The sequence below is a fragment of the Chanodichthys erythropterus genome, chromosome 15 (genome assembly GCF_024489055.1).
Source record: "Chanodichthys erythropterus isolate Z2021 chromosome 15, ASM2448905v1, whole genome shotgun sequence".
NCBI classification, from domain to species: domain Eukaryota; kingdom Metazoa; phylum Chordata; class Actinopteri; order Cypriniformes; family Xenocyprididae; genus Chanodichthys; species Chanodichthys erythropterus.
In genome coordinates this window covers 18,891,027-19,033,806 of record NC_090235.1, presented here as the reverse complement: position 1 = coordinate 19,033,806, position 142,780 = coordinate 18,891,027, and the positions used below count along the sequence as shown (strand labels likewise).

Sequence of the window (142,780 nt, the reverse complement as noted above, 5' to 3'; positions counted from 1 at the left end):
AAAAAAAAATGCATTGCATTATCCGTGCTTGTATTTTAATGCATTGCATTTTTAAGGCTTGCATTTTTATGGTCTGAAATTCACCACGGTTGTATATTTAAGCCGTGAATATTTCAATTCAAAACATTTCACACACATTTTCATTGTTAAAAATTCAATAATCCATATTCACCTTTCATGATTTCACTTCCAAAATGAGATCGACTAACAGCAGATGGAGATTATGCTCGGTATTCTACTGCTTTTCCTGCAGTTCCCGGATGTGAAATGTTGAAATTTGAACCACTGAAAATTGCCTGCTGAATATTATAGCTTGTATTTTTAAACAAAATGAATATTTTGGAAGTGAAATCTGAAAGGTGAATATGGATTATTGAATTTTTAACAATGAAAATGTGTGTGAAATGTTTTGAACTAAAATATATTCATAGCTTAAATATACAACCGTGGTGAACTTCAGACCATAAAAATGCAAGCCCTAAAAATACAATGCATTAAAATACAAGTACAGTTAATGCAATGCATATTTTTTTCAAGTAGTGCAATTCGGCATTGTTTTACTTCCATAACTTCCATAAGTAATGGTGCTGAAAATTCAGCTTTGATCACAGAAATAAATTACATTTTAAAATAAATTCAAGTAGAAAACATTTATTTTATACTAATAATTTTACAATTCTATTTTTACTGTATTTTTGATCAAATTAAGTCTTGGTGAGCATTAGAGACTTTCAAAAACATCTTCCTGACCCCAAAATTTTTGAACCGTAGTGTATATATAATGTTAAATGTTGTAATAGATTGTGACTGCAAATATTATAGCCACAAAAATGGAAACTTATCCTGAAGCAACATAATCAAAACACGGTGTTCCTGTGAACAGCTAACCATTTTTAGGAATAAATTGTTGTTTTCAGAGAGTAAATGAAGCATAGTGTGAGCAGAGCACATCTGTCATATTACCTTGATGCTGCCCACCGACAGAGATCAGGTTCTTCATTGGGGGATCTGGACAGCGCTGAGCAACTGCTCGCCTTATGTAAGATTAAACAAGACAGAGAGTTCAAATGACACTTCCGATAATCCTTTGCATGAATTGATTTGAATAATATCCACTCACAGAAACTGTGACCCTTGTGAGAAGCCCATTGCATTGTAGCCTCCCTTGAGTTTAGGGTCCTTGGACAGCTGATCACACACAAAAGACACCTGCTCATTGACATCCATGAAGAAGCCATTTTCAGTGTCCTATAAAACAATGAAAGAAAATCAGACACTTTTATTTCAAACAATGACAGGAATGGGGGTGTCGTCAACCTGCTTTACCTGTAGAACAGACTTGCCGATCATCAGGGAAATCACATAAATTCCTGGGACTTCCTCTTCCACCATCTTCTTCATCGCACCCATGCTGAGAGGATTGCAACAACTGTCTCCTGCAAAACACAGTGATATTTAGCAATTATCTAGTTATCTTTATAGTAAACTCAATAGATAATTTGTATGTTTAGGCCATATCACCAAAAGGTATTTATTAGGGACATTATTGAAACAAATATCCAGATTTCAGTCATCAGTTGTTTACTGCAGAACATAACGATAACAAATAAAAAATATGATTAAATGGAAAAAAAAAAAAAAATTGGAGATTTGTGTATTCACAATGAGCAGATGTATTATTAAGTTTAATTAATTAATTTGTTTATTTTAATTAATTTACTTGTTCATAAAATGATATTGTTCATTTGTAAATGAGTACATTATTTAAATTGTATTTACCATTTTGTATTTGTTATAAATTTATTATTTATTGTTGTTATTATTATTACTATTGTTATTGTTGTCTTAATATTTTATGTACGTTTAATCATTTAGGTGGAAAGGGTTTTAATCGGGAAAAAGTTATAACTTTAATTGTATGAAGCTTTCTGTTAATGCTTTGAAAAAGTTTATAAATAAATTATTTTTAAAAACAATGAGATATAATGGTAATATAATTTTATAACGTGAATAAAATATGTCTATATATATATATATATATATATATATATTAGTTCAAAAGCTTAAAATATATTCAAAAGCTCAAAATATATTAAAAACAGTAATATTCTGAAATATTATTTCTATTTTAACTAATGAATATTTCTATTTTAAAATTTAATGTATTCCTGGGATGCAAAATCATTAAAATATGCTGATTTGAGAAACATGTTTTATTATTATTATCATTAATTTTTTAATTAATTATTTGATGAATAGGAAGCTGAAAAGAACAGCATTTATTTGAAATAGAAACCTTTTATATATAAATACAAAATAATTAATCGCATCTAACATTAAAGTTTGTGTGTGTGTGTGTGTGTGTGTGTGTGTGTGTATATATATGCACACATATCATTATTATCATTATATTTATAATATTGACAGCACTAAAAATAATATATTTTAATATATATGATTTATTTTCATATATAAATTGCATATTAATGCGTTAAAGGGATAGTTCACCCAAAAATTAAAGTTCTGTCATCATTTACGCACACTCAAGTTGTTCCAAATCTGTATAAATTTCTTTGTTCTGTTGAACACAAAAGAAGACATTTTGAAGAAAGTTTGTAACCAGGCCACTTTGGGGCACCACTGACTTTCATAGTAATAAAAAAAACTATTATGGAAGTCAATGGTGCCCCAAAACTGTTCAGTTCAACACATTCTTCAAAATATTTTCCTACAAAACAAAGAAATTTACACAGGTTTGGAACAACTTGAGGGTGAGTAAATTATGATAGAATTTTCATTTTTGGGTGAACTATCCCTTTAAGATATTTTCATAAAGTTTTGAGTCACTGTCTGTGTGAATCACCTCAAAAGTGACCACTGTACATTCCTAATGATCATGAATGACTCAGGCCCATCAATCCCCAGCAGCTTGAACTGATCATGATGCAGTGTGTCTCACCCATGCCGTGCCATATCACCAGAGGAACTGAGGCATTAGATCCACACGATGATCCGCACAGCAGCAGCAGAACCGCGGACACAGAGATGAGGCGAAGCGCCGCGGAGAAACTCATGCTTCAGTCTCAATCTGAAGATCTGAACACATCCACAGTTAGCAGGAAGAGAAAACACTCAATAAGGAAGTGAATAAGTGAAGTAGTCACTGTGATTTCTGCACCACACATTCAAAATGTCAAATTCATTGTTATGGGGCACAGTTTCATTGCAAAATAACGATCAATGCCTCTCGATATTGTTTCATTCGCGAATATACAACCGGAAGCCTCGATTTTGCTAAGCTAGGAATGGGTATCATATACAAATACGTTAATAAACGCGTTAAAATGTTCATTGTGTGCTTACCGTGATAACTTTCTGTTGTTCAATCACATGACGGAGGAAAACAGCGCTCCAAATGCTGTTTATTAGACTAATATATCATAGCATTAAACCTGTCCATAGAAATAAACAAAGTCAGTCGATCCGAAGCGTTTAGATTATGAGGCTTTCCAAAACAGGAAGTATCAAGATCACGTGATCAACACTGAAGTCAAAACAGGAACTGTGATAGTCTCAAAATGCACTGGAAAGCCCGGCATTAAACATTTTTCAAAAGATTAAAGCGGTTTTTTCGGTTATGGAGGAGTGGGAAACGAATCGTCTTCTTTCTAAATCATCCAGAGATTTTCCAGAATCTCACATTTGTTTGGGAAACACATTAATGGTGAGGATAAATAAAAAGTGCACCATTTGTCATAGGATACTTCATAACGTAATACGTATTTGTATAATTTGTAACGTATCACGTTACATAAGTAACGTAACATATAAATTAATATAAAAGTATTGTATGAATATAAAACTATTGTATCATGTTTGCTTTTTCTCACTTTTTTATTTATGTTCAAAAAGAGTAAAGAGAAGGAGGAAAATAATGTCACCTGTATCACTGATGCTGTTGACATTAAGGTTAGTTCACCCAAAAATGAAAATAATGTCATTTATTGCTCACCCTCATGTCGTTCAAGACCTTCGTTAAACACAAATTAAGATATTGTTGATGAAATCCGATGGCAACTATTGACAGCAAAGCCATTCAAACTCTCAAGATCCATAAAGGTATTAAAGGTGCCATAGAATTGAAAATTGAATTTACCTCAGCATAGTTGAATAACAAGAGTTCAGTACATGGAAATGACATACAGTGAGTCTCAAACTCCATTGTTTCCTCCTTCTTATATAAATCTCATTTGTTTAAAAGACCTCAGAAGAACAGGGGAATCTCAACATAACACTGACTGTTACATAACAGTCGGGATCATTAATATGTACGCCTCCAATATTTGCATATGCCAGCCCATGTTCAAGGCATTAGACAAGGGCAGCCAGTATTAACGTCTGGATCTGAGCACAGCTGAATCATCAGACTAGGTAAGCAAGCAAGAACAACAGCAAAAAATGGCAGATGGAGCGGTAATAACTGACATGATCCATGATAACATGATATTTTTAGTGATATTTGTGAATTGTCTTTCTAAATGTTTCGTTAGCATGTTGCTAATGTACTATTAAATGTGGTTAAAGTTACCATCGTTTCTTACTGTATTCACGGAGACAAGAGCCGTCGCTATTTTCATTATTAAACACTTGCAGTCTGTATAATTCATAAACACAACTTCATTCTTTATAAATCTCTCCAACAGTGTGTAATGTTAGCTTTAGCCTGTTAGCCACGGAGCATAGCCTCCAACTCATTCAGAATCAAATGTAAACATCCAAATTAATTACATAATCGGGTATGCTGCATGACGGACACTTTGTACTGATCCATTTTGAGGGTTATATTAGCTGTGTGAACTTTGTTTATGCAATGTATTATAGAGTTGCGAGCTTGGAGGCGGGGAGCGTGAGTATTTAAAGGGGAATCACGCTGAATCTGTGCATATTTAATGATGCCCCAAAATAGGCTGTTAAAAAATTAATTTAAAAAATCCATGGGGTATTTTGAACTGAAACTTCAGAGACACATTCAGGGGACACCTTAGACTTATATTACATCTTGTGAAAAAGCATTCTATGGCACCTTTAAAACATATTAGAATCAGTTCATGTGAGTTCAGTGGTTCTATCTTAATATTATAAAGCGATAAGAATACTTTTTGTGCACCAAAAAAACTAAATAACGACTTTTCAACAATATCTAGTGATGGGCTTCGGAGCTTTACGGATCGAATCAGAGATTCGGAACGCCAAAGTCAAGTGATTTCAGCAGTTTGACAGGAGATCCGAATCACTAATTCGAAACAAAAGATTCATAAAGCTCAGAAGCTTCATGAAGCAGTGTTTTGAAATCGGCCCATCACTAGATATTGTTGAAAAGTCATTATTTTGTTTTGTTTTTGGCGCACAAAAAGTATTCCTATCACTTTATAATATTAATATTCAACCACTAAACTCACATGAACTGATTCAAATATGTTTTTAGTACCTTTATGGATCTTGAGAGTTTGAATGGCTTTGCTCTCAATAGAGGCCATCGGATTTCATCAATAATATCTTAATTTGTGTTCTGAAGATGAACAAAGGTCTTATGGGTGTGGAACAGCACGAGGGTGAGTAATAAATTACATTATTTTCATTTTTGGGTGAACTAACCCTTTAAGATGTTGTGGCTGGTGTTTATTCACAACGTGTCAGCTGATCTGTTCTGTTAACCTTTGTGCTGGTCATATGTTATGTACAGATGCTGTCAAGTGCTACACTAGAGATTATAGGAATATAAATCTATATGATATGGTGTTTATTTTACAGTGTCCATAGTGCTTGCACAATTTTCAGCAAGGTGCTACACGAGGTTTGGACTACCCAGTAGAAGCAGTCCACATCTGAGTGAGTATTTCTCTCTCTTTTTTTCTTCTTTAAACCAAAAACCATTCAAAAATGATTAGACCATTCAATATTTGATGGCATAAAAATCAAAGATTGAAGAAGATGTTTGCATATGTGCAATATAACATATCACCTGAATTGCAATAAATGATATTAAAGACATATTAAAAACATGCCGATAAGGTTGTCAAGAACAAAAAAAGTAGTATTTGAAAGGAATCAGTGGACCCAGAAGGTCACAAACAAAGAATATTATCGTAGAATTCACCTGAAAGAAGACGCTTTTGCATAAAGAATGATGACAGGAAGATCAAACAATTGGTATTGAGCATGATGGATGGTCCAAACAGAAAAGATAGACCACAGTTAATGGACTGATGATATCAAACACTAATGTGGAGAATTAGATAGAAATAATAGATCAAATAGATCTGAACTTTTATTGTACTGAAACCCACCTGATATGTCACTTGTATAGTAATTTGGAACACAGTGTATGGAAACAGAATAGGGTCCGTGTTAAATCAACCAAATTTTGGAAACTTCCCCAGCTCACATTTTTGATTTTGATAACTTTTTCTGAAGAAAGACAAACCTAAATAGTGATGAAAGCCAAATGGATTTACTCATCCTCCATTTTTGGGGTCAAAATGGCAATTCTCACCTGAGATGGCAGCATCATTATTTTATTTTCAGAGATTGGTAAGTCTGTCAGTAAAATCTGTTGTCTTTAGCAATCTTTGTTGCATTATATGCCGGTGGTGACAGTTCAAAAATGAGGAAAAGGCATTTTTCATGGTTTTTTTTTGCATACATGTAGCTCAAGAGGTATTAAAGATCTTAATATCATTTTAGATGTTGGTTCTTAGCAATCCTTTCTTTTGGTATCTTCATTCATGAAGGCTCTATATGCTTTAATTCCAGAGGTATTGGGATCTCAATGTGGTTTCAGGAATAAAAGGTTAAATTGTACACATTTTCAATGTGGGTCACTTTGCACACAACAGATAGTTATTGTATTTGTGTTATTGTACTAAATACAGCATCAGACACACATGCACTGAGCCCATGATTGTTGATAATGATGATGATGAAATTGTTTACGGCTCATGTATTTTGACTCCTCAAACGAGATCAGTTGCATTATCTGAAATGTCTTGTTTTTGTTTCAGGATTTGTGGATGTCATACTTCAACTAGCTCAAGTTCAGTTCAAAACTTACACTTTAACCTTTGCGATCATGGCACTACAACACGGCTACTCCATTAACTCGAGCGCAGATGACCAGGACAGTGACACTGCGCCGCTTTTAGAAAAAGAAGTGAAAAAAATCACAGGTAAGCCTGGGATGTGATCTTTTGCAGACTGTTAAAAATCTGCATGATGAGCTTTATAGGTCCTGTCACACAAATACTGCCGTTCAAAAGTTTGGGGTCAGTACTATTTTATCTAATGCTTTTAAAAGAAGTCTCTTATTCTCACATAAGCTGCATTTATTTTATCAAAAATACACTAATAATGTGATTTTTTTTTACAGTTGATTTATTTTTTTTCAGTATTACAGTATAAAATACCTGTTTTCTATTTTATTTATTTTAAAAATGTAATTTTTTCCTATTTTCATCCTTCATTAGTCCTTTTTTTCCCAGGATTCGTTGATAATTCTTGATCAATTTGATGCATCCTTGCTGAAAAAAAATATTTTCTTTCAAAAAGACCCCAGACTTTTGAAAAATATTGTACTAAGTGACTCTAATCTTTGTTAATCTTTTTTTAAACCTATAATTTTTGACATTTGTATGTGTGACAGTGCCTCCCAAATGCTGCTCAGTACGATGCAATCTGGCTGCTATGATGTTCTTTGGCTTTGCTGTGGTCTATGGTCTGCGTGTAAATCTCAGTGTTGCCATGGTTGCTATGGTAAATGGGACTAATGACCAGCCGTCATCCGATAGCAATGTATCAAACGAGTGTCCAGGATCTTCCCATACACTTGACAACAACAGCCAAAGCTCAGAACAGCCAGAAGGGGTAAGAATAAACTGCACACAGCTTTTCATGCACTGAACCCGGTAGGTCTCCAAATATGTCATGGATTTGTTCTTATACACTACCGTTCAGAAGTTTGGTGTCGGTAAGATCTTTTTTACATTTTAGGAATAATTTATTACTGTTATGCCATAGCTGAATTTTCCAGTCTTCAGTGTCACATGATCCTTCAGAAATCATTCTAATATACTACTAATAACCCCCATTCTGTAACACTTTATAATAATTCACACTATGAAGCATTAGATATGCATTAGTAAATAGTCAATTCATCATTTATAAAACATTAATAGACATTAGTAAGCTGTTTATAAATACAGCTATAAATGCTTTATTCTTGATTTATAAGCATCTCTATAATGTGTTTAATAATTGTATTTTCATACTTTATTAATGATCAGTTTATCATTTCTAAATTATGCATTACATTATTCACAAACCAGTTATTTAGGAGCTGTCAGTAGTTCATAAGATAATTTAGGAAGTGTAAGTAAATGATTAATAAAATATTTAAATATACATTTATGCATCTTATTATTTAGGTAATAGTTACTTAAATGCTTTATTAACACATATTCCTAGTGTAAAAACTACCACAGTACTAACTTTAAAACATGAGAGGACAGCAGTGCAGGAGATCACTGAATCTTTAAATCTCATTTATAAAAGCTTTACAAAGCATGCATAGTCCTCACTTTAAATGAGCTCACAAAAATAGTTAACTGACCACTTCTAAACTACCTGAATTAATGAACTGCAGTAGGAATAAAGCATTTATTAACACACTAAGTAACTATAACTAAATGTCTAAATAATAAGATGTATAAATGAATGTTTAAATAGTTTACTTACACTTCCTAAATTATCTTATGAACTACTGACAACTCCTAAATAACTGGTTGTAAATAATGTAATACTTAATTTAGAAATAATACATTTATTATTAATAAAGTATGAAAATGCAATTATTAAACACATTATAGATATGCTTACAAATCAAGAATAAAGCATTTATAGCTGTATTTATATATGCTTACTAATGTCTATTATTGTTTATAAATGATGCATTGACTATTTACTAATGCTTCATAGTGTGCAGTTATTATAAAGTGTTACCAATCATTATAATAAAGCAGACTCTATTTGACCCTATGAGTCAACTGTAGATCAAGCCAGGGTTGCCAGATCTGCTGTTTTTCTGTACACCAAACATTATTTACAGCGCTCTTCCCATCCAGTAATTGCAAAGAGCTTTGTTACTTCTGTCAAGAAACAAAGTTTTAGCTTTCAAGTGATGTCCATTTTATCACAAAAATTAAGCAATAAATGGCGCTTTGACGCTCTTAAAGGGATAGTTCACCCAAAAATGAAAATTATCCCATGATTTACTCACCCTCAAGCCAGGTGTATATGACTATCTTCTTTCAGAACCAAAAGAATCTTACTCTCCCCAAACTCTTGAACTGTAGTGTATATAAAATATTTAGTTCATGTTTCTCTCTCTCTTTAATTTTCTTTTCCCAGATTCCAAGATACCCATGGGATCGCGAAACACAGGGAATGCTGCTGGGTGCTTTCTTCTTTGGATACCTGTTTACTCAGATCCCCGGAGGCTACCTGTCAGGCCGCTTTGGAGGAAGCCTCTTCCTTGGTGGTGGTGTGCTTGGAACAGCCGTCCTCACTCTCCTCACTCCTCTGTCAGCACAGCTGGGAGCCAAGTGGCTGTTTGCCTTGCGTGCGCTAGAGGGATTCGGGGAGGTTAGGGATGTTTTTAATGACCTGAAATCCTGCACACCGATGCTTCAAATGGAGAGTATGTAAAATATGTATCTGATTTGAGTCTGCGTGGGGTTCTTTTGTCTAGGGTGTGACGTTTCCTGCCATGAGTGCGATGTGGGCCCGCTGGGCTCCTCCATTGGAGAGGGCGCGTCTGATGACGTTCTCCGGTGCAGGATCTAGCTTCGGTGCCTTTGTGGCTCTTCCTCTCACTGGCTTCATCTGTCATAGTTTAGGATGGCCAGCAGTCTTCTACTCCTGTGGTGAGGGATACAAAAGTTTTGGGTTAATATGATTTTTTTTAAAAGAAATTAATACTTTTATTCAGTAAAGATGCATTAAATTGATCAGTAAAGACTTTTATTATTTAACAAAAGATTTCTATTTCAAATAAATGCTGTGCTTTTGAGTGATGAGGAAAAAATGGATCATGGTTTCTGCAGAAATATTAATCAGCACAGACAATAATCATAATTGTTTCTCAAGCAGCAAATCATCATATTAGAATGATTTCTGAAGGATCATGTGACACTGAAGACTGGAGTAATGATGCTGAAAATTCAGCTTTGATCACAGGAATAAATTACGTTTTACAATATATTCACAGAGAAAACAGCTATTTAAAATTGTAAAAATATTTCACAATATTACTGTTTTTACTGTATTTTTGATTTAATAAATATAGCCTTGGTGAGCAAAAGAGACTTTTTCAAAAACGTTAAAAAAATCTTACCAATCCCGATCTTTTGAACAGTATCTAGTTGCTTGGAAAAAAAAAAAAAAAAAAAAAAAAATATATATATATATATATATATATATATATATATATATATATATATATATATATATATATATATATATATATATATAAAGCATAATAAGGCTTTGAATTGTTGTTGTTGTTTTTCAGTATATCAGAATGGGTCCTGTTTAATTTGTTTGTTTTTTCTGATCAAAAATTAAATATGCATTTTTACCATGATTTACAGAAGACACCCACTAAAATGTCATTCAGTGTAACAATCTTGTCAGTCATATTTACAACAAAAAATCTATTTATGCCATATTAAAGACTAATTACTTTACCCCAAATGCTAATTACTTGTAATTTTACATTTTTAAACTTTGCCCATTTGTCAGCAAGAATTTAAAATTCAATAAAATTTAGTATGCTCACTTATTCTTTTATATATTTTAATATGTACAGGTCAAAATAAGTATGTTGTTTTAATTTTTACATTAATATAATTGTTAAGTGAAACATTATTTCACCCACATTTTGACATTTTGCTCTCCCAAAACTTATTTGAAACCTTAAATTAGGTTCTACTTGCATTTAATGCGATTTCTATGTATATAAAATCCCTTTTGTAAATTTGTATTGATGCAGACATCGAGAGAGAGCGAGAGAGAGTACATGTCCTTACTCTTGTCCTCACTCTTGTCCTCATATTTGTAATATCATGTTTAATGTAATATAATATCTTGAATTTTTTGTATCCAAACGTATTAAAGTGTTTTTACCACCAGGTGGTGCAGGGTGCCTTTGGGCTCTGTTTTGGTTTCTCCTGGTATCGGATGAACCCCGAACTCACCCAAGAATTACTGACAGAGAGAAAGATTACATAATTAACTCAATAGGTTCACAGGTATGCACTACTTTTATGTTTCAGTTTTGATGAAGCATTCAGTTTAGTCTCATTCTTTATTCATCAAGGGTAAATCATTCATGTTAACAATAAAATCTAGCATGATGATATGTGAATTTGTCATTGTGTTTAGAAGGAATCATAAAAAAACATGAATTTCCAACATTCCCTCCTCTTCATAATTATTCTGGTTTAGATCTACAGGCATTTATGATGCTGATTTGATATTTTCTCTGTTTTTAGGGGCTGCCTCATGGTTGGTCAGTGCCTGGGTTATCTATGCTGCTCTCTGTTCCTCTTTGGGCCATAATCATCTCACAGATGTGCTCCAACTGGTCTTATTACACTCTCCTCACCTCACTTCCTATCTACATGGACACTGTGCTCCACTTTGATTTGCAACAGGTGAGGCAGTCGGTGTATTTAGATGAAACCAGTCTGGTTTATATACTGCGTCTCACTCTATTGTGTTATTCAGAATTCGTTCCTCTCTGCTCTGCCGTATCTGGCTGGCTGGCTGTTCTCAGTGGGCTCAGGTGTGCTGGCAGACAACCTCCTGGAGAGGGAGCTCCTGAGTATCACAGCCGTCCGGAAAATCTTCACTTTTATTGGTATGTGATTTGTTTGGAAGCTTGTTTCTACCATGGAATAAAAAAAAATGACCAAGCCCCACACATGACATATATTGTGGCCACGAATTAACGGATTAGTTCACTTCCTGATAATTTACTCACCCTCATGTCATCCAAGATGTTTATGTCTTTCTCACTTTTGGCGAAAAGAAATGAAGGTTTTTGAGGAAAACATTCCAGGTGTTTTCTCCATATAGTGGACTTCATCAGGGTTCATCGGGTTGAAGGTCCAAATGTCAGTTTCAGTGCAGCTTCAAAGAGCTCTACATGATCCCAGATGAGGAATAAGAGTCTTATCTAATGAAATGCTTGGTCATTTTCTAAAAAAATAAAAATGTATATACTTTTTAACCACAAATGCTCATCTTCCACACTTTTTGATTACGTAATGCGTGGCACATCGCAGAGCTAGTGGAAGATGAGCATTTGTGGTTAAAAGTATATACATTTTTATTTTTTTTAGAAAATAACTGATCGTTTTGCTAGATAAGACTCTTATTCCTCATCTGGGATCATGTAGAGCTCTTTGAAGCTGCACTGAAACTAATTTTGACCTTCAACCGTTTGGAGTCCATTGAAGTCCACTATATGGAGAAAAATCCTGGAATGTTTTCCTCAAAAACCTTAATTTCTTTTCAGCTGAAGAAAGAAAGACATGAACATCTTGGATGACATGGGGGTGAGTAAATTATCAGGAAATTTTAATTCTAAAGTGAACTAATCCTTTAAGAATTTGTTCTATCGTTTTAGTAAATTTAGTAAATGTTGGCGTATTACTTAGTCGTGGGAACAAATTGTTAATTCGGGCCATGATATAATTTATTTATTTATTTATTTTTGCAGGTCTCCATACAAAAAAAAAAGATAATTGTAACTTATCTCACAAATTTGACTTTATTTCTCGCAGTTACAAGTTTATAATTTGCAATTCCAAGAATTGTGAGATATATAAATTCGAAATTGCGAGAAAAAGGTCAAACTTTATTTTTATGTCACAATTCTGTCTTTATTTCTCTCAGTTCTGACTTTATTTCTCAGAATTGTAAGATATAAACCTGAAATTGAAAAAAGTCAGAATTGTGGACGTAAACTTGCAATTAAAAAAGGTAATTGCGACTTTTTATCTCACATTTTTTTGCAAAATTGCAAATTCGCAGTTCGGACTTTATAACAAGATATTCCGAGTTTATATCTCGTAATTCGGACTTCATTTCTCTAAAAATGTGAGATATAAACTCGGAATTGTGAGAGGAAAAAAGTGTCAGAATTGTGAGATTAAAAAGTCTCAATTAACTTTTATTATTTTTTATTCTGTGGACGGAAACAAGCTTTAGGATTTGGGAGGGTTTTTTTTTTTGTAAGCGTTCTTGTCACAAATTTTGATGGATGTTTATGGTGACCAAGTGTAATAGAGGATAGATACATATATACATTACTGTAACTGTATTGATATTAATTGATATTGTATTAATTGTGTCCCATAGGTCTGTTTCTACCCGCTGTTTTTCTCCTCGCGGTGGGCTTCTCAGGGTGTAGCGGTGTGCTGGCCGTGACTTTTCTGACTTTGTCCAGTGCGTTTGGGGGATTCAGTGCTGCTGGTGTCTTCATTAACCAGATCGATATTGCTCCACGGTACAAAAACAAAAGATGGTCAGACATAACATAGATTTATAGGCTATGCGTTCTGTCTGGAATTTCCTATGGTTTTTTTGAAGTAAAATCAAGTCTGTGGTTAAAATTATTTGAAGAGATGCTCAGAAATCCTAGGTTTAGGACTATAAGATGAAACTATGCTAAAACTAGCATGCATCAGTTAAGTTTGTTGCGCCAGTTATATCTCCATTTGTATCTTCTCAGGTATGCAGGAATGCTTTTAGGAATCACAAACACTTTTGGGACCATTCCTGGTGTTCTTGCACCAATTGTTGTGGGTTACTTGACCAAAGATGTAAGCTGTCCTTTTATTCTTAATAAAACTGCAGTGTGAATTCATCACGTTTTTTAATGTTTGTTCTCCCTTCTTTTGCTCCGAGCAGCACTCAGTTACAGGATGGAGGCATGTGTTCTGGTTGTCAGCCGGAGTGAGCGCCTTCGGAGCCATTTTTTACATCATCTTTGGCACTGGAAAGATTCAGAGCTGGGCAAGAACGGATGAGGAATCAGACACGGATACGCATAATTAAACATTCCAGTTGATCAATTCAGAGGGATATCAGGACTGATTTATTTGAGTTTGATCCTATATTCAACACTCATGATACCAGTCAAAAGTTTGGACTAACTTCAGTGATCTAATGTTACACTTAGACAAATATAAAATGCAACTACCTTTTTTTTTTTTTTTTTGTTATTATTGAACCGGATATTACATTTTTTTAGGTCACTGCATAATTCCTATACTTTGAATACAATCATTAATAAAAGCATAAATGGTTAAAAAAACTTTTTGTCCAAACTTTTGACTTTTGATAATAATTATATTTCACTCAGGTAAAAATCTGAAGTGCCTTAAACAAAGTGATGTTAATTCTATTATGTGCAATATGTGTTGCATTGCTGAAAAGCAACAAATTTAGAGGATTCAACCATATTGTATTGCATTTGAAAATACTTATTAATAAGCACTTTAATGCATCAATTATGAAAATACTTTATTTTGAGGGGATACCAATGCATTTTAAGGTAATCTTAATCCAGCTAATGAAGTAACTGTTCTCCATTAATTGTGTCATTCAGCACTAGGTCATCTAACATTTTCACGAAGACCATTTGTGTTTCAGTTTTACTCCATTCATGTTTACTATTAATAGTCCAGACAGGGAATTATTGTTTCATTATTGTTTGAAACTTGCCTTTGTTCAAAAGTTGTAATGTTTAATGAATTTAATGAAGTCATTAACTTAATGCTTATTAATGCTAGTTTCACAGACAGGCTCAGATTAAGCCAGGATTAGGCCTTAGTTTAATTAGGACATTTAAGTAACTTTTATAAACGTGCCTCAGAAAAAAAACATTACTGACATATTTAATATATGTCAGTGCAAGTTGCTTTCCGTTAAATCAGCTCAAACATGCATTTTAGTCAAGGACTAGGCCTTGTCTGTGAAACTGGGGGAGTCTTTGTTTGAATCACATATATATATATATATATATATATATATATATATATATATATATATATATATATATATATATATATATACATTTCTGATTATGATCATGCACAATAAATGCAATGTTTACAATTAAGAGTCATTTGCATTCCTATGTGTGATTATAGAGTAAATAACCTCTCATAATGTTAATGGTTACAGTGTAAATAATACATTAAACCATTAGAGCATCCACACTCTTATGAACTGACGCTGTGCGGTGACGGCCAGCAGGTGGCGCATCACATCGAATATAAATGTCGAGTTAAAAGAATGTCTCAAATTTTATAGCAAATAGTATTGAGTTTTTAAATGCTGTAGATCTTAAAAATCTGTAGGCATATAACTAAAATAGTTGATGGGCAATAATAACAGATATATGAACAATGACACTGCCACCGGGATTTATTATTGATTCATCAGCGCTGTTGAGAAAATGACCCGGATGTGCTTTACTGAATGCGGCAAGATGTCACGTGCTTATTTACATGTTTGAAACACTGATGTAAGAGTGAAGAGTGTCATGTAATCTTACAGGGTTCACTGATAAAGTGAGAAGTTTGATGTGATATATCGATTTTATCAAAAAGACAGCCAATATCTGAGTATTTTAGGTTAGTCTCTTTTTGTAAGGGTATTTTCAAAGCACTTTTTCTGTATCTTGTATTTATTTGCACAAAATTGTGTGTAAATAAATGAGCAAGCTATAATCTGACAAACCTGGAGGACAAAAATAAGACTGGTGGAGTCATAAAATAGCCTTTCTTGTGTTACAGTTTTACTAGCTATTTAAGGGAGCAAAGTATTTGCCCTATGAACTTGATCTTGCCCTAACATACCCAGTTATATTGTTTAATATTACTGTAGATGAGTCATATTTGCATTCCTGCTTGAAAGACTTGTCTTGAAGGAAGATATATATATATAAGAAACCGGTACGATTTGAGTCCCTCTGACCTTTTCAGTGTACTTTATCTATTGGGTCACCAAAATATATTTTTAAAAGCTTTTTGTATTAATTAAAATGTCTCCTTTAATAATGTTTAAAAACATGACATACATTTTATCTTTATATTAGAAATTATTTAGTTTTTTTCAGTTGACACCACCTATTTTGTCACGTCCCTCAAGGCCTTCTATGAAAGTGTTCTTGGGATATGAATAATAAAATGAGAAAAAAAGTCTTCTTTAACAATTATAACTAAATTATGTTGTGAAATTGCTTAAGACTCAACCCTGTTACATCAATTAAAGATAGAAAACTATTACTTGTGAAAATTATCTTTGTTATTTCAACATTATTCATGATTTCTTAATATCATGCATGCCATGTGCTCTCCATTTATTCACTAGATTTAGAGCAGTGGCCAATTTGGGCAAAAAATCACAACCCCGTCACACTCAACCCTATCACACCTACATTTTTAATATATATTTTAAGTTTATGAAAAAGTACTTTAAAGTTAGTTGAAATCGGTCTGAAATGTTCAGGCAAATCATAAGAAAACTGATTTTAGTTCAAATTCTGAAGTTTTGATCAGAAATGATGAAGTTTCTATCACAAAAAGTGCCATTTCAGGCTTTAGTACAGCAAAAGTGTGACATTTAATGTAACTTTTATATTTGCAATTACTGAATTAGTGTGAGGCACATCTGATTAATAAGAAAATGTTGATTTTATCACAAATACATTTTATAATAATATTCAGAGAGCTCCTGTAGTGTCCATAATTTAAAATAATGACCAATAATAATAGGGATTTGATGCCTGAGATGGGAAAATATGTTTTTCTGGAAGTTAAATATGTCATTAATGTTGTGGGGTGTTCAGAAAAGTAATACATTTTGGTAAAAAATATAAAAATGTGCAAGTCCAAATCGTACCGGACTCATATATATATATATATATATATATATAAGTGTGAAGTAAATCTTACTTTTACTTTTTTTTTAAATGGATGAGTAAATTTTATTTTCTTTAAGCAACAGTTTTCAGTTGTGAAGTGAACAGGAATAACTTCTTTTCATTCATGGACATTTGCATTCTCACCAAAGGTTTGAGACGGATCCATGGGGTTCTCACACATGCAGATGTTTGCTTCCTGACCCCCAACCATTTGCATTACACCTTTAAAATGCATTACACATGGAGAGGATTTGCAAGTGTAAATTTGTTGCCTTGAGGGGGAGGTGGAGGATTTTTACCTTTTAGGTTACAGGGTGTTTGTTACAGGAAGCTGTGAGGTTGGCCTGACATTTATGACTATATTTGACATTTTGAAGGCCAAGTTTTAAGGTATGAATGTTGTTTGAATGTTTTACTAGAGTACAATAATTTGATTGAATGTCAATTATATATCTGATTTAAAGCTAGAAAGCCCAAATATTCTTATTTATAAGTCACCATGAAATCAAAATTGACCTCTTTTTTTTATTGCAGCATTTATTATAAACACGTGCACATGATTATTTTCTTAAATTCATGTTCCTCGTAATCTTCAATCGAAATAACTTCCCCTCTCTCCTGCAGCAACTTCTTTTCTCTAATGACATGTTTACTGGTGAGAGGGCGGGGCAAGCTGTCACTCAAATGAGATCCACCAATAGCAAACCACAACCATCCAAACAATTCCCCATGGAAAAAAATCAACATTTGTTATTGTTGTTTCACTCAGATATATATCACAACAGTGAAGAAAACTTCAATTTTATGCAGACTTTAAATAAAATAAAGCACTTCCAAAGATTCATTGCTATCATTGCAATATTTCTGGCTAAAACATTTTTACATTACATTTGCATTTATTAATTTAGCAGAAACTTTGATCCAAACCGATGTATGAGGCAAAACTCAAGCCATTCATAATATAAGCATTGCTGCAATACTTCAAAAGTAAATAAGCTATCTTGCAATGAGGCCTGCTCTGTGTTTGAGCCTTGAGAGAGAAGTTCAGGCCTTTCCCTCTGTATTGCATGACTCAACACTGATCTCATGCCAGGCACTGACGTTGATTCGTGGCACACATTCCCTGTGCCCTCCCCCACACTTGTTGAGCGACTGAGAGACACCAAATGGGAGTTTATCTGGTTAAATAGATATTAAGCCTGTTAGCATTGCTCTGCTACAAGAACCAGGCAAACAGGCCAGACCAGACCAAGAGACATCACAATAAACAAAAAGACAAAAGTTCAGTGGTTTTGAAACAGGTCAGGATATGCAGAGATGTGTTTGTATGTTGGGGTGGGACTCCAGTAATCATCTTTGGGCTGTGTGTGAGGAAATGAAGAAAGAGAAAGTGAGAATTGCCGCAATTCACATGTGCCAACTTTTTTTTGCTGTGGAATCTCTTTTTAATATCAGTCATATGACCGGTTGCTTACTGCATAATTCTATTTCCTTCATTTTCTAGGATTACTGTTGAGGAAGACCACAATCATGATTATTAAAGACACTTTCAAAAGGATTTGTTTGATTATTTACTTGCCCTGTAGGTTCAGGTTGACTCAATCAGTGTGGTTCAGTCTTTTTTATTTAGATTAGCTGCTTCACATGCATCAAGTTGACTAACTTTTGGATTAAAGTTATTTAACGGCAGCTGTGGAGCATGTTTAAGGGGAAGTATAATAAGCAGTGCTGAAGCAAAATTGCATTTTGATAGTGTGTAAAATATATTTTGCACAATAATGTAAGATTCCATGTCATGATCAGTTTCATTCCATGTTTGGTTTCATCAATGGATGTCTTTTGTGGACATAAATAATACAATTCCTGCTGAACCCTCTCATTTTCAGTCGCTTTATTGCAACTGGTGCATTTAGAAAACTGCATGTGCTGCCCTACATATTGTCTCATTATTATTAATGCACATAATTCAGATTTTTATTTATATATTGTCTGTTGAAATAGCATTGCTTGCATGAAGGACATGCATGTTTGAAGACAATGACAACAGTTCTGTTAATGCAATTATGACTGATTATATCAATCAGTCAATCCTTATCTCTGTCGTCTGTGTATGTGAAATGAGTTACAAACGTATGTGTGTGTATTGATCTATTATGCTTTTTTTTATGAATTTATATTATATATATCAGTTTAGTCCTCCTTTTTCCTTTATGACAGCAGCACTTTTTAGCTGCATGAATGTTATATGATGTTCTCCAGTCCTGAAATATTATTTATTAGCAGGTTTAAATAAAAAAATCCTAGATTTCCAGCGAGGTCTTTGACTTTTAGATTCCACTGCGTGCTGCTCTGATTGTCACAGTATATGTGACCCGACTGTCTGCGCCGCTGCTCTTGACTGAAAATAGCAGCTGTCGACCAAGCATCTGTTACCTAGAGAGAGTTAGTTGGAGGTTTGGGGAGAGGCCAGCTCTTTGAAATAAAGTTACGAGGAATGCATTGCAATGCACGAGGAAGACATTGAGAATTCACTTAAAAAACAATGAAGAACTCTGAATGCATGAAATGCATACATAATAAGGGAAATTGCGAAAGTTTTGTTGCCTCCCATGGGCTTATGGTTTAAAATAGGTGAGTGAAAATCTCACCATTCAGCAAATAGTCCTATCTGATTGCATTTGAATCTGAATAGTTGAAACACCGGGTGGAGATGCACATGAGACAATGGACCTGAGTGCCCTTATCAACTTTGTGCTATTGCTGACTAATTTGCATACAGGACAGGACTGATCACATGGTCTCCAGTCAGAGTCATAAAATACAATTCTAATTCCGTTACATTCTCTGAAACAGATGCATGTGAACAAGAAGTCAGTTGTCTAATCATATTTTTATTGGGAGAATAAGCACAAAGATGAAAAGAAATGACAAAATGAGTGGCTTCTATACCTGTATTACAGCTTTGACCAAAACCAAAGAATTAAATGTGAGCTACTTTAAGAAGTAAATGTGATTCAATTTAAACCAAATTCAATCACTGATACATAATGCAGTTAGTTTTATAGTGATGATTGCTGTCATTCATCATAAGGACACCAAGAAATTAAAACTTGTGTGGTCAGCATCTTGTGACAATCTAAATTTAAAATGGAAAGACCAAAAATTCAAATATAGCCTACATTATTCACGTTAAAAACAAACAAACAAATATTGCCCTCTGTAGATTTGGTATCTCAAAATAAGTTGGGGTAAGGTTAGGTTGTTACTAGTGTTAAATTGAATAATTATTGTAATTAATGGGGTTGTTATTCAGTATTTCAGACATCTTTGCTTTCATTATAACCTATAGGTTAGTTGAGTAAAATTGTTAAATGTTGCTATTATGACATATCTTCAATTAAAATATGGGCAATTAAATAAGTAAATATTCATAAGTCATAGAATAATTTTACCTTACAGATGAATCTCTTTTATTGCCCTCTAAAATCTAAGCGATTGCTGTTTTAACCCAGCGAATGGGTTAAATGCCCAACCTTCTGGGTAATTTTATTTAACCCATATTGATTAAAAATTACTGTATTGCTTGCTTAAAATGAACCCAAATGTTGGAAATGAACATTTATTAATAAGTTTAATGATTAATAATTAAACAATAAACATTTATTAAGTTGCTTTTGCATTTCACCTTTTGATTATTAGTAATTATGTGTCTGATTTTTAATTTCCAACCTATTTTGGGTTCATTTTAAGCCAGACATATAGTTATTTTTAAACAATAGTTGGATTAAATAAAACTACCTAGCACATTGGGCAAACATTTAACCCAAATGCTGGGTTAAAACAACACAATCGCTGGGATGGTCCATTTTCAATCCAACTTGGATTGTTTTTAACCCAGCATTTTTTAGTGTATTCTGCCGTGATATTATTAGTAACTAAATTGTCAAAATAAAATTTTAAACACAATAATTTATTTAGTATCTTACATTAATGACACTTTAAAAAATATATAAATATTAATGAGAATTATGTCAAAAGTAATTTATCAGTGTAAAAGTTTAGCCCATGCATGTAAGCCCAACTTACCCCTCTTTTAATATTTGACCTTTTGTGCCTATAACAATTACAAAATGTTTCTATTTATTTCTTATAATAACACATCATCATCCTGCACATGCTAAACTTATATCTATAAATGTTGTTTTCCAGAGATTATTTGGAAAAATGCTTGGCTGCGGTTTTGTATATCTAACAAACTTTGGGAAATACATCTGAAAGTACTTCATAATATTTATATTAGTAACTATACTTTATCCAAATTTATGGATATTAATGAAAAATGTTCATTTTGTTCAGATCAGCCAGAAAAAATTATAATTTTTTTTTTTTATGTTACCATTCCAAAAAATTCTGGGAAGATTTTTCTGCAGAAGTCTGGTTATAATTGTGAATTAACATCCAAATATGTTATATTATATTTTGAATCAAAAAATTAATCTGTTAATTTTATGATGAATCTTATGATTTTATTGGGTAAATTTCATATTCATAAAAGTAAAAGAAATAATTTATAATTTGAAGGTCTTTATGACTGATTTTCATTTGTATATTGAGTCTCTCCAATGTATTGATAACAAAAAATGTAGAGATACACTTTTATTCGCCAAAGAATTGAAGTTACTTGAAAATTAAACTGGTATATTTCTTTTTATTTTATTTATTCATTTATTTTTTTATATATTTCTATTAGTATTATTTGTATTTATTTTTCTTTGTGCAATGTAAACCCATTTCCTTAAATGTATTATCTTTTTGGATATCTTGTTAAAAGTGTAAATGCTGTATCTTAGCCTATGTCTTTAAAGGATTAGTTCACCCAAAAATGAAAATAATGTCATTTATTACTCCCGTAAGACCTTCGTTAATCTTCGGAACGCAAATTAAGATTTTTTATTTTTTTTAAATCCGATGGCTCAGTGAGGCCTGCATAGCCAGCAATGACATTTCCTCTCTCAAGATCCATGCTTTAAAACATATTTAAATCAGTTCATGTGATTACAGTGGTTCAATATTAATATTATAAAGCCACGAGAATATTTTTGGTGCGCCGAAAAAAACAAATTAACAACTTATATAGTGATGGCCGATTTCAAAACACTGCTTCAGGAAGATTCAGAGTGTTATGAATCAGCATAAGCGGTTCGGAGCGCTAAAGTCACGTGATTTCAGCGGTTTGACGCGATACGAATCATAATTCGACACACAGATTCATAACGCTCCGAATCTTCACGAAGCAGTGTTTTGAAATCGGCCATCACTATATAACTCATTATTTTGTTTGTTTTTTTGGTGCACCAAAAATATTCTCATCGCTTTATAATATTAATATTGAACCACTGTACTCACATGAACTGATTTAAATATGTTTTTAGTACATTAATGGATCATGAGAGAGGAAATGTCATTGCTGGCTATGCAGGCCTCACGGAGCCATCGAATTTCAACAAAAATATCTTAATTTGTGTTCCGAAGATTAATGAAGGTGTGGAACGGCATGAGCGTGAGTAATAAATGACATTATTTTCATTTTTGGGTGAACTAACCCTTTAATGTCTAATATATATATATTTTTTTTAATCTATAAATGTTAGTTTAAAAAAAAAAGAAAAGTAAATCCACATAGTTATTAAACGGCATCTTACCCTATATATATTCAGTAACATATTTTCCCATTATGCAAATCGCATCATATACCGTTCCAAACAGAGAACCATCAGTGAAACAAAGTAGTGACGTCAGTATGACGAGGCGGGGAGAATTCTCTCATTGTGTGTGATTTGCGGGTCGGTCAGGAAGCGGGGGGTGCAGCCCAGTCGGTCCTCCTCCCGCGTATAAATTCTCCAACCATAGCGTTTTTCTTCCTCTTTCTGTTACCTGGCAAAGGGGAGCAGCAGCTGAGGAGTGATCTCTCGATCCTGGTGAGTACTTTCTCTCTCCGTTAGGCCTTGGGTTTTAATGTTGGATAGTGTTTTTAAACAACTTTTAGACAATTATAAAAAAATATATATATTTTCCCTGAAAGTTTGCGTTTTCTTATTTTCAGCGTGGGTTTATCACGTCAGGTTTATATAATATAATAATTTATTTCTAACTTTACGTTCTTAATTGTGTTTTTTATTCTTGGTATGTGTAGAGGAGATGTGGTTAATTTAATTTTCACACAGTTTCCATGTGTGTTTATCGTTCAAAGAACGGGAACCGGTGAAAGAACAAAGGCACTAAGCGACTTGGAGGCCTATTAAAAGCCTTCCCCACATTCTCCCATCCAACAGCTGTTACAAGTTCTCGGGAGAGCCAGATGTCTGCCTCCTTATGGATGCCTTTCAGACATTTTAATTTCTTTTGTAACTTAATACCTCGCTACTCTAAAGAAACACGTGTCGCAGTTGCCTTCTGGTGAACTAGGCCGGTTGAAACTCTGGACCATCCATTCACTTGTGTTATGAAATCCCCCCCCCAATCAAAAGTTTTAAATATGAAAAATATGTACTTTACTTATTCGTTATTAAGCTTTCCCCTCTTCTTTTTCCTCACACAGAAACTAATCAATCATGGGAAAGGAAAAGACCCACATTAACATCGTGGTTATTGGCCACGTCGACTCCGGAAAGTCCACCACCACCGGCCATCTGATCTACAAATGCGGTGGAATCGACAAGAGAACCATTGAGAAGTTCGAGAAGGAAGCTGCTGAGGTGAGTGTTTTGCCACTTAAACTGTTTTATTCGGGAATTTTTGTGCATTGATTGCGGCACAAGTCGATGTAACAAGAGCCAAAATGGCGGCGGTAGCACGCGTTCCTGGGCTCAAGCCGGCTGGGTGTGGGAGTGGGCGGAGCTTAAGCGGGGCTTTCAGTGACGTTGCGTTTTCTGTAATGGCGCCTAGTAGGCCGAGCAACATGTGCGCTGGTCCCATTCAACCTTTCAAGCAGTCTAACTTCTGCTTTAAAATATTTATTTATTTTAGTATGAAATTAGTCACTTTGAGTATTTGTGCAAAACTTAGTCCTGTTTTTTTAAACAAAATCATTTTCCCTTCCTCTTGCAATGACTTTACTGGTGTGAGGGCAGGACTACCTGTTAGTCACATGAGATCAGCAATAGCAAACCACTAAGATCCAATCAATCAGGCAAAATTAAGTACCCTTTTCTTTTCTTTTGCTATGTTAAATTAATGTCTCTCCTTTATTAACGCTTAATTCGTTTGACACACAGATGGGCAAGGGCTCCTTCAAATACGCCTGGGTGCTGGACAAACTGAAGGCCGAGCGTGAGCGTGGTATCACCATTGACATTGCTCTCTGGAAGTTCGAGACCAGCAAGTACTACGTCACCATCATTGATGCCCCTGGACACAGAGACTTCATCAAGAACATGATCACTGGTACTTCTCAGGTATGGCTACACTCGATATACAAACAAATGTGCTCTTTGGGAGTTGTTTTAAAGTAGGGTGTGGTTTAACTAGTTTTGTCGTCGTCCCCACCCCAGGCTGACTGTGCCGTGCTGATTGTCGCTGGTGGTGTTGGTGAGTTTGAGGCTGGTATCTCCAAGAACGGACAAACCCGTGAGCATGCCCTCCTGGCCTTCACCCTGGGAGTGAAACAGCTTATTGTTGGAGTCAACAAGATGGACTCCACCGAGCCCCCCTACAGCCAGGCTCGTTTTGAGGAAATCACCAAGGAAGTCAGCGCCTACATCAAGAAGATCGGCTACAACCCCGCCAGTGTTGCCTTCGTCCCAATTTCTGGATGGCATGGAGATAACATGCTGGAGCCCAGCACAAACGTAATTATTTTGCGTAGACTAAGTTTAACAATTTTGCAATATGCTTCATGTTTTAATGGTCTTAATCTCCATTTTTAGATGGGCTGGTTCAAGGGATGGAAGATTGAGCGCAAGGAGGGTAACGCTAGCGGTGTTACTCTTCTTGATGCCCTGGATGCCATTCTGCCCCCAAGCCGTCCCACCGACAAGCCCCTCCGTCTGCCACTTCAGGATGTCTACAAAATTGGAGGTTTGTATTAATACTCGCAATATTAAAGTTCTGAATGCATGATTGGATCGTCTTTAATGTCCCTTTTAATCTCTTCAGGTATCGGAACTGTACCCGTGGGCCGTGTGGAGACTGGTGTTCTCAAGCCTGGTATGGTTGTGACCTTCGCCCCTGCCAACATTACCACTGAGGTCAAGTCCGTTGAGATGCACCACGAGTCTCTTGCTGAGGCCACTCCTGGTGACAACGTTGGCTTCAACGTTAAGAACGTGTCCGTCAAGGACATCCGTCGTGGTAACGTTGCTGGAGACAGCAAGAACGACCCACCCATGGAGGCCGGCAGCTTCAATGCTCAGGTTAGGCCTTTTCCGTTTGTTATGGTTGCTTTTTAAAATCTCTTAAATTCCCATCTCTATGCTTATACTAACTTGTGTCTTCTTGCAGGTCATCATCCTGAACCACCCTGGTCAGATCTCTCAAGGCTACGCCCCAGTGCTGGACTGCCACACCGCTCACATTGCCTGCAAGTTCGCTGAGCTCAAGGAGAAAATCGACCGTCGTTCTGGCAAGAAGCTTGAGGACAACCCCAAGGCTCTTAAATCTGGAGATGCCGCCATTGTTGAGATGATCCCTGGCAAGCCCATGTGTGTGGAGAGCTTCTCCACCTACCCCCCTCTTGGTAAGTTCACGCTCTAGTCTCCATATCGTCAGTATCCACTTTTGTTTAGAACTCGATACTAATCATCCTCCATCCACAGGTCGCTTTGCTGTGCGTGACATGAGGCAGACCGTCGCTGTTGGTGTCATCAAGAGCGTTGAGAAGAAGGCTGCCGGTTCTGGCAAGGTCACAAAGTCTGCACAGAAGGCTGCCAAGACCAAGTGAATTTCCCTTCATCACGCTGTTCCAAAGGTTGCGGTGTGTTCCTCCCAACCTCCTGGAATCTCTCTAAACCTGGGCACTCTACTTAAGGACTGGCTAATGCTGATTAAAACCCATCGGAAAAATTTTCGCAGGAAAGGAAAACAACTTGGATTAAGTGTGGCTTTATTGATCGACTGATAGTGCCTCTTTCAGTTATTAAATTTGTGTTGAAATGGTTTAGAACTGCACCTGTTGCCACAGTAAAATTTGGAAAGAAGCTGCTGAATAAACTAATAAAGGTATTAAAAATCGAAATTGTGCTCCGTCTCCTGTTATGAATGGGGAACTGGGTGGGATTCGGGATGAGCAACTGTAAAATGATTCGTCATTGCAGCTGTTTTAACACGTGTTGCAGCCGTTTTTTTTTTTCCCCTTCCCTGTGCCCGCATAAGTGATGCCTCTTCCTCCAATCGCAAATAGTGAGTGCACATTAAAGCTACCAATGGTACCCCTCATCTGAGCAGTATCTATGTGGTCTAAGATTTTTCATATCCCACCCCTGTCTGAACCGGTATAAATTTAGCCGAACGGTGTGACTCGTTCCTTTTTCTCCAGTCTGCTCAGGGCTGTCTGTAGTGCTTGTAGTCGGGTAAGTTTATGGCATTTTTATTAACTCTTAATCCTTGATTTGCTTGGTTTTTTTTTAGTGTAAGGGAGGAAAAAGGTCCCTTTTTTAAAGTCAATTTCCCATAATTTTCTTAAGGTTAATAGGTTCAGGTTATTCTCTCGGTCTGGTTTGACAAGCTTATTACGTCAGGTTTCTCTTTATTACTCTACTGCCCCCTTTTCACTGACATGCACATGTATTGAGCACGGACTTATATTGGCAAAGCTGGAGAGAACATGGCTGGTGCTGTCATTCCAGCCCTTCAACATGGAGGACAAGTGAATGGAGGGAGGGGTGGGTGTTGCCAGATTTCATAAGAAAAATAAGCCTGGGCTGGGGAAAGCAATGCATAAGATTCTTTTTTTATTTTTTAATCTAAATGTTAGTCTAGCAGTAGAGAATGTAACTTGAGATTTAATGGTTAATTGCACTTTATTGAGCTATGCGGTTCAAGCTCCCTTCAAAACTGCGACTATAGGAACTCACGACTTGTGTATAATTATATATACCTGTTTTATATTTCTATCTGTGTGTATGTGTATATATATATATTGCATGCATATATATATATATATATATATATATATATATATATATATATAAATGCATGCTATAATAAAGGGACATGGCAACAACAATGCTGCACGTTCACGCAGATACAGATATTGCCCTGTATGGAATGCGCGCGCCTAGTGTTGTGAATCATTTGCGTTTATCATTCAAATTCCTTGAACACTAATGTGCAATTTGTGTTTAAATGTTTACACCGTCGAAACTAAACAAGCAATGTCTTTCCACAGTAAATTTACAACATGGGTAAGGAAAAGATTCATATTAACATCGTGGTTATCGGCCACGTCGATTCTGGCAAGTCGACCACCACCGGCCACCTGATCTACAAATGCGGAGGCATCGATAAGAGAACCATCGAGAAGTTTGAGAAAGAAGCCGCTGAGGTACGTCATCAGCCGGGTGACTTCCGATGACTAATATATCTCTATGACAAGTTTATTCTGGGCGTGTCTTTTTGAACACCATGTGTTGTGAGCGACATCTAGAGTTTGGTTTTTATTGGTACTGGTCAGTTCTGAATGTCCAAACTGAGCATGCATGCTTGCAATAATCATTCATGAAATGTAGAGAATTAAATCTCGTTAATGAATCATTTATAGATGTTATGTTTAAAAAAGATGTTAAACTCTAATAATATGTGACCCTGAACCATAAAACCAGTCATAAGGGTATTTTTTCTTTAAATTTAGATTTATAAATCATCTGAAAGCTGAATAAATAAGCTTTCCATTGATGTATTGGTTTGTTATGATAGGACGATATTTGGCCGAGATGCAACTATTTAAAAATATGGAATCTGAGGGTGCAAAAAAATCAAAATATTGAGAAAATCACATTTAACCCTCTACTGCACACGTTGATGGCACATGAAAAAAAAATAATTCCACATCATTTTTTTTTTTTTGGTTCATTTGGGAGCATTTTACTGATAAAAAAACATTTTTGGCCCTCCACCCCAAAATATTTTTTGTGCAACAATGGTACAGAATCATCAAAATTATCATCAAAATAAAAAAAATTAAAAATAAAAATGTCAAGAAATTAAGTAAAAAGGGAAAAAAAACTTGAAAAACACATATATATTAAATTTGATGCATAGGTTTGTATCATTTAGTATGCTATGCTATATAATGTACTTCATGTAATAAGATTTCACTGCGTACGAAACATCCTCGAAAAATACCCCTTATCGCACAACGTTGCCCTGAGGCAACGAAGAGAAAAACTGAACATTTCTGAACATGCAAAATAAAAAAAACTTCATAAAACCAAAAGGCTTCTCTACACCTTCATACACACACACAGACACACATATTTTTTTATGTACAGCTCATGTCATTTTAAATAAGATTACCAAAGCAAATGTGTCAGAACAGGACATCCGAGCTTTAAATGGTGCTGGATAGTGACTCCCACACCTTACTGGACTGTTCTTTAGTACGTTCTCGACCTTTCTAATTGGTTGCAATCATTTAAAGTAAAATTTACTAAACATAGGGCTTAAGAAAACTTTCCATTTCCTGAGGGCAACGCTGTGTCCTTAGCAATGCATATCCACTCACAAAAAGTATTTTTTTATATATTTACGGTAGGAACTTTACTAAATATCTTCATGGAACATGAAGAAAGCAATGCATAAGAAAAATCGATAATTTTGACCAATACAATGTATTGTTGGCTATTGCTACAAATATACCTGTGCAACTTATGACTGGTTTTGTGGTCCAGTGTCACATATAGGCTCTAGGATTATTATTTTGTCCATTCAGTCCATTCTCAAAAATATGTTTCTGAATATTTTTCTGCATTAAGATGGGCAAGGGCTCCTTCAAATACGCCTGGGTGCTGGACAAACTGAAGGCCGAGCGTGAGCGTGGTATCACCATTGATATTTCTCTCTGGAAGTTCGAGACCAGCAAGTACTACGTCACCATCATTGATGCCCCTGGACACAGAGACTTCATCAAAAACATGATCACTGGTACTTCTCAGGTAGGATTTGTTTTGTATTTCAACATATCTATCACAGCACAATGCATTATTTTTTAATTTAAATGTCATGATATTATTTGTTTCATTCCTCTGCCAAGGCTGACTGCGCCGTGCTGATTGTCGCTGCTGGTGTTGGTGAGTTTGAGGCTGGTATCTCCAAGAACGGACAAACCCGTGAGCATGCCCTGCTTGCGTACACTCTGGGAGTGAAACAGCTTATTGTTGGAGTCAACAAGATGGACTCCACCGAGCCCCCCTACAGCCAGAAGCGCTATGAGGAAATCACCAAGGAAGTCAGCGCCTACATCAAGAAGATCGGCTACAACCCCGCCACCGTTGCCTTCGTTCCAATCTCTGGATGGCATGGAGACAACATGCTGGAGCCCAGCACAAACGTGAGCGTCTGCTTTTCCCTGGGATGGAAAAAGTTGCATAGATTCTTCTAAAGAGTTTGTGATCATTGCAATTGTTCATGCTTTTTCTTTTGCATTTTCCTTATGGATAATAGATGACCTGGTTCAAGGGATGGAAGATTGAGAGGAAGGAAGGTGCTGCCAACGGTGTTACCCTTCTCGAGGCCCTGGACTCCATCCTGCCACCCACTCGGCCCACCGACAAGCCTCTTCGTTTGCCTCTGCAGGATGTGTATAAGATTGGAGGTAACATTTACCACCAATCAGGGTTATTAGATTTGAATTTTTTCAATATATTTATTTTTTGCTATTTGTCTTTTTTAGTTTAGCTGGTGTTCACAATCATTTGTAGTTTTCATTTTAGTTTGTTTAATTAGTTGGGTCTGCCATAGTTAAAGGATTAGTTCACTTCAGAATTCAAATTTCCTGATAATTTACTCTCCCCCATGTCATCCAAGATGTTCATGTCTTTCTTTCTACAGTCAAAAAGAAATTTTTGAGAAAAACATTTCAGGATTTTTCTCCATATAGTGGACTTCAATAGGGACCAACAGGTTGAAGGTCCAAAAGTCAGTTTCAGTGCAGCTTCAAAGAGCTCTACATGATCCCAGACGAGGAATAAGAGTCTAATCTAGAGAAACGATCGGTCATTTTCTAAAAAAATAAAAATGTATATATATTTTTTAACCACAAATGCTCATCTTGCACTGCTCTGCGATGCGCCACGCATTACATAATCACATTGGAAAGGTCATGTGTGACGTAGGTGGAAGTACCGCAGTAGGGCGAAAAACTCCATATAATTTTCTCCTCCAAATTCAAAATTGTCCTACATAGTGTTTTACCTTTTTTTGTAAAGGCCATTTGACTTAGTTTTTGCACATTCGCTTTGTAAACACTTGATCGGTACTTCCGCCTACTTTTGCATGTCCTTGCATTCCATGTGACCTTTCCAACATGATTACGTCATGTGTGGCGCATCAAAGCTAGTACATTTTTTAGAAAATGACAGATGGTTTCTCTAGATAAGACTCTTATTCCTCGTCTGGGATCATGTAGAGCTCTTTGAAGCTGCACTGAAACTGACATTTGGACCTTCAACCCATTGAACCCCAGTGAAGTCCACTATATGGAGAAAAGAATGTTTTCCTTAAAAACTTAATTTCTTTTCGACTGAAGAAAGAAAGACATAAACATCTTGGATGAAATGGGGGTGAGTAAATTATCAGGAAATTTTGATTCTGAAGTGAACTGATCCTTTAATGCGCTACCTGGTATCATTTAAAAACACTTTTAATATTCCTCGTACAGTCTAGGGTTTTTTGCAGTCTAGAGCAGTGATTTTTCAAAATGACATAACATTATTTAAAATAAGATAAAACAAACATTAAAATAAGCTAAACCAGGTAAAAATCAAGATATTTCTTATTTTAATCCACCCCCTCAACAAGTGTTTTTTCTTTGAAAAAACAGTTTACCTGTACATATGAATAGTATTTTAAAGGTTTGATTTCTAAGTCATGTAAATTAATAAACTCTTATAACCTTATGGGTGTTGTTATAATGGATATACATTTTTCTAGTTATGCCAAGCTCTAAAATATTTAAAAATCCTTATTTTTAATCCTTGCCCAATAAGTGCCATTTTCGTCTTTAATGCAATTGGGTTGTAAAGGTTTTGTGTTTTATGGTATATGAATTTGCAAACTTTTTATTTAGTTTTGGAGTCACGAAAATAAATGTAGTTAGTTAGTAGTGTGTTGAAACTCACAGTTATGGTAAGGGGCAGGGCATTTCCCCAAACACACTCAAAGAGTTTGACCAATCACAACACACTGATCCAGCCGACCAATCAGAGCACATTGTGCTTTTCAGGAGGAGGTTCATCATAGATGCAGGAACTAAACAGCAGTGTTGCCAAGTCCATGGTTTTCCAGCAGAATTAGGATACTTTAACACATACCGCGGATTGTTTTTCATGTCCGCACGTTGAAGCGACCCCAAATAACATTATATTTAGTATTTTTTCCCTGAAATGCAATTGGGCGAGTTTTGTTGTAAAAAAAAAAAAAAACCTGGCAACCCGGCTAAACAGAGTGTTATTGACAGACTGGGAAAAGAGGAGCTGCAACAATGTCAAACATGGAAAAAAAAGTGACTTTTTTAAACATTCAAGCACGAAAACCTATTCTAGTGTCTAGTAAAGGGTATAATATGGCCTCTTTGAAGAAATTAGTTTTCATTTACACTGCCTCTAACCTCATTCACAATTTTCTCTGATCTGAGATCATGGATGTTCTTGTCTGTCACTCAAACATTCTCCGTATTTTTCCTTCAGGTATTGGAACTGTGCCTGTCGGACGTGTTGAGACCGGAACTCTGAAGGCTGGTATGGTTGTGACCTTCGCCCCTGCCAACGTGACCACTGAGGTCAAGTCCGTTGAGATGCACCACGAGTCTCTTGCTGAGGCTCTCCCCGGTGACAACGTTGGCTTCAACGTTAAGAACGTGTCCGTCAAGGACATCCGTCGTGGTAATGTGACTGGAGACAGCAAGAACGACCCACCCATGCAGGCTGCCAACTTCACCGCTCAGGTTAGATTGAAATTATTATCTGAATGATCATTATACTATAACTGACAGGATATAAAGTGCTTTATCATGTGCCCCTCTTCATCCCAGGTCATCATCCTGAACCACCCTGGTCAGATCTCTCAAGGCTACGCCCCAGTGCTGGACTGCCACACCGCTCACATCGCCTGCAAGTTTTCTGAACTCAAGGAGAAAATTGACCGTCGTTCTGGCAAGAAGCTTGAGGACAACCCCAAGGCTCTTAAATCTGGAGATGCTGCCATTATTGTTATGATCCCTGGCAAGCCCATGTGTGTGGAGAGCTTCTCTCAGTACCCACCACTGGGTAAGTGTGATCACTTATGTTACATATGCAACGTTAAATAAACGTTCTGGTTGTGTTTAAACTCCCTGCCATCCCGCTACTGCTTTCCAGGTCGTTTTGCTGTGCGTGACATGAGGCAGACCGTCGCTGTTGGTGTCATCAAGGCTGTTGACAAGAAAGCCGCCACTGCCGGCAAGGTGACCAAGTCTGCTCAGAAGGCAGCCAAAGCTAAATGAATCGTCCCGTCAGACACACAGCAAGCCTCATCGACATCCTACACTGCAATGTCTCAGAACCTGAGCACGGTTTTAAAGGACTGGCTTATGCTGATAAAAACCCACCGTAAAAGCTTCCGAAGGAAAGGAGGAAACCATGTATTTCTGAACATATTAGGACAAAACTATTAGAAAAATAAACAATGATCATTCATCAGAGATTGTGCCATTATTCTTTCTTGTCAAAGTACGTTGAATGGGTTTTATTGTAAGTGCATTCAGAAATAAATTATTTTTTAACATGATAAATATATATAAGTTTTGCATTAATATATATATATTTTTTTAATCTTTTCTGTCATCTCTGCTGCTATTGTTAAAAAATCATTTTGTTAATTGATATGAAATTTAATATAAAGTTAGATGAAAAACTTTTAAATTAGAAATGTTGGCATGGCAACTAACTAAAATCAAATATATGTTGAAGTACTAAAATTACTAAAACTGAAATAATAAATTTAAGATAAATAGAAATATAAAAAATAATAAAAATTACTTAAAACTTAAAAATTAAAAATGTAAGCTAATTTAAAATAATAAATACTATAATAGTATATAAATAATACAAAATTAAAATGGTCACATAGCCACACTTTTAGGCTCAAAGACTATTATTGATAAGTAATTTTGTTTAGTCAATTTTATCCAGCAGTTTAGATATCTAAGCACAGGGTTTCACTGTCACTGTAATCAACCAATTATTACTCTTAAATTAGCTCATATGCAAAGAATTAGATAATGTTTTTTATTCTTTGTTAACAACTTATTATCAATGAAGATTTCTCACTTTAGATTAGGTCACAGAAAATGGAAAAATGTCATTAATTAAGTGTTTTAAACCAACCTTTATTGGAAATGAACTACATTAGTATTAATTATATATATATATATATATATATATATATATATATATATATATATATATATATATATATATATATATATATATATATATATATATATAGTTTGTACAGTATAAAAACCATTATGCCACATATGCCAACGTGTGTGTGTTTGTGTTTTTAATGTATTTGCAAACTGAATATGAATGCAATTAATGTCCAATAAAGGTTGGTTTAAAGCACTAAATTATTGGCATTTTCCCATTTTTCGTGAACCTAATCTAAAGTGAGAACTATTTACTTCCAATAACCAATTAACAATTCCTTTACTACACGCTAATTAAACAATAACTGTGTTACAGTGAAAATGAATGAAGAACTCACTATTTGTATATAGCCTTAACAATGTAGACACTACAATATGTTAACTATGAATGAACTATAAACTAATAGTTTGTTCAATTGTAAGTACTAGTATACTGTAAACCACTAAGGGTTAACCTTAACCAGCACATTACAACAGACAGGCCTTTGTACATATAGTGCTTTCAGCTGAAAACACGCCACCTGAGTGACGTCTGCAGTCAATGCAGCAGGTAAACATCATGCAAACACATGTTCCTTAAGTTTCGCTTTTACATCACAGGATCACAGTCACACCCTGATCCTTTTACTGTAAAGTGAATGATCATGGCAGGGAGGAGCTTAGAATCAATATACACTTGTGCTGTGTCTCCGTATGGATCATATTCTCTGGACCAGGAAGTGGGTAAGTCTGCGTTCATGCATACCAAAGAATAGTATAAGCTTGTGAAAATTAAAATAATACATAGATAAAATGCAGTTTCACAAAGTTTACCGACTAGCTTTAATGACTTGTTGATGCTGCTGTGCAATTCCTTTTGTTCTTGCAATTCTTTTGTTCTTTGATCAAAACATCCCTGATGTCTGTTCTGCATTTTCAGCAGTGTTCATTGATGTTCTCAGTCTTAAAATTTATGAAAGCCATAAAACAGGGTGTAAATGCGTCACACAATTGCCTATAAAACAATAATGTCAGTACTTCTTCAGGCATATTTCATTTGCATTGACACTGCATTTCAGTTTTAGGCTGGACTGGATCAAGCACTGTATCTGAGACCTTGGGATATTCAACACTCCAACATGGAAAGTCAAACGAGATCAAGTAATGAGGATGATCTTTACTGTGTTATTGTTTGTGCATTGTGGCCCTTTTGTATGTTTCCAGAATAACCTGTGGAGAAGAATGATGTTTGCTTAGGTTTGTTCGGTAATGATAAATTCAGTCATCCCATCTTGACAGTTTCTTCTGGAACTCCTGGAGATGTTTCTTCGATTTCACCCCAGCTGGACCGCTTGATCAGGCAGAGAAGTCGAGATCTACGGCTGCGTAAGGTTGACCAACAGAGCGCTGTGAAGATAGTAAATCACCTGATTGAAAGCCTACTGGAATACCTGAAGAATAATGAGGATCATCCTTTCTTCAGAGACGTCTCAGTTCTCACCAGCGGCAGCTACTATGAGATGGTGAAGGTGAAAAATATTAATGATAATACAAAAATCAGCTAGTAGTGTCAAATAGAAAGAGATGAAGTTGGTATGAGGGGAATATACACTATTGTTCAAAAGTTTGAGGATGCTTTTATTCAGCAAGGAAGCATTAAATTGATCAAAAGTGACATATACTTCATAGTATGGAACATTGATAATAATCAAAAATGTTTCTTGAGCAGCAAATCAACATGTTAGAATGATTTCTGAAGGATCATGTGAAGACTGGAGTAATGATGCTGAAAATTCAGCTTTGCATCACAGGAATAAATTGCATTTTAAAATATATTAAAGTAGAAAGATTGCAATAATATTTCACTGTTTTTACTGCATATTTGATTAATTAAATGCAGGTTTGGTGAGCATAATTGACTTCTTTCAAAAAACTTTTGAAAACTTTTCAACAGTAGTGTAATAGTCCTCCACACCTTAAAGAACAAAGTAATGACTGAAATTATTTAAAATAGTTTGAAGTGATGTGTAATGTAATGATAAACTGTAATTTTATTACCAACAGATCAACAAACCCAACGAGTTTGACATTATGCTGAAACTGAAAGTCCCAAGGCTTGCATTGTCAGAACTGGAAGAATATCAAGGACTGTTTTATAAGGTGAAGCTTGTAAAAGCCACACGCAAAGAAATCAAGCACTTTCTTCTGGAAGATGAACGAACCATCTCAGCCACCAAAATCAAAGAGGAAACGCACCGTTTGGTCCGTAAATTCATTAACAATCATTTTAAAGGTGTGTTGATCAGTTTCTCACTCAGTTTATACACTGTTTTTTATGTTGAGTAAAAAGTTTCTTATGCATTTTTCCCTCAAAAATACAGTAAAAACAGTAACACTGTTAAATATTATTACAATTGAAAATATCTGTTTTCAATGTGAATATATTGTAAAATGTAATTTATTCCTGTGATCAAAGCTGAATTTTCAGCATCATTACTCCAGTCTTCAGTGTCACATGATCCTTCAGAAATTAATCTAATATGATGATTTGCTGCTCAAGAAACATTTCTGATTAATAATATCAATGCTGTAACCAGGTGTCCTGCTTAAAGCCGGCACGAAACAGAGCTTGTGTTATTCTTTTCTTCCCTATTGTGATGCATATCCGAGAGAAACGGCTGCTCTAACAAGAAAAAATGTAGCATGGGACTTGATTTTCGTCGATGGATAATTTAACTAATAGAAAGTGTTTTTGCAACAATGCAAATGTCTTTACTGTCTCTTTTGGTCAGTTTAATGCATCCGTGCTGAATAAAAGTATTAATTTCTTTCTCTAAACCTAAACTTTAGAGATGTATCGTGTACATTTGAGATTGTTTTTGGTTCTGTCGCCCCTTCACAGGTGAAGGTTGGGTGATAAACAGAAAACTGGTAAATTCACCGGCGGTGACCCTTGAATATAACAACAAAGAGAAAGAAGATGATGTGATGTCTGTAGATATCGTACCTACTCTTGAGGTGCCACAAGGTTGGCCACAAGCTGCACGTGCCGGTCCCAATATAGACAACTGGCTTGGAAAGAAATGTCGCCGTCAGTTCGTAAGTAAGGCGGTGTATTTTGTCCCAAAGAGACCAAAAGGAAGAAACCTCAAAGATGATGCCAAAGGTATGCTGGAACCAAAAACATTCAATCATGACAAACATTTCTTACTTTCCTTATGCAATCATTTAAGACATTTCTCCTATATAGAACCTTTAAGTGTTCTTTAAAGGGGTCATGAATTGAGAAACCAACTTTTCCCTGAGATTTTGGTATATAAGAGGTCAGCGTACTATAAGAATATCCTGTAAGTCTCAGAACTGAAAACTTCTTTGTTAGTCCAATAAAAGCTGTTATTGACACCAGACCCAGCGAAAGACACGCCCTGGAATCTGCCTATATAGGTGAAACTCCGCCTCCACAGAAGAAATCAACACCTACTTCATCGTTGAAACGTTAGCCCCGCCCACTGGCATGTTCATCAGATGACGAGGATTAGAGAAGAGCGATACAGGACTAAAAATAACATTACCTTTAAAGGATCCTAATGCAGGAATATGGTTATTTATTTTCAACAATGTGAATGTCTCAGTTGAGCTTTATTTATTTGTATTCAGCACATTTCACTGTGGATTCTTTGGTAAATCAATCGCATTTCGGTGCAAACAGACTTTTATGATATGAACTTGACAGTAATGCAACAACAACATGTCAGTAACTGTGTTCATTCTAATGCCTGATCTGATATTAATGATTCATGTAAAGTCACATGATCTTTGTCTGTGTGTCAGTAAATCAAACCAGAGACTAAACACTCAACTTCATGTTATTTCTCTTAGTAGGATGAAAATAATCTAAATATAATTTAAACGGTGATTAAATTATATATAGAAAGCGATCAAAGAACGCTCCCTTTACAATCACTGGAGCTGTCAACCAAACAGTGTGAGTTTATCAGTGACCAAAACTCTCGTTTTATTCAACAAATCTCTTAGTTACATCACGTTTACACTGTTAGTTATGATGAAAGGACTCGTTAGTGTGCAGAAATTGAGTTGCAATGACGAGATCACTGCTAAATTATGACCATTTTGGATGTAAAAAAGCATACTAACATTATAAGTCCACCCCAGGAAACATTATAAAACAATAAAACAACGCAGTTCATGACCCCTTTAAAACTTAAGGTTTTTATATAAAACCAAGTGTAAATTATTCACATATTTGAGGTATTTGTTTTCAGAGAGCTGGCGGATATCCTTCTCTCACATTGAAAAAGAGATGATGCAATACCATGGCAATAAGAAGACGTGTTGTGAGACTGCTTCCAACAAGTGTTGCCGGTACGTTTTAGTAGGTTAATGTTAGGTAGGTTAAAGGGTTCATTTCAAACCCGTAAGACTTTTGTTCATCTTCGGAGCACAAATGAAGATATTTTTAATGAAATCTGATAGCTTTCTGTTCCTCCATTGACAGCTTACGCAACTAGCCTAAAAAAGTTAGTAAAGACATCATTAAAGAAATCATGTGACTCCAGTGGTTTAACCACTGTTTTATGAAGTGATGCACAGCAAAATCACCAGAGTTAAATCAACTCTGCTCAGATATGGTCCCTCTCTAAATAGTGTTAAAGTAACACTGAAGCAGAGTTAATGAGATAATTAAGCGATTAATTAAGTGATGATTGAGCTTTAGTGATGAACACCTGCTGTTAACAAGCAGAATCAATGAAGAAAAGAGAAACACAAGAACTACAACTGACTTCAGCCACAGTCTTAGAGGAAATCACCTGAAGATAAAAAACATATCTCTCAAGGGCTGCGTCCGAAAACCTAGGTGGCTGTCTTGCTGCCTCGCTGCCTTATAAGAGAATGACTTGTACAACAGCGCTTGTGCATGAAGGCACCTCACGAAATTGATTTAGGACAGACTTCTGAGGCAGCGTAACAGTTTAATGATCTACAGCAATATAGTGCAAGCTTTGGTGAGAACTAAACAAATAATTAATTACTACAGTAGTAATTTCTCAATATAAATGATATCAAAATTGAAATGTGTTGGTCAAAATCGTACATTTACACACAAACTGAGCAGCAAATGCAACTTTCGGACATCATCTTTATTTTTCTAGCTCAACTGTCACAGAATGGAAAGCATAGGATTGTGGGACATCAAAGGCAGCTAAGGATACATCTATGCTTCCTTCAAAAATCGATCCGAGGAAGGTATCTCATGAGACAGAAGCTAACATTGGATTCGGACATGTCTTGATGCCTTCCTACCTTGAAATGTGTCCTCAAAAGGCAGCATTTTCCAGTTTTCAGACGCAGCCAGAATCTCATGCTTGTTAACAGCAGGTGTTCATCACTAATGCTCATTCATCACTTAATTATCTCATTAACTTTAACTCTGCTTCAGTGTTACTTTAACACTATTTAGACAGAGCCCATATGTACTCAGAGCAGAGTTGATATAACTCTGGTGATTTGTCTGTGTGCCAGTGCTTCGTTTGCACAAAAAAAAAAAAAAAACATAATTTACCACTTTATTAACAAAATATTAATCTCCACCGAGTGCTCACGCACGTCACATTCATGTTGTGTTGATGCAAGAGCAGAATTTGTTGCCTGAAAACTCATTGGAGATTAAAACTTTGTTAATAAAGAGGTAAATTATGTTTCTTTGTGCAAACAAAGCACTTGCGTTGCTTCATAAAATTGAGGTTAAACCACTGGATTACTTTAATGATGTCTTTATTACCTTTCTGGGGCTTGACATTGGTAGTTGCATAGGCTGTCAATGGAGGCACAGAAAGCTCTCAGATTTCATTAAAAATATCTTCATTTTCGTTCCAAAGATGAATTAAAGTCTTTTGGAACGACATGAGGGTGAGTAATTAATGACAGAACTTTCATTTTTGGGTGAACTAACTCTTTAAGTCATGCTTCCTCTAACCTGTTCTCTCCTCTCTTAGGAAACGCTGTTTGCAGCTTCTCAAGTGTCTGATTGAAGGACTGAAGCAGCGGTATCCCAAAGAGCTTGAGCCTCTGTGTTCCTACCATGGGAAAACAGCCTTCTTCCACGTTCTCTCAGACCGAGTGCAGGATTCCCTTTGGTCTTCAGGCCAGATTTCTGTCTCCTTCATGAAGCTGTTCGGATACTTCGAACGACGTGCACTAGATGGTTCATTACTCCACTTCTTCGTTCGCCAGCATAATCTGTTCTCTCCACCTGCATTTCCCAAAAGAGCTCTTGCATTTCTGACCAATGCTCTGAAGGAGCAAAGAGAATTGGACTTCCCTGTTTTGAAGGTGCCGAGTCCTTCCGCTGCTCTTGTTCCTGATACTGATGCTCTTATTCACCCAAACCCAATCAATGGCACTGACAGTATTGTTGCCTCGGAACGTTCTTTTAGGCATGTCTATGCAGGGTTAGTGGTTGTTATTGTGTGTGTAGGAATCGGATGTGTATTTGTATAATGATTTTGTAGAATCCTCTCCAAATATGGAGAGGTAAGCCTAATCATTGCACTATTTTTATTGCTTAAATTATTTTGTGTTTTTGTCAGAATACTCTATTTTGCATTGGTCATTTTGAACTGTGAAAATAAAAATTTTAAAAATATTTGCAGTGTCATGTCATATTTTAATATTTATTCATTTGATAGGGACAGTGTGTGTGTGAATGGACAGACATGATAGTACATGAATATAAACACACCGGATTGTAGCCGAAGGCTCCTTTCCATCCATTGTCCTGGGGTCACAAAGGGCCGATACATGGATAAATACATTTCATTAAAAAAATAAATAAATAAATACATTGCACAATCAACATTATTGCACATCCTCATATTGCACGATCCACATTATTGCACACACCTCACATTGCACAATAATAACATATTTGATTTCCATATTCTGAAGAATAAAACTGAAATTATGTTTTCACAGGCTAGTAGAACTTTGTAGGTTCCAAATTTCTTCATAAAATACAATTTATGTCTATAAATTTAGTACAATTTGTTGCTTTTACTAACAGTAGTAGTTTAGTAAATGCAGATATTAACAGTAAAAAGACGACATGTTTGAACTTTTGACGTGAAGTCTGATTTAATAAACTCCTATTGGTAAAAAAATACTATAGTAATTTATAGTAAATACTGTAGTGTTTTTGAACCATACTATAGTAAAGTACTTGAATTAATTTGTTGTGATAATTCTATAATTGCTGTGGTAATATAACAACTATAGTAATATAAACAATGTACATTACCCAACACTGTACTAAGTTTTCTTTAATCTATACGGTATATTATTCTACAATACACTACAGTTTACTGTAGTAAAAACTAAAGTATACTACAGTATTTATTACACGTGCAAGGCGATCATTTGTTTATATAAAGCATAGTTTTGTTTTTTTTTTTTTCAAAAATGACCAATGGTTTCTCTAGATAAGACTCTTATTCCTGGTCTGATATTGTTTAAAGCTCTTTGAAGCTGCACTGAAACTGTAATTTTGACATTCAACCGTCTGGAGGCCATTGACGTCCACTATAAGGAGAAAAATCCTGGAATGTTTTCATCAAAAACCTTAATTTATTTTCAACTGAAGAAAGAAAGACATGTTGAGTAAATTATCAGGAAATTTTAATTGAAAGTGAACTAATCCTTTAATATTACAGTATGCTATAGCATTCATTAACAAAGTGTTGTAAATACTATAATATATACAGTATACTACAATTTACTATAGTATGGTTCAGAAACAGTATAGTATTTACTATAAATTACTATTGTATTTTTTTGCCAAATTAGCATGTAGGCTAATATGACATAAAAGACGGTGCTCTGTGGATCTTAGTCATAATTATATGTCAGATACTGAGATATATGTTCACAAAACTGCCACAAAAATGCTTAGAATGGATTAAAGTCACAGAAGTCCCATTTTGATTTTACACGTCATTAAAGGGTTAACGTTAGTTCACCCAAAAATTAAAATAATGTCATTAATTACTCACCCTCATGTCGTTTCACACCCGTAATCTTCGGAACAGATATTTTAGTTGAAATCCGATGGCTCCTGCATAGCCAGCAATGACATTTCCTCTCTCAAGATCCATACTAAAAACACATCTAAATGTTCATGTGAGTACAGTGGTTCAATATTAATATTATAATGCGACGAGAATATTTTTGGAGCGCCAAAAAACAAAATAACGACTTATATAGTGATGGCGATTTCAAAACACTGCTTCAGGAAGCTTCGGAGCACAAATAAATCAGTGTATGAAATCAGTGTATCAAATCTGCTGTTCGGAGCGCCAAAGTCACGTGATTTCAGCCGTTGGCGGTTTGACACGCGATCCGAATCATGATTCGACACAAAAGATTCATAACGCTCCGAAGCTTCCTGAAGCAGTGTTTTGAAATCGGCCATCACTATATAAGTCGTTATTTTGATTTTTTGGCGCTCCAAAAATATACTCGTTGCTTTATAATATTAATATTGAACCACTGTACTCACATGAACTGATTTAAAATATGTTTTTAGTACATGGATCTTGAGAGAGGAACTGTCATTGCTGGCTATGAAGGCCTCACTGAGCCATCGGATTTCAACAAAAATATCTTAATTTGCGTTCCGAAGACGAACGAAGGTCTTACGGGTGTGGAACAGCATGAGTGTGAGTAATAAATTACATTATTTTCATTTTTGGGTGATCTAACCCTTTAACTATTAACGGAAGCTCGTTCTTGAGCGCAAGGCATGATGGGAAGTGTAGTTCTGACGTTTTAAAACGCAGCATAAATGCTCTGCGCCGGAAGTATATCGTCCTCTTCTAAGTGATCAAACATGGCGGTGAGTACAGCAGAAATTGTGATCACGAAGGAGTATCATTAAAATCAGCAAACATCTGCTTGTTTTTGTACAATAATAACGTGAAGCACACCGTAATCAGTCGCTGTTGCTGTGTCAGACATAATGATGGCGATATTTGTGGCCAGAATGATTTGATGCGGTGGATATTGGCGTTAGCTTCACAGTGTGTCGAAACGGCACGTCATTGACTCGTTTAAAGTTACTAAGGTGTTCCAAATACTGCCTGTACTTTATTACGACAGGGTCCGAATGAATAACCAGGAGTTCAGTTGTATGTAGTGTTCAATATGACAGTTTGTTGTCTTATATTGACATGGTAGCAGCTCTGCAAATGGTGGATATGTCCGGGCATGTTCATTTCGGACCGTGTGGCCGATGTTAGAGTTTACCTCTTGATTTAAGAATTTACTCCATCAGTAAGAGCTGTTTTAGGTTGTCAGATTCTCTTAGCTAACGTGATATTGAGAGAGCTAGTGCAGGTTTGTGAGAAACCGCTTTCATGACAGCTATTTATTTAATTGAACAGGACCAGAGCGAGAAGAAGGAGAACCCGATGAGGGAGCTGCGCATCCGCAAGCTGTGCCTGAACATCTGTGTGGGTGAGAGCGGTGACAGACTGACCCGTGCTGCTAAAGTGCTGGAGCAGCTGACCGGCCAGACTCCTGTCTTCTCCAAGGGTAGGTGGCTCTTTCAATCTCTCACCTTGTTACACCTTATGAATGTGAAATGATGTTTGTAAAGCTGTGCCATGCATTAAAGAATTCACTTTCAAATAAAATTTTCCTGATAATTTACTCACCTCCATGTCATCCAAGATGTTCATGTTTTTCTTTCGTCAGTTGCAAAGAAATTAAGGTTTTTGATGAGAACTTTCCAGGATTTTTCTCCTTATAGTGGACTTCAATGGACTCCAAACGGTTGAAGGTCAAAATTAGTTTCAGTGCAGCTTCAAAGGGCTTTAAACGATACCAGACGAGAAATAAGGGTCTTATCTAGCGAAACGATCAGTCATTTAAAAAAAAAAAAAAAGGTAAATGTATATGCTTTATATAAACAAATGATAGCCTTCCAAGTGCTTCCACTTTCCGTATTCTTCAAAAAGTTTACGCTGTATGTCCTACGCCTTCCCTATTCAACTTATGGGAAAAAATGCTACTGGCGCTGTGTTTGTTACGCAAGTTGAATAGGGAAGGTGTAGGACATACAGCGTAAACTTTTTGAAGAATACGGAAAGTGGAAGCACTTGGAAGGCTATCATTTGTTTATATAAAGCATTTACATATCAATTTTTTTCGAAAATGACCGATCGTTTCTCTAGATAAGACCCTTATTCCTCGTCTGGTATCGTTTAAAGCTCTTTGAAGCTGCACTGAAACTGTAATTTTGGACTCCAAACGGTTGAAGGTCATCGAAGTCCACTATAAGGAGAATAATCCTGGAACGTTTTCATCAAAAACCTTAATTTCTTTTTGACTGAAGAAAGACATGAACATCTTGGGTGACATGGGGATGAGTAAATTTATCTGGGAAATTTTATTTGAAAGTGAACTAATCCTTTAATTCTGTTTCTCCCACCAGCCCGCTATACTGTGCGATCCTTTGGTATCCGTAGAAATGAAAAGATTGCAGTCCATTGCACAGTCCGTGGAGCCAAGGCTGAGGAAATCTTGGAGAAGGGCCTGAAGGTGAGAGGAATGTGTTTTTATGGGAATTGACTACTTGCATTCTACTAATCATTCTGATTAGTCCACAGTGGATCATTCATTGTTTGTGGTTTTTATTTTGTTCAGGTGCGTGAGTACGAGTTGAGAAAGAACAACTTCTCAGACACAGGAAACTTTGGCTTTGGTATCCAGGAACACATTGATTTGGGCATCAAGTACGACCCAAGCATTGGAATCTACGGCTTGGACTTCTACGTGGTGAGTTACATAAATGTCACCTTTTTGGTCTATAAAATGCATCTGTTATTGTTACAATTAGGCCCAGTTTCAAAGACAGAGCTTAGCCTAAGCCAGGATTAGACCTTAGTTCAATTAAGATATTTAAGTAGCTTTTATAAATGTACACTTAAACATTACTGGTGTTCATCTTGAGCACTGGCATTGACATATTTTAAGATGTATCAGTGCAAGTTACTTTCAGTTAAAACAGCTCAAACATGCATTTTAGTCTGGGACTAAGCTTAAGCCTTGTCTGTGAAACTAGGGGATACGGTTTTAAAGGGTTAGTTCACTCAGAAATGAAATTTGTCATTATTTACTCGCCTTCATGTCGTTCCAAAAACCGTAAGATCATTGTTCATCTTCAGAACACAAATTTAAGAGATTTTTGATAAAATCCAAGGGATTTTGAAACACAGCGACGTCATTGCACATTTCAAGGTCCAGAAAGGTAGTAAAGACATTGCTAAAATAGTCCATGTGACTGCAGTGGTTCAACCTTAATGCTATGATGTGACGAGAATGCTTTTTGTGCACAAAAATAACTTAAATAATTTGAACTGTTGTTTACATTCGTAAATGAGTAAATATGTGAGTGATTTGCGCGTAAAGAGACCTTCCCGAAAACTCTTCTCCTGATTCACAAATACTTCGTAAACGTCAGAAGTGAAGTGTGTGTGTGTGTGTGTGTGAATGAATTCCAATCAGTCGTAAATGAGACGCGCGTGCACGCTCATTCTCAATTACCATAAATCCCACTCATTAAATCCGACTGACAACTATATATGGGCATCATATTATGACACCAAATGAAGGATTTTGGCCATTTGGGGCCATTAGTTTGCCCAGCCCTATTGAAATCAATTAATTATTTGATTAAAGTGCTCCGTTTGCAGATGCTATTACTGGCTCTCACAATAAAAGGAAAAAAAAAAAAAAACGTATGTAATTACTATATATATTTTTTCAAAAGGCTGTGTAATGTACCTTATTAAGGTGAATTAAAATGCAGCCTTATTAATGAGCAAAACGTCCGGATGTTAAAAGCACTATTTACGCGTGACTGGGAGCAGGTGTAGATTTCTTCCGTACCAACTAACATTTGGAAAAATACGAACATTTTAATGAATCCGAAAATTTACACCAGAACCACTTTACACACGATTTACACAAATTCGTTCTGCTCGTGTTTCATGAATGAGACCCATTGAGTGTAATTTAAGTGTTTGTATATAAATAAATTTAACCTTCAATATTATTATAGTAGTATCAACTGACTTACATGTGTATTTAACCGCATTAGTTGAGAGATTTTTTTTTTTTTTCCTCTAGAAAATGCCATGTACTGTAACTGAAATATTACATCCAAAATTTAATCGAATTGAAATTGTAAGCGAATCAAAATCATGTGAATAGTAATCAAATCGTGAAAATTGTCAATATCCAGCCCTAATGAACACAGTGCAGCACTTTCGTGTTTGCGTCCAAATGTCTGCTCAGTATTGGCCAAAGCTGATCATCTGAGCAGCACGACGCATGCGTGTAATGCTGACGCAGGAGCCGGCCAATACTGAGCCTGTATAAAAACTACGTCAACTGCGTATGACAACAGTTCATATTGTTGAAGTTGTTTTTGTTTTTTTGCACACAAAGTATTCTTGTCGCTTCATAACATTAAGGTTGAACCACTGTAGTCACATGGACTATTTTAACAATGTCTTCATAGCACCTTTCTGGACAACGCTGTCTGTGTAGCTCAGAAATGCCCTAATTTGTGTTCCGAAGATGAACAAAACGGTCTTATGGGTTTGGGGTGACATGAGGGTGAGTAATAAATGACAAATTTAATTTTTGGGTGAACTAACCCTTTAATGTTTTTCATTTTGAGTAATGTATTAGTTTTTTGCCACTATACTCAAGCTGGCTGAAATTAGTAGTTAAGTGGATGTAACTACTAAAGGGGGAGGAAAGTGTTCTTTGAGGGATGCTGTGATGCTGCAATCACATCTAAACTTAACCTGTGATTGTGTGACAAATGAATAAGCACTCCTTACCTGTGTTCGCTGTAGGTTCTTGGCAGACCTGGTTTCAGTATTGCTGACAAGAAGAGGAAGCAGGGCCGCATCGGCGCCAAGCACCGTATCCGCAAGGAGGAGGCTATGCGCTGGTTCCAGCAGAAGGTGTGTATTTAAATACCTGGGGACCCAACTTGACTCCATTCCCAAAAATCCATGTTCTAGTATAACCACTTTTTTGTACAGCTTGCTGGCCTCCTTTGGCTCATTACTGCATTTGTGCTTTCTTTACTCTTTACAGTTGATTTGATGTTAGACAGCTTTTATTAGAATGTTTTGCTGTTTTTTGCACCAGTAGCTTTATATTGAGACATCATAGGGTTCATTTAAATTAAGAGTGAGCAGGAAGGTGTAAACTCCCAAAATTGTACTGTTAAAATGGGCAAACAAGTGGTACAATCATTCAAGTTGCATAATGGAGAAAACTTTTGTAACTAGTTGCTGTTTCTGCAGTGCATTTTCATTGATTTATTCACTTTTTAATGTTAATGATTTAGATCAGTAGTTTTGTTACTTGGTTAATGCCAGGCACAAGTTCTCTGGACTATTTCTGTTTGTCATGCTGTGCTATTTATGACTGCAAATTTTACTATTGAACAACCTGTCAGAAGTTCAAACCTTTTTATCGTATATTTAAACAATTTAACTATCAATCAACTGTAATATTGATAAACGTCTTTGGTGTTTTACAAATTTCTTAAAATGTTTCTATACACCTAGACTCTAAAGCTGTTTTGTAAAGCTGCTTTGAAGCTGTGTTGTGAAATAGACAGTGTGTGAGTAGATATCAAATTTGTGTTTTCTATTTTTCTGAATTTACATACTCTTTATTTTGTCTTTCAGTATGATGGCATCATCCTCCCCGGGAAGTAAAGGACCACCTTTTTTGAATTTGTGACAAATAAAAGAAAAGCCCAAATTTTATGCAGTCCAAGTGTCTTTATTTGTGTGGAGTACAGATGTGGTGTTTCTCACTTTACATATCTTGTATTTTTTGTGACAAATTGATTATATGGAAGAATATGAATTGATTAAATAGTGATTTGAAAACAAAAATATCAGCTGTATGTATTTGTATAATGTAAAGTTCATGATCACTTTTTTTTTTTTGGTCAAATCAACCTTGATTAATGTTCAGACTGATATTTAGATTTTGATTAAACCAGTCTTTTAGTATGAACTCAAATTTTTTTTAATGCAGTCAGGTAGTTTTAAGTTAAACTAAAATTGTTACAGTGTAGGTGATACTAATTTTAGGAAGATCAGACATTTTTTAAATGTAGAAAGTTGTGTGGTAATCTGAAATGTATTTCATTACCAAAACAGTAGTTTCTGATAGTTAAGGGTTGGTTAATGGTTGTCATTTCATGTTCAAGTGAATATTACAAAGGAATGAAGAGACATTGTTTTGTTTTTAATCAATTTTGCTTTATTTTTATTTTTTTAAATCCCAGAGATCTAGTACCAGACACACTTCAGACTCCTAAATCTGCTACATTTTCCATGTTATGGTTGTTCAATCATTGACATTTTTGTTGGATGTTTTTACTAGTTCTCTTCAGAAGGTCTTGTTTTATACAATTATTGGTAGTTAGTTGTGACCACTACACATGTAAGTAAAGACCTCTTAAATGACACTAAGCAAGAATTATATCAATGGGTTAAAATGAGAAATTTGGTAAGCATGAGACATTTTATCAATGGCCAGTCTATAGACTTAACTTTGGCTTAATATATGTGGTATTGAGCACATTCTTTGGTGGGCAGTATCAATGCGTTGATGCCTATTTGTGTGTCTTTGAGGGCATTGACATTTGCACTGTGCCTCTTTGCATATAAAAAAAATCGTACATATCCCTGAAAACGTTTAAAAGCCAGACCCATAACTACAAGAGAGAAAATTGGAAAAACTTGATTAAAATAAAAAAAAAACAATAAATAATGTGAGAAATAAAACTGATGCTTCTTGATTCAGTACTACTGAATTTAGCATGTTTTTTTTTGATGATCCCACAATGGTGTTTTCAATAAAACTGCATGGCTCAATTTCTAAAACTTGTTTAATCACAGAAACTCAAAAACCGTCACCTCGCTAAATTCCTCGCACTGCTGAGGATCTTGTAAAATGTACCTTTCACATTCTTCATAAGTAGGTCAGGTTTCTTCAAATACGGCCCTGGAGGGCCACTGTCCTACAGTTTATCTCAAACCCTGATCAAACTTGTCTACCTGTAATCTTCTAGTAAATTCTGAAGACTTCGGCTGTGTCCCAGTTCAAAGGCTGCATCCTTCGAAGGACTTGAACTTAAAAGGCCATGCCTTAAAAAGCTGCCGTTGATGAGTGGCAGTAACTTTTGTACTGGACTTTTTTTTGTTATATTAAACTGAAAACAAAACATGGTTCACAAACCATCTAAATATGTTCACTATGGTTCATTTCTGCATATAATAAAGAGTATAAACTATGTATAATCACATCTTAGATTTAATTCAACATTTGAACCGAAGTAAAGGTTTTTTTATTTTTACATTTGAAACATGAAATATTTTTGGGTAAGTTGAAATTCACTGGTGCGCAATGAATTCTGGGGTAGGCAAGGCCACGAAGTATCCATTTGAAGGAGCCTTCGAAATTGGGATAGCCTTCGTCATGCCGTGGTGATGCAATCGGCCTTTGAAGGATGCAGCCTCTGAATTGGGACACACCCAATGTTTAAGTGTCTTTGATTAGGGCTTGAACTAAACTCTGCAGGACAGTGGCCCTCCAGGACAGGATTTGAGGAACCCTGCCCTAGTTAGTATCTTTTCTTTAAACTCAGTGTACCTAAATGCATCTTTGGAGTTCAAAGACTTCTGTGTTAGCTTTTCCTTTTATGTTGTTACTCTTTACTTTCTACTCTCTAAATTTCCATTTCACCTATATGTCCCTCTCTCTTGCTCTCTCTTTTCTACACTCTAACAATCTCTCCTTTCACCCTGTCTCTCTCTCTTGCTCTTGACTTTCCCCAGCTTTCATTTCTCATGCGGTGTTGTGCTGTGTAACACTGCTCTGATCTTCATGGGAAGGGGTGTTCCGGTGTCTGCGGGACGCGTGGCGTGGGGGCAAGGGTAGGGCACAGCAGGACACTCCCACTGTGGGTTCCGGCAAGTCTTCCACTGCTGACCAGCTGTCAGTGCCTGGGTCATAGCGCTGGACTGCTGACTTGTAACGTTTCTCTGCTTCATTCCACCCACCCAGCAGGTACAGGTGATTTCCAAGTGGGGACATGCCAGCTGTGCTCACTCCTAGAGGAAGGGGGGCAGCTCTTGTCCATTCCTTGCTCTCGGGGGAGAAGATTTCCATGGTCATCACATCGATGCGGACTCCACCGGGACCCAGCTGGCTACCACCTACCACGTACACCTTGCCACCTAGTGTTGCAGAGCAGTGCCAGCCACGAGGTGTCTCCAACTCTTGCTGCTCACTCCAAGTGTCGCTGTCAATGCTATAATGGATGACCGAGCGAGAGTAAGCGCAGTTGACATAGCCGCCAGTCACCAAGATGTCTCCTGATGGTAGTACTGCACTTGCATGGCAGCATCTTGGCATATCCATTGGCGTACGGAGCTGCCACGTGTTGGTAGAGGGCTGGTAGCTCTCAATGGTGGCCAAGAGGCCATCAGTGTTGCGGCCACCAATTGCATACAGCCTTCCACCAGTCGCCACCAAACTAAAATGTGTACGTCGTTGGCGCATGCTGGTCAGATGCAGCCAGGTGTTGAAGCGAGGATCATACCTGAGGACCAGAAGGTAATGCGGTCAAATAGATATTAGACCAGTGCTGTCCAATCTGGTTTCTGGAGTGCTACCTTTTTGCAGAGTTTAGCTGCAACCTGCTCAAACACACCTGCCTGGAAGTACCTAGTCATCTTGAAGCTTTTGATTAGCTGGCGTGTTTAATCAGGTCTATAGCAGTGATGGGAAAACTCGGTCCTGGAGGGACACTGTCCTGCAGAGTTTCACTCCAACCCTAATCAAACACACCTGAATCAGCTAATCGATGTCTTCAGGATTACTAAAAGGCTACAGGCTACAGTTTTATTAGGGTTGTAGCTAAACTCTGCAGGACATTGGCCCTCCAGGACTGAGTTTGCCCATCCCTGCTCTACAGCACGGTGGCCCTCCTGGGACACTGCTGTATTAGACTAAATCAGGGATCTCCTTGAAGGTTTTGATTAGCTGGCGTGTTTAATCAGGTTTGGGGCTAACCTTTATAGCAGTGATGGGCAAACTTAGACCTGGAGGGCCACTCTCCTGCAGAGTTTAGCTCCAACTTGCCTCAACTCACCTGCCCTGGATGTTTCTAATATGCCTAATTAGAACTTGATTCAGGTGTGTTTAATTGGGGTTGGAGCTAAACTCTACAGGACAGTGGCCCTCCTAGACTGAGTTTGCCCATCCCTGCTCTACAGCAAGGTGGCCCTCCTGGAACACTGCTGTATTAGACTAACTCCGGGATCTCCAAACTCAGTCCTGGAGGGCCACTGTCAGCTGATTCAGGTGTGTTTAATTGGGGTTGGAGCTAAACTCTGCAGGACAGTGTCCCTCCAGGACTAAGTTTGGAGACCCCTGGACTAAATTATTTGTGATAACATACCTGCTAAGTGTGCCAACAGCATGTTTAGCCTGGTTTCGGGCATCATTCTGATCTTCTCCTCCTGTCACATACAGGAATCCATCCATCACAGCCACACACTGGTTGAAGCTCTTTGCTGGTAGCTGAGTAAGATGACGCCATGTAGCTGTTCCCTCTCGAGGATCTCTCCACAGCACCTACCACAGTAAAACAGGCAAGTGAGCAATCAAAATAAAAATGAAAAATGTATTTTCTTATGTGCTCAGAGCAGGGAGTCCAGTCCTGCTCCTGGAGGGCCAGAGATTAGCTCCAATCTTATTTAAACCAGAACTACCTAACCAAGGTATTCAGTATTACTAGACTGGTGTGTTGGAGCAGAATAGGGGAAAACTCTGCCCCTACAGGAGTTTATCTGGGCACCCATGATTCAAGAGTATCACATGTCATGGACTTTGTCCAAAGGTTTGAAATGTCTTCAATATGTACCTCTCGGCTTAGGGCACGCTCAGTTAGAGAAGGGCGACCCCCAATGGTTAGAAGAGCGTTCTGGCTTCCCCGGACCTTTGAGCGCCGTGACTGCAGTGTGTTTTGCTGGTAAGGCAGCAAATGGTAGTTCATGGCATCCACCAGAAGACGGTGACACCGAGGATCTAGCATCATACGTGCCACTGGCTGGATCTCACTAACCAGCTCGTTGGCCGGGATCGTCTCGAAGCGTACGTGAGATAGCAGTTCTGCAGCATGTTCCTGCCTCTTTGGGTCAAAGTCTAACCACTTCATTGCCATCTAGGTTCCAAGAAAAGTTAAAGTGAGTGATCCAAATTTAGCATCTAATTCAGTCTACTTTATAAATAGTGTCCTGTACATATCTAGATCCTTCTCACGACTCTGTAGCTATATCTCTTTTTACAATATGTGCTGTGTTTGCTGACATATTTAGCTTTTGGGTCACTATATAAATAAAACATCATAAGCTTTTGCAAAACCCCTATTCCTCCTGCCCTTCCATCTGCCTCTCCTTACACTGACCTGGAAGGTGGTGACCTCAGAGGGAAGAGCTAGGTTGTCGTCTTGCAGGAAAGATGTGATTTGCTCCAGGGTGAGTTGATTGAACTGGGTTGTCTCACAAAACTGGGTAAAATTCTCCAGGATGTAGCGCCGGGCGGCCTCGCGAACGGGAGTCAGGCCATATGCAGCACCGATGTTCCATATGTACACACAAGTGTGAGCGTTCAGCTCGGACATCATGAAGTCCATGCACATCTGGAGAAGATGAGGGATCTGCATTGTGCTCGCCGCAGACACCGTGCAGGCAATGGTGTACAGGGACATGTGCACACGGCCCAGGTAAGCAAATGTAATAACATTGGCAAGTCCTGAGGACAAAAATAATACATATGTCATGGATTTTTAATATATAATATGGCTCAGGGATTATTCCAGTTGTCTGGATCACTTGAAATATTGGGGAGCTTTAACAAATGTATCCATGGCCCTGTTTACACCTGGTATTAAGATGCGTTTTGGACGATTGGGTCACATGTGGACGATGCTAAATGTGTAAACGGGGTGTAAAACGCTTTGAGCTTGTCCACTTTCGACCACTTCCAGAGGTTGTCAAAACGCATTAGAATGCATTGCTTTCGTAGTCTAAATGCTTATGTGGTCGAATGTGATTGAACAGCCATTAAAGACTGCCTACTGACCAAACAAGTAAACATTATGGGAAGTGCACTGGAATTTAAATTTTGTCGGCTGAAGACCCAAGTTTGGTTTAAAGAAGAAAAAAGTACCAAGCACAATATTCTCTCACCATTCCTGATTTTCGCGTTCGGCTTGGTCTTGCGAATATCAGAGAAATATACAGAAACGTATGCTGATGCTCTGTATGTTTTTCGTCATCTCCGAGCACGTTCATATATAAATTGCACAAGCTAATTTTATATATTAGATCAAAAGATCTGAAAAAATGCATACATTTACCCTCCCCTCGAAGAAATAAGGACAGAAGTGGATAAAAGAGATTGATTAAAATACCAGGTGGAAATGGGAATGTGTCTCCCTCATCTACTTGTGATCCGGTCGACCAAAATACATCTTAATACCAGGTGTAAACAGAGCCTTAGTCAGGTGTCTTCAACCCTGCTCCTGGAGACCTTGTTCTGCAAATATTACTTCTAATCTGCTCCAATCCACCTGCCTGTAATTCTCAAGTGATCCTGAAGACATGGTTGGTTTAGGTTTGCTTGAAGAGTTGGAGCAGACAGGGTCTCCAGGAGTAGTGAAGACCTCTGAGTTAGGTGATATGTTTTAAGGCTTACCGAGAGGTGAGAGGGTAGGAAGCTCCAGTCGTTTGAGTCCAGGGTCTTTAGCCAGGACTTCACGAAGATACTGGCTGACTGAGGAAATGACCAGTTTGTGAACATCAAATGCCTTGGTTTTGCAGGCCAGCTCCATGTCAGTGAGGAATCGTTCCTGTCTCATGCGGCTCAGCTCTTCCAGCATAGCGGATCCATGCAGGGGGCGAGTGAGCTCAGTGCCCAGACCAAAACCCTTCTCCCCGGGTCGGATCACAGGGGGTGGCAGGGGCACCCCATTGAGCCGGTTCAGCTGCTCAATATTAAGAGGAAGCTCCAGCTTTTTAACACCCGGTTCTGGGACAACCACTTCACTCTCAACTGTTGTCAATTCAGGAATGGACTTCTTAGGTCGTGGTGACTTCTTTTTGGGAGCCATTGTAATGTGAAGGCTAGGTTAGATGGTAGATTTTGTTCTTTTCTGTGTGTTTTTACTGACAGACTATGACACTTTTACTGTATCAGCAGAGCAATGATTGACCAAGATGGACAGACAGACGCACTACACTTGCAAACTAACAAAGCGGAGGAGAGCGATTGATCAGCTTCCGCACACAGAACCTGAAAAGAAACACAACAAACACACAGTAAGTATGAGTACAATAAACATGAAATGCTTCATAATATCATGGCAAACATGGATGGGTTTACACTCGTGGGTTTATGTCATCTTACTCTTTTACAGTGGGAGGATATAAGGGTGATTGACAGGTGCATGTGGTCTCATAGGGGAGTTACCATAAAAAGGATAGCCAGGGTTATAATTTATTATAAGCAAGTTGAGTAGTTTAAAAATAACATGTACATCATTTTTATTTTAATTCATAATTGAAGATTTCTAATTAAAATATATATAAATGTAAAAAAAATGTAGTTTAGGTGTTTAGGGTTTTTTTTGTAGTTAAATGGAATATTTATACCAAATTTATAATAAAAAAATTCATGTAATTTTTCCTTTATTATGAAAACACATAAAAGTGAAATGATATCTGTAATTTTCGTTCTCAGTTTTCACTGATAGTCATATGACTAGTAGCTGGTCTGTGTGCGGAAATCCACATGACGGGTCTTTTTCTTTTTTCTTTTTTTTTCTTTTTCTTTTTTTTTTGCCTGTTACGACCCTGGTTGTGTCTTTCAAAGGCCTTAATAATAATAAAAAACAAAGATATGACATCCAAAGTATGTAAGGTTATGTAAGATCTCTTTTACTGAATCCAAAAGGTTTTAATTATATTTTGCTTCATATAAAGGTATTTTAAAGATTTTGAAGTGTCAAAAGTCATTCGGTTTAACCGTCCAAAGCCCAAAACAGCCATTTCATTTGTGATTTAAAATATCCTAAAATGTAATAAATGTATATGTTTTTTTTATTCTGGCATGATTTTATAACATCATATATCAACATAGTGTAGTTAAATGAATTTTTTAATTATTATAAATTTAGTATAAATATTAGTATAAATATTCCATGTAATTTTTCCTTTATTATGAGTGCATAACTTTAAAAATTAGTACATTTAGCACATTAGATGGCATAGCATAGACACTATATGCAGTTACGTTAATAAATTTAAAAATGAATATTTACACTGATATTTGATTCTTATTATAGGATTCAGCCTGTAGTAGAGAATGTGTGGTTATTCTTATCGCCATAATCCCCACCCATCTGGCAGTTATTATAGTTAACATAGCATGCATGTTACAGATCAGGGCATATGCATAAGAATGATTTCTTTCCATAATCGCACTTATTTTTGCTCAGGTTCCTTTTAGTTAGTTCATTGCAAATTTGAATTGTTTTCAGAGAGGGGATTGTACTATTGAAACCAGAACAAAGCAGCCCCCTCAGATAAACAAACAAGTATGACTGGACTGTGATCGACAGGTGTGTTTATGTCTCTTCTAAAAATATTCTAAAGCCAAATAAGAAAATATGGCAGGGGTCGTGCAGCTTAAATTACCCCCAACACTCTATCATCTGTCCCCCCTCTCTCACCTCAATCTCACCTTCAGGCCACAACACAAAGGTTGGTTTCAAAATCAAATCAGTTGTTTTCATTTAAGTGGAAATGCATGGATATGACTCAGTCCTCGTACAAAGGGAATCCACACCTATTTACCATGACAACCTTTTTCACCAGGGACACAAAGGACCGCTGCTTGAGTTTCAGAAACAGGTGTAATAAGCAATGCTTAAAAGCTTGAATGTTGGGAAAGTCTATGTCAGCAAAAGGCAACAATCATTTTAGCTTACATAAACCACATTGTCTTTTCCATCTCATCATGTATTGTTTAATGGCATTCTATGATGGAAATTAATGCAATGGATATATTATTTTTAACATTTTTTGGAATCAAAATGCTAATATGCCAAAGGCTAATATGCTAAAAAAACAAACAAAAAAAACCAATAATTTTAGTATATTTTACAAACCTTTCAGTGCCGACAAGATTGGTACATTCAACGCTGGCTAGATTACTTACAAATTGTAGTCTGTTACTGATTCCAAATTACATAAGAAAATTTGTAGATAGTAACGTAATCCATTACATTACACATTTAAGGTACTACTTTTTGATTAGTTATAGATTACTTTTGACCTACTCGTTTATCACATTGATTTAAATAGGATAATCTTGTACCATGTTGATATAAAAATACAGAGAGAATGAAAATATATTCCATTCTTTGTTATCAACAACATGGCGCATTAAATATTACGGGGTGAGTTTAATGAAAAGCTAAGTAATTAAATCATAATTTTAATTAAAAAAAATAATTTTAAAAATAAAATCAAAATAAAAAGCTTACTAAAAAAAAGATTTTATGTTTTTACCTGCATGTCATGTGACCATTAACCAACATCTGAGAACTGTAAACTTAATAATAATTAACGTGTTTGTCAGAACACAGCATTGAAAGAAAACACTTAAAAGTGAAATGATTTCTGTATTTTTTGGTCTCAGTTTTCACTGATAGTCATATGACTAGTAGCTGGTCTGTGTGTGCAAATCCACAAACCTGGAAACCTTTCTGAATGTGGGTCAATGACAAGACGTTTTTTTTCTTTTTTCTTTCTTTTTTTTTTTTTTTTTACCTGTTATGACCCTATGGTTGTGTCTTTCAAAGGCCTTAATAATAATAATAATAAAAAACAAAGATATGACATCCAAAGTAATGTAAGATCTGTTTTACTGAATCCAAAAGGTTTTAATTATATTTTGCTTCATATAAAGGTATTTTAAAGATTTTGAAGTGTCAAAAGTCATTTGGTTTAACCGTCCAAAGCCCAAAACAACCATTTAATTTGTGATTAAAATATCCTAAAATGTAATAAATGTATATGTTTTTTTATTCTGGCATGATTTTATAACATCATATATCAACATAGTGCAAATGTTATTAAAATTATGTGTAGAAGTCTTTATTATGAGAAAGAATGTCCGGAAAAATGAATTTCATTGGAGTAACCAATATAACGGGACCATTTTGGATCAAGTCATGCAATTAATATTATGTGAAAGGATGTGACATCATTCAGACACCTGCAAAGGACCACATGGCCGTGAAGCAAAGTAACTTACTCTATTTTAACTATTTTAAAAATTCATGTTTTCACTTGATCATCAGTACAACTGCAATAAAACATGGAAAATGTTGTAATATTTTAAAAACTTGTGCTAAATATAAAATGTTTGATTGTACTAGAATATCAGCCTGTTAGCATTGTTTGAAAATATCACCATTCGGTATAACCAAAAGTGTGATTTGGTAAAATTTTGATTAAACCAAATTAGTTTTTTGGTGACAAATTTTGTCCATATTGTAAAACATGACAAAAGCAGTGTTTATTGATAATAAAAACCACATAATCTCATTGTTAACACTTAATAAAATTTTAAAATTAATTTGATCTCCATTATGTTTTTGTTTTTTTTACACTTTAAAAACCTTATTCGTCAATGAGCCATGTATATAAGCAGTAAATGTTTTTAGAAAGGAAATTTAACAAGATAAACAAGTAGTAAGGAGAATCAATGAATTATGAATAATTTACTGCCATTGTGAGAATAACGTAACCATGTAATCAATAAAAAAAAGTAAGTCTGTGTCTGAGATGTAAATGTAAAAATATCTGATTACGAGTGTTTTAAAATGCAAAACAATCTAATTACAAGTATTTAATTTTTGGGATCTGATTACATAATCCAGATTATACATTAGATATGTAAATTATATGTTGTTGCTTGCCTTGGTTTTGTGACATTTACTATCATTTGGATCAGACCTGCAGTTCTCTGCATATGTTTAAATGATTTCAGGAGTGTTGCAACATATTGTCAGTCATAAAGACACACTGTCACGTCTTAGATTACACCACGGCAGCTGCTGGCCCTGCTGACTATGACGCGCACACACAAAACCACAGCACATTTACAGCTATATAGAGAGGAAAATGCATGAGGCGGAAAGAATCAATGACTAAAATAATTTTCAAGTTTTCAGTAGTTTGATGAACATTTCAGAGATGAGCATACAAACATCTGACCCACATAGCCTAATGAAAGTTGACCTGAGATCCTGTAAGGTTAATGAAAAGTGATAGGATCATGTTCTTCAATCTGATGCTGTAAACATGATGTCACAACACTCAGTATGAAAGGTGAGAGGTAAACAGGGGACAAGGAAATTTCTAGATCTTGCGGAAAGGGAAGGATAGAAAGAAAGGATGAGAGGGTAAGAGGAGATGGAAAAGAAGCAGCTGTTATACATGTCAGTCCTAAAAGCTGAAGGCCAGGCTGTCTGTCTTCAGTTTAAAAAGCTGTAGTGTCGTGGAAAGTCAGACTAAGTATTTGTGTCTAACCTCCAACAAGCTCCTCCCTCCGCTGGTTATTTATAGAGAGTGAGAAACAGCCCTCATGTCATTCCCCGTTTTTCACTTATAAATTTAGACCGCACTACACTACAGTGGGATGCCTTTGATAAGAAACTCTGAGAGTCTTTGTTTGGATTGTGAGATGTCAGAGATGCATATCCAAAGTGAGGTTTCGTTTTAAATAATCTCAGATAAATTGAAGCATTCATATATGCTGTAAGCATATTAAATTATTCATGCTTATATTGTTTTGTTCATGCATTAAAAGTATACATAATGCTGTTAAAACATTCATATGTCAATGTCTAATTTAATGGAGATGTATTATTATGCACATATGCAAGAATGAAAAGCAGAGACAGGATGTTTTACCTCTACATACAGCTTGTCCTTCCTTCTTCTGTCATTCGCTTTATCTCAGTTCTTGAATCCACACTGTTTTCTTTCTCTTCTTGATAACTTGTCTCTCTCACTGTCTGTCTGTCTGTCAGGCAGAGCTCTGTTGGCAGCAGGAGTTTGTGGAAAAGAAGAACCAACCACAGCTTTGCAACACAATCCAGTCCCCAACCCCACCTACATATCCTTCTCCATATACAGCCATCCACCCCTCCCCAAAAAAACACTGTCCATATCCAGCTTGCCCTCCTAACTCCAACCTGATAGGACGTAGAAGCAGTGTTATTCTTGCAGCCATGACTTGATCAAGGCCATAACCAACATAGACATTGCTTCACCCAATGTTTAGATCAGAATGGGGTTTTCAATGCCGGATTCTTATGCTTTTATGTTCGGTCCAAATCCATAATTATATTCCAATAACCATCCCGTACTGTGGTATTGTCACAGTATTTCCGTAATATGATGTATGTATATTTTGCTTAGTCACAGTAGGCCTGTTTATTTCAGTGTCTATTCTGTTATGATGCTTGAACTTACATCCTCAGTCAAGGAGATGCTTTACTGTTGTCAGTGTGGTGAGTCGTTGTTTTTTAATAATTTAACTATTTATATAATTCAGTACATAGGCAAATTATTAGCAAATTGAAGTTTACATGTAAAAACAGTCTGCTTTATTTGGCCTTTCTTAGTAGGATGTATCTGAAATACCCACAATGTTGAATGGCAATAAATACATCATGACCTATTTTTTTATTTAAATGCCCGTCACATTACAAACAGTGAACATGACAATAGTCAGTTGCAAAATATGGTATAAAATAGTTGAATATAGACCAGAACAAGTACAAAAAGAGACTATACAGTATTTTTTATATATATATATATATATATATATATATATATATATATATATATATATATATATATATATATATATATATATATATATATATATATATATATATATATATTATATATATATATATTATATATAATATATATATAATATATATATTATATATAATATATATATTATATATATATATTATATATATATTATATATAATATATATATATATATATATATATATATATATATATATATATATAATATATATAATACAGCTCTGGAAAAAATTAAGAGACCACTTAACATTGATTTCTGAACTTGGAGTGGTCTCTTAATTTTTTCCAGGGCTATATAATATAATATAATATGATATAATATGATTTAATATAATATAATATAATATAATATAATATAATATAATATAATATAATATAATATAATATAATATAATATAATATAATATAATATAAAGCTTTTGAACAGTTTTTAAAAGAAGGCTTCATTTATTTCACCCAAAAATATTTTTACAATTTAAAATAACTGTTTTCTAAGTGAATATATTGTAAAATGTAATTTATTTCTGTGATCAAAGCTGAATTTTCAGCATCATTACTCCAGTCTTCAGTGTCACATGATCTTTTTTTTTATACTTTATTATGTCTTTCGATTCAAGCATATTTATTACAATTGTACCAATAAACATCTCCTTTAAAGACATATTTTTTACCAATAGTTTTTCCTCATTTTTCATTCTACTTTCTCTTCCTTTCACTTTTTCTTTTTCTTTTGTGATAATGCCATCACAAACACAATACATAAAAAATAAATGGAGGCATAACCAATACATACATAATTAAGCATGTTTACATATAAAAAGAATAAAATAACAAAAAATAAAAAATAAGACATTCACATATTAATTTCAAAATCTTATGACACCTAATTCCTATTAAGTAATTCAAATAGTATTAATTAATTAATATTAATATTAAATAATGATCTTTCAGAAATCATTTTAATATGCTGATTTGCTGCTCAAGAAACATTTATTACTATTATCAGTGTTGAAAATGTTGAATTTTTTTTCTTCAGGATTATTTGATGAATAGCATCATTTATCTGAAATAGAAAGCTTTTGTAACATCATCACTACCTGTTTAGCAAGGATGCATTAAATTGACCAAAAGTGACAGCACAGACATTTATAATGTTGCAATAGCTTTCTATTTCAGATAAATGCTGTTCTTTTGAACTTTAAATTCAGTCTAAAATGCATTTTTATCAATCTTGCATGTTTATGTTCAGTTATTTCACTTTAATGACAATGAAAAGAACTTATTAATTGCCATTAAAGTGAAAATACTGAACCAAGAAAATGCTCATTTTCAAAGAAAATTTCAGACGACACTTAGAGGCTTTTGCATCTGAAGTCTTCACATTTTATATATATATATATATAATATATATATATATATATATATATATATATATATATATATATATATATATATATATATATATATATATATATATATATATATATATATATAAGAAAAACAGAAAAAGAAACTGGTATGATATCATCATACAAATAAAGCTTCACATAGAGACCTAGTGCGTTTTGCTTTACGTTTTTTCAACGTAAAGTAGCAACTTAATATAATGTTTCATACCTTTCTGAATTAACAAAAAGTTGGGTTTTCTTTTAGCTCATTTCTGTTTATGTATATGGTATTTAGAAGGAAAAAAAGTGTTTTACACCAGAAATGAACATGCAACCATGCATATTTCCACTCAAATTTATATGTTTTATAAGATATTGTGCTGTATTCTGTTAGTAACTTCCTAATAAAGTACTTATTCCACCTCCTTGTCAGTAATAAAATACATTATGACCTCATCGAGTGATTAAGATGACTTTATGACAGCAGTATGACGTGTTTTCCGGTTTCTGCATTTGGAGTGACGGAAGTTCGTACTAGCATCTGAAACAACAGCAGGCCCCCACCGCTGCTGCTGAAGCTTCCGGGCAACATGTACCAGCTGTAAACATGGCGGAGGAGCTATTGGAAGCAGTCGAGAAGTTGCAGTTGAGGCTCGCAGAGAATCAAGAGCCTCGCAAGGTAATAAACCTTTTCGCTGAGACGAAGCGGACGCTTTACTTCGACACTTTCGCGCCGCGTATGACTGTGTTATACGCGCTTCTGCTCGCGGCTAGTCAGAGGATCGTGCAGTTTTGCTATCCAGAAATCCCACGTATAACAATTACAACAGCAGCAGAGCGTGAAATGGATGATCGGTTAGATCGATCAATCCGGGTGGAGATTTTTCCTCAAATATGCCTGAGCTGAATCAGCATTGAGGCACTTTCTCAGAAGCGTGTGCTCAGTTAGCAGAAATGACAACCACAGCGATTTAATATGATAACGGTGACAGATGAAGACAGGCCGTGCGTGAGTAGTGCAGCAGAAGACACGATTCCTCCTCGACAGTCAGTGTAACGTTACTCACACTAAGGCTGTGTCTCAAAATTTCGTGAGCTGCCTACGTAGATGGCATTATTTCAACCCCCCCCTGTTCCTCTGTAGGCCACGACGACACTTGAAAGTGCACTTAAATGTCTGTTTTGGTGATTCTGGTGTAAAAGTGAGTCTTGGACAATATAAAACAAACTAATAATGTTGACACTACTGTTATTTACACTGTTGTCTCAGTGTACAACAAAAACACCACATGTTATTTGGACACTACATGTTGTGAAATATGTAAATATCATGATGTATGATATGGTAATGCATCTGTTTGGTAACACTTTACAATAAGGTTTCATTAGTTAAAAGGTTAGTTCACCCAAAAATGAAAATTGTCATTTATTACTTGCCGATCCACACTCGTAAGACCTTCGTTCATCTTCGGAACACAAATTAAGATATTTTTGTTGAAATCCAATGGCTCCGTGAGGCCTGAATAGGGAGAAATTACATTTCCTCTCTCAACTAAAAACATATTTAAATCAGTTCATGTGAGTACAGTGGTTCAATATTAATATTATGAAGCGACGAGAATATTTTTGGTGCACCAAAAAAAACAAAATAACGACTTATATAGTGATGGCCGATTTCAAAACACTGCTTCATGAATCTTCGGAGCGTTGTGAATCTTTTGTGTCAAATAAGCGGTTTGGAGCGCCAAAGTCACATGATTTCATCAGTTTGGCGGTTTGACACGCGATCCGAATCATGATTCGACACAAAAGATTCAGAATCTTCCTGAAGCAGTGTTTTGAAATCGGCCATCACTATATAAGTCGTTATTTAGTTGTTTTTGGTGCAGCAAAAGTATTCTCGTCACTTTATAATATTAATATTGAACCACTGTACTCACATGAACTGATTTAGATGTGTTTTTAGTACATTAATGGATCTTGAGAGAGGAAATGTCATTGCTGGCTATGCAGGAGCCATCAGATTTCAACTAAAATATGTTAATTTGTGTTCCGAAGATTAACGAAGGTCTTACAGGTGTGGAGTAATAAATGACATTATTTTCATTTTTGGGTGAACTAACCCTTTCACTACTTTAGTTAACATGAACTAAGTATAAACAATACTTCTACAGCATTTGTTAATTTCAGCATTTAACATTAGTTAATGTACTAAAATGAACAAAGATTAATAAATACTGAAACAAATGTATTGCTCATTGTTAGTTAATACATTAATGTTAAAAAAATGTCTAAAGTCTTATATGTATTTGGGTATGTTTTGTTTATATATAACTGTACGCTCACATCTCTTTTATGTCGTTAATTTTAGGTTTAGTTTTATACAATGATGCTATTAGTATTAAATGTAGGGAATTATATTTGAAAGCCGATAACCGATATATTGGCAGATAAATCTAAATCCAAATTTTTATATAATTTTTGAGAGCCTGATTAAAAAAAAGACAAAAGTTTTACCTTTTAAAAGCCAAGCACATAGTTATGTTCGCATTATAGTTTTATTTAGCCTATATGTGCTGTACATGTTGCACTTAACTGTATTTTCCTTTTTGAAGTGATTTCAATCATATTTCAAGCAATTCAAAGCCATCATAGCAAACAGTGTGCATCTGAAGTGTCTCAGCTGAAGGAAATAATCCATTATTTATCGGCTTTAATATATCAGCCAAATTTTCTTATCTGGCCGATAACGATAATATTAAAAATGAACATATATCGGCCGATACTGATATGGTGGCCGATATATCATGCATCCCTAATTATATGTATTAAATACATTGTAAATGATCTCTTTAGGTAATAAGAATAGTGTAATTGTCCACAATGCTTGATTTGATCACAAAGATTTTGAGAATATGTTCTTGTTGTTGTCATGGTCCAAAATGAAAATTTTTCCACAACTGGCAATGGTGAGTGTTACGAGAACCTACCAGCCATAAATACTTATCACTGTAAATGCAACTGTATATATAATCATGAAAATGGTTTAATTAATCTCTTGTCTGTGAGATGCATTCTGATTTTTTTCCTTCATTTTGTTCTTTCTAGCTTCTGAAAACTCTCAAAAGGTTGGGGGAGCTTCCTATAACAGTAGACATCCTGGTGGTAAGATCAAAATATTGCTTGTCTTCATTACTGTTGCTGTTAAAAAAATGCTGTGGGATCTCTAGCTTTTAATGCATTTATGTTTTCTCCCATTTTTGCAGGAAACTGGCATTGGGAAGACTGTGAATTCTCTGCGCAAACATGAATTTGCTGGGGAGGCAGCGAAGAACCTTGTGGCCAAGTGGAAAAAGCTGGTGCCAGAGAGATCTGCAGACAAGTAAGTTTTTTTGTTTTTTTTTTAAGTGATCTATTATTTGCTCATTTCATTGCAAAATTGACTGATGTATCAGCAGCCAATATTTATTGGCCGATTTTTTATTAATTTAAAACCACTGGCTAAAGCATTAAAAAGGCTGATATAATAAACTGATGGTTTATTAATTTACTGTGTGAAGGCACAGAGTTGTGTAATGTCTGTTGCATAATCCAACATTTTTCTCTGGGTATAATAATTAAATACTAGGGCTGCCCTAGTAAATGAGGACTAGTCGTCGTTCATACCTTATAAATCATAATAAAGAGCCTTTAAAGGGGTGGTATCAGACACAGTTTCTGCCAATCTCGTGTTAAACTTGAGTACATATAGAGTAACAATGCGTTCTTCATATCTATTTTTAGTTTTGTCATATTTATAAAAGATAGATACACTAAACCGAGTCTTTCCGAAAAAAGCAGAGATCCTGGAGGCGTGTCTCCCATCAGTGCTGTGGGCGGAGCTAAAGAGTCACGAGATTGCATGGTAGCTGCAACCAGTGCCACATTAAGCCATCGCGGGGCCCTGGGCTAACGCCCCCCAAGCGTCACAGACTTTTATAATGCACATTTTATTCCTATAAATTTACTACTAGTTTCTTCTCTAAGTTTCCATCACGTTTTATGTGCATTTTATCAAGTGAGTGTACAAGTTACATTTATTCACATCTTGTGCAGTATTTTAAAATGTGCCCTAGATGATTTTGTGTGAGTTTGAGGCTATGCTCTGTGGCTAAAGCTAACATTACACACTGTTGGAGAGATTATAAAAGGCGACACTTTTAAAGAATGAAGAATGAAGTTGTGTTTATGAATTATACAGACTGCACGTGTTTAAAAATGAAAATAGCAACGACTCTCGTCTCCGTGAATACAGTAATAAATGATGGTAACTTTAACCTCATTTAACAGTATATTAGCAACATGCTAATGAAACATTTAGAAAGACAATTTACAAATATCACTAAAAATATCGTAATATCATGGATCATGTCAGTTATTATTGCTCCATCTGCCATTTTTCGCTGTTGTTTTTGTTTGCTTACCTTGTCTGTGCACAGATCCAGGCGTTAATACTGCCTTTCCTTGTCTAATGCGTCGAATGGGCTGGCATTATGCAAATATTGGGGTCATACATATTAATGATCCCGACTGTTACGTAACGTACGGTGTTATGTTGAGATCCGAGTGTTTTCCGGAAGTCTTCTAAACAAATGAGATTTACATAAGAAGGAGGAAACATTGGGGTTTGAAACTCAATGTATGTCTTTTCCATGTACTGAACTCTTGTTATTCAACTATGCAGAGGAAAATTCAAATTCTGATTCTAGGGCACCTTTAAAATGTGCAGACGTAGCCATTTATTTATTTATTTATTTTTTTCAGAAAACCAATATGACTCATTTAAAATTCTGTGCTACTTACATTTCTGCATGCACAACTTTTAGAAACCCACTTTAAAAATGACGGTCAAATGCAATAGATCATTGTTAGGATATGGTAATGGACCCTTTCTCTGTCCATTTATTCAGCTTCTTAATGATTTTAGTAGTAACATTTAACATAGATAGGCTTTAGCAAGTTATTGACAACATTATTTATATTATACTTCATTTTTATGAACGTGCACGCGGCTTCTGTCTTGTGCACAGACGCACGTGTGAGCCTTTAAAAGTATTTGGCTGCGGAAATATGCGTTCGGCGTGTGCACTACGCTGCACACTATCTAGTGGACTTTTGTTTTCAAGCACTCAATTCACTTTTGCATGGGCTGTTGTACAGTACAAACACGGACCGTGCATCACAAAAATTTAGCTGCACGCGGATGGGGAGTGCGGACGTCCACGAACCCTCCCTCAAGACCCTGGGCTGCAGCCCATGTTGCCCATTAGGATAACGCGGCCCTGGCTGCAACATCATTATAAATAAAAAGGGAACAAGAACTTTAGTGGTGTTTACATTATATGCACGATTGCCAATAAAACACAGACATCTGATGCAGCTTTACTCACTGCCCACAATCTGCAAATCTAGTGTCTAACTGGGACTTGTTTACAAAGCATTCATCACTGAATTTCCGAAAACAAACAAACATACGTGCACAACTCCGTTGCTGTCCCAGAAAAACAAACTTCCTCCTCTGTTCCCTTAACGCTGGGCTCTTTGGGATGCTGAAAAAGTTAATCTTTCCCTCACAACCAAAAACACACTCATTCGGTGACAGGAGCTGCGTCTCATTTCGGAGGCTGCGTCCTTCAGAGGTCGCATTTGAAGGCTGAATACGTCATCAAGGATGTCATATTTAAGAAAAGTAACTGTAATAAAATTGACTGATATTCATTGTGAGGTGTAAAATACTGTAAAATTCTAACAGTTATTTTTCTTAAATGAGACTGCCTCGATGATTTATGCAGCCTTCAAAGGGTGCAGCCCCTGAATTGGGACACAGCCATTGTTGAAAAATCTCTCGGCTTCCGTATCCCGAATGAAACGTATTGATGGGTGTGCTCTTGCTCTGGGTGATGTGTGTGTGCACGCTTATCAGGGAGAAGTGCCTATACAAGGAATTCCGCTCTCTTTTGACGTCATACAGGACACACTCAAAAAAACTCTCCAAATCCTGTACCGAAACTGGAAGTAGTGTATTTGGCACAGAAATACTCCGTCATACGTCAAACTCTGTTTTGAAACTTTGGCCATGTTTAGCATGAGAATGCAACTCTTTAACAGTGTAAATAAGTCAGAATGCATGAAATAGGATTACACCCCCCCCCCCCCTTTAAGCCTAATCAGTGCTCACCTAAAGCTTGCCACAGCGCACTGGCAGAAATAATGATTATGAATGCATTGGGGAAAAACAACAAGGAGACTGCTTTAACATTTTAATAATTCATTGATAAACTAGTGTTTTCTGCAGTGATGAAGTTGAGGATAATCCGTATGCACGTTTCATACGGAGAATTTTTGTTTTCTATTTGAATTGGTTCATTTAAAAGTAGACATTTCACTTTCTATGTATATTTTTTTTCATGTGTGTGAGGCAAGTATACATGGACTTTTTTTTTTTTTGGCAAGCTCTAGTTCATAGAGATGGCAGAAAGCACACCCTGTTTGCTTTCATTATTTTACAAAAGCACAAAGTTTTGTTGTTATTGTTAGTGCATGTAAATAAAAGTAGACTCTTTACAGATTCAAAAGATGTATTACCCTTATCTGTATGACCAAAAATTAGAGTATTTTAAGTGTAAGTTATTGCACCGGCGCCTCCATGTTAGCTGTCATGCAGTAAGCGCACTACTATTTATCTTTCACACTCCGCACCAACACTTGAATAGCCCATATTTTTCTAGGTTAATGTTAAAGTGAGCGGCCATATTTCATAAACCATATTTGAGGTTGATGAATGATAGGCGATCGTTTGGATGTCCTGCCCAATGTACAGTATATTACCTCATAGACCAGCTGTTAATGATCTGTCTGTCACAGATCGTTAGTCGACTATTAGGGGGCAGCCCTATTAAATACTTGCTAAAACAAAGTGCATCTTTGTTCTGTTGTATTATGTATTTATTTCGGCCTGTTGAATGTTAAATGGATCCAATCCATGTATTGCTATTGCTAAACTATTTAATGATACAGCAGTACACTAGCTGCTAGTATACCTTAATGCATGCATTTTTTAATATAAAACATCAAAAACACTAATCTATTTTAATGACTAAAGTTCAAATAGGAGAGCAAGTGACAAATATTGGTATCGGCCAATAGGATTTTTTTCCCCAAACAACTATCTGTGCATCCCTACTTCTTAGGTAATTAAAGTTGAAAGTGAAGCAACTGTGTTTGTCTTTAGAATATGGTCATGGTCCAAAATTAACTTTTTGCCACAACTGCCAATGGCGAGTGAATTAAAAAAAATGTATGATCTATAAATATTTTTATATATACTACTGTTCAAAAGTTTGATGAAGATAAGATTTCTTATGCTCAGCAAGTCTGCATTTATTTGATCAAAAATACAGTTTAAAACAGTAATATTTTGAAAAATAATAATTATTTAGAAAAATAACTGTTTTCTATGTGAATATATTGTAAAATGTAATTTATTCCTGTGATCAAAGCTGAATTTTCAGCATCATTACTCCAGTCTTCAGTGTCACATGATCCTTCAGAAATCATTCTAATAAGATGATTTGCTGCTCAAGAAACATTTCTGATTATCAGTGTTAAAAACTTCTTGGTAACTTAGGAAATCAATTTTAGGATAGAAATGTAAAAAAACCCAGCATTTATTTGAAATGTAAATGTTTTTACTGTCACTTTTGATCAATTTAACGGATCCTTGCTGAGTAAAAGTATTAATTTCTTTTAAGAAAATCTTACTGACCTCAAACATTCGAATGGTAGTGAATATAAGTTACCAGTACTGATGAGTTTTATTCTTAATTTCATGTTTTGCGAGTGTTAATTTTGGAACCTTGGTTGTGTTGAGATAAGAGATGAATACGTTTATTTATGGTTCATGTTTATTTAAAGGCCAACTGTAAAGGAGGGGCGTTCCCACTCACGCATTAATGAGTCTGGAGGGCACAAACGAGTCCGGGAACGGTCTCCAGAGGAACCTCCGCTCATGGAGGAGGAACAACACGACGAGATGGAATACCAACCTGGCTACTCGCCCTCCCCGCCACAGCACTACAGCTCACCGTACAGACACGGCAGTGCAAGGGGGTATCAGTCAGATGAGTACGAAAGCCCTCCAGAAGAGGAGCCTGAACTGGAGCCGGAGCCAGAGCTGGAATTGGAGCCAGAACCAGAGCCCAGTCCCCCACGAAATGACATTAGACTCAACAAGCCACACAAAGAGCCAGTCAGAGAGCACAATTCCCAAGACATACGGGAACAGGAGAGACGGAAGCACCGTCCCACGGGTGGGGGCAGCAGCAAGGAGAGGACGCATAGAGCTGAAAGGGAGCAACAGGGTGGGACGAGTCACAAATCTAAACATGATCGACATTTAGGCTCACACGAGAGCAAGAAGGAAAAGAAAGGAGGAAGTGATGGTAGGAAGCCTCTTATGATTTCCAAGATGGCATTTATTTCATAACAAACAGTAAAAATTGTAATATTGTGATTTATTATTACATTTTAAAATATATTTTAAAATGTAATTTATTTCTGTGATCAAAGCTGAATTTTCAGCATCATTACTCCCGTCTTCAGTGTCACATGATCCTTCAGAAATCATTCTAAAATGCTGATTTGCTGCTCAAGAAAAAAATCTGTTGTGCTGCTTCAGATTTCTGATAGATTCTTTGATGAATAGAATGTTCAAAAGAACAGCATTTATTTGAAATAGAATCTTTTGTAACACCTTTACTGTCACTTTTGATCAATTTAATAGATTCTTTCTGAATATGAGTCATCTAAGTTTAAGATTTTTGCTTTTGTTCTTAAGGAAAATCAAGGGAGAGGGCGGAAGTTCCAGAGAAAATGGATGAGGATGAGGAGCCATTTGAAGCTCCAACCATGTCTTTCGAATCCTTTCTCACATACGACGCTCCGACCCCAAGCAAAAAGAAGAAAAAGCAGCCCTCGCGACCCCCTCAGCCTCCTGCCTCGATTCCTTCAGCTTCCTCTAAGTCTGGCAAGGCCAACGGGACCAGTAGTAAACGCTCAAAGTCATCCTCTTCCTCGGTGACCACGCCTGCTGTTCCGGAGAAACGCAGGAAGGTGAGGCTGAACTTGTTATTCTGGTGTGGTGATGGGGAAACCAGCTGTGTGGAAGGATTTCTAATCATTATTTCTCCAGGTAGTGGATGTGGTTCCCACTCTGCCTGATATTCCTTTGCCAGCCATCCAGCCCAACTACAGACCACTGCCCTCCATTGATCTTACACCACTGTCCCCCCAGAGACGCAAAAGTATGTATTTTTTACTTTTAGCTCACTTTAAAGAGGACCTATTATGCTTTTTTACATGTTCAACTTTCTTTAGTGTGTAATGTTGCTGTTTGAGCATGAAAAACGTCTGCAAAGTAACAAAGTCCCTCCAGTGGGAGTTATTCTCTATATCAGTGTCACTGTTTCTGAGCTACCTGAAACGCCTCCATTGTAGTTTTAAGTTTTCTTCCGGGACAAACACGTCTCTGTATTCCTCATTTAAGTAATTCCTGCCCAAGGCATATGCAAAATAAAGGGGCGGGGCCTGGTTGAGTTAGTTAGTAGTGTGAGGAAACTCACGGTTATAGTAAAGGGTGGGGCATTTCCCAAACACGTTCAAAGCGGTTGATTAATCACAAAACACTGGTCCAGCTGACCAATTAGAGCACAGTGTGCTTTCCAGAAGAAGGAGCTTCATAGAAACAGGAACTAAACAGAGTGTTAAACAGAGACTGGGAAGAGAGGAGATGCAACAATGGAGAATATGTGAAAAAGAAAATCAAAACTTTGAAAAAAAAAAAAGGGCATAATATGCCCTCTTTAAATCAGACTTCTACCTAACATACCTGAAAGAAACAGAATTGCAATCAAAAGAAGTGTATAAATCCTGATGATTCTGTCTCATAGCAACATGTTTTTCTCCTCCAGTCCCAGTGTCATACGACGAAGAGGATGCCGGCTGCGCAGGTCGACGATTGAACTCCAAAATGGTGGTGTACTCTGGGTCCAAGACTGCGTATTTGCCGAAAATGATGTCTCTGTATGATCAGTGCATTAGAGTCCTTCAGAACAATATAGACTGTGAGTTTGATTATTTGTTTTAAAAGTATTTTAATTAAACATTTCAAAGTGGTTTTTATCCCTGTTACTGGGTCAGTTTGACATTACATAACAAAATCACATCTGAAGAGTCACAGATGGCTGTTTGTGAAAAATGTAGTGACAGTGACAGCACTTTAAATCGCCACTGTAAAGGATGTCATGATGTTTCAGGCTGGACAAAGCGGTTACCACATAAATCAACTAAAATTGCATCAGCTTTTTACTGATATTTCTTGTATCTTTTTAGCAATTGATGAAGTTGGCGGAGTGCCATTTGAGATTCTGGAGCCAGTTCTGGAGAGATGCACACCTGAGCAGCTTTACCGGATTGAGCAGTGTAATCAGGTACGTGTGTCAACACAGTCACATGCAGATTATTTATTTCACAGCTTTAATCTGTTGTGGTCTTCTCACACCTTATATTAATACATTAAATTGATCGTAAGTGACAGTAAAGACATTTATAATGTTACTAAAGGTTTAGCAGAGTAGGCTCTCGAAAAGGCGGGGTTTAGAGAGACCGAATCCTTTATCGAACTGTTTCAGACACAGAAAAAACAGGTGATGCTGCAATATATATTATAAGAAAATTAAAGCGTTTTTTGACCTTGGATGCATGTAAAGCTGTTGTAGGAGACCTGCAAAACAAAATTAGGAGCCTTTAAAATAGCAACATTGATAATAATCAGAAATGTTTTTTGCGCAAATCACCAATTAGAATGATTTCTGAAGGATCATGTGAGTAGTGATGCTGAAAATTCAGCTTTGATCACAGGAGTTAATTACATTTTAAAATATATTACATAAAAAAAGTTATTTTAAATTTTAGTAATATTTCACAATATTACTGTTTCCTGTATTTTTGATTAAATAAATACAGCCTTGGTGAGCACGAGAGACTTCTTTTCAAAAACATTTTTAGCTCATTAAAGGTGCCGTAAAAGATGTAATATAAGTCTAAGGTGTCCCCTGAATGTGTCTGTGAAGTTTCAGCTCAAAATACCCCATAGATTTTTTTTAATACATTTTTTTTTAACTGCCTATTTTGGGGCATCATTAACTATGAGCCGATTTAGGCTGCGTCTCCTTTAAATGCTCACGCTCCCCGCCCACGGAGCTTGCACTTGCCTTTAACAGCATAAACAAAGTTCACACAGCTAATATAACCCTCAAAATGGATGTTTACAAGATGTCCGTCATGTATGCTGCATGCATACATCGGATTATGTGAGTATGGTATTTATTTGGATGTTTACATTTGATTCTGAATGAGTTTGAGGTTTTGCTCCGTGGCTAAAGCTAACATTACACACTGTTGGAGAGATTTATAAAGAATGAAGTTGTGTTTATGAATTATACAGACTGCAAGTGTTTAATAATGAAAATAGCGACGGCTCTTTTCTCCGTGAATACAGTAAGAAACGATGGTAAATTTAACCTCATTTAACAGTACATTAGCAACATGTTAACGAAACACTTAGAAAGGCAATTTACAAATATCACTAAAAATATCATGATATCATGGATCATGTCAGTTATTATCGCTCCATTTGCCATTTTTCCTATTGTTCTTGCTTGCTTACCTAGTCTGATGATTCAGCTGTGCACAGATCCAGACGTTAATACTGGCTTGTCTAATGCCTTGAACATGGGCTGGCATATGCAAATATTGGTGGCGTACATATTAATGATCCCGACTGTTATGTAACAGTCTGTGTTATGTTGAGATTCGCCTGTTCTTCTGAGGTCTTTTAAACAAATCAAATTTACATAAGAAGGAGGAAACAATGATATTTGAGACTCACTGTATGTCATTTCCATGTACTGAACTCTTGTTATTCAACTATGCCAAGGTAAATTCAATTTTTAATTCTAGGGCACCTTTTAACAAAGATTTTTAGCTTATTTTGAACAAATCTTTGATTGCAAGTGTCTCTTCTCAGTATTTCACAGAGGAGTCAGATGATCTGTGGATGAGACACTGCCAGCGGGATTTTAAACGTGATACCCCTCAAGAGTATGAATCCTGGAGAGAGATGTATCTCCGGCTCCACGAAGAACGGGAAGAACGTCTGCGCAAGCTCACGATGAACATCAGTTCTGCCCATGCAAACAAACCTAAAGGTGCAGTAATCAGTACATTTAGATCAAACTTAATGCATCAACTTTTACTTTTCAGGAAAGCTGTAATTTTAACACAAAAAAATTAATACAGGATGTGTGTGTGGGAGGAATATATTATTATTATTATATTAATATATTATATTATTACATATATATATTTGACTTAAGTCAGTTTTTATGCCTATTCAAAGCTTTACTTATCTGACAAGTCAATCTTCCTAATGAAGATAACTCAATTAATTAATCAGCATATCATGCAGTTAATTCAACTAAAAATGTTTAAGCAATTGACTTAAGCTGTTTAATATCTCAAAATTTGTGAAATAAAAATATGGGTGTGGATTCAGGAACCACTGCTCACAATGATAAATCAATATTTGTAAAATATTATTGACTTTTAACAGGGCGGCAGGTTAAAATGGCATATGTCAACTCTGCCGCTAAGCCTCCACGAAATATTCTCCGTCTACAAGAGAAGTTTGGCACTAAAAACGGTTCTACCAGCACAAGCGCTGCTCCTCCATCTGCCAGGTGAGTGAATGCTGCATTAGTCACACAGGCACTGTTTACACCTGCTATTAAGATGCGTTTTGGTTGATCGGATCACAAGTAGACGAGGGAGACACATTCCCATTTACACCTGGTGTTTTAATCTGTATCGTTTGTCCACTTTCAACCACCGAATACTTCTAGGGGAGGTTCTGTGGGCGGGTAAATGTATGGGTTTTTTCAGATCTTTTGATCTAATGGACAAAATAAGCTTGTGCAATTTACATATGAATGCGCCCGGAGATGATGGAAAAAAACAGAGAGTAGCAGCTTTTGTTTCCGCTCTGACAGCTGCAAGACCACGCCGAACGCTGTGAGTATGTGTTAGAAATCAGGACTGGTGAGAGAACATTGTGTTTAGTATGTTATCCCATCTGGCTAGAGCGCTTCCCATTATGTTTACGTGTTAGGTCAGTAGGCGGAGAGTAGGTGGTCTTTTGTGGCTGTTCGATCACATTCGACCACATGAGCATTTCCACTACGAATGTGGCCTATTGCATGAAGCTAGTTGAGCAAACTCTGAGTTTCAGAGTAGGTTGAGATTTGACAAATCCAGATGAGTCCAAGCTGGTTTAGATCAGGATCAGCTGTTGCACAATGCTCGGTATAAACTTTTTCTGTCAATTCAGGTTTAATCCAGAGTTTGTGATTAACTCTGAAGCGCGTGCACCTGAAAGTGTGACACGTGCGCCAAACGGCCAATCACATGGAGAGCCGCGCAATTCACATCTCTTCTGAAGATAAGCGATCGTTATGAAAAATCATGAAATTAAATGCGTTTACATTTTCATTGCTGCAGTGAAAGTTTGAGAAGGCAGCTGAAAGAAAATATCTGACTATATCAATGCATGTGAATCAAAGAAATATGCCTAATAATTATTTACATTAGTTTCACAAAGCTCAAATGAATACACATAAGCTTAATTTGTTTAAAAACTTTATATATCGATGCATGTATTATACTTATATCAATTTAAAAGCAAAGTTCAATGTCAATTAATATAATTTTATGAATATACTATTATACATAATTCATATAATATATATATATAATAAATAATTAGCAGCAAAAGATGAGCCTCTAAAATGTTTTCACTATAAACTGATTTAATTTGGAGGCGAGAGATACAGGGGGAGTGGCTTTATTGCATCAGATACAGGTCACTTTACTCACAGCTGATTGGTCCAGTTTGGGTTTATGATCTCTAACCCAGAATAAAACCTGCTCCGGAGCAGGTTATCCGTGTAGCGTAAGTTACCGTAGCAGTGAAACCCACTAAAAACCAATCTACCTTCATGAGCCTGAAAAATGTGAGTTTGCTCAAACTAATCTTGAACTTACCTGAGTGGAAACTGAAACCTGCTTTGTGCAACAGGCCGAAATGTTTTACAGCCGTTGCCACTTCAGATCCGACTGACCAAAATTATTTTAATAACAGGTGTAAACAGGGCCATGGATGACAACGGTCACATAGATGATTCTTTATTATGATGTTCCTTGAGAACATTTTTTGTAGTTGCATTATTCACCATGAAATCAAAATGAACAATTCTTGTTTTGTTTTTTCATGAAATATTCCAGTCTTTATTATAAATGATTCCCATGTGCACTTTTTTTAAATTCATGTGCCCTCTGTGACAACCATCCAATCAATTCCCAGTGGACAAAATCAAATCCCGCCCTACATTCTTTCTTGTTTAAGAAGCAGTATCACAATAGGAAAGATGACTATCGCAACTTCCGTTTCATGCCGACTTTATGATGCTAATTCTTGATTCTTCACATGCAGGATCAGACCAGCAACAAACTACAGCGCCCACAGCAAATCCACTGAGGTTGGTCAGTCTTCTTTCAGCAGTCCCCCCGAGTCCTCCTCACGCTCCTCTGCTCCCAGCACTGCTGGTGGACACAGTGCCAGAGAAAAACCACAAGTCAAAAGTGAGTGGAAAAGGAAACATGATTGCTCAGCTGCTGCTGATACATGTTTATCTACAGCTACATGCACTTTAGCTCCTTGGATACAATGATTTATTTCATAGAAATGGAAAACGGAAAGGGATGTCAGGTCTAGGAAAATTGAGTAAACATTTATTCAAATGTTATTAAATATTTGTTAAAGATTTTGTAAGCATATTGCGTAGTTGTGCTTGTTTGAAATTTAATGAAACATGCCAATTTGTGCGAACATAATTTTTAGACAATCTTTTCATACAGAGAAATAATAAACACATGCAAAAACAAGAGATGACCAACAAAATATTAATATCAGATTATGTTGTAGTCAATATATGCTTTTTCCTGTGAGCGTTTTGTTTATTAATACATTGCACGGTAAAATAAAACCTGTAGCTGTAGTTTGCTTTTTTTACCAAATAATTTTGTCAGATAAATACCTAAAACCAAGTTTAGTGTATTGTCCTTCCCTCATATTTTGATGATTTAATCAAACTTGTAGGGTCATTAAAACCCTCCGGCCACTACTGTATATTCACCATTAGTGTTGATAAGATAATGTCCAATATTTGGTTATGTTTGAACAGTTTTACCACTTTTCTGTTCTTTCTCTTTCAGAAATTGCCCCAATGATGGCTAAGACTATCAAAGCATTCAAGAACAGATTTTCTCGGCGGTAAAGGGAAAATGTTTTTGTGTGTGTGAGTGTGTGATAGAAGAGAGAACAACTGGAGGAAGAAACCTTTTATTATGTAATGCTTCATAGGAAATGTGCAATGCCCTCTCACTTCTTATGTTTTAATGCTTTTTAATATTACCAGTACAGCTCAATGGACGCAGTCACAAAAAAATATGTGCATCAGCAACCATCCTCACTCAATTGTCATAGCATGTCGTACGCTTTTTACAAACACCGAAAACAAGTGGTACACTACAGATTACCATGAGACACCACAACCCAGATTCACTGTTACATGTTTATTTAATTGCTTACTATAATCACGGCATCGTCATGGGAACTAAGTATATGATTTTATGGTAAGTGAGAATGAGATAAGATGTAAAAAGTTCAAGGACTGTACACTTCCTCACTATCATATTTATTTTAAATCTTGGACCTGGCAGCCCTGGACCTTGCCTTGAATGAAAGATCAAGTCATTTTAATAGATTTTATGAAGTGTTCTATGGACATTTTTAATAAAATCAATGTGTTGCTCTCACTGTTTTCTTATTTATTAACGTATGAATGTATATTTAATACAGTTTTACACTGAATTGTTTTCGGTTACGATCCAGCTCATTTTCTACTTTTCACATGAACATCATAGTGGTTAATTCAATAATTTCATCTTTTTTTTTTTTTCTTATACAACAAAATAACATTTCATTTTTGAAGTTGTAGAGGTTTAGAACAGCTTTTAAGTGAGTAAATTATTAAATAATTTTCCACTTAATTAAAAGATTAGTTCACTTTCAAATAAAATTTAATTTACTCACCCCCATGTCATCCAAGATGTTCATGTCTTTCTTTCGTAAGTCGAAAGAAATTAAGGTTTTTGATGAAAACATTCCAGGATTTTTCTCCTTATAGTGGACTTCAATGGACTCCAAACAGTTGAAGGTCAAAATTACAGTTTCAGTGCAGCTTCAAAGTAGGGCTGCACGATATATCATAACATTGAACTTGAACGCAATTATCGCTTAAACGCGATTCTTAGTGCGTTTATTAAATCGCAAAGGTTGCGATTGTTTTGGTTTTTTTTATGCGCGGCTTGTCAATGAAGTATGGCTCCAAATGCTAATCCATCTGAAAGCACTGCGAGTTTGAGTCGCTTATAATGTACATTTGAAAAAGCAACATGTCAAACTTCTTTTCAGACACAAGAAGCATTTATTAACATCTTGTCCAACAAAAGACAACATTTAATAACATGTTTTTACTCTAAACTCGCTTCATAACGACAGTTGAGCGTACTTCTGTGAGATGAAGTGGCTTCTTACACAGAATAAGGCAGTTGTGTGTTTATTAGTCATGTTTAATTAAAGCATTTCAATCTCTTTATTCAGCTGCTACAGCAATATCTTCTGCTGCAGGGCATATTTTGAGTTTCTGTGCAAGAGCGCCTTCTGGCTTTCAGATGGAGAAGCATTTACTACTGATCACAGAGCCGTACAGCTCTGAAAAGCCACGCATTAAATAATTGCAGCCTTTGCCATATCGCGTGCGATTTTATCGCGATAAATCGTGCAGCCCTACTTCAAAGGGCTTTAAATGATACCAGTTGAGGAATAAGGGGCTTATCTATCGAAACGATCGGTCATTTTCGAAAAAAGGTAAATGTATATGCTTTATATAAACAAATGATCGCCTTCTACGTGCTTTCGCTTTTCGTATTCTTCAAAAACCTTACACTATGTCCTACGCCTTCCCTATTCACCTTACAGAACGAACGCACGGCGGTTAATTTTTTTCCGTAAGTACAATAGGGAAGTCGTAGGACATACGGCGTAAGCTTTTTGAAGAATATGGAAAGTGGAAGCACGTTCAAAGGCGATCATTTGTTTATATAAAGCATATACATTTGCATTTTTTCCGAAAATGACAGATCGTTTCTCTAGATAAGACCCTTATTCCTCGTCTGGTATCGTTTAAAGCTCTTTGAAGCTGCACTGAAACTGTAATTTTGACCTTCAACCGTCTTGGCTCCATTTTAGTCCACTATAAGGAGAATAATCCTGGAATGTTTTCATCAAAAACCTTAATTTCTTGTCGACTGAAGAAAGAAAGACATGAACATCTTGGATAACACGGGGGTGAGTAAATTATCAGTAAATTTTAATTTGAAAGTGAACTAATCCTTCAAATCGCTTTTAATTTGTTGGTCTGTTCTGTTTCCACTTTATTTACGGCGACGCGCAGACGCATTGCGTCACCACAGCGCGACTCCAAACTCTGCTCCTCATTGGTTCTCTTGCTTTTTAAGGTCCAATCACATCCCACCTCTCTTATTTGCGTGTTGTCTACTTTGCCACTTCCACCACCTGTGCAACTGTACGATTTTAGCAGCATATGTCACAGAAGCCGCTCGAACTCGCGCATATATCTCCTCGTTGAGTATAGTTGTGAGTGTTTTGGCACTTTTTTCGTTGCCGAAGTGCAAGTTCACGCCATGTCTGGACACGGTCACGGCCACGGCGGTGGACACAGTCACGGCTGCTGTGAATGCGATCACGAGCCCGCAGAGCGAGGAGTGGAATATGAGCTGTACAGACGCATTGATATCGAGAAGCTTCAGTGCTTGAATGAGAGCCGAGATGGAGACGGTAAACTGGTGTTCAAGCCTTGGGATCAACGCACTGACAGGACGAAGGTACGCAATTAACCTGGAATAGTTTATGATTGAAACAAGTTTTAGAGCCATATATGATATCTGTCTATGCATGCATACTTGATGTGAACTCTTCCAACTAAAAGAATATATAAATGAAATGCACTTGCTGTTACATTATCACATTGCTGTTCTGTTCTAATGTATGTCTTCCATTTTATTTTCAGTTTGTTGAAAGTGATGCTGATGAGGAGCTTCTGTTCAATATACCGTAAGATTTCTACAGCAACAGCATTCATCCTCCTGGACTCATTTCTATTTTTGTTCTGTTCTATTTAATACTATTTGTCTGGGTGAGAAATGCTTTGGCAGCAGATGTGGATGCAGATCATGAACATGCTTAAATCTGCAGGTTTACAGGTAGCGTGAAGCTGAAAGGGATCATTATTGCTGGAGAAGATGATGAGTCACACCCAGCTGAAATGAGACTGTGAGTTTGCTCTTGCTGTGAAATGAGACCTCTTGCAGCCTTACTTATGGATAATACAATTTACATGAATGAGTGTTGCAGCTTCCTGAGCAATTTGTATTAAGAATATTAATAAGTGCTGTTGCAGCACTAAATTTTAGAAAATGTAAAATGCACTCCTGGGGAAAAAAAAGTGTGAAAACACTAAGTTTTTAATTTTCTTGACCACAAATTATTGAAATTTAAGCAAGTGCACTACTTAAAGGATTAGTTCTCTATAAAATGCCATTACAATTTCATAATAATTTACACACCCCCTTGTCTTCCAAGATGATCATGTCTTTCTTTCTTCAGTCGAAAAGAAATTCTGGTTTTTGAGGAAAACATTCCAGGATTTTTCTCCATATAGTGGATTTCAACGGGTTGAAGGTCAAAATTACAGTTTCAGTGCAGCTTCAAAGAGCTCTACATGATCCCAGACGAGGAATAAGAGTCTTATCTAGAGAAATGATTGGTAATTTTCTAAATAAAATAAAATGTATATACTTTTAACCACAAATGCTTGTCTTGCGCTGTGCCACGCATTATGTAATCACGTTGGAAAGGTCACGTGTTGGGAAGGTGGCAGAAATACCAATCTAGTGTCTACGAAGTGACCATGCAAAGACTAAGTCAAACGGCCTTTACCAAAAAAAGAAAGTTAAAACAATGATGTTGCATGATTTTGAAGTTGAAGGAGAAAATGAGATGGTACTTCCACCTACGTCATGTGTGACCTTTCCAACGTTATTACGTAATGCGTGCGTGTGCAAGTGCAAGATGAGCATTTGTGGTTTAAAAAGTATATAAATTTGTATTTTTTTTTTATTTTTATTTTTTTTAGGAAATAACTGATCGTTTCGCTAGATAAGACCCTTATTCCTCATCTGGGATCATGTAGAGCTCTTTGAAGCTGCACTGAAACTAATTTTGACCTTCAACCTGTTGAACCCCATTGAAGTCCACTATATGGAGAAAAATCCTGAAATGTTTTCCTCAAAAACCTTAATTTCTTTTCGACTGAAGAAAAAAAGAGATGATCATCTTGGATGACATGGGGGTGAGTAAATTATCAGGACATTTTAAATCTGAAGTAAACTAATCCTTTAAAGAGCCATTGCTGTCTCAGAAAATCCTCAAAGACAGAATGAAGTTTTTGGAAGAATATGGTCACGTGATGAATCACAATGAAACATGAGTTGCAAGGTGATGCTCCAGAGCGTCATCTTCAAAAATCTGCTGAGAAATATAATAATAAGTGAAGCATGAAGGGAAGAGGTGTCATTGCGTGGGGAGCCTTTTTAGCTATTTCATTGTGAAAAGTCATTTATTGCTTTGGAGTACAGGAGAATATTGCAGAATGGCTTGTAACTTTTAATTTGTCCCACAAATTAAAAGTTATGTAAAGAGGAATGATCAGATGGAATGATCCTGCCCAAACTGCAAAGACAACCAAGAAGTGGTTTGAGGACAAGTTTTGGCCTGGTGCAGTCCAAATTTGAACCCTATAGTGAATATTTGATCTTGCATTAAACTCAGACGAACTGGGAGACATTTTTCAACTACTTACAAACTGTTTGAAGCCATCTTTTATTCTGTAAAAAGCTGCCTGCAGGTTTACCCACACAACTTAAACATGCAAAACTGTCACTCCCTTTTGGGGAACAGACCCCAACTTAAATTTTTAAATCTTGAATACTTTTTAGCACAGAATTAAGTTTAGTCTGCTTATAAAGGGGACACTTAGCAGATTGTTTTAGAAGTGAAAAAAAAACTAAGAAAGTGAAATAAAATAAAAAAAAAAGGTTATTGAAGTTTTAGTTCAGTAAAATGTAAAAATATGATTTCTTATAAAAAAATATTTTACAAAACTATTTTACTCTAAAACTGCAAGAAAATAAAAAAATCTAATCAAATTTTAGGATGATTTCTGAAAAATTGAGCTTTCAGTAAGATTTTGTTTGGGTGCAGTACCAAACTTTTCCACTAGAGACAATCCAAGCTCCACTGGTGACCGCATAAGGACTCTTCCATTTCCATATATCCTATGGTTTGAGTGACCTAAACCATTTATTTCCATAATGTTCATACAATTTATGAAACTGACATCCTGTTCAGAAGTAGTATGGGCAGAATGGCAGTATTTGGTTTGAATTCAACCTTCAATAAACACATAAAAGACATACAAAAAAGAACAAGATTTTTCATTTTCATTGCTATTTCAAAATAAATGTCTGACCATGCCTTATGAGTCTGAAAATATTGTTGCGAATGAATAAATTGATGTTCCTCTGTCATTTGTCTTGAAAATCAGAAAACTACAAATATGAAGATATTATTTTAAATATATAATGGCAAATCAAAGCGGAAAACAAAAAGGAAGGTTATTCCATGCTAAGTTACTTTATCTACAGTATTTGCGCAGTTCTTAATAAGCAGTGATTTGTGATTAAAATGCTATTAAAAGACCACTAAATATTTTGGCAGTTTTGGCTTGGCCCAGTTTTATTTTTTGCCCAGGAGTGTAGTTTTGTGTCTGTTGTGTTTGTTTAACAGATGTAAATAATGATAATAAAGTGCAAAAACAATTTTATAAACGCTTACTTTTATGGAGCTTTGCAAATAACTAGATATCTTTTGTAGTTGCATCGTAAAAACACGCAGAGCTGAAATGAGACCGAGTTTGCTCTTGCCTCGTCAAATATGGATTATGCATTTACAATTTACATGAATACGTGTTGCAACTGGGTGCTTTTTGAGCAGGTTCAAGAACATACCCCAAATGTCATTTGATGATACAAGCAGAGAGCCAGAACAAGCCTTTCGTCTAAACCGGGATCCACTTGCTGAGCTTGAGTATCCAACCAAGTAAGCTATTTTAAGTATGTTAACATGCACAAGCACATTAATTATACATCCCGAATGTTGGACACTACAAATCTATGTTGACCACCCCCAACATTTTATATAGGATTGCGAGATTCTCCAATGTGGAGCACTTATCTATCCACATATCTCGAAACTTTGGGGCAGAATCCACTCGTGTGTATTACATTGGTCTGCGGGGAGAATTCACACAGGTTAGTACTGGATCCTGCTATAACACTAACACCAGTTCCATCATCACTATTAATGACTGGTTGAAAACGCACCATATTACAATATTACACTAGTGTTGCTGTTTCAATAAATATTTTTTACTTTAGAAAGAAAATAGGATCAAAAAATCTTTTTATCCCTCTTTCAGGCTCACAGACATGAGGTGACGATCTGCAACTATGAAGCAGCAGCCAATCCAGCAGACCACAAAGTGGAAAGCATCACGCCGCAAACACAGTTCATATCATGACAAATGGAGGAAAGAGAACCTCACGCGTGCTGTGTGAAACTATAAAAGTGTGCATGAGTTTTGATAATGGTGAGATGAACGGATTCATTTAGGAGGGTTTGATCGTCTGCAGATGTGCCAATAAATATTGAAGCTGTATAAGCATAATTACTGAATGTATGCTTATGTCAAATAAACACTGTGTACTTCAAATAACAGAACAGATGAGCCATGCAAGAAGTCTGTTCTTTAAAAATCTAGTGGAAAGTTTATGTTCTCAGTTTGGTTTTGCAATATCGTACTCATCCATTTAATATTTCTCTTGCATAATTGCTTTGGGTCAAATGAGAGATTAAAAACATATCATGCATATTTTATAACAACTTATGCATTATGCTGCTCTTAATTAAATAAACATACAATCTCAATTCATGGGTTTTTCACAAATAAATGTGATGGGAGCTGTGAGTTTTGAGCATCCGTCTCTTTAAATCCATTTCTCCTCACTTATGCATAACAATGTGTTGCTGTAAAAACAAACCACTGATAAGTTAAGAAAACCCATAATTATATTTTATAACTAAGGCTTTTCTTATCTTAAAATGTTTGTTGCAATTGCAACCATGATGTGCTAAATATTAGTATGTTTAAAATAGCTGTTTTGGTTATATGGTTAATAGATTTCCAACAAATAAATTATATATATATATATAATTAATTTATATAAGACTTAAAACTTGCATTGTGCTTTGATTCATTTAGTGTCACAAAGTCTGCTTCCACTGCAAATTTCACAATCCATAAAATAATCTGCATTATTAGTATTACATTTTGTGAATTTAAAGTGATAGTTCACCCAAAAATTAAAATTCTGTCAACATTTACTCCCCCTCAAGTTGTTCCAAACCTGTATAAATTTCTTTGTTCTGCTAAACACAATGAAAGATATTTGGAGGAATGTTTGTGACCAAGCAGATCTCGTCCCCTAGTAGGAAAAAAAATACAATGGCAGTCAATGAGAGTGAGATCTGCCTTGTTACAAATATTCTTCCAAATATCTTCCTTTGTGTTCAGCAGAACAAAGACACATACACAAGTTTGGAACAACTTGAGTGAAAGTATTCATTTTTGTGTGAACTGTCCCTTTAAGAGATATTTTTAAAAACATTTTTTACTATAGCTTTTGATCATGTATGAGTCACAAAGTATTTTTGCTGGTTTTAGGATTTTTCCTGAATGGTTTTTGCAGATTTTTTTTTTTTTTTTTTGTAATACTTCTATTTGATTCTTTCAGTATATTGTAGTCATCAACACAGTTGTTTCATTATGTGCTTTATAAATAAATTAGAATTGGAATTTTAGCCTTACACTTAAAGGATTAGTTCACTTTCAAATGAAAATTTCCAGATAATTTACTCACCCCCATGTCATCCAAGATGTTCATGTCTTTCTTTCTTCAGTCGAAAAGAAATTAAGGTTTTTAATGAAAACATTCCAGGATTTTTCCCATATAGTGGACTTCAATGGACTCCAAACGGTTGAAAGTCAAAATTACAGTTTCAGTGCAGCTTCAAAGAGCTCTACACGATCCCATACAAAAAATAATGGTCTTATCTAGAGAAACCATCATTCATTTTCTAAAAAACAAATTTAAATTTTATAAATTTTAACCATAAATGCTCATCTTGAACTAGCTCTCTTCTTCTCTATTAGAATTCCGGCAGTGTAGACACTGCTTATTACTGCCCTCCACAGGTCAAAGTTTGAATTTATTGTTATATACTTGCACTAGCATATTGTATATAACAATTTGAGTTAGTTAGAAAATGAGTGATGGTCTCTAATTCCTCATCTGGGATCGTGTAGAACGCTTTGAAGCTGCACTGCAACTGTAATTTTGACCTTCGACCATTTGGGGTCCATTGAACTCCACTATAGAGAAAAATCCTAGAATGTTTTCATCAAAAACCTTAATTTAAAGAAAGAAAGAAGGATATGAACATCTTGGATGACGTGGGTGAGTAAATTATCAGTAAATTTTAATTTGAAAGTGAACTAATCCTTTAAAAAAAATGTTACTAGCCACAAATCGCTGCCTTTGTAAAATTTAAGCTCACGCGGTTGAACAACAGCGGCGACGTCACGACGCCGTGTCTCCGCCCCTCTCCGGCAGAAGGAGCGGAAGTTCCGTTGTGACCTGGGCTAGCAAGCGGTGAGTCAATAAATTTGTAGCAGTGGGCCGCTGTTTATATCTGCTTTTTTTCTGTCTGAACCCTCAAATTTAGTCTACCCCCTGGCCTTGGCTTTATCGATCGCTATAAAGGCGCAATCGTGCCGCTGAGCAGCGTGATAGTGAGCTTAATCGCGGGGGTGAGAGATCCAGATAGCTCCATCTATGAGGCTGGGGATTCATTGAGACAATAATACAGGCGGAACAGGATTAAGCTGCGATCATGTCGCTCGAGTATTAATGAAGCGACCTAGCGGCTTTATTTATACATGTATCCTGTCCTTGATTCTGACAGGCTGGAAAAAACGAGCTATGCTTCGTCCGTTTCTCTATTGTTTTCACTGCCCATCCCTTTTCCTGTTCTTTCTGAATATATAATCGTGGTATTCATGCGAAGGATCGCATTAGAGATGATCAATACAGTCATTTGTTAATGTGCATCAATAAGCCATTGTGTAACAAGCGCTCAAACTGGTGCTGCATAAGAACACCATGCACTTTCATTGGGGGAAAAGTCATTTCTTCTTGTGTTTATCATTAGCAGGTGGTTTAATAAAAGTGTTTGATAACATATGCATTACTAAAGTCCAGGAAGACAGGCTGAACCCGTAAAACAAAGTGTTTGCTTAAACTTGTGGGTCACCCACTAATGAAAGCATTAAACTGGAGTGTTTTGCCTCCTGTAGCTGTCAAGATTTGATTTCTCAGCACTGTCATGTGGTTCCTGGAAAACAGTGACCCGTGGTTTTCATTTAGGCTTCATTAGAAACAGTTTTCTGGGAACGTCTGCAAGTACAAACTTGTGATCCGCACAGCCATCAGTAGAAAATGAAGATCTCTGTGTATGATTAACATAAGCGTCGGCGCTTATCCAGTAGGCTAAATCACCCTGCAATTTTTCACTTTTTCTTTCCCTCGTCTAGATTTCTGTAGCGCGCTTTTAGTTTTAGATGGGCATGAATTGCTGGTTAAAATGACTTTAAAGGATTAGTTCACTTTAGAATTAAAATTACCTGATAATTTACTCACCCCCATGTCATACAAGATGTTTGTGTCTTTCTTTCTGCAGTCAAAAAGAAATTAAGGTTAAGGAAAAAATTCCAGGATTTTTCTCCATATAGTGGACTTCAACAGGGACCAACGGGTTGAAGGTCCAAATGTCAGTTTCAGTGCAGCTTCAAAGAGCACATGATCCCAGACGAGGAATAAGATTCTTATCTAGCAAAACGATCAGTGATTTTCTAAAAAAAAAAGACAAAATTATATACTTTTTAACCACAAATGCTCATCTTGCACTGCTCTGCGATGTGCCACGCATTACGTCATCATGTTAGAAAGGTCACGATCCAACGTTTACAAAGCAAACATGCAAAGATTAAGTCAAAGGACCTTTACAAAAAAAGGTAAAACAACAATATCCGACGATTTTGAAGTTGGAAGAGAAAATGAGATGGAGTTTTTCGCCCTATTGCGGTACTTCCGCCTACGTCACATGTGACCTTTCCAACGTGATTACGTAATGCGTGGCACATCGTAGAGCAGTGCAAGATGAGCATTTGTGTTTAAAAATTATGCAAATTAATTTTTTTTTTTAGAAAATGGCCGATCATTTCTCTAGATCAGACTCTTATTCCTCGTCTGGGATCATGTAGAGCTCTTTGAAGCTGCACTGAAACTGACATTTGGACCTTCAACCCATTGAACCCCAGTGAAGTCCACTATATGGAGAAAAATCCTGGAATGTTTTCCTTAAAAACCTTAATTATTTTTTGACTGAAGAAAGAAAGACATGAACAACTTGGATGACATGGGAGTGAGTAAATTATCAGGAAATTTGAATTCTGAAGTGAACTAATCCTTGAACAACACTGGTAATTAAACCAACTTTTGTTAATCATTCTGCAGCCTGCTGACAGTTTCTTTCTAAAATCGCTGGTTTGTATCTTTAATAACCATTTATCTAATATTTATTGTCTGGGCCTTTTTATTTTGCATAAATATGTTGTACTGATTGCTTTTGAACTTGTTGTTTTTGTATTTTTCTTAAAGCACTCCTCACATTGTATGTGTGGCAACAATATGTCTGTACCTCTGCTCGCTGAAGCCGTGACGGTGTCCGGAACGGAGAAGGAGACGGCTGTGGTGAGAGACCGGTCCAATCATTAACTAAAACCTAAAGTTGCCCAAGTGATTCATTAGCATTACACAGGCTTCCTCGAAGGGTTAGTTCACCTGAAAATAAAAATTCCCTCATCATTTACTCATCCTCATGTTATTCCAAACCCATAAGACTTTGGTTCATCTTCTTCAGAACACAAATTGAGGTATTTTTAATTAAATCTGAGAGGTTTCCAGGGAACCAAAACTCCAAAAAGGTCATAAAACAAGAATCGAGTTGTTTAATCCAAGAGACACGGTCGCTTTACATGTTAAACAGATTTCATTTAGACTTTTATTTACGTCTAAATGATCGACACACATATATAGAGCTTGGGAAACACGGATGCTTAAAAATGTACTGTGACAAGTTTAGCATTTTCTCTATGCATGTGAATAAAAGCCTAAATTAAATCTATTCAGCATATAAAGCAATCATATTTCTTCACAAGACTTGGATTAAACTGTTCAATTCATATGTATTAATTTCACGACACCCTTTATGACCTTTTTGGATGAGTTTAAGATCTGGAGGTTTCATTACAAATATCTTCATCTGCATTTCAAACTTTAACCAAAGTCTTATGGGTTTGGAATGACGTGAGGGTGAGTAAATGAAGACAGCATTTCATTTTTGGGTGAACTGTGCCTTTAATAGAGTCTGAATGAAAGTCTATCTGCTTCCTTCTTTATTGGAAGATGGATGCACAGAAAACTCAAGCTTGCTATTGAGATGTTATCTTCATATAAAATAACCAAGAGTCAGCATCAAACACAGGAAATTGGGCCTCTTTTGGGCTTTGCAGAGATTAATTTCACATCATATTCTGTTAACTTTGCAGGTGATCTTCCTTCATGGCTTGGGTGACACAGGGTAAGTTCTGTTCATTACCTGCTTATCGCAGGATCTTTTAATGCATGGAAATAACCCTGTTGTGTTACTTCTTATAGACACGGCTGGGCTGATTCCATGATGTCTATTAGACTGCCGTACATCAAATACATCTGCCCGCACGCGTAAGTGACAGACTGTGAATTGCAAAACATTTTAGTTGCATTGGTTGTTGTGCAATAAAGAACTATTGTTAGTTTCACTTTAGTTTATTGCAAATGAGTCTGTCATACTTTCTGACTCTAGACCCCGAATCCCTGTAACGCTGAACATGAAGATGACCATGCCCTCATGGTGAGTTGCCTCTGCTGCACATAATATTAAAATAATAGTATATTTATATAAAAGTGCTGTGGGGATTTAAAATGTAATTTAAACCTGAAAGTAAACCATGTTTGATGATTCTGAAAAATGTAAAACAAAGGAAATGTATGATGTAAATGAAGTATTTCAGATTCTGTACTGTCAGACAGTAAAGACAGTCAGGTGTTACATACTTGTGAAGCAGGAAGGGGTAAACCAAATACTAAATTAAGTTTTATTATTTTAATTTTATTTCATTTTAATTTTTAGAATTTTTAAAAAATATTTAGGTTTATTTTTATTTCAGTTTAAGTTTTAGTTTTCATTTATCATTAGTTAATTTTAGCGCTTCAACCTATTTTTCAATAAAAATAAAGATTTTCATTTAGTTTAAATTTTTCAGCTAATATTTATTTCAATTAACAGAACTGTTTTTAATAGTTTTAGAGGTCCCACTTTATATTAAGTGGCCTTAACTACTATGTACTTACATCAAAAAATAAGTACAATGTACTTTTTGGGTTCATATTGAATTGCAAAACACATTTGCTGCTATTGAGGTGGGTACGGGTAGGGTTAGGGACAGGTTTGGTGGTAAGGTTAGGGTAAGGTGTAAGGGATGGGTCAACAGTGTAATTATAAATGTAATTACAGAAATTAATTACATATGTAATTACATACAGGTGTTTTTAAAATATAAGTACAATGTGAAAACATGTAAGTGCATTGTATCAAGTTATTATTTTAAATGTAAGTACATAGTAGTTAAGGCCACTTAATATAAAGTGGGTCCGTTTTAGATAATATAATATAAAATAGGGAAAACTGTATTAATAAAATGCTAAATAAAAGCATTTTCGCTAGTGGACTTTTGGAGTTATGAATTGCCCCTTAAATTCTTGGCTAATTTTTTTTTCTTTTCAGGTTTGACCTGATGGGTTTAAGCCCAGAAGCCCCAGAGGATGAAGCAGGGATTAAGCGAGCAGCAGAGAACAGTGAGCAAAATTTGTTTTTGGACAAATAATCACATTTGTGCAGTTTCCTGAATACCGCATAAGCTGTCCAAGACTTGATAACATCCAAAAATTGGCTCAGTCTGTGTCAGCGAATGTAAAACCACATGAAGAAATGCATCCAGTTTATGAGGGAGACATGTAATGTGAGAGAATATTGTTAAATGCTTAAACTTGATTATGTGGCACTAAATATAGACCGCTCCTTCTCTTCAACAGTAAAGGCCATCATTGATCACGAGGTAAAGAATGGTATACCATCCAATCGTATTATTCTTGGTGGCTTCTCTCAGGTAAGTGATCCATCCTGATAGTTTGTACTATCATTTAAATTGCTGACTGCAGATGATCTTCAGTTCCTGCTGTGTTGTCTGATGTTCAGGGTGGAGCTCTGTCTCTCTACACCGCTCTGACCTCTCAGCAGCAACTAGCGGGTGTTATTGGACTTAGTTGTTGGCTTCCACTTCACAAGACTTTCCCACAGGTACAAGACAGTCCGCAGTGTTGGAGTTTGTGTGAGAATGTGTGTGTGTGTATATATATATATATATATATATATATTATATATATATATATATATATATATATATTAGGGCTGGGGTAAAAATATGAATTTCTTGGTTTAATTGATTGATAAACTGATATTCATTCTTAAATCCCAAAAATAGGTCTATGGCTGTTTTCAGGTGATGGGTGCACAAAAACATTATTTGTAGCGCGCCTCCCATCCAATAAATTGCAATAAGCTTTGTGTTTTGTTACTGTTGATGAAACAAATTCTGTCAATTTAAAGTAATAAATAAAGCGCCTCAGTTCAAGCGAAGCGCATGTGAACGGATCATCTCTTCCTCTTTACTACTAATTATAGCATGAACTAAACATGAATGAACATCAGAAAGTATGTTGAAATAAACAGTCCAACTCACTGAAATATGTATCATGTAATTGCTCTGTGTTTAAACCATGGAAATTCGTCAATAAAACATCTTGTCACTTAGTTATATTTCCTTCAGGAAAGCTGTTCAATTTACATAGCTTGATATTTGTTTAATTAAAAACTCTAGAGAGGTGCATTTTGCTAAATATATGCACTATATTCTTTATATTATTAGTCAACCCTAATCTTCAATATTTAATATGTTTGAATAAATCAGCCACGGTTTAAATGTTTATATTTCATAAAGCGAATTGGAGTAGAAACATAATTTATTATTATAAAAACTGCCTTATGTGCAATTTTAAATGTTTGTCTACAAATCAGACATGTAATGTATGCTACATGATATATATCCAAATTAATCAGCATTGAATCGATATCTGAATTTAATTTGAAATTGTACGCTTGTGAATGGATTTTATGTCAATGCCCAGCCCTAATATATATATATATATATATATATATATATATATATATATATATATATATATATATATATATATATATATATATACCCATACGTATCTGCTTTTTAGGCTGCAAGTGGGAGTGGAAACAAGGGCACTCCCATTCTGCAGTGTCATGGCGAGATGGATCCCATGATCCCGGTGCAGTTCGGGGCCATGACAGCAGAGAAGCTCAAGACCATCGTCTCTCCACAGAATGTCACCTTCCGCAGCTACCCGGGTCTCATGCATAGCTCCTGTCCTCAGGTCAGACTTTCTGTAGCATTCGCAGAAACCTCATTTTAACTCACTTTACCATGTGCAAATGTATTATGAAGGATTTCATAGATTTCCATTCGAATAAATTTCGACCTACCTATATGTCTTCATTTGATTAGTTGTTCTTTGTGTATTACTATCTAAAATTCAAAAGTTTGGGGTCAGTAAGATATATATATATATATATATATATTTTTATGTTTTTGATTTTAGTCTCTGATCACCAAGGCATTTATTTGCTCAAAAATACTGTAAAATACAGCAAAAGTAATATTGTGAAATATTACAGTTTATAAGACCTGTTTTTTATTTCACTATATATTAAAATATAACTTATTCCTGTGATGCAAAGCTGAATTTTCAGCATCATTACTCCAGTCTTCAGTGTCACATGATCCTTCAGAAATCATTCTAATGTGCTGATTTGCTGCTCAAGAAACATTTATTATTATTATCAATGTTGAAAACAGTTGTGCTGCTTCATATTTTTGTGAAAACTATGATACATTTTCTGAGTAGAAAGTGCAAAAGAAAAGCATATATTTGAAACAGACATTGTAAATGTCTTTATAGTAGTTATCTTTTCATTTATTGTCTTTTGATCAATTTAATGTGTCCTTGCTGAATAAATGTATTCATTTCTTGAAAAAAAATCTTACCTTCCCTAAACTGTTAAACATGTAAATATTGCTATAGAAGCAAAACTCCTGTTCTTAAAGGGTTAGTTCACCCAAAAATGAAATTTCAGTCATTAATTACTCTCCCTCATGTCGTTCCACACCTGTAAGACCTTCGTTCATCTTCAGAACACAAATTAAGATATTTTTGATGAAATCCGAGAGGTATATAGACAGCAATATAATCACCACTTTCAAGGTCCAGAAAGGTACTAAAGACATCATTAAAACAGTCATGTGACTGCAGTGGCTCAACCTTAATGTTATGAAGAGACGAGAACACTTTTTGTGTGCAAAAACAAAACAAAAATAATGACTTTATTCAACAATTTCTTCACTTCTGTGTCATTCTCATGCGTTGTTTACGTTAGAACGCTGACTCATTATTGGCCGGCTCCTGCGTCAGCATCACACGCATGCTTCGTGCTGATCACGTGATCAGCTTTGGCCAATACTGAGCAGGCATTCTGACATAAACACGGAAGCTTCACTGTGCTTACTGTGTCACCTGCGTATGGATAATTTACAGGGAAGAGAAGAGATTGTTGAATAAAGTTGTTATTTTTGTATTGTTTTTGGTGCACAAAAAGTGTTCTCGTCTCTTCATAACATTAAGGTTGAACCACTGCAGTCACATGACTGTTTTAACGATGTCTTTAGTACCTTTCTGGACCTTGAACGTGGTGATTATATTGCTCTCGGATTTCATCAAAAATATCTTAATTTGCGTTTCGAAGATGTAAAAAGGTCCTACGGCTGTGGCACGACATGAGAGTGAGTAATTAATGACAGAAATTTCATTTTTGGGTGAACTAATCTTTTAATACGACACTCCATGTGTAACAGGATGAGGTCTGAACTGAAATCATGCAAAATACAATGTTGTACAGTAGTTATTATTTGTTCTAACACCCATGCTACTCTCTGATTGGCTTTACAGGAGATGTCTGCTGTGAAGGAATTCATTGAAAAGCAGTTGCCCCGAGTCTGACCTCAATCTTAACTCACTGTGACCCTTAGACACTGACCTCTCACCTCCGACCTGCCATTCTCTCACAGGAAACAGCCATGATCCCCTACAACACGAACCATACATGCGCATGAACATTCAGTTGTACATACTGTGAACATGCAACACCATGTCATCTCACGCCTTTCTTTGTAATTTCATACCTCATTAAAAAGTGATATTATTATTATTATTATTATTATTAGTGACAACATTTGGCATCCGTACATACAATAGTATCCCATGAAACTTTGCTTTTTTCTTTAAGGAAGACTCATTAACTTTCATCATACATTCCTGTAAGCATTAAATCCGTTTCCCAGTATCTCAGTATCAGTCTCTTTCTCTCAAGCAAGGCGGGAAAGGTAACATTTTTCTAGACGGCTCTGTAGCAGAACTTGGGAGACAGTTCAGATGCTTCAAATCTGTGGTGGTGGAGGAAGTTAGTGAGAGCCGGTGCCGTCTGGAGTGACTCGCGTCACGCTGCTCTGCATGCTGGTCTCATGGTGCATGTCTGCGGTGGGGCTTCGTCGGGATGCTGCAACTCATACTTTTGTTTGTTTGTTTGTTTTAGCAAATAAACTACTCATTCGAATCTTCCGGTATGCCTTGTTTTTCATGGAATAAGAAATCTGACACAAAGTCTATATGCAAAACTAGGTGATTTAATTACACAATGCAAGTACTTGTATAATAAGCTTCTTTAAAATAAACCTTTTACAACAAACGCACATAACCAGCTTTAGATCTGAGTATCTTACTGTAAAATAATCAACGATACTAAGCTCTTGACATTAAAATAATAATATATAAAGTGTATATAAAAATAATATATAATAATAAATAATAATCAAAGTGAGTCACTCCAGACGGGACTGATAATATTTTCCAAAATAGCTTCCCAAATCCTCCCTAATTCCCTGTTCACCTCATAACCACATCATCCTCCACCCACGTGACCAAACACATTCAAGTGTTCTGGGGTCTCAGATGGCATATGTATATATATTTCAGGTTCCATATTAATGCATAAAAGTATTGTTTACTGACACGACCTATTAACAAAAGATGGAAGGTCACAGTTACGCAGCGGATTAAGCCTGCTGATATTAAAGGATTATGAGGTAACCTTGATTAGCTATTAAAATTGAAATATGAGTTTGCAAACGTGGATGCTATAGTCAGTTTGCTTGTATACATTTGAAAATGGATTATTAAAATGTGTGATGATATCTCTAAACCAGTTGTTTGCAAAGTAGTGAATGTTGCTTTTTTAATCTAAAATAGATGTTCTTCAATATATTATTTCAGTGTTATTTTATCTTCTAAGTCCATTTGACTTCCATGTTTTCATAACTGCTATACGATCCCCTCTTTTATAATTGGCATTATTCCTTATTATTAGTTAGAATCATTTCTGAGCTTCAGACAGGTTTCCTATATGCCCTGTGGCTTGAATGTTTATTGTATGAATCATGGGCATGCCAGGCACAAGCGGGTCAGCAGAAACGGGCAATATCTTTGGGTTTTACAGTGAACTTGTACGTTTATGTCCACCTGAGTTGTATTTTGTTGCTGGTTTTTTTTCTTCTGTCATGTTTTGTTGTCGTCGTCTTTTTATTTGAAGTGTACTGAGGGACAATTGGTTCTTCAGAAACTTTCCCAAAACACCTGTATGTGAAATAATAAATGATGCAAATCACAGCAATGCAGCACTGTGTTTTATTGATAATGTCAAAGCATGGTTGACCTCCATCCACGGCATCATAGTATTGTCATGTACGTTGCACACACTGTCTCTCCTTTTGTTTTCCTAAGAGGAGTCAAGCAAATAGACCAAAGGGCGTAACAATTTTAAGGCGTGAGAATGTGTAGGTCTATGCCTTGAGTCAACTCCTGTTAATAATTTTATCAAACTCACCGAAATGACCTATTTAATGTTTTTTTTCTGTGAAAAAAAGGTTCCATGCCTTAAAATAGCTTGAATGTAACTCCTTGTCTCATTTAAAGGGGTTGTATAATGCCACTTTTACAAGATGTAAAATAAAATAACTCACCCCCTTTGTTGTGTGTTCTCGGGGGGCGGGGTTTATGTAAATTTTAGGGTTAGTGATGTCACCAACCAGGCAAGAAGCTCGTTGTAGTCCCTACCAGCCGTTTGTTGTAGTCCTTAAAAAGTGATTTCTGTAAAAGAAAATATCTCCCTTTACATTGAACTTTGAGCGTCGTAACTTTGCAGATGTTGTTCGTGCTCAAACAGCAACATTACACACTAACTAATGTTAAAAAAGTGAAATCATAATCAACCACTCCTTTAAAGGATTAGTTCTCTTTCAAATTAAAATTTCCTGATAATTTACTCACCCCAATTTCATCCAAGATGTTTGTGTCTTTCTTTCTTCAGTCGAAAAGAAATTAAGGTTTTTGAGGAAAACATTCCAGGATTTTTCTAGTGGACTTCAACAGGGACCAACGGGTTGAAGGTCCAAATGTCAGTTTCAGTGCAGCTTCAAAGCGTTCTACATGATCCCAGACGAGGAATAAGAGTCTTATCTAGAGAAACCATCTCTCATTTTTTAAAAAAATGTTTAAATTTTTATACGTTTTAACCATAAATGCTCATCTTGAACTAGCTCTCTTCTTCTTCTTCTCTATTTGAATTCCAGCAGTGTAGACACTGCTAAGTGTATTACTGCCCTCCACAGGTCAAAGTTTGAACTAAATTGTCATATACAATATGCTAGTGCAAGTATATAACAATTAGTTCAAACTTTGACCTGTGGAGGGCAGTAATACACTTTTCAAATAGAGAAGAAGAAGAAGAGAGCTAGTTCAAGATGAGCATTTATGGTTGAAACGTATAATTTAAAAAAAAAGAAAATTATGAGCGATGGTTTCTCTAAGACCCTTATTTCTCGTCTGGGATTGTGAAGAACGCTTTGAAGCTGCACTGAAACTGTAATTTTGACCTTCAACCGTTTGGGGTCCATTGAAGTCCACTATCCTATATAGAGAAAAATATGGGAATGTTTTCCTCAAAAACCTTCATTTCTTTTCGACTGAAGAAAGACACAAACATCTTGTATGACATGAGGGTGAGTAAATTATCAGGAAATTTTAATTTGAAAGTGAACTAATCCTTTAATACACGCGGATCAATTAATATGCAAATTAGCCCCGCCCCCACTCGCTCACGTCAGAGATCCACTAGGTCAACTTACTGAGGTAAACGCTACCGCACTATACAATATCGGAGACATAACGTTAATTAATATGATTAATATCATATCAACAGAAAAATATACCAGGATAACCTGGAGACTCCCCTGCTAGTTCGCTGTTAATGATATGCTAAAGCACGCTGGCACATTGACATGATTGATTATTACAAGGTAGTTTGTGAAGTCACTGACACCAGCGATTTCAAATCGCGAGTTTGTCTTTTTTCACTGCAGTAAATACTCAGCAATGGTGTTTATATTTGCACATGTTTTGTCTTAAAGCGTATTAAAAACACCACCTAGACATTAAACAACATTAAAATCTTGATTTTCACCACATGGGCTCCTTAAAGATCCTCCAGTAATAAACCAAAGCAAATATTTTATTTATTTCTCATTTTATATAGTTAATAAGTCCAAAGGGGGTCAAAATTTGCAAAAATCCTAATAAAAGTCATCCAGCTGGAGCAGATGACCTGTTTTGATTGCTGCTTGAAATAGTGCTGAAATGTGCCGAATTTGGAGTTGATATAAAATGTTCCTTTAGGTGGCGCAAATGAGCCAATTATGTTAAATCTGTTATTTTACCCATTTATTCCAGTGACCAAATCTTTCTTCTGCGTTTGAGGAGTTTAAAGTTAATGATGTATTTTGCACAGAGCTGTGAACTATAAATGAAAATGCAAACTATGATAATTTCACGTGAAAATAAATGAAAATACATAACATATAGCCTTGTTAAATGAAATGAAAATAAAGTTAAAATAAATAAATAGAAAATACAAGTAAAATAAATAATTAATTTATGTGGTGTTGTACAATATGTTTAAATGCATAATTATAAACACATACGTTAAAAATTAATACAGAATATATATATATATATATATATATATAAATATATAAATATATATATATATCTATCTATATATCTAACTATATATATATATATATATATATATATATATAAATATATATATATATATATAAATTTGGAACTAAATTAATTGTATTTTTTTCAAGTTATTAATTAATGATTTAATTATTCATAATTTCTTAAGATTTGGGCCTCCATAATTGTTTATTTAATTAAAAATCTCATGTGAGTGTATATGATGTAAAACATAAAAAAAATATTTGAAAAATTAATTTATTCGTGTGTAAAACATTTTTAATGTAAACATACAACGTGTACAGCGCTGTGCCTCATCCTTTGCGGTAGGTGGCGGTAAGTCGCTCTTAAACTCGGTCCTCCATCTGCCGTTAACACCGCGAAGGAGACACAGATTATTGTCCTATGAAATGAGAGCATGACCAGCAAACACAGCCACGAGCACCACCCCTATGATTATACAGTTCTTTATAATTTCTTTTTACATAATCGCTAACATGATCGAAGGTCTGCTGCCTGATAACAATGTCTATATAAACTTTTGACAAGCCGCTAGCTCTGCTCATTTGATGTGTCAACGCTTAATGGATACGATGAGGTACGTGTATGATTGTTTTGTGTGTTGATCGCTCATTTTAACAAGACTCGGTGTCGAAATCTCCGATTGACCAGCTTAGGTGTGTGGAAAATTAAAGCTCTGCTTTATCAAACATGTGTTTGCTGTTAGATAGCGCTAACGCAAGCGGTCTGTCAGTCATAGACCGGTATTGATGAAGCTGATCAGCTGTCAACACAGTAAATGCATCCTTGGAAAAACTACAGCCAGAGTTTCAGAGCTTTAATCCCTAGACAGTTGTTACAGATGCTTCCTGAGAAATGTCTCTGTCAGAGAGAAACCCACTCCACCACCACTGAAAACAAGTAAGCAATTCACAGAGCTAGAATGCAGCATTAATCTTCATACTCAGGCTTTTGTGGCTGTTGGAATATTGTAAGTAATCTATAAACAGTTTATGTGTTTTATGTGTTTATAAAGGAGTAGTTCACTCAAAGGGAGGATTATGTCATTATTTACTCGCCCTCAAGCTGTTCCAAACTCTTTCTTTCTTCTGAAGAACACAAAGGAGATGTTGTGCAGCTTGTCAGCCATAGTCACTTAGTTTACACTTTATATCAGATTACCTTAACTACTATGTACTAACACCTACAAGACTAAGGATTTTCTGTGTAACGATGTTATTCTGTAAAATTTCCACATTTACTGCTAATAAGTTTGTGGTTTGGGTTTAAGAGTAAGATTATGAGTCAAGGGTTGAGTTATGGTTAGGAGTGAAGTTAAAGGTAGGGTAGGCAATTTTGGAGAGACTAGCAATAGCAAGCTAGCTTTGAAAGCCAAACATTTACTGCTGAAATGCGCGTGACAAAAGCATTCGATATATCGCCCAGCCCTATTTTGAACACAAAAAAAGTTACGGACAGCAGCTTTAATGTTAAAAGCGTCTGATGTGAGTTTGAATATCATTCTGTGTTCAGCTTTTTAGCTGTAATGAAAACAACACTAGCTAATTCACCTCAGATCTTGAAAATAAATAAATGGGCACAAGAATGTTCAAACTGTCAACACAATGCGAACAAACAAGTGTATTCTATGACAAAGATTAGTTCAGTCGCTCTGTATGTACCTTAAATAATGTTTTAATTGTGTAATATTTATGAATTTTACTATGTACTTGCCCATTTCATTGTCTGCTGTGCTCTTGATGAGAGATCCCGCCCACACTCTCCTCTGATTGGCTGTGGTTTTTGATTGATTTTATTGCTTTTCACTTTCACGTTGTGTCTAGTGTGGACAGTCAAATTGCTCAGCGCTGGAATCTTATTGCATTGCGGTGTAACTCACGCGAATAAAAACATTGCACGATGAGGAGTGTCTTCACGCACCTCACAAACAAAACATTTCTTTTTGCCATTTTTTTCTATTATCAACCATGTTGGAGATAACTACTATTGTTGGTCTGTACCTGTTGTGGGAATCCCAAATACACCGGAAAGCCAAACACTGGTGTGTCTGGGTTCACAGCGCCACCTAGAGGCGCACACAACTCTGTGAATTTTACCATTTTCTCCAGGAACTGTCAAACCGTACGTGTAAATAAGCTCTTCATGATTGGCTTGCGTGACAACGCATCATGCGAATTTCCGCTCAAGTTGAAATTTTTCTACTTGCGTGAAAGACGCGATTGAGGTGAACATTGCATTTGTGGCAATCGCGACACCCACTTTGTGTCATGTGTTGTCCGGCACGAATTTGCATCTGTTCGCATCTTTGCATTGACTTTGTATGCAATCTACTTGCACAAATACTTAAATTCGCTTTAAGTGTGCACACACCATTAGATCCCAACCTCCCTTCAGAGCGCTCTGCAAAGTCATGCCTCCTTCGATAGAGCAGAGTCTGCTAAGCTTCACGAGATGAGAGACAGCTTTAAATTACCTCAAAGCACATGCCATTACAATAATAATGAAAAAGTTACAGAGCTTTTACTTGTACCACCTGACTGCTGCAGATTAATTTCGGCGTTGATAGCGTTGACCTAGAAATGCATAAATCTGACCGAATGCAATGATTGGACAAACATTTTTTAGTCCTGAGACTTCTACATAGGGCTGGATTATTGCCTAGAACCAAAACCTTGATTAACTGAACATTTTACGATTACGATTAATAAACGATTATTTAGTTGTTTATTTGTTTTGTTTTTTTGTTTTTGCCCTCATAGTTCACTGACAAGGTTTATACTGAAAATATGATTGACTATTAAAGCTGAAAGAGTGATCTGACATGACAGCTCACTTTCAGCAGTTATTTTATCTATGGTTTGTAACATTTCTTTCAGATTTCTGCTCGTTGTAAATCAGATAAAGATAAATTAGCACAGTACCAGTAATGAGAATGATTGCATGTGTGAATTAGTCATACCGTCTCTCTATTAATTTTGAAGCTGTGGGTTGTAAATAGTTCCTTCGAAAGTAGAAAAATATATGCTATAATGAGTTTTGAGATAAATCACAGGACAGCGCTGACAACTAGTTTCTGCGTTCCTCTATGTGCGCGCGATCTTCACGTTTTGCGCAGCTACTGTTTGTATGAGTGTTCGTCCCACAATGCAGCTGCATGAGCACGGTAGCTCGGAATAATATTGGGTGAATTCAGGTTGATTGGGACACTTTTTCCAAGTCATTTCAATGGCAAAAAGTGTCCCAATCACCCTGAATTCACCCTACATCCAACCGTCTAAAATCGCTTGAATGTCCAAACTGGTAAACCTTAAAACAAATACAACTAACAAAGTTTAGTGAAGACGCAAGGCTCACCGCTAGCGCACCATTACTATGTGTTCAAATGGCTTTCACCTCCGTGTTGCTTTCATGCCACTGAATGGACGGGGCGGAGTCACGTGGCTACACACGCGGTAGTATGTTTTTAAGGGGGAAGTATTATCAGGATTAAAAAAACGAAATAACCGACGTGGGAAAATTACGTCAGTTAGAGGTTCTGTATTTTCGGTTTCGATTAATCATCCGGCCCTACTTCCACAGAAGATATATGTAATTGTTTTGGGCCCCAGTTTCTCCATTTTAACACCTATTTGCCACTTGTTTGCCACCTGATGTCACCTGTTGGAGTTTGGGATCCTTGCCGCTGTCGCCTTTGGCTTGCTTGGTTGGGGACACTTGACATTTGATAATCAACAGTGCTTTAATCTGCCTGCATTGACACTATTCTTTAAGAGCTGCTGTGCAGCCAAAATAATGTACAAGTTATCAATGTAAAGCTGCTTTGACACAATCTACATTGTAAAAGGCGCTATATAAATAAAGGTGACTTGACTTGACTTGTTTTAATATTTAGACCACTTCTATTATTGATTGCTATCAGGATGTGAAGAGAATTTTAAACAGTATAACAAAAAGTTGCCTACCCTACCTTTAACAGTATAGCTACAAATGTCAATTAAACGCAAGTACTTTAAATGTTATCACAATGGCCAATGAGTATGTACGTAATAAGTGTATTTTAATAAGTATATACATAAGGCCTCCTAGTATAAAGTGTGACCATTAAATGAGACTGTCAGTCCTCCTTTGGTCTTCCATGCAAAAAAAGACATTCATACAGGTTTGGTTCTGTCACTTTAAATGTCAGGTTGCTGCATGCTATTCTTGTTGGCCATGGTAATTAATTAGCCTGGAGTTTCAGACATTGTTAAAAGTGAAGGAGGATCATCTTTTTAACACAAAGCTTGCATTGTTTGAAAAGTAGCCCACAGCCTGTAAAATGAATGCAAATGGAGTTTTACCATTAATGGACACACAGTATGTTTAATGATTGAGCTCTAGTGTGGGGGAAGCTTGTGGAACTGAAACGTTTCCCTCTCTTTGTGTGCCTGCCAAGTGCTGCTCTTAATTCATCTGTTCTGCATTCTCAGACGTCCCACCTGAAAATGAGCCGTTCGAGTTTAGCATTTATAATGTTCCTTCTGAGTTCCAAAATGTGCATTGTTTCTAATCTAACTCCGCAGACGTTTGAATGCGAGTGAGATGTGAAATGATGTGGAAAAGAACAACGGAGCAGACAGAATGACCTAAAAAGTGGGTTGAACGCCCAGCTCCCACTCGCTCATGCCCGATCAGTGCACCTGCTGCCACTCTCTGCTCTCCCACAACCCTCTCAAGTCGATTTATTAGAGCATGACATGATGCTGGTTGTTTTGCTGATGAAACATTATAGATCCCTTAGGTCATGTAACCTTTTATAAAGGTTTCTTTTTTTCAGTGTACTTGAACATGTTTTTTTTTTTTCCCTTTCAAAAAGAGGCACTGCAGTTTTATCTGATGTAAATGTTTTGAAAAAAATTGTAACATTAGATCAGATAAGGGCCCCTGTGCAAGATTGTTATTTGCACAATGTGGTCATATGCAAATTGGCATGTTGTGAAGCAGACTGGTTTTTTTACATTAGGGATTTCCACCGCATAGTTATGTGAGTTGAATAGTAGCTTGTTTATTTTTCCCATAAAAGTACAGTAGCTTTGTATGAGTTATATTTAAAGCTGAAACTGTTTTACTGTTTAATATGACCTAAAGCAGAAATGCTTATAAGGGGCCATTCACACAGAACACGTTTTTGTATGTTTTGTTTTTCCATGTAAACGTGCTAGACGGATATGTTTCAATGCTCAAGGGGTCCTATGCTTTTTTTCCCGACTTTTTCAGCTTGCTTTAGTGTGTAATGTTGCTGTTTGAGCATGAAAAGGTCTGCAAGTTACAAAATAATTCCAGTTTGAGTTATTCTGTATATCAGTGTCACTGATTCTGAACTCCCTGAAACGCCTCCAATGCAGTCTTGAGTTTTCTTCCGGGAACGAACACATCACAGTATTCCACATTTAAATATGGCATATGCAAAACAAAGGGGCAGGACCTGGATGAGTTAGTAGTGTTTAAAGTCACAGTTATGGTAAGGGGCAGGACATTTCCCAAACATGCTTGAAGCACTTGACCAATCACTGTACTTTCAGAAGCAGGGGCTTCATAGAGATAGGAACTAAATTGAATTTAAATTTACTTCAGGACCGTCGAAAATGTATGTTATATATAGTGCGAATGCGTGTAGTATGAATGAATTCGGACGTACTACATCCGCTATGTTGTTACCTACCAAGACCTACCAGCGTCAGTCACACCCCTTCAACTCCATTCACAAATCCTCTCCTGTGGCTTCATGGGATAATAAAGTGTCCATCGTATGCACACTTCAGAATCTCGCTGGAAGTAGTAGGTAATCCAGGTACTTTTTGCCTAGAGAAGTATTCGATCTCGGACGCAGCGTGTGTTACTGACAGACTGGGAAGAGAGGAGCTGCAACAATGTCAAATATATGAAAAATAATGTTTTTTGAACATTCAAGCATGAAAACCTAATTTAGTAGAGCCCCAAAATAATATCAAGACTTTGTAAAAGGGCTTTGACAATATCAAGACATTTGCTTGTTTTTTCCCCCCAAACCAGTTAAGCACAAACTCCCCCCTGCAGTCGATTTCATTGATCAACTCAGTCACTCAGTGTCAAGAAAAGTTCATGGATTCAGTTCAGAGTTCAGAAAGATCATTTCATTGATCTGATTGTGACAAACAGTAATGTTATCTCAACCAATAATTTAAGTATTGGTTGGGGCTGTCCAATGACGGACGAGGAAAAGTGTATGATTTTCTTTTTTTTCTTTTTTTTTTGAAGATTTTGCATTTCCAGGCAAATGGAATGGGATGAATGTGTCCATAATAAATTATATGAAGTGCATCCATTTAAATGAAATGCCTACCTAACATTGTTTTCTTTTTGAAAATGACCAGAATGTATATATGAGATGTCGATTTGGTCACACAAGACTTACCCATGTATATTTATTGGAAAGGAGAAGATTTACCTTTATGTTTTTTATTTTGTGTAAGTCTTCCTTGACTGTAATACATATTTGTTTGAAATTTCCTGCTTAAAATGATATTAGGCAATGTTTTTATTCAGAAAGTACATTTAATAATTTTTTAAAAGTTTTCTTGGGAAAATATTAGAATTTTTATTGAATATCAAATTGAAAGATTTATATAACATTATTATTATTATTTGTATTATTATTATTATTAAGCGTACGTATACAGTTGAGAAAGCTATGGTATCAAACTATGTAAAATGTTCTTTAAGTAATAATCGGAAAGCAAACTGGTTTGACACCATTTTGAAGCAGATCCTTACATTGTTAGAAGAACTGTTATTATTAAATTTGATATTATTATTATTATTATTATTATTATTATTATTTATTATAATAATAATATGTATAAATATGCAATTATGTATAAATATTTTAATAATAAATAAGTAAATTATTTTATTTTATTTTTTCTAAAAGAGGCACTGCAGTTTTATCTGATGTAAATGTATGTAAAATGTTCTTTAAGTAATAATCGGAAAGCAAAGTAATATTTGCCTCCCATCCTTTTTTTTTTTTGGCTGATCTGAAAAATTATCCGATCTGTGACTATGATCTGAACCGTCAGTTTTGTATGGAAGCCCGTTTCCGCCACAAAAAAAAAAAAAAAAAAGATGAATTGCGACTTTTTATCTCAGAATTCTGACTTTTTAACTCGCAATTGCGTGTTTATATCTCACAGTTGCGAGTTATAAAGTCAGAATTCTGAGATATAAAGTCGCAATTCATCTTTTTTTTTTTTTTTTTTTAGTGGCGGAAACGGGCTTCCATAGTTTTGTGATCTGTTGTACCCCTAATTATTATAGTTGTTTGTTTATTTAATATTTTAATTCGTTTGTAGAGATAATATTGTTAAATGATTATATACAATTCATTGAAATCTTATTGTTATTATAAGTATTTTTAATTGTATTACTTTTTGAAATTGCCATAATTATAGCCTTTGCTGATATGGCGTTACATAAATAAGTTAGTTAATTTAGCATTTCCATTTGGATGCTTGTGGCTCATAACTTTTACAATTCAGCTTTAAGCCTAAAACTATTCAAGCTATGAGGTGAAGGTAATGGACTTGTGGTGGGCGTAGAGATAATGTAGCACATTCAGAGCAAAGCCTGATTGTCTGATGTCATATTTTTAAAGAGATTGCAAAGTAGTGCTGTTGATTTTTACACATTGATTTTACATCCCATGATGATGTAATGCCATGAATAACAGATTACAGGCAATGACTGTGACCATGTTGGTGTGTTTACAGGACTTGCGGTATGCGGCCCGTACACTCTCGCACTGGCTGAGTGCTGAAAACTGAATGTGGGCCGCTCTGCGGCTCCCACTCCAACTCCCGCCATGGGAAATACCTCCACCAAATTCCGTAAAGCACTTATCAGCGGAGATGAAGGCCTGGCTTGTCAACTCTATGACAGCAACCCCCAATTTAAAGAGGCTCTGGAGCCCAATGCATCTTATGGGGAGCCCTATCAACACAACACACCCCTGCACTACGCTTCACGCCATGCCATGACACGCCTCATCAGGTAAGGGCTTCGAATGAATGGGCTCTGTAATACAAGCACTAGCATCCATGGGCGAGTTGTAATTGCTCACCTTAAATTTGAAAGGGCCTGTTTGTAGAATTCAGAAACCCTTGTTATTAGCGACACCGGTGGTCGTTAAGTGAATTGCAGCAGCACTTGTGCACACATAACATACAAGAGACTAAATGTGATTCAATAACCTGATATACTCACGGCGAAGTTATTTTTCATTCTTTGCTTACAAGTTAAAAGAAGTTAGAAATACCTTTGCAGCAATACACTGTTAACAAACAACTGAGAGTGACGGTTAGATGAATATTTTAATATGTGCTGCACGCTTTCCTCTCAATAACAAAATAAACACACCACAAAATTGACATTGGTGAGAAAACGGCAGTTAAGAAAGCATCTGGTCATAGCGATGTGGATATGTTTGCACCAACTCTGCAATTCACCAATCTGTTGAGAGACTGATTATAAAGTATATATTTGAGTATGTAGACTATATATGTAAAACTATAGCTTGAATTGATTCCTTTTCATTGCATGACACATTGGCATTACAGTACAGTACAGAAAAGCTCTTTCTGACCATTATATACACGTTTCATGTGTCATTGAGTGGAGGGGAGGTTCTCAGGAGCATGTGTAAACATCACATCCTTTGGATTTTCCCAGCGAAAATGACCCTTCTTCACATAAAAATCAGCCAACAAGCTTTCATAAACAAACTAGGAAGTCAGGGAAGGTCTCATTTGCTAAGTTTCGTTACAAGCTGTTCAGACAATGGCAATACAAAAAGTGATTAAAACATAAAAAAAAATTACATATAGCCCCTTTAATGCCAGAGTGAGTTTGACAACATTTTGTTGTCAAATCTTTACGTTTTTAGAAGAACTGTTATTATTATTTTTTTTTAGTTATTAAATTTTAATTAAAGACATTAATCAGAAATAATTAAGTAAAAGTCTGTGGTCAGTAAGAAATGTATACTTTTATTCAGAAAGAATGCATTAAATTGATCAGTAAAGACATTTATAAATATTACAAAACATTCTATTTCAAATTAATTCTGTTCTTTTATATTCCTCAAAGAATCCTATAAAAATATATCACATTTTTGTGGAAATGTGATTTCTGAAATACCATGTGACATTGAAGATGCTGAAAATTCACAGGAATAAATTACATTTTAAAATGTTACAATAGAAAACACCATTTTAATTTTAAAACATAAGAGACTTTTTTCAAAAATGTAAAAAAATAAAATAAAAATACTGATCCCAAACTTTTGAATGTTAGTTTATGTGTCAGGAGAAAATGTGAACCAATTTAATATCAATATGAAGCCTAACACTGAGGTTTAAGACTGTTAGTATTCATGTTATAGGGAAACCCAAACAGTATGTCTACCTTAACAGCTCAGCAGTGTTTGTAGGCTTGTTGCTTTAGGGAGAACAAAAAACACTGAATAACTTCCCCCCTAACAGACAAGACCTAAAGCAAATATGCATGGAATGGGGAGCTTATGTAGAGCCTGCTGTGTTTTTGCGCAACACAAGGTTATTTTTGCATGGTTGTTGAATTCCACTGCTTGATATTTGAGTCAAGACCACTTGGAGCCATGAGGCCAACTCTGCCTTTACTGTTAATGCACCCCTCTGAGAAAATGGTTGGTAATTACCAGCTAGGACAGCTGGCTACTGAGGACTCTCTGTCCCTCCTCTTTCCTTTTTACTTTCCACTTTTCATTTTATAGCCCTTTGGAGCACACTACTAGCAACCTCAATAATTTCAGAGCCTGATTTCAATTAACAGGCATTTTTTTTTAATAGTTTTAGTTTTAGTTAATGATAATAATACTGGGCATAACTGTACATTTGAAACACCATAATTTTAACCAGCTTATAGAAAGAAAAAGATCATCTGATTAACACATAAAGTGACCAACCACAGTTAAGTTTATTCTACTGTGATGTTTATGTGCAGATTTACAGATAATAGACTGGAACGGGGGAAAAAATCGCTCCGCATTCTCCACAAATGGTTGGATGGTAAACACTGGAAAAATGGCAATCAATATGTATAGGCACTGATTAGTATTCATACCGTCCTAATTTATTCAATACTGATTTATCAAAGACACAACCCAAAAAGTAAGCAGATTGTACAGTTCTGCTAGTGAATATCTAGTTTAATTGCTGCAGACACTATATAAGTTTGAAAGATTTTATGTCATTAACCTGTCTAATCTTGTTGTTATTCCTTTCTTGAAAGTATAAGCTACTCTGTAAACCCTAATGGGGCGTTCACACCAGATGCGACTTGCGCGAATATTATTTTTTATAATATTAAACATTTTGAGTTTATTCGCTTCATTCGCGCGTGAAATTCACTTCACAACAGACGCAAATTTGCGTCATGAGAGGGGCTCTCCCTCTCCTTTAAATGTGTATCCCTCAGATTCTTCCACTTCTTTCTGCACACTTCCTCCGAATAAACACATCAACTCAACGTCAGCGGGAAAGTAGTTGTGAAATACGGCGAATATGCTCAATTTGCCAGCTTTAGCTAGCTTGTAGTCTCAATATGTATGTATAGCTCAAACTGAGTAAAGAGTGTTTTTTACAATTTACCAGATTGTCCTCCATTTTTGTTGCGGATTTCTGCCTCCGCTCGCTACGTCATAATCCCGTCACTACAAGAGCAAGCTCCTGATTGGTTAACGCAGCGCTAGGGTTGGGTGATGTCCCCTAAATTGGCAGTTGACGATGTTGACGATGTGGACGATGATATCGTTGGGGGTGGGGGGTGTATTTTAATTTTTCGTTATTATAGAATTATTATTCATTATTTTACTTTATTACTTTATTTATCCCTTTGACGCGTACGATCACACCGGTGTGATTAGAATGTTCAGTGCAGTGCATCACTTGATCAATTGCCAAATTCAAATGTGCGCGTCCATCTCTAAACCAGAGATGGACGAGCGCAGCACTTTTCATATATCACAAATATGCAGTGTTTTCAACCACATAATGTTTATTTTAGGTTTCAGATGTTTAAATACATATAAGATGTTGTGAATCCAACAGAACCTGCGGCACAAACTAACATGGCGACGCCCATAACATGTATAGCTCAACTAACGCAATCATTATAAAGTTGTTTAAACAGCAAAACACATCCACTTTCACATATTTGACAATCGGAATATCAGATATTTCATGTTATTGTTAACAAATTAGTGAATATTTTGAATAAAAAAGGAAAACTGAAATAAAAGCAGATCATCAGTCATACAGCGCTGCGGTGTGTGACATGACAAGCAATGACGCGTCACCATGGAAACAATAAAGTGATACGTTTTAAATAACTGTCGCCTTGAAAAACTCACGCTGGGGGGTCAGCCAGAACATTTTAAACTCACGTGCGAAAGGGTTATTTTATTTCCCAACTAATGACTCATCCGGGCTTTCCAATAGGTTGCACGTGAGGGGAATAAAAGGGTCGGAGCGGGGCGGGGGTGTGTCTCTCCATAGTGATGTCGGTCAGCCATCATCGTCCATCGGCACAACCCTATGCAGCGCGAATATTCGGCAAAGTTCAGATTGTTCAACTTGGGCAATTCGCGCGAGTCATGCGTTATGTGCGTCAAACGCCCGAAACGCTCGATTTGTGCTGAAGGATGTCTATTCGCATCTTTGCATTGACTTATCATGTAAATCACTCACGCTAAGCGCTTCATTCGCGTCTGGTGTGAACTAGGGCTGCACGATTAATCGCATGCTATTCTCACGCGCATTTCGTCAGTAAAGCCGGTTCCCTGATTACCGCTAAATCACCATCACCTGCTTTCAAATGAAGCGGCATTTAATAGACAGAGCCGTAGATCACTGAAAAGCCACGCAATATCGCGTTCATATCGCAGATGAATCGCCTTCGATAATGAACGCGATATTGCGTGGCTTGTCCGTGAACTACGGCTCCGTCTATTAAAAGGCGCTCCGTTTAAAAACAGGTGATGGCGATTTAGCGGTAATCAGGGAACCGGCTTTAATGACGAGACACGCATGACAATCTCATGCGATTAATCGTGCAGCCCTAGTGTGAACGCACCATAACACTCAAAATAATTAACTGGTTTGAGTAGGACAAACTTAAATTAAACAAATTAGTTCAGTCAAATTAACTTTTATGAGTATTTAACACTTTCTTTTTCTTTCGAGTTCACAGAACTGATTAATTTTAAGTAAACTGAACTGTTTTATTGTTTTGAGTTTTTTTCTTTTCATTTAGACGAACTTAAGTTTAACTGAAACTGGGCTGGGATTTCTATTTCCCAGAATGCTTTGCCCATGGCATTCGAAAGGGAGAGTAAATTTTAAAATTAAGTGTTTTATAATGTTTTTGAGCAAGATTAATGTTAAGTGGGAAATTTAGTAGCGATTAATGTTTTGTTAAGCTAATTTAGAAGTGGTGGCAAGTTGTGCATGTGGCTTGCATTGAGAAAGGGTATATTAAATGTTTTATATTGCTGTGCTCATTGAGCAAGGGCTATTCCATGCAAATTAGCATTTTATGAATTAGCTTATCATAGCTAGCTAAGTTTTCACTAATAAAAATGTTTATGTTGAGATTACATGATAATTTTAAGTTAAATGTTAGTAATTAGTTTACTCAAATATTTCAATTTAATAGCAATTAAAAAGTATGAATACAAAATAAAAATCTGCCAGTTCTGCTTACTTAAACTTTGAATTTCATAACTTGAAATGTTGATGTTTGCCAACTTATTCGCATTTACAGTGTACATAAACCGTTACGTAAACACAACTTTGTTTCCAGGCAGACTATTCTTTGAAGTTGCTTAAAGTCAGTCAATCAAATTAGAGCTTGCAAGCTCAAACATTCTCAAAGTTCCTTTGTGTCCTTTGTTTGAGAGTTTGGGAACAAAGACGTTGACTAATCGACAAACACCCTAGTGGAACCACCTCCCTAGCTAGAACGGCCATTTTGAAGTGGTTAAATATTTAAATGCTAAAACCAGGTTTCCTATCCTGTAACTGGAATTCTGATTCACTTTTTGGCTGCTACTGATTCTTGGGAAAAACAGCCTGCCAGTCTAGACTACACCCAGAAAGTTCGAGGCCAAATATGAGTAGCTCTGGCATTTGGCCTAACACATGTATACCCTTTGTGTGGTCTTATATTTATTATGATCCCACTTTCATTAGCTAGCATAGAGCAGAACAAAACACAAGATATCTGTCACATGCTTGTCTAGACATTATCCTTGGATGTTGTCGTTATTCCTGTTTAACGCTTGGCTTTGCATTTCATGATGTGGTCATGTCATTATTGTGCTATGGTTCTATTGTTACATCTCACTGGATCTAACAGTTGCATAGTTAACAGGTGTCCATGCCAATTTCTTGGCAGTTCGACCAGTCTTTCTGGCCTCCCAGGTGCAGCTGCAGTTGTGTCTGGGGAATATAAGGAGTTGTTTTCAGTTGCATCAACTACTAAACTCTCAGTGCTATATTCACATCACAGACTTCCCAGAACAACTCGCTGAGTCATTTCCACTGAAATGCATTAAAGCCTGTTGAATGCAGTCATTAATTTCCTTCTTAAAGCTTACAAGGGTGTAAATTTCCCTTAGTCCTTTCTAGGGTGCATTTCAAACCTGTTATCAATTACTTTGAAGCTCCCACAAATTAATTGGCTGAAAATTATATTAGTCTTCCTAATTACTTCCAGGAAGGTTTCCAGCTGCATTAATAAGTGTCATGCCATTTTCAATAATAACATGGTTATGATCTTCCTGATGCACTCTCATGTTATAAACATTTGAGATTGTAGATGAAGCCACTAGCTCTCCTGTATTTCTTCAGGAAATAAGGCAAAGGTTGTCTTTAAATTCTACCTGTATCAGTGTTTTATAGAGACTTATAAAATTGATATGCCTGACAGTTCTGGTCTTGGATCTGATTGGTCAATACAGCATGCCGTAATTCACAAAATATTAACAGTTATGATGAATAACTCCTGTTCACCATATCACTGCATGGCACCCTTTGACTTTAAGCATGCAAAAATCAATGAATATTGTGAATAGGTTATGATACAGTGATTTTTTTGTTTGTTTGTATGTTTTATTTTAGTTTTTGTATTAATATTTGAATTAGCTTTTATTTTTATATTTTTAGTTGTTAATTTTAGTTTAATTTTTAGTAGTTTCCTTGTGTGCTTTTGTCATTTATTTTTTTTTTTTTGGTGTTTTTTTTTTTTTTGTTTTAAATATTGCTATTTAGGTTTAATTTATTTTTATTTCAGTTTTAGTTTTATTTATTTCCAGTTAATAATTTTAATGCTTCAACTTTAAACTTATTTCAGTTTATTGCCGAGGAGGCAACATTTCTAATTGTAAGTTTTTCAACTAATATTTATATTTTATTTTATTTTATTTTATTTCATCTTTATTCCAAATAACAGAAATGTATTTAATAGTTTTAATTTTAGTTAATGACAATAATAACCCTGGTATGATATATTTGTATTTTTAAAATTTATATATAATTAATATTTTCACTACAAAACCGGTGTGTTTATGATAATGATAATAACTTAAAGTAATATGATAACAAATACCAGTGTCAGTGTACAATATCAAATGGCATAACTGATTTATTTTATTTTATTTTATTTTATTTTATTTTATTTTATTTTATTTTATTTTATTTTATTTTATTTTATTTTATTTTATTTTATTTTATTTTATTTTATTTTATTTTATTTTATTTTATTTTATTTTATTTTATTACAAATGTCCAGACTTTTAATAAATCACAGATTTTAATAAAGAACAAATAAAAATAAATTCTGGAAATATCAAGGAATTTTAAAATTATGTTTCAAGGCCTGGAAAAGTAACAATATTTTTTCTTTAAAATAATGGAAATTTCATTATAGTTCATAAACATTTTTTCTAGTTATGTTAGATATAAGCAAATTTTACTCCACACAGAGCAATAAGTCATAATGATGCCTGATCTTTAAATGATTTGTTCTTTTGAGTCAGTTATTTTCAATGAATCAGATGAAGCTGTTTACAGATGATTCATTAAGGAATCAATCTGAATCAAGATGATTAATGTGCACAAAATTAATATGTACAAAAGACCGTCAAGCTTTAGTATTTTTGCATTTAGATTCATAGTTGTTGTAATTTCTATTCTTTACATTTTGTACTTATTCTACTTCCATTCCTTTGTTCCTTTCCTTCAGGTCTTTCCTTTTCTCCAAAGATGGCAACCCCAACAAGTGCAACATTCACAATGAGACGGCGCTGCACCTGCTGTGCATGGGCCCGCAGATCCTGCTGGGTGAGGGGGCGCTGCAGCCGCGGTTCAGCCGCCCCCAGGAGGACGAACAGAACCGGGCTGAGTGCCTCCAGATGATCCTGCAGTGGACCGGAGCCAAGCTGGACCAGGGCGAGTATGAGAGAGCCAACGTCAATGCCACCGACAACAAAAAGAGCACCTGCCTGCACTACGCGGCGGCTGCTGGCATGAAGAACTGTGTTGAGGTAATAAGATTTGTATTGTCTTATGTAGTTTAGGCCTTGTATTTTTTAACTGATTTGATGCATACACACTTAAAGTGGCCCTATTATGCTTTTTCGGATATTACCTTTCATGTAGTGTGTGTTATTGCTGATTGTAAAAGAATGTAACAGGTCTGCAAAGTTTCAAAGCTCAAAGTGCAGATAAATGGAGTTATTGTCTCCCAAATGAAATGAGTTGTCAGCCTATGTGGGTTTGTGACAAATTTGCATAATGCCAGACTATGGTCTACTTTGCCCTGCCCTCAAACACTGTAGTTGAAGCTGAGGCCTGGAAGTTTGGTTCTTGTTGTTGACATGTTGAGAAGACATGCTTTGATGCATTTCCAAAGGATGAGGACTCAAATTGATACAGTAAAACCGACGCCACTGTTACTATTCCCATCACTGTGTATCAAGTGTATGAGCATTTCGTTTCCAACACACGTTGTAAACAACAGACTGGGCCATCTGACCAATCAGAGCAGAGGAGGCTCTCGAAACGGTGGGGTTTAGAGAGACTGAATACTTTTTTTGAACCGTTTCTGACACTCTGAGAAAAGAGGTGCTGCATTATATATTATGAGAAAATTAAAGGGGACATATCATGAAAATCTGACTTTTTCCATGTTTAAGTGCTATAATTGGGTCCCTGGTGCATCTACCAACCCAGAAAACATGAAAAAGGACCACCCAGTAACTTTGTTTTGGCAAGCCTTTCTCTGCAAGCATGTGAAAAAACCAGCCGCTCAGATTTCGCTCCCCTAGTGACGTAGGAAGGGGATCTTATAATAATATTACCGCCCCTTAATCTGCACGTTTCCACCCACGGCTCCGTCATCTTGTTTTCGCAAGTGAAAACAGTGTACCAGTTTTGGTAAAAGTTCGAGCAAAGCATGTTCTGTCATTGGCCGCACAGACGAGCTCAGAACACTATTTAGAGTCTCGTTAGCTCGGATAGCCTGCAAGTTGACCCTGGCAAGCTCGATTGCTAAAAAGGAGCGTTTTTGTCCGAGCGATATTTTAGAAAAATATTAGACTATTCACAGCATTTGATAGCAATCATAAACGTTAGCCTGTCCATACTGGTTTTGCACAAAAGATTAATATGGCGGCACATACTAGTTGATGAGTTGAATCAACTCCAGTTTCATTCTAAAAGTTGTAACTTCTTCCTGAGTCTCTCCATCAGTGTCGACTCCGGTTTGAACAATGTAAGGCTGAACACCGTTACTGGCAATCCTCATTTTGGCTGTGTGAGATTCTCCTGCTTTGTTGTTGTTGAGCTGTTAAAGCTCCACCCTCTTCTGGAAAGGGGGCTGGGAGCAGCAGCTCATTTGCATATAAAGGGACACCCACAAAAATGGCGTGTTTTTGCTCACACCCAAATAGAGGCAAATTTGACAATAATAAATGATCTGTGGGGTATTTTGAGCTGAAACTTCAGACACATTCTGGAGACACCAGAGACTTGTATTACATCTTGTGAAAAGGGTCATTATAGGTCCACTTTAAAGTGTTTTTTGACCTTGGATGCATGTAAACCTATTTTACGAGACCTGCAAAACAAAATTAGGAGCCTTTAAAATGACATAAATGACTCTTTAACATCCATGGAACCTTTCCATTGGTTTTTATACTGAAAAACTGTTCTTCAGATTATTAAAATGTTCTTCACATTAAGAAAAAAATAGTTCTTAGGGAAACAAAAATGCTTATTTTATAGCATCTCTGTGAAAACCCTAAATTTTTAAGACTTTAGTCTCTGTTAGACTCATTGAAATTCCAGGACCATACAAGATTACTTTAATTGTAGGATTGATCACACATTAAGGGCTAGTCTTGTGTTTTGCAGCTATTAGTGAAGAACGATGCAGATTTGTTCATGGAGAACGAGGACAGGGAGACGCCATGTGACTGTGCGGAGAAACAGCATCACAAGGAGCTGGCGCTCAGTCTAGAGTCGCAGATGGTTTTCTCTCAGGATGCTGGAGCTCAGGAGATAGAAGCAGAGTATGCCGCCCTTGACCGACGAGAGGTATGGCTGGGTTAAAAATTGTGTTTTCTGAGATTTAGATACTTTTTTTTTTTTTACACTAAAAAGTTTAGGGTCTCTAAGAATTTTTTAATGTAGAATTTTAATACTTTTATTCAGCAAGGATGCATTAAATTGGTCAAAAGTGTCAGAAGATTACAAAAGATTTCTATTTCAAATAAATACTTTTTTAGTCTTTCTATTCATCCCAATATATAATATAGGTAGAAGTTTGCAGGCTTACAAACAGAGACCAACATGAATTGTGCGTGTGGATGTACACCATTATTTCTGTGTGGTGTACACTGAGGAACTGAGCTCAAGATAAATCACATCTTGGTAATGTATTGTTGCAGGATATCACATCCATCGAAAGAGGATAGACAGACTCATGATTGCTTTGTTTTGCTGTTCCAGACAGACTGAGCAACATAGAAGTTTAAAAAGAAAAGCTTTATTAGTTCTCTTCCCATCACCTCTCTTACATCCTCGTCGCTTCACACTTTTCATTTTCAACCTGTCATTTATCCCTTTTCTCTCCAGCCATATGAGGGATTGAAACTTCAGGACTTGCGTCGGCTGAAGGACATGTTGATAGTGGAGACGGCGGACATGCTGCAGGCTCCTCTCTTCACGGCTGAGGCGCTGCTGCGAGCTCACGGTATGGATTTACTGCAGCTACTTGTAATGTCAAACAATCAGCCAATGAGAATGCTAGGTTTATATGCATCATATTTTACAATTGCATTACCAATGCAAGTGAATCCCAAGATTTTAATTACACACAACAAAAGTCTCTGACTTAATGGTCTTATGTTCTTTTAGAAATGTTCATGGTATTCGGTGAAACGTCATTTAGTGTACTGAAGTTACTAGCTACTCAGCATTTTTACTGGCTACAATTTCGACATCGATACCATAGGGAAAAATATATAGATATTTTTTATATTATCTTATAATTTGGCAGCAGGTATATTAGGCTGCTGTCACTTTAAGACCTGATGCATGGATCCATTATACTGTTAAACATGCGTTTTCTTTCTCAACTGTTTGTTCACTTAAAAAATTACTTGACCGGCATTTTGACATTTGTTTCGTGTGTATTTGACTGTTTAAGCGCAATAATCAGCGAAAAAGAGCTCAATTTAGTAGTGAGAGGCGGCTTTATGTGCGTGCACTTTAGGTGTGGGCACAAAATCTGCTGGAATGAGTAAAATTATGCGCAATACGCGCAATCCCATGCTGAAATTCAATCCCTGTAACACCAACAATATTCATCCGGAGCAAATGAAACGAGTGAGTGAGGGAAGGCGGGTTTGTGTGTGGACTCGCTGTCGGAGAGATTGAGCAGCTGGTATCGTGTATCTGTTCTGTGGAAAATGAGTATTGGAAGTGTTTCAGATATTTCAGTATCAATATGTATTGAATTTTATTTATTTTTTTTCAACACCTCATTGCACTTGGTTTATATATATATATATAAAATAAATAAATAAATATATGTAATATAAATATATATTTTATATTACATATAAAATTCCACTCGCCAAAATGGCTAGTAGAAGTGACTGCGTTACACAGCACTGTTAACGTCAAGCCCTGTATATAAGCATAGTTTGATAGCATCCAAGTACCATAGTACTGCTGCAGTACTTATTATAAGGGAGTAGAGATGAAATGGTTAATATATTGCAGAGGACTGTCACTGTGCCAGCTGATCCATTTGATCAATTAAAGTAATATGCCAAATTTGGCCACCATCCAAGATCCTTCATTCTTCAAGATATTACAAGCAAAAACGTTTACTACTGAGCAAACTACAGCATTTCATGCTTAAAGTCACCATTAAAAATCAAAATTGACAATTCTAATTTTTTTTGCAGTATTTATTATAAATGATTTATCTGTGCGCATCATTATTTTGTTGAATTAATGTGCCCTCATAACCAGATCTTCTCTTTTCTGATGATGAGGGCGGGGCAAGCTGTCACTGACATGAGATCCACCAATAGCAAACCACAATCCAATAAATTCCCCATGGACAAAATCTAGTCCCGACCTACATTTATGCTCAAGACATAGCCTGCGTCTCAATGTGCATACAATCCATCCTAAATAATATGTGGCATTAGTAATATTCAGTACTATTTAGGGTGGATAGTATGCACATTTGGATGGAGGGATAGTCAAAAAAAAAGGCCTGGTTGATTTAGCTAGTAGTGTGTTGAAATTCTTTTTATTTGTAAAGAATGCATTATATTGATCAAAAGTGAGAGTAAAGACATTTATAATGTTACAAAATATTTCTGTTTCAAATAAATGCTGCTCTTTTATCAAAGAGTTCACAAAATTATGAAGCAGCACAGCTGTTTTCAACATTGATAATAATCATAAATGTTTCTTGAGCAGCAAATCATCATATTAGAATGATTTCTGAAGGATCATGTGACACTGAAGACTGGAGTAATGATGTTGAAAATTCAGCTTTGATCACAAAAATAAATGATATTTTAAAATATAATCAAATAGAAAATATTTTATTTTAATTGGTAACAATATTTTACATTATTAGTGTTTTTACTATTGTTTTGATCAAACAATTGCTTGGATGGAGGGATAGTCAAAAAAAGGGAGGAGGCCTGGCTGATTTAGCTAGTAGTGTGTTGAAACTCACTGTTATGGTAAGGGGCGGGATATTTCCCAAACATGCTCGAAGTGCTTGACCAATCACAACACAGTGCTCCAGCTGACCAATCAGAGCACATTGTGCTTTTCAGGAGATGGGGCTTCATAGAGACAGGAACTAAACAGTGTTACTGACAGACATTGAAGAGAATAGCTACAACAATGGAGAATATGCTAAAAAAAATAATGTGGTTTTTGAACATTCAAGCATGAAAACCTATTCTAGTAGACTTTCCCAGTTTGTTTATAAAAAAAGATTAAAAACAAAAAGCTTTGTCATAAATATGTCCAAAATACTAGAGGAAATATCTTACCTTATATTTCCTTTTGAGCATTATCTATGGGCCATGGAGGGGCTTAAAGTAAAAAATGTTCAGCATTAGAGGAACATTTTACTGTCTGTAAGTTTAAACCTCATTTTCTGCTGAATAGATTGGGACAGGGAAAAACTTCTGGAGGACTGGATGTCTAATGCAGAGGATTGCTGCCAGCGCTCAGGTATTCAGATGCCAACTCCCCCACCGAGTGGCTACAATGCTTGGGACACTCTGCCTTCACCAAGAACTCCCAGAACAACTCGTTCCTCCGTCACCTCCCCTGATGAGATCAGCCTGCTCTCACCTACTGATGGCCTTGCCCTGGTTAGATTCATCTTCATGCATGACGTCATGATCCACATTCTTCATTATGAAAATATATTGACAATGTATCTTATGCCCATGTAGTGTGGAATTTGCATGTGCACCATATCTGTTTTTGAGGACCCTGTGGACATGTCGTGTGGACACGAGTTCTGCCGGGCATGCTGGGAAGGGTAAGCGTTGGAATATAAGTTTGATTTGACTGGATGGATGTTTGTGTTCAGTTGTCTTTATGATACATTAGTCACATTACAGGTGACTATTTACACTACCGTTCCAAAGTTAGGGGTCTGTATGATATATATATATTTTAAAGAAATTAATACTTTTATTTGTCAAGAATGCATTAAATTGATCAAAAGTGAGAGTAAAGACATTTTTAATATTACAAAATATTTCTGTTTCAAATAAATGCTGCTCTTTTATCAAAGAGTCCACAAAAAATATGAAGCAGCACAACATTGATAATAATCATAAATGTTTCTTGAGCAGCAAATCAGCATATTAGAATGATTTCTGAAGGATCATGTGACACTGAAGACTAGTAATGATGCTGAAAATTCAGCTTTGATCACAAGAATAAATTACGTTTTAAAATATAATCAAATAAAAAATATTTTATTTTAATTGGTAACTATATTTCACATTATTAGTGTTTTGATCAAACAATTGCTTCTCACTTCTTTCAAAACATTAAAAAAAAAAATCATACAAACCCCAAACTTTTGAATGTCCTGGAATAGTTTGCAATAAGCTTATAAAACACATTGATTTTATACTAATAATCACTAACTATAAGTCAATAGCTATGTATATTCCTACCATTTCCAATTTGATTATGGCTTTCACAGTGCTTCTTGGGATATTTTTTTATATTTTTTTGCTTCAAAAGTAATGCTGTGTTGTGATTGCACTACATTGCCAGTTGTTTATGATCATATATTCATAACCTTTGAACATTGTTTGTCTGGATGTCAGGTTTTTGAATCTGAAGATCCAGGAAGGGGAAGCACATAACATCTTTTGCCCTGCTTATGACTGCTTCCAGCTGGTTCCTGTGGAGGTCATTGAAAGCGTTGTCTCCAGAGAGATGGATAAGCGCTACCTGCAGTTTGACATTAAGGTACAATTGGACACACAAAAGCCCCAGAAACCATTTCAGAGCTGCCATTTATTTTCTCTTATCATAGACTCTCTGACGTTGGCTTTGAATCAAAATGCTGACAGCGTCCTGCTGTTGGTTGAGTTTACGCCAAGAGATTGTTTGAGCAATAAAAGCTTTTGTAAACACACTTGCTCAGAAGTCAAATGTTTGATTATTGGGTAAATATCACATCGATTTGATTTGGATGATTTAAAGCATCGAATTGGTTTTGGGTATTGGGTAATGTACGTCATCCAAAAAAAAAGAGGGTGTTTCAACACATTTCTTTCCATTTCCAGGCTTTTGTGGATAATAATCCTGCCATTCGCTGGTGCCCCGTAGCCAGATGTGAAAGAGCCGTACGACTGACTAGACCAGGACCTGGAGCCTCTGACACTCGGAGCTTCCCCTTGCTCAAAGCCCCCGCTGTAGACTGTGGGAAAGGCCATCTCTTCTGCTGGTATGTTAAAGAGGCCATTTTATGTCCTTTTACAAAGTCTTGATTTTGTCTATTAGAATAGATTTTCATGCTTGAATGTTCAAAACACACACATATTCTCCATTGTTGCAGTTCCTCTCTTCCCAGTCTGTCAGTAACGCTCTGTTTAGTTCCTGTCTCTATGAAGCCCCTCCTTCTGAAAAGCTCAATGTGCTCTGATTGGTCAGCTGGAGCAGTGTGTTGTGATTGGTGCTTTAAGTGTGTTTGTCGCGCCTCTTACCAAAACCACAAGTTTCAACACACTACTAACTCACTCAATCAGGCCCCGCCCCTTTATTTTGCATATGCCTTGAGCGGGAATTATTTAAATAAGGAATATTGTGACGTGTTTGTTCCCGGAAGATACTACAATGGAGGCGTTTCAGGGAGTTCAGAAACACTGACACTGATAGAGAGAATAACTCCCGCTGGAGGGACTTTGAAACTTTGCAGACAAGTTGTTTCCTTTCAAAGTAAACCATATTTCACCACAAAATCAAAAGGTTTGATTAAAAACTCAACTTCACTCCTCCCCTTTTTACATAGAGAGTTTTGAAATTTATATTATTCTCTGTGGTGATTCGCATTATTGTAATGCAGTAATTTATTGCCTTAAAATGAGCTAAAACATTTTAAAATCAAAATTAAAAAATCTAATAATAAACAAAAGTAAATAAGTATTTTTTCTATTTGAAAGTAAATCATAATTTTTTGTGATTTATAATAATGGGAGCTTGTGAGGATGGTGGATACAAAAAACTCTTAATGATCCTAAAAATTAATTTTATTTTATATAAATTATAAGTATCATATGTTTCTTTTAATTTTGATTAGGCAATCTGACAGACAGGTTTCATGAGAATCCTGCATAGTTCATCAAAGCACCATTCATGTTTATCTCTCGGTTTTCTTCTCAGGGAGTGTCTTGGTGATGCTCATGAACCCTGTGACTGTGAGACATGGAAGATGTGGCTGCAGAAGGTGTCTGAAATGAAACCTGAAGAATGTAGGAACACATTTTTAAAATTCAGAATATATTGTTCTTCCAGACCTGCACCTTTATTTAATGGATGTTCATGACGTATAACCTGCCGCTGTAGGTTTTGATATTAAGCTCCTCCCTGTCTCTGAACAGTGGCTGGTGTGAGCGAAGCTTATGAAGATGCTGCCAACTGCCTGTGGCTGCTCACCAACTCTAAACCTTGTGCCAACTGCAAATCCCCCATCCAGAAAAACGAAGGCTGTAATCACATGCAGTGCGCGAAGGTCAGTACAGAATGGATTACGTGGACAAAAACATCTGCAGCCATTCGAATGTCAGCCCGCTAAAACCCAAAATTGTAGCTGTCTGAAAATTATCAACTACGGACTAAAAAGGTCAGACATCCTCAGTGGAGACATTAGTAATTACACATGCATGGCCTGTTTATTAAGGTTCAATATTTGGCTCCTGGAATTGATTATTAGGGGCATTTTAACCTTTTATGAGAGCACTTGTTTTTTAGCCATATAAAACACAAAATGTTGTCCATTAATGTAAAAAAAACATCAATTTAATCAATTAACTGAAAGAAACTGAAGTAGATTATTTATATATGTGGATTTTAATTGCAGTTTTGTGATGTTATTTAGTACAACAGCATGATGGCAATAGTAATATTGCTTTTAAAACAATATTTTTTTATACATTTTGTACAAACAAGAAATTAATATTGATTTAATTTTATTTTAAACACAACATCACCAGCTATTCCATTTATAAGAAATAATACACTCTTAGAAACACTGGGTTAAAAACAACCCAATTTGTGGCTGGGTAAACATAGGACAGAACACATGTTGGGTTAATTTTACCCAGCAAATTGGGTTGATTCATACCAAATATTAGAAGTAAAAATGAAACATTTAGAAGTAATTCAATTGTAATGGACCAGTCTCTGTTGCCCTGTTTCCACTGTAAAGGCGCTGGATCTCGTGCCGGAGATGACTCGCATTTGGCGGGGAACTGCTAACTTTAGTCGCCGTCCTGCGTTTCTCTCGTAGCCGAACAATGCTGTGACTGACTCCATAACCTGTCCATAAATAATCCATGTACAATTCTGAGAACATATTTTAACATCTTAAGTATTTATATTCTGTATCTTTTTGAATAAAATCATAACATTTTTATGCAAACATCAGGCGTTTCCATCACACACAAAAAAGACCAACGTGACACTCGTTTAGGTGACTCACATCGTGCCCCTATATGTTGTTTTGCATAAAATTTAATGATATACAGAGCAATAACAAATTTTTAGATAAAATAAAATGTACACAAACCTGTATTTTACCAAAGAACAGACTGGGCTGCACTGCTCTCTCCTGAAGAGGTCGCAAAAACCTTTGATAAATAACTCAAGCCCTGGGTTATGTCAAGTCTGACCTAGGATCTGGGTAACATAAAAACTACCCAAACACTGGGTTGTTACGTCTGACCCAGGAGCTGGGTAACACAAAAACTACCCAAACACTGGGTTGTTACGTCTGACCCAGGAGCTGGGTAACATAAAAACTACCCAAACACTGAGTTGTTACGTCTGACCCAGGATTTGGGTAACGCAAAAACTAATCCAAACACTGGGTTGTTACGTCTGACCCAGGATTTGGGTAACACAAGAACTACCCAAACACTGGGTTATGTCATGTCTGACCCAGGAGCTGGGTAACACAGAAACTACCCAAACACTGGGTTGTTATGTCTGACCCAGGATCTGAGTAACACAAAAACTACCCAAACACTGGGTTATGTCTGACCCAGGAGCTTGGTAACACAGAAACTACCCAAACACTGGGTTGTTACATCTGACCCAAGATCTGGGTAACACAAAAACTACCCAAACACTGGGTTATGTCATGTCTGACCCAGGAGCTGGGTAACACAAAAACTATCCAAACACTGGGTTATGTCATGTCTGACCCAGGATCTGGGTAACACAGAAACTACCCAAACACTGGGTTGTTATGTCTGACCCAGGATCTGAGTAACACAAAAACTACCCAAACACTGGGTTATGTCTGACCCAGGAGCTTGGTAACACAAAAACTACCCAAAGACTGGGTTATGTCATGTCTGACCCAGGATCTGGGTAACACAAAAACTACCAAAACACTGGGTTGTTACGTCTGACCCAGGATCTGGGTAACACAAAAACTACCCAAACACTGGGTTGTTACGTCTGACCCAGGATCTGAGTAACACAAAAACTACCCGAACACTGGGTTGTTACGTCTGACCCAGGATTTGGGTAACACAAAAACTACCCAAACACTGGGTTGTTATGTCTGACCCAGGATCTGTGTAACACAAAAACTACCCAAACACTGGGTTGTTACGTCTGATCCAGGAGCTGGGTAACACAAAAACTACCCAAACACTGGGTTGTTACGTCCGACCCAGGATCTGGGTAAGACAAAAACTACCCAAACACTGGGTTGTTACGTCTGACCCAGGATCTGAGTAACACAAAAACTACCCGAACACTGGGTTGTTACGTCTGACCCAGGATTTGGGTAACACAAAAACTACCCGAACACTGGGTTGTTACGTCTGACCCAGGATTTGGGTAACACAAAAACTACCCAAACACTGGGTTGTTATGTCTGACCCAGGCTTTGGGTAACACAAAAACTACCCAAACACTGGGTTGTTATGTCTGACCCAGGAGCTGGGTAACACAAAAACTACCCAAACACTGGGTTGTTACGTCTGACCCATGATCTGAGTAACACTAAAACTACCCAGGAGCTGGGTAACACAAAAACTACCCAAACACTGGGAAAATAACCCAAAAAATGACCTAAAAGGCTCAACCCAGGACTTGGGTAGAAAAAAAAAAACCTAAGATTTTTTTTAGAGTGTAATGTTATAAAAATTATTAGCACTCTTGGAAAACGACATGCAAATTAAAATATCTATTCAGTCTTAGGTAACGGATTAAAAACCCATTCAGAGACATTTTTGCCTCCATGTTTTAAATATCTAGGGCATTTTTGTCATGTTAATGGCATGTTGTATCTAAGCTAGAGGAAACTCAACACTGTAGAAAATTTGATTCAATTAACATTGACATAGTATTTGTCCTATAACATGTAATGCACAAAGTCCTTATTATAAAATCTCTTACAGATATCATATGAGTGTGTTTGTACGTGTGTTACCATGACACAAGATGTATGTGTGATGCAAACCGGCCTTTTGACATCAGAGACAGGTGTTTGAACAAAGGCAGAGCAGAGGTCATATCCTCACTGTTTTCTTAATGAAGGCTTAACTAAGGCTTTGATTGACAGGCGCAGGGGGGAGGGGAAGCTATTCACACCACCATCATGTGAAAAAACAAACGAATGTTGAATGCTCATTCGTGCCTTGGTGGCTATTTATATACATATATGTCTGTCAGTAACACTCTGTTTAGCTCCTGTCTCTATGAAGCCCCTCCTTCGGAAAGGGCATGTGCTCTGATTGGTCGGCTGGAGCAGTGTGTTGTGATTGGTCAACTGCTTCAAGCGTGTTTGGGAAATGTCCCGCCCCTTACCATAACCGTGAGTTTCAACACACTACTAACTACAACCAGGCTCCGCCGCTTTATTTTGCGTATGCCTTGGGCGGGAATTATTTAAATGAGGAATATTGTGACGTGTTCATTCCTGGAAGAAAACTCAAGACTACAATGGAGGAGTTTCAGGGAGTTCAGAAACAGTGACACTGATATAGAGAATAACTCCCACTGGAGGGACTTTGCAGACCTTGTTAATGCTCAAACAGCAACAATACACACTAAAGAAAGATGAACATGTTAAAAAAGCCCCTACTCTGGTTAATGGAAATAATCCCATTATTGGTTCACATAGTCATTGATAAAGAGGAAGAGAAGACAGTTGGAAATGTTTTGGAGCAGTCGGGATTGGTAGTTGGTAAATCAACTTTATAGCAGCTTAGTGCTTGCTTATTTGATCCTGTTTGATGAGTTCTGTCTTGCTCTCCTTTCTCATCTCGATCTCTTTGCAGTGCAAGTATGATTTCTGCTGGATTTGTCTTGAGGAATGGAAGAAACACAGCTCCTCTACCGGAGGATACTATCGATGTACGCGATACGAGGTCATCCAACAGGTGGAGGAACAGTCCAAGGAAATGACTGTGGAGGTATTCACGCCTAAAATGAGTGTATACTGATTGCAGCCTTTCAAGGAATGAGTTTACCGGGATCTTTTGTGATTTGTTTGTGGACTGCCATGAATGGTGTACGTGAATAAAGGACAGGAGAGTCTCAAAACACCAAACATTTACTTTCCAAGCTCATATTTCTCATGTGTTAAAAGTAACAAAACAGGTTCTGGTTTATACAGTAGAAGCCAAAAGTGATGTGAAACATCTTCGGCCTTTATTCAAATATTAAAAAGGTATTAAAGACTTTGTAAGCATATTGCGTAGTTGTGCTTGGAGTCCATTGTTTTATTTGTGATAACGAAATGAAACAGGCCAAATTGTGCCAATATTTTTGGCTGCGATGTTATACAAAGAAACCAATGAAATATTAATAACTGATTATGTTGTAGTCAATGTATGCTTTTTCCTGTGAGCTTTTTGTTTTTCTAAAATAAAACCTGTAGCTGTAGTTTGCCTTTTTTGCCAAATCATTTTGTCAGATAAATACCTAAACCAAGTTTAGTCTTTTGCTCTTCCCTCATCTTCAAAATCTTAAAAAATAAAAAAAAATATTTTCCTTATATTTTAATAGTTTCAGGGACATTATAAACAAATATCCCCTCTGGACATCACTTTTGGCCACTACTGTATGTGGTTACGAGCTTGAATTTCAGTTTTGAAGTTGGGAGTCACTTTTGCGTTTATGTTTTGTGTCCTCGCAGGCAGAAAAAAAGCACAAGAGTTTTCAGGAACTCGACTGTTTTATGCATTATTACACACGATACAAGAACCACGAACACAGTTACCAGGTAGGATTTTTATGTAATGAATGTCTTTAAAACATTGCCTGACCGTTTGTTGACAGTCACTCATCAAAGGTGATTTCTTTTAAACTAGTTAGAAGAACGACTCCTGAAAACAGCCAAAGAAAAGATGGAGCAACTGAGCAAAGCTTTCATTGGAAGTGAGTACACATCATACATATTTTACACTCTGTATGTAAGTTATTATAAACAGGTGTATGGTGTATTTTAAATAATGTGAATAAATAAAAATGTCAGTGTATCTGTTTCTTCAAGGGGACGGAGCCCCACCTGACACCACGTTCATTGAGGACGGTGTGCATGAACTTCTCAAGACCCGACGCATCCTTAAGTGCTCTTATCCATATAGTTTCTTCTTGGAGCCCAAAAGCACAAAGAAAGAAATATTTGAACTTATGCAGGTACTGGGATCGATATGTATCCACTGCGTAAAGGGTTAGTTCACCCAAAAATGAAAATTCTGTCATTTATTCACCCTTGTGTCATAAGACTTTTGTTCATTTTTGGGACACAAATGAAGATATTATTAATGACATCTGAGGGTTTTCTGTTCCTCCATTGACAGCCTATTTACTCATAACTTCTAGCACAACATGCTCATGTAATTTTTGTCTTTCCAACATTCACAGACTGATTTAGAGATGGTCACTGAAGACCTTGCTCAGAAGGTGAACAGGCCTTACCTCCGCACCCCTCGCCATAAGATCATCAGTGCCATGTATCTGGTGCAGCAGAAGAGACGGGAGTTCTTGGCCTCTGTGGCTCGAGGTGTCGCCCCAAATGATTCCCCTGAGGCTCCGCGCCGCAGGTAAAGACTTGTGCTGCAATCAAGGATACATACTCTTCACCATTTTTACATTAAAATAATATATATATATATATACACCCTATAATATTACTTTTATATTACTAGACTATACTATAGACTTTATACTTTACTTTAAAATATTACTATACTTTAGCAACTATTTATTATTGTAATAAATAGTATTATGACTATAGTTGTAGTAATAATTATTATTAAATACACACACACACACTATAATATTACTTTTATATTACTAGACTATATATTATTTACTCTAATTATATAAATATTTACTCTCTCTCTCTCTCTCTCTCTCTCCACACTGTGTGTGTATATATATATATATATATATATATATATATATATATATATACACACACACACTAATATTTTATATTACTAGACTATATACTATACACTTTATACTTATACTGAAAAACAGAACTATTACTATTTTTGAGATAGATATATATATATCAAATATAGTATTAGTACTGTTTTATGTATATGTATGTATATGTGTGTGTGTGTGTGTGTATATATATATATACATATAATACATATAATATACACACACACTAATATTACTTTTATATTACTAGACTATATATTATTTACTCTAATTATATAAATATTTACTCTCTCTCCCTCTCTCTCTCTCTCTCTCTACATATATATATATATATACACACACACACACTAATATTTTATATTACTAGACTATATACTATACACTTTATACTTATACTGAAAAACAGTACTCTGAAAAACAGTACTATTACTTTTTTTGAGATATATCTCAAAAATAGTAATAGTACTGTTTTATGTATATGTATGTATATGTGTATGTATATGTACTATATATATATATGTATATATATATATATATATATATATATATATATATATATATATATATATATATATATATATATATATATATATATATATATATATATATATATATATAATACATATATATATATATAATACATATATATATATATAATACATATATATATATATATATATACATATAATATACACACACACTAATATTACTTTTATATTACTAGACTATATATTATTTACTCTAATTATATAAATATTTACTCAAAAAAAAAAAAATATATATATACTACACACTTTATACTTCAAAATATTACTATACTTTAGCAACTATTATTGTAATAAATATTATTATGACTATAGTTGTAATAATAATTATGACTAAATACTCTGAACAAACAGTATTATTACTATTATAGTTAAACTTAATTTTATATATATATACATATATATACACTATAATATTACTTTTATATTACTAGACTATATATTATTTACTCTGATTTTATATATATATAGATAAATAGATAGATAGATATGACTTTTTATATTACTAGACTATATACTATTTATTCTAAAATATTACTATACTATACCAACTATTATTGTAATAAATAGTATTATTACTATAGTAGTAATAATAATTATTAATATTAAATACTCAGAAAAACAGTATTATTACTATTATAGTTAAAATATTACTTTTATATTACTAGACTATATATTATTTACTCTAAAATTACTATACTATACCAACTATTTATTATTGTAATAAATAGCATTTTTATTGTAAAGTATAAGTAATAGTAGTAATAATAATAATTAAATATTAAAAAAAGTATTACTATTATAGTAATATTATATATATTTACTACAATATTACTATATTATAGTAACTTTTATTGTATTAACTAGTATTATTAGTCATATCCCATCTGTCACCTTTTTCACCTGATGATTTTGCATCCCTGACTGTGTTTTTGGGCATTTACTATAGAAATTCCTATGACATTTTTTTTTTTTTACTTAAACAACTCTTTACTTGAAAGAATACTATGATATTATTATTAATGTCCACAAAAAAACCTTGGTATCATGTTCAAAATATAGTAAACTAACAGAAAACAAAACCCTACAGCCCAACAGTACTTTTTCTAAAGGTCATATGTATTATAATAGTGCAAACATTTTTCTCTTTTGCAGTTTTGCTGGTGGGACGTGGGACTGGGAGTATCTGGGATTTGCCTCTCCTGAGGTATAACTGCATCTCTGCTTCTGTGTTTACACTTTTCTGTTTTTAACTAACCTCTGCTATTGCAAACAAAGCTCACACAGCCAGCCAGAGTTGGAGCTCACTAGACTGTTAATACCCTCTGCCTCTCTGTGATGTCCTTGTATTAATGTAAGAGATTTGTGTGTTGCTGTAAAGTACTAGCAGTCACTGAATCTCATTCTGTGTCCAAAGATGGTGAGGAATCACCCAGTACGGGGATCAAATGCACAGCGTGAGAACAATTACAATGCAGGAGGCCAGCCGCAGGTACTGATGAAAACAAAAAAACAAAACATTCTTCAAAATTTGACATTTACAATTCATCCATTACATATAATGCTGTTAGCATAAATGTAATCTGGTGGTTAGCTGTTCAGGCTGGTCATCTCCTGGAATATTACAGATAAAGGACTATGCCATTACTCAACTCAAATGGATAGTTAAACCAGAATTCCTGTCCTGTGGTCAACTTCACCGTTCTTGAAATGTGGACACTGTTGTAGGTTGCTTTGTCATGCACTCAGTGTTTAGTGTTCAACATTCAGTCTTTCTAACCAACGCAAAATTAATATAATGTTAGCTGTTTTTTAATGCCTAAATATAGTGTCCTCAGAAAGGATTTGGACACTTAAAATGTGTGAATTATATCGCAATAGATAGTTACATATTAAACTAAGAGGAATCTGCAAACAAATTATGCTAAATATATTTTCTCAGAACCAATCAGTTTTCTGACTGGTTGACTTTTAACAAACACGGTGATTTGTAGTAGTGTATGAAGTCACGTTTTAAGTTCACAGAAGCGTCCTTGCAGAATAACCACCGGTTATGAACTATGTAAATGTTTTTTTATTACATTTTCACTAATGCTTCACAACCAAAAAAGTATCTACAAACCCGATTCCAAAAAAGTTGGGACACTGTACAAATTGTGAATAAAAAATTAATGCAATAATTTACAAATCTCATAAACTTATATTTTATTCACAATAGAATATAGATAACATATCAAATGTTGAAAGTGAGACATTTTGAAATGTCATGCCAAATATTGGCTCATTTTGGATTTCATAAGAGCTACACATTCCAAAAAAGTTGGGACAGGTAGCAGTAAGAGGCCGGAAAAGTTAAATGCACATATAAAGAACAGCTGGAGGACCAATTTGCAACTTATTAGGTCAATTGGCAACATGATTGGGTATAAAAAGAGCCTCTCAGAGTGGCAGTGTCTCAGAAGTCAAGATGGGCAGAGGATCACCAATTCCCCCAATGCTGCAGCGAAATATAGTGGAGCAATATCAGAAAGGAGTTTCTCAGAGAAAAATTACAAAGAGTTTGAAGTTATCACCATCTACAGTGCATAATATCATCCAAAGATTCAGAGAATCTGGAACAATCTCTGTGCGTAAGGATCAAGGCCGGAAAACCATACTGGACGCCCGTGATCTTCGGGCCCTTAGACGGCACTGCATCACATACAGGAATGCTACTGTAATGGAAATCACAACATGGGCTCAGGAATACTTCCAGAAAACATTGTCGGTGAACACAATCCACCGTGCCATTCGCCGTTGCCGGCTAAAACTCTATATGTCAAAAAAGAAGCCATATCTAAACATGATCCAGAAGCGCAGGCGTTTTCTCTGGGCCAAGGCTCATTTAAAATGGACTGTGGCAAAGCGGAAAACTGTTCTGTGGTCCGACGAATCAAAATTTGAAGTTCTTTTTGGAAAACTGGGACGCCATGTCATCCAGACTAAAGAGGACAAGGACAACCCAAGTTGTTATCAGCGCTCAGTTCAGAAGCCTGCATCTCTGATGGTATGGGGTTGCATGAGTGCGTGTGGCATGGGCAGCTTACACATCTGGAAAGGCACCATCAATGCTGAAAGGTATATCCAAGTTCTAGAACAACATATGCTCCCATCCAGACGTCGTCTCTTTCAGGGAAGACCTTGCATTTTCCAACATGACAATGCCAGACCACATACTGCATCAATTACAACATCATGGCTGCGTAGAAGCATCCGGGTACTGAAATGGCCAGCCTGCAGTCCAGATCTTTCACCCATAGAAAACATTTGGCGCATCATAAAGAGGAAGATGCGACAAAGAAGACCAAAGACAGTTGAGCAACTAGAAGCCTGTATTAGACAAGAATGGGACAACATTCCTATTCCTAAACTTGAGCATCTTGTCTCCTCAGTCCCCAGACGTTTGCAGACTGTTATAAAAAGAAGAGGGGATGCCACACAGTGGTAAACATGGCCTTGTCCCAACTTTTTTGAGATGTGTTGATGCCATGAAATTTAAAATTAACTTATTTTTCCCTTAAAATTATAAATTTTCTCAGTTTAAACATTTGATATGTCATCTATGTTGTATTCTGAATAAAATATTGAAATTTGAAACTTCCACATCATTGCATTCTGGTTTTATTCACAATCTGTACAGTGTCCCAACTTTTTTGTAATCGGGTTTGTAAATACTTACTTAAGCTCAATTTATAACAGTTCAGACAAACTTTCTTTTTGTGAAATGTTATTTATTTAAAATAAAACCATGGTTTTATATTTTGTTACATAATACCAAGACATTTATTCATTTTTAAGTGTGACTTGAACTAACCTATTATGCCCTTTTACAAAGTCCTGAAATTGTTTTTTGGGTTCTACTAGAATAGGTTTCCTTGCTCAAATGTTCAAAAAACAACTTATTTTCCTCATATTCTCCATTGTTGCAGCTCCTCTCTTCCCAGTCTGTCAGTAACGCTTTGTTTAGTTCCTGTCTCTATGAAGCCCCTCCTCCTTCACTGTGCTCTGATTGGTCTGCTGCACCAGTGTGTTGTGATTGGCCAAGCGCTTTGAGCATGTTTGGGAAATGTTCCGCCCCTTACCTTACCAGACTTTGTAACTTTGCAAACCTTTTTCATGCTCAAACAGCAACATTATATACATTAAAAAAGCAAAATAGGTCATCTTTAAGTGTCCAAATATATTGTAGGGTCACTGTATTTTATCTTAATCCATAGTAATACAGATTAATCCACAGTTTATCACAGTATATGCTATATATGTTTATCTCTTTTATTCACTACTTGTTATATAGATGTCAATCAGTATTCTTGTGAGAGGCTGTCCATTTAAGGAGCTATCCATTTTTCTCCTTAATAATTGCTCCTTGTCAACAGATCATGTATTTTCTGTAACTAAACTGAGGTTGATGGTTCCTGCAGGAATACTCCGAGTTCCAGTACAGACGGAGACACAGGCAGCGGCGTCGGGGAGACCTGCTCCGACTGCACAGCCTCCGCAGTAACACCCCTGAACCCCACGACTCCACTGACAACACTTCAGGTACAGTGAGCCCACATAATGTTAGAATAGAAATAACTAAAAGAGCTGCTTTAAATCAGTGTTACTTAAATCCATGTGTGTCCAATTTGTGTCTGCAGAAACACACGAGGGAGGCAATTCACAAAGGCATGGGATCTCCATGGTAAATTTACTGTTTTTCTAACGTGAGATGCAGTGTTCATTTTTACTAGGCGTGTGCCTGAAGCTTAAATTCGAATTTGGAAAGGCATGGAAAATGTATAACACTTTCTACGGAGGCCCTAAAGGGACATGGTTAGGCTTAATGTGGTAGTCGATTACATTACAGTATATCAGATTTCGCTTATCACATGCAGATAGTAATTTGGAGGATTTGGTGCATCATTGACAGATATCTTGTCTTGTAAAATGTGTGGTCAGTACCGCCACTCCCTCTACACAGCGAATTAGAAAGCGAAAGTAAAAAACGAGTGCGCATTTAAAAGATTTCAATACCCTGCATATTGATAGTGGCTCCCTAAAGACCACAAATTATATACAATATCATTAACCAACTATATAATCTCATATTTTCCCATCACTATGTCCCTTTTTTGGGCTCTGTAGAATGCTTCATTTCCTTTCCGAACATAGTATTCGGCTTCAAGCACATCCTTAGTTTTTACACAGGTATTTGTTTTGGTCATATTTTTGTATTTTGATTAAAATAAAATAATTTAGTCTATATTTTATCATACTAAATTAATTCATTTTAGTCATATTTACTTAAAAATTATCTTAATTTAGTCAACAAAAATGCAAAAATAAACCAAATATTTCATGAAAATGTTTTATTAAACATTATATTTTGTAATTTCGTTATGTGCTTTTGTTTTTAGTTTATTTATTTATTTTTTCCAGTAAATAATTTTAGTGCTTCAACTTAAACTTATTTCAGTTTATTGCCAAGACATAATTTCTAATTTTCTTTTAGTTTAACTAATATTTATATTTTATTTTATTTCATTTCAATAATAGTTTTAGTTAGCGATAATATCCTTGCATCAGTGTCACATGATCCTATAGAAATAATTATAATATGCTGATTTTCTGCTCAAGAAACATTTCTTATTATTATCAATGTTTATATTTGATATTTAATATTAATTTTTGTGGAAGCTTTTTTTTTTTTTAGGATTTTTTGATGAATAGAAAGTTCAAAAGAACACCATTTAAAATAGAAATCTTTGGTAACATTAGAAATGTCTGCCACTTTTGATCAATTTAATGCATCCTTGATTAATAAAAAATTAAATAATTTTTTTTAACTTGCCCCAGCCATTTGAATAGTAGTGTAGTTTACTCAAAAATGTGTCAAGAAATTTGAATCCGTTTTATCCCCTCAGGCACTTGGTTCCCTGGATGACGATGACCCCAATATTTTGCTGGCTATTCAGCTGTCCCTACAGGAGTCCGGGCTGGCCTTGGACCCCGAGCCTCAGGATGTGCTCAGTAACGACGCCTCTGTAGGTGCCAGTGGTTCCTCTCTGTCCTCTAGACTGGATTCTGTCCCCCATACTGCGGATCCTCCCCGGGCTTCCATGAGCAACTCTGAGCTTCTGGAGCTGGGAGACAGCCTTATGAGACTGGGCAACATTACCAGCCACTATACACCCTTTAACATGAGTTCCTACCCTGATGCCTTCACCCCGAGTGACCCGGACTGCCTAGACCCTTCCACCAACGCCAACCTGCTTGGCAACATTATGGCCTGGTTCCATGATATGAATCCACAGAGCATTGCACTGATTCCCTCAGCCACCTCGGATGCCGGTCCCGAGCCACCCGCATTTGGAGAGGGACAGTCTGCCAAAGCCCAGGACGAGGAGAACGAAGTGGGAAGTCCTGAGCAAAGCTCCCTATCGCTGACAAAAGAAAGTACAGATATGTTGGCGACGCAGCTTTTGGAGCTAGAATGTGTGGATGATGTACAACCTCCTAAAGCAGAGTCCTCCTTAGAGGATTCGGGCGGCAGTGTAGATCACACTAGTGCGATTTGTCCTGAAAGCAGTGCTGATCCGCAGGTAACCGACCTCTCCTCGGAGTGGGAGGAAGAAGTGCACCTAGTGTGAGGAATGAGTCCAATTACGTTTACCAACTGAGTGCTCTTATTGTGCCAAAACACTAAATAAAAGCAAAACTGTTTGTGCAAAAATGGAGACGTGTGAACGAGGTGCAGTGGGGTTAGATGGGACTTGTCTCGTCTGGTGGAAGAAATGAGAAAACATGCTCAGATTCAAGCTTATGAAAGTAGATGAGAGAAGAGTGGGCCTCATTCACTAACCGTATTTGTGTGTGTATGAATGTTTTTGCACAGAAGTCATAGTTCATCAAAACATTTGCACTTTTTTTTCTACAATTTAGAACCAACTAAAACGGCATGCATGTAAAAAATCAGTAAATCAGCCCTAAAAACGTGCTTTTAAACCAAAATGTTTTATATTTAATTGAAAATTTGACCTGAGAATTTAACAAAAGATGTAGCATTAAAGAATTCCGAGCATTATAGTTTGATCTGGACTAGTTTCTGCATAAAAAGCTGTTTTTAGGCCTATATTAAGATCTATTGTGTACGAAAAACCACTAAATGGATATGTTTAGGATGCTAATTATTAACTTTATGTAGGATAATCTGGATTTATCAACATTAGAAAGAGTGTAAGAGCAAATTTATGTGCATACCTGTTGTGAATCGTGGAAATTTTGTGAGAACTTTTTCTGTGCACGTAAGAACACACGGTTATAAGTGAATGTTGCAATGAAATGGAGGTAGTGCCATCTTTTCTTCCGTATTGTGATGTACATCTGAGTGAAATGGATTATTGGAAAAGGGAAAAAATGTAGGGCGGGGACTTTTATATTCATTGTTTATTGATTGGATGGAGGCAGATCTGAACGCAAGCTTGCGGTTGTTTGCAGTGTTGCCAAGTCCGATATTTTCCCGTGGAATTGGGCTACTTTTACACTGTTGCCGCGGGTTGTTTTTTAGTCCGACATCCCCCCGGGAACTCAATTTTTACCCCCCACTAATGCAATTGGGCTGGTTTTGAATAGCAATTAGGCTGGTTTTGTTACGCAAACCTGGCAACCCTAGTCATTTGTAAGAAAGCAGCGGGGTTTAAGTGGATTAAATGATTGGAGAAGGCTAGCATACATCACCAGAGAAAAGTCAAGTCATCAAAAGTCATTTTCATCTGAAGATATGACATCTTGACTAAAAATGATGAGGTCAAAAGAAAAAGAAATTATGGACAGATGAACTGTCCACAATAAGATGCATATAGAAATGTTTCATTTCATGCTGACTTTTTTGTCCATCTCCAGAAATCATGCTGTGGGTGCCATGTATTAGATTGGAAATTCATTCTTTCTTTTAAAGAGATGAAATGGATGAATTTTTGACAGTTGTATCTTTATGAAAAGAAAAAAAAGGAATGTTTACATGCAGAAGAAAATACATGAGTTTGTGAATGCATTGATCCACTGTTTCTGGACTCTTGTAGTTCCTGTGAACAGTGTGAAGTCATCATTAAGACCCAAACCTTTTGCTTTTCATGAGTTCTTTACCTTGTTTTCTTTTCTTTTTATTCTACAGCAGCCCTTTTATTTAGCAAAGCTTTATTTCAAAACACTAATGCCATATTTAATGCAATTGGTGCATACAATGCACATTTATAAATGAGTGTTGAGTGTGAAATGTTGTTTGCTGAAAACTTCAACATATTGTCCTGCAGAAGACATTGTTTCGCTTCAGAAAGGTAACACTTCTGAACGTAACTGAAATTGTGATAGCATTGTCTATTGTGACTACTACACACAACACCTCTGATATCCAGTGTTGTGTATCTCATGTATAATGCATATATATGCATAAAGACACTCCACTGGTCTTCTGAAGCAATAGAGAGATAAAAACAGTGGTTTTCCTGATTTTGTTTGTGTGAAACTAAGTCAGACACATAGGAAGTTGTTATCTTTAACAACAAAAACAGTTATATTAGTCATCATATGTGGCCAAACAGATGATAAACTAACCTTCTTTGCTGAAGACCTTCCCTGACAAAACATACTGTGCAGTAGGAATATTCCAGGTTAAATGCAGTTTAAGATTTATAGACAGCATCTGTGGCATGGTATTGAGTACCACTTAATTTTTTTTGTACAAAACAAAAGTAATGCATGATGCTGTCCATATCTTAAAGTGTTATTTAAACCAGAATATTAATCTAACAGTCATAAATACTGTAGTTTGATTTCTAGTACTGATACATAACTGGTTTTTAGATGTGAGGAAGAGATTGTTTTGTGTTGTTGTTTTTTTTTAGATACTACTGTGCTCATCAGTGTGCCTTTTTTGTACTTTTTCTTATTTATATACATGTTGCCTAATTAAGTTAGTGTTTGCTGTGTCAATCAAATACAATCAACCTTGCATATTAATTTTCCCCCTGAATAGATAGTCATTGTTTCATGTTGACAACAGCCTTGTGTTTTGTATTACACTGAATTGGTTGCCATGTTTTGATTGCCTGTCATTACAGTTAGTATGGCTCTACAGAGGTGTCTTTTAATGACCATATGATATAAGGGGAAAGAAAGAATAGTCTTTTTTTCCTCAGATAAAATTTACATTGGATGTGATGACCAGTTTTTACATCTTAATCTGACCATTGTGTGTAAAAATGGATGAAGTTTGAATTTTTTATTTCTTTTACTGAAGTATTTATGGTGGTGGTATTTTTTTTTATTTTGTAATTTCACTTGATTTTTTTTTTTTTTAAACATGACCATTAACCTTGAATTGTCATTTGCACATTCATAGACTATACTTGATACATTCCCAGTTTGTATGATGTGTAGCCAATAAACAGAAAGTATTGGTAAAGGTTTGCTCGGATTAAAAAGTTTAAAATAGTCCTCTTATTTGTTGTGGTTCATGAAAAACAAATACTGTACTTGCTTTCTTTAAATTAAATTACAATGAACAGCGCCCTCTAGTGAAATCTTTTTTTTCCTTTCAAACAGTTTTAGACCTTTATTTTGAAAATAAGCATCCGCAATCAGGACTTTTATTCTACAATTGAAAATTTCGTCTACAGGAAGTTTTTTTTTTTGTATAATAAAACATACGGGACCTATCACTTATTGTTTTCAAAATGAAAGCTGTGTATTTGAGGTTAAACTAATGGTCATATTTCTTCGAATTCGCCATTTATTGTGGATTTTTTGGCTGTGGTGGCATTTTTACCGGAAAAACACGACGGTTTCTTTCAGAATTAACTTTGCAAGACCGTTGTAAACGCAACCTTGCCAGGCTGCAGCTTGTGGTCAGCAAACATGCCTCTTGGTTTAAAACCATGTTGTGCTGTCTGCAAAACGATCTCCTCTTCCATGTGGAAAAAAGGAAACCAGGGGGAAATTTTGTGTAACAACTGCACGGGTAAAAGTGTAACCAGTGGAGGCTCCGGAGCATCTGCTTCATCCACCATCCAGCAGAATAATGGCGGAGGGAAACAGGTTTGAATTCTTGCTTAACATCTAATTTGTGTAACCTCTCATTTAGACCGCTAGAACATTTTCATTTTAAATCAAAGAAGCTGCGTTGCATTGCAAGTAAGTTACACGACATCGCTGCCTCGCGCAGGTTTGCTTGTTGAAAAGGCGCGCTTTTTTGCTTATAAAATTTTACGCGAATATAATTTTTTAAAGACATTTAAAAGAAATATGCTTAAATTGGTATACACTTGCATGAGACTACAGACTAACCGTTATCTAGCTTTATTTTACACGGAGCGGGTCGCCCCCTTCCAGTCGCCGCCATGTTTACACGGAGCGGGTCGCCCCCTTTTGGGCGCCGCCATGTTTACGTCACAACTGTCAAACAATTACTACCATATTATCTTTATTTAGTGTTTATACGAAGTTTAAACAGAGAAAATATTTCTAAACAAAACCACTGGACCTATTTTTGTTATTTTTATTTATTTTACAGTCAAAACAGGAAATCCACAGACGCTCCGCTCGGTTACGGAGCACCAAATACAAAGCGCCGGCATCTGAGAAAAAGGTCTCAACCAAAGGAAAGGGTAGACGACACATTTTCAAATTGAAAAATGTAAGTGATTTTCCTTTCAGGCTTGTGTATGATTGTTTCCCCACCAATAAGGTTAAAATAAATGCTTCAACTGCACTTATTCTTCATATCCCATAGCCTATCAAAGCACCAGAGTCTGTGTCAACAATCATCACATCAGAGTCCCTGTTTTACAAGGTAACTGCTCCTCTTTACTATTCAAAATAAGTGTTTTTCTACAGCCACTTCCTATCTACTAACCTGCACTTCTTGTGTTCAGGGTGTCTATTATCAGATAGGAGATGTCATAAAAGTAATAGACGAGGATGATGGTAAACCGTATTACGCACAGATTCGTGGTTTCGTCCAGGACCAGTACTGTGAGAAAAGTGCTGCGTTAACTTGGCTGATCCCAACTCAGGCCAGTCCGCGAGATCGATTTGATCCAGGCACATACATTGTTGGTAAGTTCATGCAGAAATAAATGCTTTTGTTCCTTGCTGAAAAATCACAAAACCAGTCATAAGGGTCAAGTTTTTTGAAATTTGAAATTGAGATTTGAATAAATAAGCTTTCCATTGATGTATGGTTTGTAATGATATGACAATATTTGGTTGAGACACAACTATTTAAAAAATCTGAGGGCGCAAAAAAACCCAAAATACTTAGAAAATCGCCTTAAATGAAGTCCTTTGCAATGCATATCCACTCACAAAATTAAATTTTTGATAGATTTACGGTAGGAAATGTTCAAAATATCTTCATGAAACATGATCTTTACTTAATATCCTAATGATTTTTGGCATAAAAAAAAAAATGATAATATTGACCCATACAATGCATTGTTGGCTATTGCTACAAATATACCCGTGCGACTTATGACTGGTTTTGTGGTCCAGGGTCACAAATGTGCTTGCCTGCAAATAGTGAATTCATTGTCAAAGGATATTGGAATTGATTTTGTAAACCTGGATATTTTGGGTAAAAGGGATAGTTCACCCAAAAAATGAAAATTCTGTCATCATTTACTCATCCTCAAACCTGTATGAGTTTAACCAAACAGTTCATGGTCCTCATTGACTTCCATAGTATTTTTTTCTCCATACTATTGAAGTCAATGGGGTCCATCAACTTTTTGGTTCAAAATATCTTCTTTTGTTTAGCAGAAGAAAGAAACCATACAGGTTTGGAACAACTTGAGAGTGAGAAAATGATAATTTTCTTTTTTGGATGAACTGTCCCTTTAAAGGAACACTCCCCTAGAGTTAAAGAGTTGGGTTTTACCGTTTTTTAATCCATTCAGCTGATTTCCGGGTCTGGCGGTACCACTTTTAGCATAGCTTAGCATAGTTCATTGAATCTGATTAGACCGTTAGCATCCTGCTCAAAAATGACCAAAGAGTTTCGATATTTTTCCTATTTAAAACTTAACTCTTCTGTAGTTACATTGTGTACTAAGACCTATGGAAAATGAAAAGTTGAGATTTTCTAGGCCGATATGGCTAGGAACTATACTCTCATTCCGGCGTAATAATCAAGGATCTTTGCTGCCGTACCATGGGTGCAGCGGGCGCAATGATATTACGCAGTATATTACTTAGTACATGATGTAACTACAGAAAAGTCCATTGTAAATATGAAAAATATTGAAACTCTTTGATCATATTTGAGCGAGATGCTAACGGTCTAATCAGATTCAATGAACTATGCTAAGCTATGCTAAATGTGGTACCGCCAGATCCGGAGATCGGCTGAATGGATTTAAAAACGGTAAAACTCAACTGTTTAACTCTAGGGGATTTGGAAAATGAGCCTATTTTCAAAAAAAGTGGAGTGTTCCTTTAAGTGCATCACCAGTCATATATCCTAATTTCAAAAAGTTGTCAAGATTTCTTTATTTATTTAATGGCTGCATATACACTTATTTCTTTGCTCAGGCCCTGAAGAGGACTTGCCAAGAAAAATGGAATACCTGGAGTTTGTCTGTCACGCGCCATCAGAGTATTTCAAATCCAGAAGTTGCCCTTTCCCAACAATACCAGTTCGTCCAGAAAAAGGCTACATCTGGACTCATATAGGACCGACACCTGCTGTCGCCATCAAAGAAACTGTAGGGTGAAATAACCCTTAAAATCATTGTACATACAGACTGAACTGAACCTATTTTTTGGTTTGCCAAGATACTTTTCAGTGCTATATCAAAAAACAGGCTTGAATTAGGATATGTGTGGTATTGGCCATCAAATATTTTCTATAATTACATTTGTAACTGTACAGAAGCTCTTATTTTCGAGCGAAGCCTCAGCATGCCTGTTTCACAGTTAAACACATAAGCAGCAGAAGTCTACACTACGACATAGAGGTCAAATCGAAAAGAAACTGAGTACAAAGTTAATTTGTAATAAATTCAGAGTGTTCATGTGAGACCCCGTGTATAAATTCATTCAACTCACTTTACACGTTTTGTACTTGTGTATCTCCCAAATGTGTTTCCTGAGTATCCAGTGCTGTGGGAAAAGGCTCGGAGCAAGTAAGCAGCTTTCAATATCATGCTTTTGTTGTCAGGGGTTGTGTGTGGTCAATGCCATCAAGAGTGATATCTTACAAAAGACCAGCATAACTTTAACACAAGAGACAGAGGGCTTATATGCACTGGAGGATGACGATCAACAGAACAGGGAACAGGTGAGAAATAATACGGACTAGAACTCGGACAAATACAGACAATGAAAACTACTAGAAACTAAACACAGAGAAACAGAACATGACTGTGACACTTGTTTGGGTGCAGAGGTGGTGTCTAACAGATTTGCCTGAAACAGATGAATTCAATTTTATCTGAAAGTGAGCATTTTTGCCTGTTTTATTGATTAGAATAATCCGCTCTAAGGCGAAGAGGAAGAATAATTACCTAAATGCTTTCGCTTTCTGATGAATGTTTCTGGAAAGCCATATAATGTATTATAAAAGTATTTTTAATGCATTTATTATGCCTTGTAGTTGTAATTCATCGTATAATGCATTATATGGTCTCATGAATAGCTGTAACCACAGTTATAATACATTATAATGCTTATCTATCCATTATTACACCTTTAGAAAGTACAATGCATTAAAACACATGACAAACAACCAATTTCAGATGTAACAAGGAATCTGCAAATAAATATTTTAATGCATTTTAACTTGGGTTACATTTATTTATGAAAAGATATAATATATGAATACCTTTAGTTTGCATTAGGTGCACAGTAGGTATTATAAAAGTTTTATGTACTCTTTAAACATTGCTGTTTTTCATACAAGTACTGAAATAGAGTACTTTGAGCTTTTAAAAATTGTGACTTAATTCCACACATGGAGATACTTATCCTGTGTCCCACAATGAGAACAAAGGTCATCAAGAAGTTCATCATGCTCCCACTCTTGAGTGTTGGAGATTTGTAACTTTAATTTTTGAATGCACATAAAGTTATATTTAGATTTTTGTATGGAAGGTGTTTGTTTGGTGCCACAAAGTAACAATAAGGTCTTGTTATAAGCACGAATATGGTTTTAATCAAATATATTTTAATTATATTGCATTTAATTTTGATGTATATTTCATGTTTTACTAAAAAAACAAAATCAACTGTATTTAAATACTCAGGTTACAAAATTGGAAAGCTCTCAAAAATAAAACGAGGATGACAACCAAATTTCGTCTGAATTTTTTCTCCGCTTTTTTCTTTAATTTTTTTTATATTATTATTATAAAAGTTAAGCGTTTGACTATTTCTTAATAAATAAAACTAAATAATCAAATTGCAGGGTGTATTTTGTATCCTAGTCTTGGAGTTTACGGGGAAATATTAAAAATAAAAAAATACAAAATCTGGAAGCCGTTATACCACGTGATCACAGTTTCCCATTCGAAGACTATCAAAATAATCTGTTCACAACATAACGTAAATTCACATTTCTAAAAGAATAAAGAAAATATGTTGTAATAAAGTTCAAAATAATACGTTCTTAAAATGTTAGTTCACCCAAAAATGAAAATGTGATGTTTATCTGCTTACCCCCAGGGCATCCAAGATGTAGATTACTTTTTTTCTTCAGTCGAACGCATATGATTTTTAACTGCAACCGCTGCCGTCTGTCAGTCAAATAATAGCAGTGATTGGGAACTTGAACAATAAGAGTAGAAAAAACGTCCATAGACAAATCCAAATTAAATCCTGCGGCGCGTGACGACACATTGATGTCCTAAGACACGAAACGATCGGTTTGTGCGAGAAACCGAACAGTATTTATATAATTTTTTACCTCTAATACACCACTATGTCCAACTTCGTTCAGCTTCCGGTTAGTGAGGTCTGATCGCGCTCTGACAACGGAAGTGATGTCTCGCGCTCATTGAAGTATATGCGCGTTTTTTGACCTCACTAACAGGAAGCTGAACGAAGTTGGACATAGTGGTGTATTAGAGGTAAAAATTATATAAATACTGTTCGGTTTCTCGCACAAACCGATCGTTTCGTGTCTTAGGACATTAA

General features: G+C 36.0%; 12 protein-coding genes across 15 annotated transcripts in view; 10 read left to right on the top strand and 2 right to left on the bottom strand.

Annotated features, from left to right (window-relative positions):
- The window catches only part of ppt1 (palmitoyl-protein thioesterase 1 (ceroid-lipofuscinosis, neuronal 1, infantile)), a 6,385-nt gene extending 2,877 nt beyond the window's left edge, over positions 1 to 3,508 (bottom strand). Inside the window, exons 1-5 of the mRNA XM_067411661.1 lie at positions 3,364 to 3,508; positions 2,960 to 3,096; positions 1,327 to 1,436; positions 1,121 to 1,248; positions 964 to 1,034 (exon numbers count right to left, since the gene is read on the bottom strand). Of these exons, the coding sequence (XP_067267762.1) occupies positions 964 to 1,034; positions 1,121 to 1,248; positions 1,327 to 1,436; positions 2,960 to 3,074 (424 nt within the window). The 5' untranslated portion in view covers positions 3,075 to 3,096; positions 3,364 to 3,508. The remainder of the gene's footprint in view (positions 1 to 963; positions 1,035 to 1,120; positions 1,249 to 1,326; positions 1,437 to 2,959; positions 3,097 to 3,363) is intronic.
- Positions 3,509 to 3,562: 54 nt separating this feature from the next.
- On the top strand, positions 3,563 to 15,146 carry si:ch1073-513e17.1 (sialin). 2 transcript variants are annotated; one of them, XM_067411660.1, is made up of 13 exons: positions 3,563 to 3,724; positions 3,913 to 3,969; positions 5,812 to 5,889; positions 7,062 to 7,226; positions 7,700 to 7,920; positions 9,463 to 9,696; positions 9,803 to 9,977; positions 11,245 to 11,363; positions 11,607 to 11,768; positions 11,842 to 11,974; positions 13,480 to 13,627; positions 13,853 to 13,943; positions 14,032 to 15,146. In XM_067411660.1, exons 4-13 carry the CDS (start codon positions 7,130 to 7,132, stop codon positions 14,176 to 14,178), a joined length of 1,527 nt encoding a protein of 508 aa, XP_067267761.1. In that variant the 5' UTR covers positions 3,563 to 3,724; positions 3,913 to 3,969; positions 5,812 to 5,889; positions 7,062 to 7,129; the 3' UTR covers positions 14,179 to 15,146. The 2 variants fall into 2 exon arrangements, with proteins under 2 accessions (XP_067267761.1, XP_067267760.1); XM_067411659.1 differs by lacking the exon at positions 3,913 to 3,969 and having other exon boundaries at positions 3,566 to 3,724.
- A 7,745-nt stretch (positions 15,147 to 22,891) lies between these two features.
- LOC137037072 (elongation factor 1-alpha) lies at positions 22,892 to 26,285 on the top strand. The gene is made up of 8 exons (XM_067410818.1): positions 22,892 to 23,031; positions 23,652 to 23,808; positions 24,328 to 24,507; positions 24,604 to 24,900; positions 24,979 to 25,129; positions 25,208 to 25,464; positions 25,553 to 25,787; positions 25,867 to 26,285. The coding sequence occupies exons 2-8, from the start codon at positions 23,665 to 23,667 to the stop codon at positions 25,989 to 25,991; spliced, it is 1,389 nt and encodes a 462-aa protein (XP_067266919.1). The 5' UTR covers positions 22,892 to 23,031; positions 23,652 to 23,664; the 3' UTR covers positions 25,992 to 26,285.
- Positions 26,286 to 26,545: 260 nt separating this feature from the next.
- On the top strand, positions 26,546 to 32,945 carry LOC137037073 (elongation factor 1-alpha 1-like). The gene is made up of 8 exons (XM_067410819.1): positions 26,546 to 26,619; positions 27,438 to 27,593; positions 29,023 to 29,202; positions 29,301 to 29,597; positions 29,711 to 29,861; positions 31,954 to 32,210; positions 32,298 to 32,532; positions 32,623 to 32,945. Exons 2-8 carry the CDS (start codon positions 27,450 to 27,452, stop codon positions 32,745 to 32,747), a joined length of 1,389 nt encoding a protein of 462 aa, XP_067266920.1. The 5' UTR covers positions 26,546 to 26,619; positions 27,438 to 27,449; the 3' UTR covers positions 32,748 to 32,945.
- A 1,386-nt stretch (positions 32,946 to 34,331) lies between these two features.
- Positions 34,332 to 40,290, top strand: LOC137037074 (cyclic GMP-AMP synthase). Of its 2 annotated transcripts, XM_067410821.1 has the most exons (7): positions 34,366 to 34,397; positions 34,733 to 34,814; positions 34,953 to 35,182; positions 35,718 to 35,946; positions 36,556 to 36,819; positions 37,937 to 38,036; positions 39,668 to 40,290. In XM_067410821.1, exons 2-7 carry the CDS (start codon positions 34,793 to 34,795, stop codon positions 40,170 to 40,172), a joined length of 1,350 nt encoding a protein of 449 aa, XP_067266922.1. In that variant the 5' UTR covers positions 34,366 to 34,397; positions 34,733 to 34,792; the 3' UTR covers positions 40,173 to 40,290. The 2 variants fall into 2 exon arrangements, with proteins under 2 accessions (XP_067266921.1, XP_067266922.1); XM_067410820.1 differs by having other exon boundaries at positions 34,332 to 34,814.
- A 2,190-nt stretch (positions 40,291 to 42,480) lies between these two features.
- Positions 42,481 to 47,593, top strand: rpl11 (ribosomal protein L11). Its single transcript, XM_067411254.1, has 6 exons — positions 42,481 to 42,561; positions 43,109 to 43,259; positions 44,161 to 44,267; positions 44,373 to 44,504; positions 46,595 to 46,705; positions 47,444 to 47,593. Exons 1-6 carry the CDS (start codon positions 42,556 to 42,558, stop codon positions 47,471 to 47,473), a joined length of 537 nt encoding a protein of 178 aa, XP_067267355.1. The 5' UTR covers positions 42,481 to 42,555; the 3' UTR covers positions 47,474 to 47,593.
- Positions 47,594 to 48,003: 410 nt separating this feature from the next.
- On the bottom strand, positions 48,004 to 58,975 carry klhl43 (kelch-like family member 43). The gene is made up of 6 exons (XM_067361474.1): positions 58,826 to 58,975; positions 53,538 to 54,134; positions 52,246 to 52,592; positions 51,703 to 52,002; positions 51,238 to 51,413; positions 48,004 to 50,376 (listed from the first exon to the last, which is right to left on the bottom strand). Exons 2-6 carry the CDS (start codon positions 53,950 to 53,952, stop codon positions 49,620 to 49,622), a joined length of 1,995 nt encoding a protein of 664 aa, XP_067217575.1. The 5' UTR covers positions 53,953 to 54,134; positions 58,826 to 58,975; the 3' UTR covers positions 48,004 to 49,619.
- A 2,699-nt stretch (positions 58,976 to 61,674) lies between these two features.
- eloa (elongin A) lies at positions 61,675 to 77,188 on the top strand. The gene is made up of 12 exons (XM_067412368.1): positions 61,675 to 61,825; positions 64,255 to 64,311; positions 64,413 to 64,528; positions 69,100 to 69,626; positions 70,022 to 70,296; positions 70,376 to 70,487; positions 71,154 to 71,306; positions 71,575 to 71,672; positions 73,271 to 73,451; positions 73,856 to 73,982; positions 75,791 to 75,939; positions 76,573 to 77,188. The coding sequence occupies exons 1-12, from the start codon at positions 61,754 to 61,756 to the stop codon at positions 76,632 to 76,634; spliced, it is 1,929 nt and encodes a 642-aa protein (XP_067268469.1). The 5' UTR covers positions 61,675 to 61,753; the 3' UTR covers positions 76,635 to 77,188.
- A 1,299-nt stretch (positions 77,189 to 78,487) lies between these two features.
- pithd1 (PITH (C-terminal proteasome-interacting domain of thioredoxin-like) domain containing 1) lies at positions 78,488 to 83,635 on the top strand. The gene is made up of 7 exons (XM_067411884.1): positions 78,488 to 78,769; positions 78,940 to 79,326; positions 79,512 to 79,555; positions 79,697 to 79,774; positions 82,556 to 82,660; positions 82,764 to 82,872; positions 83,040 to 83,635. The coding sequence occupies exons 1-7, from the start codon at positions 78,746 to 78,748 to the stop codon at positions 83,139 to 83,141; spliced, it is 849 nt and encodes a 282-aa protein (XP_067267985.1). The 5' UTR covers positions 78,488 to 78,745; the 3' UTR covers positions 83,142 to 83,635.
- Positions 83,636 to 85,272: 1,637 nt separating this feature from the next.
- On the top strand, positions 85,273 to 94,779 carry lypla2 (lysophospholipase 2). The gene is made up of 10 exons (XM_067411127.1): positions 85,273 to 85,332; positions 87,400 to 87,492; positions 88,350 to 88,381; positions 88,459 to 88,524; positions 88,646 to 88,693; positions 89,627 to 89,697; positions 89,935 to 90,008; positions 90,098 to 90,199; positions 91,189 to 91,365; positions 92,995 to 94,779. The coding sequence occupies exons 2-10, from the start codon at positions 87,415 to 87,417 to the stop codon at positions 93,043 to 93,045; spliced, it is 699 nt and encodes a 232-aa protein (XP_067267228.1). The 5' UTR covers positions 85,273 to 85,332; positions 87,400 to 87,414; the 3' UTR covers positions 93,046 to 94,779.
- Positions 94,780 to 97,563: 2,784 nt separating this feature from the next.
- Positions 97,564 to 137,153, top strand: ankib1a (ankyrin repeat and IBR domain containing 1a). Of its 2 annotated transcripts, none has more exons than XM_067411358.1 (21): positions 97,564 to 97,774; positions 104,985 to 105,264; positions 112,555 to 112,855; positions 114,726 to 114,908; positions 115,449 to 115,566; positions 118,023 to 118,231; positions 118,316 to 118,404; positions 119,210 to 119,354; positions 119,675 to 119,835; positions 120,771 to 120,859; positions 120,989 to 121,119; positions 124,904 to 125,038; positions 125,764 to 125,850; positions 125,939 to 126,005; positions 126,121 to 126,266; positions 126,495 to 126,673; positions 128,726 to 128,777; positions 128,988 to 129,062; positions 132,031 to 132,151; positions 132,250 to 132,293; positions 133,516 to 137,153. In XM_067411358.1, exons 2-21 carry the CDS (start codon positions 105,077 to 105,079, stop codon positions 134,239 to 134,241), a joined length of 3,246 nt encoding a protein of 1,081 aa, XP_067267459.1. In that variant the 5' UTR covers positions 97,564 to 97,774; positions 104,985 to 105,076; the 3' UTR covers positions 134,242 to 137,153. The 2 variants fall into 2 exon arrangements, with proteins under 2 accessions (XP_067267459.1, XP_067267458.1); XM_067411357.1 differs by having other exon boundaries at positions 126,103 to 126,266.
- Positions 137,154 to 137,296: 143 nt separating this feature from the next.
- gatad1 (GATA zinc finger domain containing 1) lies at positions 137,297 to 141,931 on the top strand. The gene is made up of 5 exons (XM_067411931.1): positions 137,297 to 137,686; positions 138,162 to 138,284; positions 138,381 to 138,440; positions 138,523 to 138,706; positions 140,180 to 141,931. The coding sequence occupies exons 1-5, from the start codon at positions 137,507 to 137,509 to the stop codon at positions 140,359 to 140,361; spliced, it is 729 nt and encodes a 242-aa protein (XP_067268032.1). The 5' UTR covers positions 137,297 to 137,506; the 3' UTR covers positions 140,362 to 141,931.
- Positions 141,932 to 142,780: the final 849 nt, after the last annotated feature.

Excerpts from the sequence above, each read along its gene's own strand:
- si:ch1073-513e17.1 (XM_067411660.1), top strand. The coding sequence starts at position 7,130 with ATGGCACTACAACACGGCTACTCCATTAACTCGAGCGCAGATGACCAG. Across the intron at positions 7,227-7,699 it reads AGAAGTGAAAAAAATCACAG|TGCCTCCCAAATGCTGCTCA; the intron begins GTAAGCCTGGGA and ends TATGTGTGACAG. Across the intron at positions 9,978-11,244 it reads AGCAGTCTTCTACTCCTGTG|GTGGTGCAGGGTGCCTTTGG; the intron begins GTGAGGGATACA and ends TTTTACCACCAG.
- LOC137037072 (XM_067410818.1), top strand. The coding sequence starts at position 23,665 with ATGGGAAAGGAAAAGACCCACATTAACATCGTGGTTATTGGCCACGTC. Across the intron at positions 24,508-24,603 it reads TGATCACTGGTACTTCTCAG|GCTGACTGTGCCGTGCTGAT; the intron begins GTATGGCTACAC and ends TCCCCACCCCAG. Across the intron at positions 25,788-25,866 it reads CTCCACCTACCCCCCTCTTG|GTCGCTTTGCTGTGCGTGAC; the intron begins GTAAGTTCACGC and ends CTCCATCCACAG.
- LOC137037073 (XM_067410819.1), top strand. The coding sequence starts at position 27,450 with ATGGGTAAGGAAAAGATTCATATTAACATCGTGGTTATCGGCCACGTC. Across the intron at positions 29,598-29,710 it reads TGCTGGAGCCCAGCACAAAC|ATGACCTGGTTCAAGGGATG; the intron begins GTGAGCGTCTGC and ends TATGGATAATAG. Across the intron at positions 32,533-32,622 it reads CTCTCAGTACCCACCACTGG|GTCGTTTTGCTGTGCGTGAC; the intron begins GTAAGTGTGATC and ends ACTGCTTTCCAG.
- LOC137037074 (XM_067410820.1), top strand. The coding sequence starts at position 34,793 with ATGGAAAGTCAAACGAGATCAA. Across the intron at positions 35,183-35,717 it reads GCTACTATGAGATGGTGAAG|ATCAACAAACCCAACGAGTT; the intron begins GTGAAAAATATT and ends TATTACCAACAG. Across the intron at positions 38,037-39,667 it reads GCTTCCAACAAGTGTTGCCG|GAAACGCTGTTTGCAGCTTC; the intron begins GTACGTTTTAGT and ends CTCCTCTCTTAG.
- rpl11 (XM_067411254.1), top strand. Across the intron at positions 43,260-44,160 it reads GACTCCTGTCTTCTCCAAGG|CCCGCTATACTGTGCGATCC; the intron begins GTAGGTGGCTCT and ends TTCTCCCACCAG. Across the intron at positions 44,268-44,372 it reads TCTTGGAGAAGGGCCTGAAG|GTGCGTGAGTACGAGTTGAG; the intron begins GTGAGAGGAATG and ends TATTTTGTTCAG.
- klhl43 (XM_067361474.1), bottom strand. The coding sequence starts at position 53,952 with ATGGCTCCCAAAAAGAAGTCACCACGACCTAAGAAGTCCATTCCTGAA. Across the intron at positions 52,003-52,245 it reads CTGAGGTCACCACCTTCCAG|ATGGCAATGAAGTGGTTAGA; the intron begins GTCAGTGTAAGG and ends CTTGGAACCTAG. Across the intron at positions 50,377-51,237 it reads GCTGTTGGCACACTTAGCAG|GTATGATCCTCGCTTCAACA; the intron begins GTATGTTATCAC and ends TCTGGTCCTCAG.
- eloa (XM_067412368.1), top strand. The coding sequence starts at position 61,754 with ATGGCGGAGGAGCTATTGGAAGCAGTCGAGAAGTTGCAGTTGAGGCTC. Across the intron at positions 69,627-70,021 it reads AAAGAAAGGAGGAAGTGATG|GAAAATCAAGGGAGAGGGCG; the intron begins GTAGGAAGCCTC and ends TTTGTTCTTAAG. Across the intron at positions 70,488-71,153 it reads GTCCCCCCAGAGACGCAAAA|TCCCAGTGTCATACGACGAA; the intron begins GTATGTATTTTT and ends TTTCTCCTCCAG.
- pithd1 (XM_067411884.1), top strand. The coding sequence starts at position 78,746 with ATGAACATCTTGGATAACACGGGG. Across the intron at positions 79,775-82,555 it reads CACCCAGCTGAAATGAGACT|GTTCAAGAACATACCCCAAA; the intron begins GTGAGTTTGCTC and ends CTTTTTGAGCAG. Across the intron at positions 82,873-83,039 it reads TGCGGGGAGAATTCACACAG|GCTCACAGACATGAGGTGAC; the intron begins GTTAGTACTGGA and ends TCCCTCTTTCAG.
- lypla2 (XM_067411127.1), top strand. The coding sequence starts at position 87,415 with ATGTGTGGCAACAATATGTCTGTACCTCTGCTCGCTGAAGCCGTGACG. Across the intron at positions 87,493-88,349 it reads CGGAGAAGGAGACGGCTGTG|GTGATCTTCCTTCATGGCTT; the intron begins GTGAGAGACCGG and ends TTAACTTTGCAG. Across the intron at positions 88,382-88,458 it reads CATGGCTTGGGTGACACAGG|ACACGGCTGGGCTGATTCCA; the intron begins GTAAGTTCTGTT and ends TACTTCTTATAG.
- ankib1a (XM_067411357.1), top strand. The coding sequence starts at position 105,077 with ATGGGAAATACCTCCACCAAATTCCGTAAAGCACTTATCAGCGGAGAT. Across the intron at positions 115,567-118,022 it reads GGCGCTGCTGCGAGCTCACG|ATTGGGACAGGGAAAAACTT; the intron begins GTATGGATTTAC and ends TCTGCTGAATAG. Across the intron at positions 129,063-132,030 it reads ATGCAGGAGGCCAGCCGCAG|GAATACTCCGAGTTCCAGTA; the intron begins GTACTGATGAAA and ends TGGTTCCTGCAG.
- gatad1 (XM_067411931.1), top strand. The coding sequence starts at position 137,507 with ATGCCTCTTGGTTTAAAACCATGTTGTGCTGTCTGCAAAACGATCTCC. Across the intron at positions 138,441-138,522 it reads CAGAGTCCCTGTTTTACAAG|GGTGTCTATTATCAGATAGG; the intron begins GTAACTGCTCCT and ends TCTTGTGTTCAG. Across the intron at positions 138,707-140,179 it reads TCCAGGCACATACATTGTTG|GCCCTGAAGAGGACTTGCCA; the intron begins GTAAGTTCATGC and ends TTCTTTGCTCAG.